Source organism: Heterodontus francisci, unplaced genomic scaffold (genome assembly GCF_036365525.1).
Source record: "Heterodontus francisci isolate sHetFra1 unplaced genomic scaffold, sHetFra1.hap1 HAP1_SCAFFOLD_96_1, whole genome shotgun sequence".
NCBI classification, from domain to species: domain Eukaryota; kingdom Metazoa; phylum Chordata; class Chondrichthyes; order Heterodontiformes; family Heterodontidae; genus Heterodontus; species Heterodontus francisci.
In genome coordinates, this window is record NW_027141894.1 from 1,161,304 (window position 1) to 1,305,482 (window position 144,179).

Below are 144,179 nucleotides of genomic sequence, written 5' to 3' on the forward strand. Positions count from 1 at the left end.
TTCTTCCTGCTTGGCTGGATCGCTTGCACAGCCTATGGCTGGCTTGCTTTCTGAAAGTGTTGTCGTAATATTCCCTCCCATTCCAGAGGGTTAGCTTTTAAAGGTAAAAATCCACCACAGAGAGTTTCTGAGACACATGGTCCTCTCCCTGCTGTAACCATACAATGGGCCAGGATAACATAATCATGCCTGTCGATTGATATCTGAATGCGGACCATTCTGGTACCACAGAGCTACTTCACCCCTATTCATCTTGGTTTGGGCTGTCAGTCAGTCTGTCTCCAGAATCCTTTGATAGTTCAATCATGTCGATAAGAGTCATTATCTGCAATAGTGCTCCTTTCAATTGCAAAGGGGTTCTCGCCACAGCTGTTTCAGGCGAGGTTAACGTGTTCCATCTTTTCAGATAGAGTTGTTGATTTCCTGTACAGAAGGGGTCACGTGACACTTACTCCATTGTGACCGTGGTGCAAGTGTCCATGATCTGCGGTTTTGTTTGACAGTTGACTTTTTATATTCATGATTCTTCCATTTCATTGCTCATTTCATGTAGGCTCCTTCCACGCATGACAGTATATATTGAAGTCTCTTCCAGATTTGTTGAGGCATCCAAACCTCATCTTCCAAAGGCCCACTCTCTGCCTGATTGTCCCCCAGATTGTCATATGGAAACTCTTGTATGAGTCCTCTGTCTTTGTGTTTTGGTTGTGTACAAGTGTTCGACGTATAACCTTTGTCCCCCAGAAGCCAGCCATGAAGGCGCTTAGCTGACCTGAAGAACTGAGGCAACTGGGACTGTCTAAGAATGCAGCAGTCGTGGCAGCATCCTGCAAACCTCGCAAACATCTGCATGGTGATCGTGGAGTATTTCTGTATTGACAGGTAGACAACCAGCAGTCAGTATGTACTGGGGCCCCTGCAATCCAGTATAGGAAATCATAGAATGTAGCAAATCCCCAAGGAGTGTATCAGTAAACAGGGGGTTTTGTTTAATTGTTCTTTCAGGGGATGTGGGTGACACTGGAAAGACCAGCATTGGTTGCCCACCATCACTGAATAGTTTGCTAAGCCATTGAATCAACCACATTGCTCTGGGTTTGCCAGACCAGGTAAGAACCGAAAGGACATTAGTGAACCAGATGAGGTTTTTACAACAGTGTCCCCACAACATTTGCCTGGGCTGCTAGATTACTGGATAAGTGACATTTCTGTTAGGCCATCATCTCCTCTCCAGGCAACTCCAAAATCTTTATTTTGGATATAGTCAATAGGGATACATTCTTTCTTGGACATCCTGATGAGGATTGGTATAATATACCAAACTGTATGTTAACGCTGGAAAAAAGTTCAGAGAACAGAGACCTGAACCTTGGAGTTTTCCAACCAAGACTTCCCCGGATTTCCCCCTGCTACAATGGCAAGGTGGCCGAGGTTGTGTCGACATATCATAATCTGACAGTTCTCAGCCTGTGGAGAAGCATGCAACAGTTTCTCTTGTGTAGTGGTTAGGAAACGGCCCCTTCACTTCGAAAGGGCATGTTTGATTCCTGATTCTGAAAGCTGAGTTCGAACCACAAAACACATCTTCGGCCTCGTTAGAACATTAGAACATTAGAACATTACAGCGCAGGACAGGCCCTTCGGCCCTCGATGTTGAGCCGACCTGTGAAACCATCTGACCTACACTATTCCATTTTCATCCATATGTCTATCCAATGACCACTTAAATGCCCTTAAGGTTGGCGAGTCTACTCCTGTTGCAGGCAGGGCGTTCCACGCCCCTATTACTCTCTGAATAAAGAAACTACCTCTGACATCTGTCCTAAATCGATCACCCCTCAACTTAAAGCTATGTCCCCTCGTATTTGCCATCACCATCCGAGGAAAAAAGACTCTCACTATCCACCCTATCTAACCCTCTGATTATCTTATATGTCTCTATTAAGTCACCTCTACTCCTCCTTCTCTCCAACGAAAACAACCTCAAGTCCCTCAGCCTTTCCTCATAAGATCTTCCCTCCATACCATATGGGTAGTTATTCCTGTTACCCTGGACAATGTTTATGCCACAACCAACCTAAGAAGCAGCTTCTCAGTTTTGGGGTCTTGTTGAACACATATTTTGCTGCCGCATTTCCCAATATGCAACAAGTATACAGTTTCAATGGACGCTTTTGCCTGTGGGTATGAAATGGTCAAGATGGCAGTCGATAGATTTTTATTCGGTCTTCATATCAAAGACTATGGGTGAAATGGGGTAAACGTAAATTAAATTCTACTAGTTGCCATGCTGGGACACGAACACGTGTCCCCAGGGTATGAGCCTGGGCCTCTAGAGTACCAATCCATTGACATTACCACTATGTCCCCACCTCCCCCCATAAGATAGATCTGTAGAAAGTATTCCATTGACAGCAGTGGGATTCAAGACCACGCCTCGAAAAGGACTGGAGCCCAAAGTTCAACACTGCCGACCGCTTGGTCATGCTACCGATTAGTTCAACATAATTAAAGTACAAACCAATCATGTTCTAACTAACAATCAGAGCTGGATCGAGGAGCTGAATAGCTTTCTCTTGTTACTCGGTCTCCGTGTTTCTGTTATGGCATTTGCAAGGGTCGGAAGTGTGAGCTAATAATTTTGACACTGCCACGGATTGTACACACAGAGGCAGTTTCAGCCTGTTTACATCTTTAGAGCACAAAGTGCAAATATATGCAACTACTGCAGAGTTTACACAGCCATATAACTCTAACACAGCTTTCTTCTTTAATAGAGTCTGTACATCTGAGGCAACGACCGTTTTGGTGTCCAGTACGGTGGCAGAAACATAGCCAATTATAACTTTGGAAGGGAAATTGGATGAAGATTTGGAAAAGAAAAGTGTTGAAAAGTGTTGAAAAAAAGCAAGAGAGAGGGACTAAATGAACAGCACTTTCAAAGAACTGGCAACATTACAATGGCTGAAAGACTTCCATGCATGTTATATTATTATATGTTTCTATATGAAGAATTTCCAGGGGATCGCCTGACCATGTTTACATGTAATGGAACTTCTGAAATCTGTGCAACATTTATACCGATTACTATGGAGTTCATGCATTCAGATGGCCTTCAGGCTATACTGTTCAGGGTGTCTGTAGGAGTGACCCAAAGTTTTGAAGACATACTGGTAGCTCATACTTTCAAAGATTCGCTTTAGCAGATCGAGGATTAGCTCCGAAATTTGGTGGGATCGTGGGAGTGACTCTGTACCACAGAATCTCAGCTACGGCGCAGATGGAGGCCATTCGGTCCATCGTGTCTGCACCGGCTCTCCCAATGAGCATTTAACCTGCTTGCTCTTGTACTCTATGCCCCCATTTATAAAGCCTAGGATATTATATGCGCCATTAACCACTCTCTCAACCTGCCCTGCCACCTTCAATGACTTTCGCACATATACACCCACGTCCCTCTGCTTACTGCACCACCTTTTTTAATTCTTGGGGTTACCAGTTACTACGCCACTGCCTCACAGCCGTTACAAGCAATTTGTTAGTATGCAGGGGATTTCCATCTATGGTTGCTTTTATCGTCTAAGACTTTTGGAATGTGTCAATATTTTGAAGCGCGAATCTTGATGCCTCGCCATTCTTTACAGATTGCCTATAGAACATAGTCAATGTTTGCAGAGTGCTCACGGGAAGTGCTGGGGGGGGTTTGTGTGTGTGTGTGTGTGGGGTGGGGGGGAGGGTGGTGGTTGGTGGTGATGGTGGATTGTGGTAACATAACCAGAAAAATCTGTACAAATGCACATTTTGGACGAGGTGTTGGGGTGCATTGGGATGATGCAGCGCAAATATTTATTGGTGAGACAGGAAATAGGTAGACACTTGCACGAAATTGTAGATCGCGGTTCTCTATGTAGAGAGTTCCCTGAAATTATTAACATTTGCAGAGTTTCCTAGATGCATAGAATATTTTCAAAATGTATGGGGAACTGAGAGTCTCCCCGATCATTTTCTCGTCTTTTTTGAATTGACAGATGTAGCGATGCTCCGGATTTCACAAATACCATAGGATTACAGTGCACCTCAGAAATAACTTCCTCTCAACTATCACATACATTAGAAGACACAAAGTTTCATAGTTCCTGCTTTTGCATCCAATTATTCGAATAATCCACTGTACTCTCTTGTTTTTCGTTGCATTGTTTCTATAAAAAGTAACAGAGCTCAAAGGATAGCTGAATCTGTTTGTTCAATGACTGTAGTTAATGTCAGTCTCCATGGATCATCATTGACTCACTAGAGGGATCCCAGTATTATAAGAGGAGGGCTCATCTCACGCTGACATCTGATTTTGTGTTTCCCATCAAAAAGTGGATCATGGATCGAAGCCCAGTGTTGGAGTGTGAAAGGTCACCAAGTTTCACACAAAGTGGAAAATATTTTCTGGCACAGTTGAGGATACAGTTTGTTTTTCGGAAGATACAGTCTATTTACTACCCCTTTCTGGCTGTTTTCGGTGTTCCTTGTAAGTCATCCTTTACAGATATGTATTCCATGCTTTAATTTATATCTCTCCTTGCCATTTATGCTATTGGTGGATTATATAATTCGCAGAATAAAGCTGTAACTTCTATAAACCTTGTTCAATTGTATGACAGCTCTTATCATTCGTTATGCGAGCTTGACTGCTGTTCATGGAACAGGTAAGTCATTATATTCAGCGATTAGATCGATAAAATGTCTTACTTTATCTATGTTTGGATTGCTCTGTCATGATCTCAGTAGTTACTCGCATTAAGCAAGGTAAATCTGTTTTTTTTATGGATAAGAAGGTTCCATGCTTTCATGACGTGACTGTTTCCCAGACGCCGATTCACCAATCAGAGCTCAGCATCCTCATTTTTCAACATGTTTTGACAGAGCGGTCTTGTTAAGACTCGAACTTTCCTCCAAATATGATACCACCAGATTATTAGATGATTCTTTATGCTGAAGAAATTGTCTGTATGTCTGCATTGAGCACTTGTTAAAATGAGAAAGATACTCACCAGGAATTCTATCCTGTCTGGACAGATACGGTGTTATGGAGAATAATAGGCGGTTCACCACCACATTCTCAAGGGCAATCAGGGATGATTTGTTTAAAACAACATTTCTGTTCGTATAATCTGGCTATAATCATGAAGTACTGTATCGCCCGTTGGAGATGTGTTAGTATACGCCACTATAGTTGCTTTCACTATCTTTGCGTGTCCGGTAATGCAATCGGTTACACTGATGTAACTCTACATGAGTTCTCTCACGGTTTCAGTTCAATGAAGGTGACATCTTCAGTTTGAATTATTGTGTTCAGATCACAGCAACACTTTGAAACTTTGCTACAATCGACTGATAATTCGACTATGGTCAAGTTTCTCACTGTACCGCTGACACTCCTTGTTACTTTCATAAGTTTGGAAAAATAACATGACTGGTTGATTTAAAATCGTTGCTTCGAAATGTAATCCCATGTGAACTGATACTTCAGAAAGTTGCAGCTTAACCGTCTATTCTCTTCTGTAATAGTGTAAATTACTTCAGTTTGTTGCAATGTTACAGTATCTATTGAGAATGGACTCAATGCTCAGAAACAGATTAAAGCCCACAGGATGGCGCTATTCAGAATGTTTTCGCATATTTTACGAATTCCCTTGTGATATTTCGAAATTGCAATTAAATGAACAACATTTGTAAAGTAATAGATGCATTCGAAATAAACAGAATATAGAAGAAACTTGCATTTATGTAGGACCGTTCATGGCATTGGGACGTCAAGATGGGCTTGGCAGCCAGTGACATTTTCGGTAATGTGTTCAGTGTTGTCATGTAGAAGAACTTTTGAGATCTTTTTGTGTCATGCAATTGGACAGCTTGAATAGTAAAATATGTATATTCCGTGCATATGATGAACAAAGTTCGGATTTCAACATATACGGAATCATGGATGTGGTTTCAATTATGAAACGAAATGAAATGTCAGTTATTTGTGGTGATTATTTGGATTACATTTTATTCCCTCTCCCGACCATGCAGTTGTTGATTCTGTAGGTACTCTCTGAAAAGCCCGAGGTGGTGTCACTACCGATTGTTGTCCTGTCCAACAGTTCCTAACGCTGATCCACTCACATCTAATTTTTTCGTCCTCCTCTATCACTCACTTCTCATAATTCCCTGCTAATATATAATCCATTTAATCCTGTCAATTTTTAAGTTCCTCTTCCAATTTTCTAAGGAGCTTTTCGCTCTTCCTCGACGTGGTGAGACTAGAGAAGCTGGAATAATTCTCGTGCTAACAGAGACATTTAACAGGGTAGAATGGTGGTGGTGATGGAGGGTATGCAATAGACCTCGAAATCATGAGGGTTTTGAAGCAGTAAGTAAGGGGAAAATGTTACCATTGGAACAAGTGCAATGGACTCAAATTTAACGTAACTGGCGAAAAGCCAGAGATAGAACGGGGGATTTTTTTTTGAACCAAGTGAGTTGTTATAGAATTCAGTGCCCGAAGGGGCTATGGATGCAGTTTCAAAAGTAACGTTCAAAAGGGAAACTGGATAAATACGTGAAGTAGAGAACGTTCCACACCTATGGGAAAGAAGCAGGGGAATGGGACAAGTTGAATAGTTCTTTCAAAGCGCCGGCACGGGCAAGATAGGCTGAATGGCCTCTTTCGGTGCTGTCATCCTATGATGCGAAATAACGTTGTTGGCTCTTGCTCGAGTTTAATTGCATGTGTGTCTCGTATCCCCACTTCCAAGTCTCTAATTGTACAGTGTGCGCCTGGATAGATTTTAAAGACATTCATCGAGGCAGACTCCATGGTGTTCTCACCTGAAATCTGCACAATGAAGAGGAGAGGGAACACGGACTGTTTCCTGCTCTTCAACTTCGCTTACAAGTAGAGATCCATCGGGGTGAAAACTCTGACTGGTCCTCCTGCTTCATACAGCGTCACTGTGTTGGCACCAGAGCTATGATCTAGGAATATAGTAGTTCAATAACTCACTGTGATTACTAATTCACTGCACTTGGAGAACTTGGCTTGATACATTCTAATACTCTTCGGTTTCCTGCTACAATAATGGAAACATGTCAGGCACCCATATTTACCTCTTTTTCTGACTAATTTTAGACTTGATATTCCTAAACTGTTTTTATGTCACCAATTTAATTATTTCCAATTCGATAATGATTATTTAGTGGTCAATAAAGGGTTAAATTAAAATTTCCCCGGGTTAAATTAATCTCATCATTTTATATTATTTGAACTCCAGCAGGCAGACGCAATCACTCTGATTTTTACCCCTCTTGTCTAATTTCTTACAGTTAACGTGATGATGATTGTGATCCTGTCCCGGGGAAATTGCGGTCTCTCCAAATGTATCACTCGCTACTTGGTGGCGATGGCAGTGGCGGATTTACTGGTCATTATCTTCGATCTGATACTGAGACATATCCCTGCTATTTATCGTTTTGAGTTCAGGTTTTTGAACGACATCCCAGTGTGTAATATCCACGCCGTTGTGCTTTATGCAGTCACAGACTGTTCTGTCTGGTTCATGGTCAGTTTCACCTTTGACCGATACATAGCAATTTGCTGGCAGAAGCTGAAAACTAAATACTGTGTGGAGAAAACGGCGAATGTGGTTTTAACAATAATTACTGTGCTTTTCTCTTTAAAAAACATTTTCTTTTACTTTATGTACACCAGTAAATACTGGTTCATCAATCATTCCTGGTTTTGTGTTGTAACAGACAGTGTTGCACAGTCAAAAACTTGGGGAACAGTTGAATTTCTTCATTATATTTTAAATCCATGTATTCCATTTGTTTTGGTCCTGTTGTTTAATGCTTTAACCATCAGGTACATTTTAGTAGCCAACAGAGCTCGCAGGAGACTCCGCAGTCACGTCAAGGTGGAGAGTCTCAGTGACCCAGAGATGGAGAACCGCAGGAAATCAATGATTATTCTGTATGGTGTATCGGGGAATTTCATACTGTTATGGGCGCTGTATATGACATGGAGTATCTATTGGCGAATGGCTTACCTGGGCTATGAGACTGTGTATCTCCCCGTGTTTGTACGGGAGTTAGCTTTCATGTTTCAACTCACGGCTTGCTGCACAAACACCTGCATTTATGCAGTGATACAGCGCAAGTTCAGAGATGAAATGAAGAATCTTTTACAATATCCCTTTGTTGTAATTGTTAAATTAATTAAAAAATTAGATTAAGTGTTCAGCCCAGTTTCAATTTATTCCATTTCTGCTGTGCACCGGACTGAAGGACATCATTTTTTAATTTGTTTATGGGATGTTTAACATCGTTGGCTAGGCCAGCATTGAAGTGTCAACCACATGGCTGTAGGTCTGGAGTCACAACTAGGCCAGACCAGGTAAGGACGGCAGATTTCCTTCCCTGAAGGGCATTAGTGAACCAGATGGGTTTTTGCAAACATTAGATTAGCTTTTAATTCCAGATTATTGAAATGAATTCAAACTTCACCATCTGCTATGGTGGGATTCACAGCCATGTACCCAGAGCATTATCCTAGGCATCGGGATTGCTAGTCCAGTGACATTACCACCATTTCAACGCCTGCCCAAATGTAGCACTTGTACTGCAAACATCTGTTTGCTGAAGGAAATTTTAACAGTGAATATGGGATGAGGCAGTTTCAAAGGGGCTTATACAAATTAACAGAATGGCCAAAGCTATGACAAAGGCAATTCAATATGAACAACTGCGAGGACATTCATTTCATTTACGAACCAAGAAATCCCAAGCAGCATATTTTCTAAGGCTGCTTTTATTGACAATGCAACCACTAGGTAGTGCAGTCAGAGCACATGTGCAAATGCAGCCTCATTGACAGAGATGTCACTGTCTACAACATCGCAGGGGATGTTCAACTTAACACAGCAATTGTTCCCAAATACCTTCACCCCTCAATGGCTATGATTCCGCCTCACTCCCCGCATTCAGTTCCCCACTTCCTCCCGCACCTGCCTGTTTGCCGCTCCTTCCCGCCACTGCACACTGCGCACCGCTCAATCCCACAACAACTGACTGCTTGCCACTCCCTCCCTCTGTTCTCCCCTGTGGCCGACTAGTCGCTGTTCCCTCCCGCCACTCGCTTCCCGCCTCGCCACTATGAGAAGCGGCAGGTTGGGGGCAATAGTGCAGCGAGCAGGCTGCTAGTGGCAAGGCGGGAAGCAGGGTGATTGACAGAGGGGAGGACACAGAGGGAGGGGGCAGAGATGGACACAGAGGGGAGAGAGGGGGAGAGATATGCACATGGGGTGGGGGGAGGAGTGAGACAGTGTTGAGAGATGGAGACAGAGAGGGGGTAGGGATTGACACAGAGAGGGAGAGTGAGAGGTGTGCAAAAGAGATCAAGACCACTCCTGACAGATGGTTATCTGTCTGGATACTCTGCATCGCTACAGCAAACATGCGGGCAGGCATTGACTACTTGTGGAAGTGAAAACAATGCCAGGTATCTCACCAAATAGGGAGAATTGTGTTTTAAATCAGACTGTGTTTTGATGGAATTATTGATGGAATTTGATGGAAACACTTTATATGCAGATTAATCGCCCCCATGTCCGTGGCTGAGTCAATAATTTTGTCAAATATCCGTGGTGCAACGTGTTCGTGTCTATCCCAGGAAGGGAAGGGATGATTGAGGTGCGGAGTACGGGAGGGATCGGGGAAGAGAAAGGTTGAGGCTGCTTTCCAAAACTCAGGCTGGAGGCATGATGACGTATCGTTGCCCATATGTGCATTAGTACTGGCAAGCTAGCAAAGCTTGGGTGCATTTTGCACATGCACGAGGATGACTACGTTGGCACCCAGCTGCATTGTCAAGAGATAGTCCGATTTTCCAAATGGCGAGAAGAGAGCATCTGTCAAGGAGGACAGCAATTTATATCACTTGTACCCAAATCTTTGAAAGTTCATAGACAAGTGCAATTCCAGACCTATTTCCCCCAAAGGCTTTGCTTCCTGGGGAACATTTTGACTTTTTAAAACTTTGATAGAATCATTTCATTAAGTTTTTATATCAAGGAATGGAACAACGACAGGTAAAATAAATTAAGATAAAGAATAACCATGATTTGGTTGGACGATAGTGTAGGTTCGTGGGACAGAATGAGCTTCGCCTACTTCCAGTCTTCCTATGCCATACACTCTGATCCAAATCTAGGATGTTTAGCTGTAGAACATGTCTGTGGTCAGATTTTAGAGAGAAAATGATCAATAGGTTGTGTGCAGTATCATAATGAAATTTGCCCTCTCAATTCTGCTCCGACGTTTGGGTACATCCTGGTTGATTGTGACCACAATTCTATTCCTACACCTTCGTGCATCATCAAATCCTTGTTTGGTATCATTTAAAATGTGTCAATAAAATCGCCCCTTAATGGTCTCAATTTGAAGGAATACAACACTTTTATGCAGCCTGTTCTCACAATGTACTATTTTATCACTCTGGTAAATCAGCGTGGTGCCACCTCCAAAAACAATAGCCGGAATTTTAAGTAGATGACAGGAGACCCACTGCCGGGGTCAAGAGCAGGGCATGATCCTGCTTTGGCGGGTTCCATTTTCCTGGCCGCAGCTAATAAAGCTAATAAGGATGAGGGCACATCAATCGCTGTACACCCTCAAAGTCAGGTGTGGGGACTGGAAGCGCCGTGCCCGGTCAGGCAGCACCTGGCGAGGGCAGGGTTTTGGGTACATGAATGACAGGTTGCGCTGTTGTCTCATTGGCTGCCATAGCGGCCATGGATGCCTCTGAGGGCCAAAGAGAGCTCAAAAAGGAGGCCCCGCCCGGGGGTTGGCCAAATGCCACTGTTGGCGGGAAGGGACTCTTGATTGGTCACTTAATCAGCTCAATTGGACTCTGCCTAGGCCGGCTGTCCGCCACCTTTCACACTGCTGACAAGAAGGCATGGCAGTGGAAAGATGATCGATACATCGGCACAGTGGCGCAGTGGTTAGCCTCACAGCTCCAGCGACTCGTGTTCAATTCTGGGTACTGCCTGTGTGGAGTTTGCAAGTTCTCCCTGTGTCTGCGTGCATTTCCTCCGGGTGCTCCGGTTTCCTCCCACATGCCAAAAGACTTGCAGGTTGATAAGTAAATTGGCCATTATAAATTGCCCCTCGTATAGGTCGGTTGAAAGGAAATATAGGGTCAGGTGGGGATATGGGATTAGTGTAGGATTAGTATAAATGGGTGGTTGATGGTCGGCACAGACTCGGTGGGCTGAAGGGCCTGTTTCAGTGCTGTATCTTTAAACATCACCCGACTCCATTTTCACAGCCTCCCACCTCCCAGCCCATCATCAAATGACTGGGAAAATTCAGCCCAATAAACCTTGACTGAGGCCCAGTCCAAAACTGCAGACAATACTCCAGGTGAGGTCTGACTAAGACTCTGTACAACTGCAGCATAATTTTCTACCCTTTGTATCCCAACGCCCATGTTGCTTATCCAGTAAAATCAGGTTGAACATTTTTCAAAGAACAAAGAACAGTACAGCACAGGAACAGGCCATTCGGCCCACAAGGCCTGCACCGATCTTGTTGCCCGTCTAAACTAAAACCTTCTGCACTTCCAGGGCCCATATCCCTCTATTCCCATCCTATTTATGTATCTGTCAAGATGTCTCTTAAACGTTGCTATCATACCTGCTTCCACCACCTCCCCTGGCAGCAAGTTCCAGGCACTCACTACCCTCTGTGTAAAGAACTTGTCTCGCACATCCACTCTAAACTTTGGCCCTCGTACCTTAAACCCATGTCGCCTAGTAACTGACTCTTCCACCCTGAGAAAAAAGCTTCTGACTGTCCACTCTGTCCATGCCGCTCATAACTTTGTAAACCTCTGTCATGTCGCCCCTCCACCTCCGTCATTCCAGTGAGAACAATCCGAGTTTACCCAACCTGTCCTCGTAGCTAATGCCCTCCAGACCATGCAACATCCTGGTAAACCTCTTCTGTACCCTCTCCAAAGCCTCCATATCCTTCTGGTAGTGTGGCGACCAGAATTGCATGCAATATTCTAAGTGTGGCCTAACTAAGGTTCTGTACAGCTGCAGCATGACTTGCCAATTTTTATACTCTATGCCCCGACCGATGAAGGCAAGCATGCTGTATGCCTTCTTGACTACCTTAGCCACATGTGCTGCCACTTTCAATGACCTGTGGACCTGTACGCCCAGATCTCTCTGCCTGTCAATACTCCTAAGGGTTCTGCCATTTATTGTATACTTCTCATCTGTATTAGATCTTCCAAAATGCATTACCTTACATTCGTCCAGATTAAATGCCATCTGCCATTTCTCCGCCCAAGTCTCCAACTGATCTATATCCTGCTGTATCCTCTGACAATCCTCATCACTATCCGCAACTCCACCAACCTTTGTGTCGTCCGCAAACTTACAAATCAGACAAGCTACAGTTTCCTCCAAATCATTTATATATACTACAAACAGCAAAGGTCCCAGCAGTGATCCCTGCGGAACATCACTAGTCACATCCCTCCATTCAGAAAAGCAAACATCCACTGCTACCCTCTGTCTTCTATGACCGAGCCAGTTCTGTATCCATCTTGCCAATTCCCCCTCTGATCCCATGTGACTTCACCTTTTGTATCAGTCTGCCATGAGGGACCTTGTCAAAGGCTTTACTGAAGTCCACATAGATAACATCCACTGCCCTTCCTTCAACAATCCTCTTTGTCACTTCCTCAAAAAACTTGGGAAACTGGGATCATTAACAAAGTTACATTTATTGTCCAACACTATCAACATATTTAAAAATGCTATGAAGATTAAAATCAGATGGTCCACTCAGTTGATGCATACATATAGAATAAGGACACACAAACGGCTCACAACCCAGAAAATATTCACAATCCTACTTAACATGTGGGTCCGTGTGCACAATTAGGAAACACTATCTTACAGGCTTTCTTGACAATATGCAGACTTACAGAATCATCTCTCGGCATAGTATTTTCCACCAGCAGATCAGACCCGCCAGAGAGCGAATGGTCTGGCATCCAGAAATCGTTGTCATTTACTCCAGACCCACTAAATCTGAAGATTTCAGGTCAACTATGGCAAGGAAACCTCCTGCGGTTAACAGCCTACCTCTGTCCCCCAGCTGGTGCAGCAGTACTGCTCCATGGTGAACAGGAGGCAGCAATGAGTGTAGCAAGGGCACAGTATATACTATGGATGAAGGACTTCAAGTTCCATTCCCAAGTCTAGACTGGTTGAATTTGAATTATCTGAACTGGCCGTGTACTGAAAAGAAATAAGGGTAAGACTGAGCTTGTGGCAGGTGGTGAAAAAATTAACAGCAAGGAGCAACCTTCATGGTCTTGCCCAAATTAACCTACTTGTCGCACATGCATCCTTCCGTGAATGTATGGGTGGTAGTGACCACCGCACAGACCTAATTCCTGCCTTTGCACTGAAGACACCCTCCCACTTGATATATGGCACGACGACTGCACTAAGTTGCATGGAGTAATAACATATCTGGCAATTCCTAACTAGACATCTATGTGTTATTAGTTGAAGCAGAATTATATTCCACCACAACCTGTAACTTCATAGCCTAGCATTATCCCCGCATGTCTCCATCACCACCAATTGAAATGATCAATAATAGTTCAATGAGGAGTGTGGGATAGAGTGCCAGGTATACATGGAAATGAAGGACCAAACTGGTGCAGCTGCAGCACGCTATTGCATGCATGCTATAGAATGAAACGCAGATCAGATGAAACCTCTGTCGCCCTTCCACACACACTGTCGAATCTTTCCAGTTCTATTATGAGATTTGCTTAAAAATAAAATACTACTTGCCCTGTGTTGTCAATGATGGGTGGTGCTTATGGTGACGAAGCTCTGACAATTGGATTAGAAAAAAATATGGATTTTGAGATATCAATAATGAAGAATCCTGGTGGAAATCGAAGTTAAGTCGAATGCTGTTGTTCTCGTGGTTAGGATTCAGCAGACTCACCAAGGTGACCTGTGCTCGATTGGTGCACAGACAACATGGTTTCTTTCAGTCCACCCTCCTTGGTAAGGCAATAATTATGCTCATCTGTTGTTGTCTTTTGCTGCTTATACCTCTGCTGCTGAAAAGGATAAGAAATATGGGGAATGAGAAAAGTAGAACGAATTACATGGCGTTTGCTCACTTTGATTAAATGTGTCGTCGAATGTCATAGTTACCATTAAAATAATTGTAAGATAGGTGTCTTGAGGTGCTAATGTTGCCCGTTAATTTTTTCAGTTATGTAACATGTCAATAATAGCAGCTATGATGCTGATGTTTGGAGCATTGACAATGGTGATGCTGCTAAAGTTGTGGTAGTTGGGCTTGCTCGTGTTGGATCTGATCATTATCTGACATATATAAAGTGGTAATGTTGTCAGCCCTGTGGATTCGAGCCTGCAGTATTCGGCTCTTGCTGCATGCAGTTATGGGTTGATTCAAAGAGGATTGACAATTGAAATAAGCACCGAACAGTTTGCTACAATCTTGTCCTCCTTCACATAACAACTTTTGTGTAATACAACGACCAAAGGGGCTTCACAGGAGCCTTATCAAACAAACTTTGACACAGAGCCACATGAGGAGGTATTATGACAGATAATCAACAACTAGGTCAGAGAGGCTAGTTTTAACGAGTGTCTTGTGCTTGAAAGATATTTAGTTCAGTCTGAAGCTAGGGACTTGCATCTTAACAAAGCAAACTAGATAGGTATAAGGGGCGATTTGGCTACAGTAGATTGGGAAACTACATTAAAACATATGGCCACCAGCAATGGCACGCATTTAACGAATTAATTCATAATTTGCAACAAATATACAGTTCCTAAGACATAAAACCCCACCAAAACTGTTCTACCCGAAGCTATGAAGATGATTTAAAGATATAATTAGATCAAATAAAGTGGTTCACTATATTCAAAACGGAAAGTACTGGAAATACTCAGCAGGTCAAGCAGCATCTGTGCAGAGAGAAACGGAGATAATGCTTCAGGCCAGTGACCTTTCATCAGAACTGGCAAAGGTTAGAAAAGAATTAGGTTTTAAGCAAGTGAAGGGGTAGGGGGAGGTTGGTGAGGAAGAGAACAAAAAGGAAGGTGTGTGATAAGACGGATGGCAGGAGAGATTTAATGTGTTCATGCTTGTGGTGAAAGACAAAGCAATTGTCCAGAGGGAGTGTTAATGGCAGAATAATGAGCAGCTCTGGCTACATGACAAAACAGACACATGGTTCAAAAATAAAATAAAATAAATTTTAAAAATGCAAAACAAAAAGGTCAGTCATGCTGTGAAATTATTGAACTCAATTTTCAGTCCGCAAGGCTGCAGAATGCCTAATTGAAAGATCAGGCGCTGCTCCTCGAGCAAGCGTTGATGATCACTGGCACACTGCAGCAGGCCAATACCAGCGATGTGGGCATGAGAGCGGGTGGCGGGGTGGGTGTCGAAATGGCAAGCGACCAGAAGCTCAGGGTCATGCTTTCCGATTGAGCAGAGGTGTGAGGCTGGGTAGCAGACACCAACAAGGTGCAACACCAGGCATCAACATCCACTTTGAGGTGCGCAGTTCATGCACACCCGAAACACATGGTCAGTGATAGGTGAATGCTGCATTGAGATGTCTGGATGGCCACATCACCATTCCATCCTAGTGATGTGGTGCTGTGCATTCACATTGCCTCAGAGTGATCAGCACAGATGGCCATGAAATAAAAATGATACTGTGTAAGTCTTGGCTTGCAGGAGGTTCGCCCTCATTGAGTGAGAGATTTTTGAAGGGTACATTATATGTAAGGAGCTTAAGGGAATATTTTGCGAAGCAAATGAGGTGGCAGGTAAATGAGGCAGTGATTGGTCCGAGTATGGACAACCCACTTTTGCCTTGCACCATCATCCTGTTTGTCATTTAATCAGTCCTGCCTTCCATCCCTTTCCTCCTTTGCTTCTTTCTTCTTCACCATGTCTTTCCCTGCCCTGACTTGCTTATAATCTGTTACATCACTAACATCTTCCATCTCACTGCAAGAACCTGGATCCAGTGTTGGAAGTGATTTAATTTCCTGCTGCAGTCTAGAAAGGGGAGTGGCTTTGATATTTGCAAACTGGAAGTCCAGCATTACTTCAAATATGCCCATGAAATGTGCAGGCAGGTGATAAGCCCATGCATGGGCCAATACTTGGCACCAATATCCAAACTGAAACTTCCAGCTCACATCCACCCAAGCCCCATGCTCAGACGTGGGTAAGTGCTGCATTGGGATGACTGTTTTTCCCGTTCACTGTACCTCAAAGTGACAAGCACAGATGAGACAGGATTGACACTGCCGATATCTATACTTGCAGTAAAAGGGTGCTCGTGCTTAAAATGACAGGGAGTGGATTTCATTTCATTGCTGTGGTTGCACCAATGAAAGAGGAGGCCGCGAATATTGGGTGGGTCACGGCTGATAGTTTGTAGCTGAGGGAGAGATAGGTGTAGAAGCTATGAAGAGTGTAAATAGTCACTGGACAATGTGTGGCTTGTGGCATCTATGTGGCCCTTTAACACCACTGGAAGCTGCTGACCAAGAGAAAGCACCAGGGCTTGGTTGAAAGAACAATTGTTTCACTAAATCATTCCTCAGCACCAGATACAGCAGCAGATGAGAAACAGACCAGGGCCCCTGTTACACTGGAAAGCTTGCAGAATGCAATGCCTTCTGATGACAATGCATCACTTTATTCCAGTGCACCATCCACCAGCACAGATATAGTCATGTTGTTGGGCTTTGTTGCATGAGTAAAACGGGGGGTCATTACTGCACCAATGCGCAGGTGGAGGTAACAGAGGAAATGACAGCTGTGTCCACCTCCCCTCGAAGAAACATAGAAACATAGAAAATAGGAGCAGGAGTAGGCCATTCAGCCCTTCGAGCTTGCTGTGCCATTCGTTATGATCATGGCTGATCATCCAACTCAGTAACCTGTTCCCTGATTCCCCCCTCTCCGCCCTCCCAATATCCTTTGATCCCTGTCGCCCCAAGAGCTGTATTGAACTTCTTCTTGGAAAGATACAACGTTTTAGCCTCAACTGCTTTCTGTGATAGCAAATTCCACAGGCTCACTACTCTCTGACTGAAGAAATTTCTCCTCATCTCAATCCTGAAAGGTTTACCCCGCATCCTTAGACTATGACCCCTGGTTCTGAACTCCCCACCACCAGGAACATCCTTCCTGCATCTATCCTGTCAGGTCCTGTTAGAATTTTATAGGTTTCTAGGAGATCCCCCCTCACTCTTCTGAACTCCAGCCAATATAATCCTAACCGACTCAGTCTCTCCTCATACGTCAGTCCCGCCATCCCAGGAATCAGTCTGGTAAATATTCTCTGCACTCCCTCTATGGCAAGAACATCCTTCCTCAGATAAGGAGACCAAAAACTGCACACAATATTCCAGGTGTGGCCTCACCAAGGCCCTGTATAATTGTAACAAGACATCCCTGCTCCTGTACTCATATCCTCTCGCTATGAAGGCCAACATACCATTTGCCTTTTTTACTGCCTTTTGCACCTGCATGCTTACCTTCAGCGACTGGTGCACGAGAACACCCAGGTCTCGTTGCATTTCCCTCCTTTCTCAGTTTACAGCCATTCAGATAATAATCTGCCTTCCTGTTTTTGCTACCAAAGTGGATAACCTCACATTTATCCACATTATACTGCATCTACCTTGCATTATCCCACTCATTCAACTTGTCCAAATCACCCTGAAGCCTCTCTGCATCCTCCTCACAACTCACCCTCCCACCCAGTTTTGTGTCATCTGCTAATTTGTAGATATTGCATTTAGTTAATTTATTTACAAGGAGTGGGGATAGGTCTAGCGATACTCTTGTGCCATCAGCAAAGCTGCAGAGGCTGCATCAAATGTGAGAGGATCTGTTGGAATTTCCAGAGGAAGTGATGCTCCATGTTGAAACAATGGAGGAGTCCATGCATGCCACCAGTGACATCTCTAACATGTGAATGCACGGCGCCCTCCAGTGAGACAGTGGCGACTCTCATGGAGCCACACACGGAGCATAGCAACGACTGGATGCATGGGGTGTGCAGAGACTTCCATAGCATTGCCTCATCCATGAGCTCGTTGGAGCACTTGGTAGGAGAGAGGGTCCAGCCACACATTTCTCCATTGCCAGTACTTCAACCTCTCCAGGCAACCACAGGAATACTTATGCAGCCTGAACGGGCAAAGGAGAGGTAGGCTGCGTGGCATAGCGGCTCCTTTCAATGTGTTTCCACAGCTGAAGGCAGATCCTCGGCCCCTTCAACTATAACACCAACTCTGCACGCTGGTCTGATGACTGAGGTGGTCCCTGCGCAAATACAGGCGGCCCCAGATGAGTCGTGTCCAAGTAGGGCTCAGGCAGTCCATGGATGAAGGTCACGGATATGCAGTAGAGCAAGAAGGGAAATGGCCTGCCTCCAATTCAACTGCAGGCACGGGGCACACCCGGTAGAATTGACTGTAAGTAGGCACGTAAATGCTTTTCAATAGCATTTGAGGTTTCACTGGCTGATGATTGTTTGTTAACTACAGAAGCATTTAATGTTTAATGAGAGTTGACAATTAATGTGCAATTGTGTGTTTATTTTTATGCAACACCTGAGAGAGGCCAGATGCGGAATCAAATAGATGGACAGTATGTAAAATTGAGCGCTGCATGCGTGCCTGTCTTTACAGAAAGCTTTAGCATATAGTACTGATGGGTACAGAGGAGATGGTAAGGGTCTCTTCTGAAAGGTCAGCAAAGCAGTGCTCTGGGAGGAATCTTTTTAGTTCACTGGCCCCTTGCCCTTGTCCTCATGTGAAGTGTCTGCTGATCATAAAGTCGCCAACTCCCTGCCGAGCATCCAACTGCCTGGTGAGCTGGGTCCTGGGCACTATCTTCAGTGAGCGGCAACTGTTCAGCGTTGTCATGCTCATTCTCCTCCTCCAAGGATGCGGCTCACTGGTGTCTCCCTCTGGCTGCAGTGTTACTCCCCTCCGGAGCGCCAGGTTGTGCAATGCACAGCAGATGGCAATACCCCTGAGGGTGCTGTAATGGACAAGTGGAAAAGGGTGTGGGTGGTTCCCATTGTTCACCTTCCACAATTGTGTTTTGCTAAATGTTGTGTCATTGAATTTAGTCAAGACTGAGCTAGATAGATTTTTGATAGACAAGGAAGTCAGGGTTTATGGAGGGTGTGGGCGGGTGGGGGTGGGGGGCGGGGCAAACAGGAAAGTGGAGATGAGGCAATAACCAGATCAGCCATGTTCTCATCAAATGGTGGAGCAGGCTGGAAGGGCTCTTAAGTCCTAAGTTACTATGTTCCCCTGTAACCCTTGAGTGCTTTTCATGTAGAATAAACACACAAATGACAGGTTTCCTCGTAGCTAAGAGAACGATAACTGCTTATTTGTAACCAATTCCCCAAACAGTCGCCACCTCATCCGCACACATATTCACTCTCACACACACTCATACACAAGAATAAATAGAGAGTACAGGGTAGGCAGTTTAAAGTCAAAAGTGAGGTAAGTGTTCATGGTTTATGGAAAACCCATTGAATCTTCTCAGCAGGACAATCACTTTTAAAAGTGCAGGCCTGGATGTTTGTAGTCTTGAACTTGTTGAGGTGTTTTACAGTTCTTGTGGTTACAATTCAGCACAAATCTGGCGCTGTGAATTTTGCACCTTCACAAATGGAGAGTTTTAAAGTCACTTTATGATGTCTCTGCTTTTAGATACTGTTCAGTTATTGTGCAGCACAATTCTTCCTGCTTGGCTGGATCGCTTGCACAGCCTATGGCTGGCTTGCTTTCTGAAAGTGTTGTCGTAATATTCCCTCCCATTCCAGAGGGTTACCTTTTTAAGGTAAAAATCCACCACAGAGAGTTTCTGAGACAAATGGTCCTCTCCCTGCTGTAACTATACAATGGGCCAGGATAACATAATCATGCCTGTCGATTGATATCTGAATGCGGACCATTCTGGTACCACAGTGCTACTTCACCCCTATTCATCTTGGTTTGGGCTGTCAGTCAGTCTGTCTCCAGAATCCTTTGATAGTTCAATCATGTCGATAAGAGTCATTATCTGCAATAGTGCTCCTTTCAATTGCAAAGGGGTTCTCGCCACAGCTGTTTCAGGCGAGGTTAACGTGTTCCATCTTTTCAGATCGAGTTGTTGATTTCCTGTACAGAAGGGGTCACGTGACACTTACTCCATTGTGACCGTGGTGCAAGTGTCCATGATCTGCGGTTTTGTTTGACAGTTGACTTTTTATATTCATGATTCTTCCATTTCATTGCTCATTTCATGTAGGCTCCTTCCACGCATGACAGTATATATTGAAGTCTCTTCCAGATTTGCTGAGGCATCCAAGCCTCATCTTCCAAAGGCCCACTCTCTGCCTGATTGTCCCCCAGATTGTCATACGGAAACTCTTGTATGAGTCCTCTGTCTTTGTGTTTTGGTTGTGTACAAGTGTTCGACGTATAACCTTTGTCCCCCAGAAGCCAGCCATTAAGGCGCTTAGCTGACCTGAAGAACTGAGGCAACTGGGACTGTCTAAGAATGAAGCAGTCGTGGCAGCATCCTGTAAACCTCGCAAACACCAGCATGGTGATCGTGGAGTATTTCTGTATTTACAGGTAGACAACCAGCAGTCAGTATGTACTGGGGCCCTTGCAATCCAGTATAGGAAATCATAGAATGTAGCAAATCCCCAAGGAGTGTATCAGTAAACAGGGGGTTTTGTTTAATTGTTCTTTCAGGGGATGTGGGTGACACTGGAAAGACCAGCATTGGTTGCCAACCATCACTGAATAGCTTGCTAAGACATTGAATCAACCACATTGCTCTGGGTTTGCCAGACCAGGTAAGAACCGAAAGGACATTAGTGAACCGGATGAGGTTTTTACAACAGTGATGGTATCATGGCACCCTTACTGAGACTCGCTTTCAATAGCAGATACTTTATTAACTGGACTTAAATTCCACCAGCTGCCATTTGAACCCGTGTCCCCACAACATTTGCCTGGGCTGCTAGATTACTAGATAAGTGACATTACTATTAGGCCACCATCTCCTCTCTAGGCAACTCCAAAATCTTTATTTTGGATATAGTCAATAGGGATACATTCTTTCTTGGACCTCCTGATGAGGAATGGTATAATATACCAAACTGTATGTTAACGCTGGAAAAAAGTTCAGAGAACAGAGATCTGAACCTTGGATTTTTCCAACCAAGACTTCCCCGGATTTCCCCCTGCTACAATGGCAAGGTGGCCGATGTTGTGTCGGCATATCATAATCTGACAGTTCTCAGCCTGTGGAGAAGCATGCAACAGTTTCTCTTGTGTAGTGGTTAGGCAACGGCCCCTTCACTTCGAAAGGCCATGTTTGATTCCTGATTCTGAAAGCTGAGTTCGAACCACAAAACACTTCTTCGGCCTCGTCACAAATGACAGTTCAAGTCCTGCTCTAGAGGCTTCAGCACAAGACCTCCGCTGACACCTCTAATACAGAAGGAGTGCTGCACCATCATTCACTGCATGAATAAGACAGAAACCCTGCTTTACCTCTCATGCGGATGTAGTGATACTTTTGAAGAGGATATGGGTAGTTCTTCCTGTTACCCTGGACAATGTTTATGCCACAACCAACCTAAGAAGCAACTTATCCAAAGCAGCTTATCCATATCCAAAGGATCATCCTCCGCCATTTCCGCCACCTCCAGCGTGATGCCACTACCAGTCGCATCTTCCCCTCTCTTCCCCTGTCAGCATTCCGAAGGGATCGATCCCTCCGCGACACCCTGGTCCACTCCTCCATTACCACCACCACCTCGTCCCCCTCCTAGGGCACCTTCCCCTGCAATCGCAGGAGGTGTAATACCTGACCATTTACCTCCTCTCTCCTCACTATCCCACGCCCCAAACACTCCTTTCAGGTGAAGCAGCGATTTACTTGTACTTCGTTCAATGTAGTATACTGTATTCGCTGCTCACAATGTGGTCTCCTCTACATTGCGAAGACCAAGCACAGACTGGGTGACTGCTTTGTGGAACATCTCCGCTCAGTCCGCAAGCAGGACTCTGAGCTTCCGGTTGCTTGCCATTTCAACACTCCCCCCTGCTCTCATGCTCACATCTCTGTCCTGGGATTGCTGCAGTGTTCCAGTGAACAGCAACGCAAGCTCGAGGAACAGCATCTCATTTACCGATTAGGCACACTACAGCCTGCCGGACTGAACATTGAGTTCAATAATTTCACAGCATGACAGCCCCCCATTTTACTTTCATTTTTAGTTATTTTTACTTCCTTTTTTTAACATTCTTTTTAACATTTTTTACAATCCTTTTTTTTTGCATTTATTTCATTTCATCTTAGTTTGTTCAATCTGCTTACCCACTGTTTATTTTTAGGTTTGCACTTGCTGCTGTTCAATATTCAGTGTATTTACACCTAATCTGTACTAATGCTTTGTCTTTCAACACACCATTAACATATTGTTTGCCTTTGCTCCGTGACCTTTTGGTCAGCTATGTGGCCTTGTCCAATCTAGACCTCCTTTGTTATCTCTAGCCCCACCCCCACCTCACTTGCTTATAACCTGTGACTTTTCGAATATTTGTCAGTTCCGATGAAGGGTCACTGACCCGAAACGTTAACTCTGCTTCTCTTTCCACAGATGCTGCCAGACATGCTGAGTGGTTCCAGCATTTCTTGTTTTTATTTCAGATTTCCAGCATCCGCAGTATTTTGCTTTTATCTAAGAAGCAGCTTCTCAGTTTTGGGATCTTGTTGAACACATACTTTGCTACCGCATTTCCTAATATGCAACAAGTATACAGTTCCAATGGACGCTTTTGCCTGTGGGTATGAAATGATCAAGATGGCAGTCGATAGATTTTTATTCGGTCTTCATATCAAAGACTATGGGTGAAATGGGATAAACGTAAATTAAATTCTACTAGTTTCCATGGTGGGACACGAACACGTGTCCCCAGGGTATGAACCTGGGCCTCTAGAGTACTAATCCATTGACATTACCACTATGTCCCCAACTACCCCCGCAAGATAGATATGTAGAAAGTATTCCATTGGCAGTAGTGGGATTCAAGACCACGCCTCCAAAAGGACTGGAGCCCAAAGTTCAACACTGCCGACCGCTTGGTCACGCTACCGATTAGTTCAACATAATTAAAGTACAAACCAATCATGTTCTAACTAACAATCAGAGCGAAATCGAGGAGCTGAATAGCTTTCTCTTGTTACTCGGTCTCCGTGCTTCTGTTATGGCATTTGCAAGGGTCGGAAGTGTGAGCTAATAATTTTGACGCTGCCACGGATTGTACACATAGAGGCAGTTTCAGCCTGTTTACATCTTTAGGGGAAAAATACAAATACATGCAGCTACTGCAGAGTTTACACAGCCTATTACACAGCCTCTAACACAGCTTTCTTCTTTAATAGAGTCTGTGTATCTGAGGCAACGACCGTTTTGGTGTCCAGTAGGGTGGCAGAAACATAGTCAATTATAACTTTGGAAGGGAAATTGGATGAAGATTTGGAAAAGAAAAGTGTTGAAAAGTGTTGAAAAAAAGCAAGAGAGAGGGACTAAATGAACAGCACTTTCAAAGAACCGGCAACATTACAATGGCTGAAAGACTTCCATGCATGTTATATTATTATATGTTTCTATATGAAGAATTTCCAGGGGATCGCCTGACCATGTTTACATGTAATGGAACTTCTGAAATCTGTGCAACATTTATACCGATTACTATGGAGTTCATGCATTCAGATGGCCTTCAGGCTATACTGTTCAGGGTGTCTGTAGGAGTGACCCAAAGTTTTGAAGACATACTGGTAGCTCATACTTTCAAAGATTCGCTTTAGCAGATCGAGGATTAGCTCCGAAATTTGGTGGGATCCTGGGAGTGACTCTGTACCACAGAATCACAGCTACGGTGCAGATGGAGGCCATTCGGTCCATCGTGTCTGCACCGGCTCTCCCAATGAACCTGCTTGCTCTTGTACTCCATGCCCCTATTTATAAATCCTAGGATATTATATGCGCCATTAACCACTCTCTCAACCTGCCCTGACACCTTCAATGACTTTCGCACATATACACCCACGTCCCTCTGCTTACTGCACCCCCTTTTTTAATTCTTGGGGTTACCAGTTGCTCCGCCACTCCCTCACAGCCATGACAAGCAATTTGTCAGTATGCAGGAGATTTCCATCTATGGTTGCTTTTATCGTCTAAGACATTTGGAATGTGTCAATATTTTGAAGGGCGAATCTTGATGCCTCGCCATTCTTTACAGATTGCCTATAGAACATAGTCAATTTTTGCAGAGTGCTCACGGGAGGTGCTGGGGGGGTTTGTGTGTGTGTGGGGGTGGGGAGGAGTGGGGAGGGTAGTGGATGGTGGTGATGGTGGATTGTGGTAACAGAACCAGAAAAATCTGTACAAATGCACATTTTGGACGAGGTGTTGGGGTGCATTGGGATGATGCAGCGCAAATATTTATTGATGAGACAGGAAATAGGCAGATACGTGCACGAAATTGTAGATCGCGGTTCTCTATGTAGAGAGTTCCCTGAAATTATTAACATTTGCAGAGTTTCCTAGACGCATAGAATATTTTCAAAACGTATGGGGAACTGAGAGTCTCCCCGAGCATTTTCTCGTCTTTTTTGAATTGACAGATGTAGCTATGCTCCGGATTTCACAAATACCATAAGATTACAGTGCACCTCAGAAATAACTTCCTCTCAACTATCAAGTACATTAGAAGACACAAAATTTCATAGTTCCTGCTTTTGCATCCAATTATTCGAATAATCCACTGTACTCTCTTGTTTTTCGTTGCATTGTTTCTATAAAAAGTAACAGAGCTCAAAGGATAGCTGAATCTGTTTGTTCAATGACTGTAGTTAATGTCAGTCTCCCTGGATCAAAATTGACTAACTGGAGGGATCCCAGCAATATAAGAGGAGGGCTCATCTCACGCTGACAGCTGATTTTGTGTTTCCCATCAAAAAGTGGATCATGGATCGAAGCCCAGTGTTGGAGTGTGAAAGGTCACCAAGTTTCACACAAAGTGGAAAATGGCTTTATCTGGCACAGTTGAGGATACAGTTTGTTTTTCGGAAGATACAGTCTATTTACTACCCCTTTCTGGCTGTTTTATGTGTTCCTTGTAAGTCACCCTTTACAGATATGTATTCCATGCTTTAATTTATATCTCTCCTTGCCATTTATGTTATTGGTGGTTTATATAATTCGCAGAATAAAGTTGTAACTTCTATAAACCTTGTTCAATTGTCTGACAGCTCTTATCATTCGTTATGCGAGCTTGACTGCTGTTCATGGAACAGGTAAGTCATTATATTCAGCGATTAGATCGATAAAATGTCTTACTTTATCTATGTTTGGATTGCTCTGTCATGATTTCAGAAGTTTCTCGCATTAAGCACAGTTAATCTGTTTTTTTTTTGGATAAGAAGGTTTCATGCTTTCATGACGTGACTGTTTCCCAGACGCCGATTCACCAATCAGAGCTCAGCATCCTCATTTTTCAACATGTTTTGACAGAGCGGTGTTGTTCAGACTCGAACTTTCCTCCATCTATGATACCACCAGATTATTAGATGATTCTTTATGCTGTAGAAATTGTCTGTATGTCTGCATTGAGCACTTGTTAAAATGAGAAAGATATTCACCAGGACTTTTATCTTGTCTGGAGAGATACGGTGTTATGGAGAATAATAGGCGGTTCACCACCACATTCTCAAGGGCAATCAGGGATGGGAAATAAAATGCTGGTCTAGCCAGTGACGCCCACGTCCCATGAAACAAATCAAAAACAAAATGATCAATATGCTTTGAAATAATTTATCTCCGGCTGTCCCACTCTCCGTTATGTACCACGGTGGATTAGATTAGAGATCCAGCACTGAAAATGGCCTTTCGGCCCACCGAGTCTGTACCGAACATCAACCACCCATTTATACTAATCCTATACTAATCCCATATTCCTACCAAACATCCCCACCTGTCCCTGTATTTCCCTTTCACCTACTTATACTAGTGACAATTTATAATGGCCAATTTACCTTTCAACCTGCAAGTCTTTTGGCTTGTGGGAGGAAACCGGAGCACCCAGAGAAAACCCATGCAGACACAGGGAGAACTTGCAAACTCCACACAGGCAGTACCCAGAATCGACCCCGGGTCTCTGGAACTGTGAGGCTGCAGTGCTAACCACTGCGCCACTGTGCCGCCCATTATTATTGCTATTATTATTACTATCTTTGAACAGCTAATTTATGATTTGTTTCGAACAACATTTCTGTTCCTATAATCTGGCTAGTACTTGTGTAATTATTTCTAACTGTATTGCCCGTTGGAGATGTGTTAGTATCCGCCACTATAGTTGCTTTCACTATCTTTGCATGTCCGGTAATGCAATCGGTTACACTGATGTAACTCTACATGGGTTCTCTCACGGTTTCAGTTCAATAAATGTTACATCTTCAGTTTGAATTATTGTGTTCAGATTACAGCAACACTTTGAATCTTTGCTACAATCGACTGATAATTCGACTATGGTCAAGTTTCTCACTGTACCGCTGACACTCCTTGTTACTGTCATAAGTTTGGAAAAATAACGTGACTGGTTGATTTAAAATCGTTGCTTCGAAATGTAATCCCATGTGAACTGATAATTCAGAAAGTTGCAGCTTAACCGTCTATTCTCTCCTGTAATAGTGTAAATTACTTCAGTTTGTTGTAATGTTACAGTATCTATTGAGAATGGACTCAATGCTCAGAAACAGGTTAAAGCCCACAGGATGGCGCTATTCAGAATGTTTTCGCATATTTTACGAATTCCCTTGTGATATTTCGAAATTGCAATTAAATGAACAACATTTGTAAAGTAATAGATGCATTGGAAATAAACAGAATATAGAAGAAACTTGCATTTATGTAGGACCGTTCATGGCATTGGGACGTCAAGATGGGCTTGGCAGCCAGTGACATTTTTCGGTAATGTGTTCAGTGTTGTCATGTAGAAGAACTTTTGAGATCTTTTTGTGTCATGCAATTGGACAGCTTGAATAGTAAAATATTTATATTCCGTGCATATGATGAACAAAGTTCGGATTTCAACATATACGGAATCATGGATGTAGTTTCAATTATGAAACGAAAAGAAATGTCAGTTATTTGTGGTGATTATTTGGATTACATTTTATTCCCTCTCCCGACCGTGCAGTTGTTGATTCTGTAGGTACTCTCTGAAAAGCCCGAGGTGGTGTCACCACCGATTGTTGTCCTGTCCAACAGTTCCTAACGCTGATCCACTCACATCTAATTTTTTCGTCCTCCTCTATCACTCACTTCTCATAATTCCCTGCTAATATATAATCCATTTAATCCTGTCAATTTTTAAGTTCCTCTTCCAATTTTCGAAGGAGCTTTTCGCTCTTCCTCGACGTGGTGAGGCTTGAGAAGCTGGAATAATTCTCGTGCTAACAGAGACATTTAACATGATAGAATGGTGGTGGTGATGGAGGGGATGCAATAGACCTCGAAATCATGGAGGGTTTTGAAGCAGTAAGTAAGGGGGAAATGTTACCATTGGAACAAGTGCAACGGACTCATATTTAACGTAACTGGCGAAAAGCCAGAGATGGGACAGGGGATTTTTTTTTGAACCAAGTGAGTTGTTATAGAATTCAGTGCCCGAAGGGGCTATGGATGCAGTTTCAAAAGTAACGTTCAAAAGGGAAACTGGATAAATACGTGAAGTAGAGAACGTTCCACACCTATGGGAAAGAAGCAGGGGAATGGGACAAGTTGAATAGTTCTTTCAAAGCGCCGGCAAGGGCAAGATAGGCTGAATGGCCTCTTTCGGTGCTGTAATCCTAAGATGCGAAATAACGTTGTTGGCTCTTGCTAGAGTTTAGGTGCATGTGCGTCTCGTATCCCCACTTCCAAGTCTCTAATTGTACAGTGTGCGCCTGGATAGATTTTAAAGACATTCATCGAGGCAGACTCCATGGTGTTCTCACCTGAAATCTGCACAATGAAGAGGAGAGGGAACACGGACTGTTTCCTGCTCTTCAACTTCGCTTACAAGTAGAGATCCATCAGGGTGAAAACTCTGACTGGTCCTCCTGCTTCATACAGCGTCACTGTGTTGGCACCAGGGCTATGATCTAGGAATATAGTAGTTCAATAACTCACTGTGATTACTAATTCACTGCACTTGGATTACTTGGCTTGATAGACAACAGAGCTCGCAGGAGACTCCGCAGTCACGTCAAGGTGGAGAGTCTCAGTGACCCAGAGATGGAGAACCGCAGGAAATCAATGATTATTCTGTACGGTGTATCGGGAAATTTCATACTGTTATGGGCGCTGTATATGATATGGAGTATCTATTGGCGAATGGCTTACCTGGGCTATGAGACTGTGTATCTCCCCGTGTTTGTACGGGAGTTAGCTTTCATGTTTCAACTCACGGCTTGCTGCACAAACACCTGCATTTATGCAGTGATACAGTGCAAGTTCAGAGATGAAATGAAGAATCTTTTACAATATCCCTTTGTTGCAATTGTTAAACTAATTGAAAATAAAAGCAACTGAGTGTTAGAATTCGATCTCGTCTCAACTTATTACATTTGGCTCTCTACCAGTCTAAGGACATAATGTGTCACATGTACTCCAAACTGACAGGTTTATTAATAACACTAGGGCTAGGAGGGACAGCAGATTGTGACTATGGGATGAGGCGGATTGAAAGGGACAAAGACAGTCTAAGTGAGTGGTCAAATCTTTGGCAACTGCAATTCAACATGAACATCCATTTTGGATCCAAAAAAAAGATCAGCCGGAGCATTTTCTGAGAATACAGCATCTGGAGAGCAGGCGATCCATTTGGGTGCCCACTGCACAAATCATTAAACGCTAACAGACAGGTACAAAAAGAAATCAATAATTTATTTATTTCAAGAGGTCTGGAATATGAAGGTGTGAACGTTATTCTTCAGTTCTGCAGAGACTTGATCAGAGTACCACTCTTCCGTTTTGGATAATGTACCACAGGAAGGCTTTACTGAGAATGCAGTGCAGATTCAGCAGAATGATGCCGGGGTATTAAATGATGAGAAAAGGATGCATCAACACAGCTTGTATAGTCTTGAGCACAGGAAATTAAGGTGTGATCTGAGTAAGTGTCTGAAATGGGTAATGTGTTTGATCGAATAGTTGGTTAGATATGGAGAAACTGCTTCTTCTGATGTTGGGATCAAAACAAGGTGCTTAAATCTTAAAATTCGATGTTCACTATTCTGGAGGAAAACTAGCAAAGGCTCTTTCATTTAGGAGGCAGTACAAATCCTGAATTCTTTCCCCTAAAAATGCTTTACATGCTCGGGGACATTTGGAGTTTTTAAAACTACAATGGATACATTTTTATTAGTTTTTGGTGACGGAACACGGCAGCTAACTGGAGTTAAGGATCACATTAACTATGTTTTAGTTTAATGATAGAGTGGGTCCGTGGGACTGAATTATCTTCTCCTATTTCTGATGTTCCTATGTCATGCAATCAGAAACAAATCCAGGGATATGTAGCTGTAGAACATGCCTGGGGTCATGGTTTGTGAAGGAAATTTTCAGTAGATCCCTGCATTATCATCTTGGCACGTTGGCCCCTCAATCCTGCTTTGCCATTGAATTATATCCTGCTTGATTGTGACTATTCTATTTATCCACCGATTTTCTCTATCCGTCGATGCACCTACCGAACAGCAATCGATCTATCTCATTCCTGCAAGCTCCAATTACGCCCCTCCGCCTCACTGCATTCAAAACCTTTTTTTTTCCTGGGATACCGTTCCAGCTTTTCACTTTGTTTGGAAAAAGTCAATTCTGGTCCTCAACAACCTAGCTTTCATTTTACAGTTCAGTTCCTTTGTTCCGATTTCCCCACACAAGGAATGGGCGGCATAGTGGCGCAGTGGTTAGCAGCCTCACAGCTCCAGCGACCCGGGATCAATTCTTGGTACTGCCTGTGTGGAGTTTGCAAGTTCTCCCTGTGTCTCCGCGGATTTCCTCCGGGTGCTCCGGTTTCCTCCCACATGCCAAAGACTTGCAGGTTGATAGGTAAATTGGCCATTATAAATTGCCACTTGTATAGGTAGGTGGTAGGGAAATATAGGGAGAGGTGGGGATGTGGTAGGAATATGGGATTAGTGTAGCCTTAGTATAAATGGGTGGCTGATGGTCGGCACAGACTCGGTGGGCTGAAGGGCCTGTTTCAGTGCTGCATCTCGAAACTAAACTAAACATCGAATGACATGACAAAGCCACAACCAGACCAGCAAAAAATTCACAATGCTCCAATTTAACATGTGGGTAGCTCACAGACCTGTTAATCAATAGCTTAGCAATTCACAGAGTCAAAGAATCATCTTTCCCCCACAGGGCTGACTCAGCCAGATGTCAGACGCAGCCCTTTACAGTCAATTGATATGGTTTCCAGGAATCTTTATCATCGAGTCCAGACCCCATGAAATCTAAAAGTTTCATTTCAAACATGTCAATGAAACGTTCTGCTGATTGCAGCCTACCCCAATCCTTCTGCTGATGTAACAGTACTCCTCCGTGTTGAAAACCATTTGGAGGTGGCACTGGGCATTGCAAGGGCACAGTATAAACTATGGATAAATAACTTCAATGTCCATCAATAAAACTGGATTACTCGTATCTGAATTGTCTGAACTGGCCGAGTCCTGAGCACATAAGTGCAAGACTGGACTGTAGCCAGGTGCTGAGAGAATCAACACGAAGGAACAACCTTCATGTTCTCACTCATGTAACTTACTTGTCACAGAGGCATCCCTCCATGAATGTATGGGTAGGATTGAACACATTACAGCCCTTCTAGAGACTAAGTCCCACCTTCACACTGAGGACACTCACCCACATGTCAGATGACACTACGAATGTGCAAAGTTGGATGGAGTAATAACAGATCTCGCAGCTCTGAACTCGGCATCCATGAGGTGTTATGCATTACCAGTAGAAGTAGATTGTATTCAAACACAACCGGTGACTTCACTGCCGAGCATTTCCCCCGCATGCCTCAATTACCATCAAATCAATGAACCAATCCTAGTTAATGAGGAATGTCTCTCTACGCCCTATGACCGGTTCTGCACAACATGAATTGGCCAAATGCTTGGGCGATTTTTTAAAACCAGTCTTGAGCAAGTTCTACACACACATGGTGAAGGATTCCTTCACATATGCGAAGACCATCTAGGACTTGCGTATTAATAGCAATGCTGTGTTCATGTACTCATTTGACATTACGAGCCTATTAACCAATGTACCACTTAAGGAAGCCATGGTTATTTGTGCTGCAGTACTATATCATAGTGATACACACCCGCTACCATTACATGAATCAGTATTAATTGAAATTATGAACACAGCAACTCACGTAGTTAAGTTCAGTTTTAATGATACCATGTAAGCCCAAATAGATGTTTTTGCCATGGGATCCCCTTTAGGCCCAGATCTTGCAAACATCTTCATTGGGTTCCATGGCTAATGTGTCTTTGAGGGAATGACACCTAACCTCCTACCTCTTGTAGAAGATATGTTTGCTTTATTTGAATCCACAGCTGCATGCAATGATTTCCTTACATGTCCTAATGGTCTCCATCCTGCGCTCAAGTTTAGATTTGAAATGGAGTGAAATTAGCTGCTTTTCTTTGACGTACTAGTTGGGAAATGTGCGAAGGGATGCTCTACTATGGTCTACTGCAATCCTACCTTCACTGCTCAGTACAAACGTTGGGATTAAAAAAGTTCCATGCATTGTAAGATTGGCCTTATTGGCAATCTCGTAAATAGGGCCCGAGCCATTTACTCACCATGCATGCTCGATGGTGAAATAGGGCAAATCAAAGCCATCCTGCATGATAATGGCGACCCGGATCAGATCATTTATCATTGTATATCATGCGAACTTATGAGCAGGCCTAATGCCATCATTTTTGGCCCTGAAGAGTGCCCGGTCCTTTTTTTTATTCGTTCATGTTTAGTGGGTATCGCTGCCCTAATTGCCTTTGAGAAGGTGGTGGTGAGCTGCCTTCTTGAACCGCTACAGTCCATGTGGGGTAGGTAGACCCACAGTGCTGTTAGGAAGGGAGTTCCAGGATTTTGACCCAGTGACAGTGAAGGAACGGCGATATAGTTCCAAGTCGGGATGGTGTGTGACTTGGTGGGGAACTTGCAGGTGGTGGTGTCCGCATGCATCTGCTGCTCGTGTCCTTCGAGGTGGCAGAGGTCACTGGTTTGGAAGGTGCTGTTTAAGGAGCCTTGGTGCGTTGCTGCAGTGCATCTTGTAGATGGTACACACTGCTGCCATTGTGCATCAGTGATGGAGGGAGTGAATGTTTGTGGATGGTGTGCCAATCAAGAGGGCTGCTGTGTCCTGGCTTGTGTCGAGCCTCTTGAGTGTTGTTGGAGCTGCACCCATCCAGGCAAGTGGAGAACATTCCATCACACTCCTGATTTCTGTTTTGTAGATGGTGGACAGGCTTTGGGGAGTCAGGAGGTGAGTTACCCGCCACTGGATTCCTAGCCTCTTACCCTCTCTTGTAGCCACGGTATTTATATGGCTGCTCCTGTTCAGTTTCTGCTCAATGGTAAACTGCAGGATGTTGATAGTGGGGGATTCAGCGATGCCATTGAACGTCAAGGGGAGTTGGTGAGATTCTCTCTTGTTGGAGATGGTCATTGCCCGGAATATTATTTGCCACTTATCAGCCCAAACCTGGATATTATTCAGGTCTTGCTGCATTTCTACACTGAATGCTTCAGTATCTGAGGAGTTGCGACTGGTGTTGAACATTGTGCAATCATCAGCAAACATTCCCACTTCTGACCTTATGATTGAAGGAAGGTCATTGATGAAGCAACTGAAGATGATCGGACCTCGGACATTACCTTAAGGAAATCCTGCAGTGATGTCTCGGAGCTGAGATGATTGACTTCCAACAAGCATAACCATCTTCCTTTGTGCTAGGTATGACCCCAACCAGTGGAAAGTTTTCCCCCTGATTCCCATTCACTCCAGCTTTGCTAGGGCTCTTTGATGCCATACTCGGTCAAATGCTGCCTTGATGTCAAGGGCAGTCACTCTCACCTCATCTACTGAGTTTAACTCTTTTGTCCATGTTTGAAGCAAGGCTGTAATGAGGTCAGGAGCTGAGTGGCCCTTGCAGAACCCAAACTGAATGTCACTGAGCAGGTTATTGCTAAGCAACTGCCGCTTGATGGCACTGTTGATGACACTTTCCATCACTTTACTGATGATTGAGAGCAGACTGCTGTGGTAGAATTGGCCAGGTTGGTTTTTCCTGCTTTTTGCTGACAGGACATGAGTTGGCACTTTTTCACATTGCCGGATAGATGCCAGTGTTGTAGCTTCACTGGAACAGCTTGGTTTGGGCGCAGCAAGTTCTGGAGCAGATATCTTCAGTACTATTACTGGAATCTTGTCACAGTCCATAGCCTTTGCAGTATCCAGTGCCTTCAGTCATTTCTTGATATTACGCGGGGTGAATCAAATTGGCTGAAGACTGGCATCTGTGATGCTGAGGACTTCAAGAGGAGTCCGAGATGGATCATCAATTCAGCACCTCTGGCTGAAGGTTGTTGCAAATTCTTCAGGCTTATCTTTCGCACTCATGTGCTGGGCTCCCCCATAATTGAGGATGCGGATATTTGTGGAGCCACCTCCTCCAGTTAGTTGTTTAATTGTCCACCTCCATTCATGACTGGATGTGGCAGGACTGCAGAGCTTAGATCTGATCTGTTTGTTATGGGATCGCTTATCTCTGTCTATCGCATGCTGCTTGGCACACAAGTACTCCTGAGTTATAGCTTCAGCAGGTTGGCACCTCATTTGGAGGAATGCCTGGTGCTGCTCCTGGCATGCCTGTTGCACTGTTCATTGAGCCTAGTTTAGTCTGCAGCTTGACGGTAATGGTAGAGTGGGGGCTATGCCGGGCCATGAGTTTACAGATTGTAGATGAGTGCAATTCTGCTGCTGCTATTGGCCCACAGTGCCTAATGGATGTCTAGTTTTGTGTTGCTAGATCTGTCCAAAATCTATCCCATTTAGCACCATGGTAGTGCCAAACAACATGATGAAGGGTATCCTTTGTCTCCACAAGGATGGTGCGGTGGTGACTCCTACCAATACTGTCATGGACAGATGCCTCTGTGGCAGGTAGCTTTGTGTGGCTGAGTCCGAGGTCAAGCATATTTTCCCCTTTTGTTGGTTCCCTCACCACCTGCCACAGTCTAGCAGTATGTTCATTTGGACTCGGCCAGCAGTGGTGTTACCCATCCTATTTTGGTGATGGACATTGAAGCCCCCATGCAGAGTACATTCTGCACCCTTGTCTCTTCAGTACTGTTAAACATGGAGGAGAACTAATTCATCAGCTGACGGGGTGTAGGTGGCAATCAACAGGAGCTTTCCTTACCCATATTTGGCCTAATGCGAAGAGACTTCGTGGAGTTTAGAATTGATGTCAAAATCTTCCAGGGCAACTCCCTCCTACCTGTATAATCACTAGTTTGACTTTCTGGTGAGAAAGGACATGGTGATGGCTGTGTTTGGGACGTTACTTGCAAGGCATGATTCGGTGAGTATGACACTGTTGTTTGACTCAGCTCTCTCAACTTTGGTACAAGCCCCCAGATGTTAGTAGGGAGGACTCTGCACGACCGACAGGGCTTGTTTTGGCCATTGTCATTTTCAGTACTTGGGTCGATGCACGATGTCAGTCTGGTTGCATTCCTTATTTGCTTTGTGATGGATCAATACAGCTTAGTGGATTCCACTGGTAACCACATTGCTATGGGTCTGGAGTCGCATTAAGTCCAGACAAAGAGCATTAGTGAACCGGATGAGTTTTAATGACAATGATTCATGGACATTATTAGACCCACTTTTATTTCCAGATTTATTATCTGAATTCAAATTCCATTCTTTGCCATGATGGGATTCGAGCCCACGTCCCAAAAGCAACACCCTCAGTCTCTGGGTTTCTAGCCCAGAGACAATACCACTACGTCACCGCCTGCCCTGTTTATGTAAAATTATCCTTGAAGGGTAATGTAGCCCAAAAATTTGAGCAACAGATGAATTTAGCTGTTTCACACTGCTACCATGCACTAACAATATGTATGGTGTTTGCCACTAACAGGATGCTGCCATCGATCCAAAACGACAGCCTCTCTGTCACACAAATAAGTAATGTGATATATGAATTTCAATGCCAGTGTGATGCTCGGTATATAGGCCGTACATTCCAAAGACTGGCGGATCATATCTAACAACATGTCCCTTCCATTGTTCACAATGGGCAAGGTACAGGCTTACCCAACCAGCCCGTGCTTGCAGAACTCAAAAAACAGTGTCCAACATTAGATATGACAGGACAACATTTACTAAATAATCCTCAGTGTGCTACCTATGAGGCTGACAACCAATTTAAGATTGTCAGTAGGGCTCGCAGTGTGGCACATCTGCACATAAGAACAAAGAACAGTACAGCACAGGAACAGGCCATTCGGCCCTCCAAGCCTGCGCCTATCTTGATGCCTGCCGAAACTAACACCTTCTGCACTTCCAGGGCCCATATCCCTCTATTCCCTTCCTATTCATATATTTGTCAAGATGTCGCTTAAACGTCGCTATCGTAACTGCTTCCACCACATCCCCTGGCAGCAAGTTCCAGGCACTCACCACCCGCTGTGTAAAAAACTTGCCTCGCACATCCCCTCTAAACTTTTCCCCTCGCACCTTAAACCTATCTCCCCTTGTAACTGACTCTTCCACCCTGGGAAAAAGCTTCTGACTATCCACTCTGTCCACGCCGCTCCTAACTTTGTAAACCTCTATCATGTCGCCCCTCCACCTCCGTCATTCCAGTGAAAACAATCCGAGTTTTTCCAACCTCTCCTCATAGCTAATGCCCTCCTGACCAGGCAACATCCTGGTAAACCTCCTCTGTACCCTCTCCAAAGCCTCCATGTCCTTCTGGTAGTGTGGCGACCAGAACAAACTGGAAGCTACACATATTAATACACAAGGTGTTATTCTTTGCAGCAGAAAGAACATGTACAAACATTGTACCGAAGAAGGGTCACTGACTGGAAATGTTAACTCTGCTTCTCTTTTCACAGATGCTGCCAGACCTGCTGAGTGGTTCCAGCATTTCTTGCTTTTATTTCAGATTTCCAGCATCCGCAGTATTTTGCTTTTATTTTATTTTTATGGACAAACATTGTGCCTGTTCCAGCGAATAAAACTAAATGGCAGCCATTCATTGGTTCATTTCTCAGCCTTGACCAATCAGAGTCAAGCTACCCGGTTTAAATTTCAAACTAAGCTTGGCAGTTAACTGTCAGTCACTGTAAACTGGTGCATTCGCCATGGCAATGCCTCCACCAATCAGAGCTCACTTGCCAACCAATCAGCACTCTGTTCTCATACAGTATAAAGTTATTCTATTCCCTTACATTGGTATTCTTGCATGTTGTCCTGATGAGTGCAAGATGGAAAGCTTCGACAATATGTCTCGATATTGATTAAATGTGTCATGGAATAGCATCGTTAACATTAAGAAAGTAAGAGAAATGTTGTATGTCTTGAAGGGAATGTTCAGCCCGGTTATTGATTTTTTCCCCAGTTACATAACTCATGAAAGTTATGATGTTAATGATTGGAGTCATGACAATGGTCATACTGCTAAAGTATTTCGTTTTTTATTTGATAATTATTTGATGTATATACAGCGGAAATGCTGCAGACCTCTTAGTCCCAGGTTGCAGCGTCCATCTCTCACTGTATGCAATTATGGGTTGGTTCAAAGTAGAGTTGTGAATGGAGATGAGCACTGAACAGATTTTTTTTTTAACGATCTTTTACCCCTTTAGCGAGCATCTCTAAAGTAATACAACACCCAAAGTTGCTTCACTGGAGCCTTATCAAACACAATTTGACATCAAGCCACATAAGGAGATTACAACAGATAATCATCGGTTTGGTCAAAGAGGCTGGTTTAAAGGACCGTCTTAGATGAGGAGAGAGGTGATAGAGAAGCTTTGAGATTTAAGAATTGAATTACATCACTTCGGGCCTAGGCAGCTGAAGACGCAGGCAAAAACAGTAGATCATTTAAAATCAGAAATTCACAAGAAGCCACCATTGGAACAATGCAGAGATCTCGAAGGATGTAGAGCTGGAGCGGGTTAATGGATAGGGAGGGACTAGGCCATTCAGCGATTTTAAAACATACAAACATACAAATTAGGAGCAGGTGTAGGCCACTCAGCCCTTTAAGCCTGATCTGTCATTCAATAAGTTCATGGATGAACTGATTACTCCACATTCCCACCTTCCCCGATAACCTTTCACCCCCTTGCTTATCAAGAATCTATCTACCTCTGCCTTAAAAATATTCAAAGACTCTACTTCCACCGCCTTTTGAGGAAGAGAATTCCAAAGACTCACGACCCTCTGTGATAAAAAAAAATGTCTCCTCATCTCAATCTTAAATGGGAGACCCGTTATGTTTAAACAGTAACCCCTAGTTCTAGATTCTCCCACATGGAGAAGCATTCTTTCCACATTCACCCTGTCAAGACTCCTCAAGATCTGATATGTTTCAATCATGTTGCCTCTTATCCTCTAAATTCCAGCAGGCACAAGCCTAGCCTGTCCAATCTTTCCTCATAAGACAGTCCGCCCATTCCAGGTATTAGTCTAGTAACCCTCCTCTGTACTGCCTCCAACACATTTACATCCTTCCTTAAATAAGGAGACCAGTACTGTACACAGCACTCCAGATGTCGTCTCACCAATGCCCTGTATAGCTGAAGCATAACCTCCCTACTTTTGTATTAAATTTCCCTCATAATAAACAATAGCATTCAATGAGCTTTCCTAATTATGTGCTGTACCTGCACACTAACCTTTTGCGATTCATGCAATAGGACACCCAGATCCCTCTGCATCTCCGAGCTCTGCAATCTCTCACAATTTAGAAAATGTGCTTCTTTTTTATTCTTCCTGCCAAAGTGGACAATTTCCCACTTTCCCACATTGTACTCCATTTGCCAAACAAGACATAGAATGGTAAAATCGAGGCGTTGATACTTTGGAAACCATTGATATGGACGTTGCTGCAAGATGTGGAGAGCATTGTAATCCCAAACAGCCATATCTGCGGTAAGTGTCTTCAACTCAAAAAAACTTTCACTCAGATTGTTTGAACTGGAGGACAAGATATAGACACTGGAGATCATTAGAGCAGGGGACAGTTACCCGGACACTTTGTTCCAGGAGGCAGTCATACTCCTTATCTTCATTAGAAATTTAGAAATTAAAGGCAATGGACAGGAAGGTGTGACTGCGAGATAGACAAGTGTATGTATCCAGTATGCCATGATGGAAAAGCCTCAGCACTTGACTTTGACCAACAGGTACAAGGAACGTGCTATCTGTGTGGATAGGAACAAGGACAGCAGGCTGGATGGGAAAGCTGACTGTAGCACCATGGTGCAGGAGGCCACTCAACTGGGAGGAGTGAAAGGTAACGTGGCAGTGATAATGAACAGTAGAATCAGGGAAATAACTGTTCCAGATACTGTTGTCTGCAGCTGCAACCTGGAATTCTGAAGGTTGTGTGGACTTGCCGGTGCCAAGGCTAAAGACACTTCGTCACAGCTGGAGGACCCAGTTGTCATGATCCATGTAGGAACCAATGATAGAAGTAAAACGAAGAATGCTTTTCCACTGAGAGAATTTGCAAAGGTAGGAACCTTTGAGGGAGCAGAGCTAGTGTGGTGGAGATTAAAAGAGCAGGCATAAGAGGGAGCAGAGCAAGTGTGGAAGACTAGAAAATTGCGGGCCTCTGTGGGAGCACAGTTAGAGCAGCAGATAGTGTGTGGGATTAGATCTGACCGACAGCATTCGTTCATGTGACCCTCTGTACTATCAACACCTTCCCTTTTGTTATCTATTGCCCCACCCCCGATTTATTTGTTTAACACCTATAACATTTCTAACTTTTGTCATTTCTGATAAAAGTTCAGTGACCTGAACTGTCAACTCTGCTTCTTTCTCCACAGATGCTGCCAGACCAGCTGAGTATTCCCAACATTTTTTGCTTTTATTTGCGTTCTTTCTTATTGGTGCCACCGAGATACACTAGGGAAATATTGAGAATAGCCCACGAGATTCCAATGGCCGGACATGATCGTATCAGAAAGACCCAAGCCCGCATAAGACAGCATTTTCACTGGCCACAACACCACAAGGATGTGGTCCGATTCTATAACACTTGACACACGTGCTAAGATATGGGGAAGCCTTAATCTGTAATAAAATCTGTATTCTTAATTCCGATACTGGCTTTTGGGGACCCGTTCATTAGAGTGCTGGTAGATTGCGTGGGACCCCTGCCGAAAACAAAAGGGCGGGCTTCCAGTATCTTCTCACCATTATGGATGTGACTACTCGATTCCAGATGCTATCCCTCTAAGAACGATCTCTGCTAAGATAGCGAAGGAGGGGTTAACCCAATTCCTCATCTGATATGGGCTGCCTGCTGAGGTCCAGTCAGATCAGGGCACAAATTTTATGTTCAGTATTTCTCAAAAGGTCATGGGTAATCTGGGCATAACCCAGCCAAAGTTCTTAGCCTATCACCCAAAGTCACAAGGGGCTTTAAGTGCTTCCTGTACTTGCATGTTAGCTTTCAGTGACTTATGACCAAGGGCACCCAGGTCCCTTTGGACATCAACACTTCCCAATCTCTCACCATTTAATAAATACTCTGCATTTCTGTTTTTCCTACCATAGTGCATAACTTCACATTTTCCACATGATATTCCATCTGTATGTTCTTGCCCACCCACTTAGACTGTCAAAATTCCCTTGAACACTTTTTGCATTCTCTTCACAACTCACAATCTCACCTAGCTTTTGTGTCATCAGCAAGTTTGGAAATATTATGTTTGGTCCCCACATCCAAGTGATTGATAGAGATTTTGAATAGTTGGGGCACAAACACTGATCACTTGTGCGAGTGGTGTACACACGCCCTAAAAATAACTTCATGGTAGGATGGAATATAAAGGAAGAAATAATGTCAGCTTGTTAGAAAGGTACGGTGATAATCATGGGGGATTTTAGTGTACATATGGACTGGAAAATCAAATGGGCAATGGTGGCTTAGAGGAGGAATTAATAGAAAGATTTCGGGCTATTTTATCCAGTACATTCTGGAGCCAACCAGAGAGAAGATGGTACCAGAGCTGGTATTGTGCAGTGAGATAGGATTACTTAATCACCTCATAGAGAAGGCGCCCCTAAGCAGCAGCAATCATAATAATTATTGGCAAGTAACTGGTAAGTTAGTCCTCTTAGTACACTGGCAATAATTAGTTTGTATAGTTAAGTAATGACAGGGCAGCTCGGCCAAGTGGAATCCGCCTCCTCTGGTATGTGGGAAGTCATGGACAGACCATATGTCCTTGACAAACACATCTGCACGAAGTGCCACCAGCTGCAGCAGCTTAAGCTCCGGGTTTTGGAATGCGAGCTGTGGTTGGAGTCACTACAGCGCATCCATGAGGCAGAGAACTACATGAATAGCTCGTTTTAGGAGGTAGTCACCCTTGTGCTTAACAGAGCACAGGCAGAGAAGAAATGGATGGCTGCAAGAGAGACAAGAAGGTCAAGACAGGTAATACAAGAGTCCCCACAGGGCATCCACTTTCCAATCGATATTCAGTTCCACGTACAGATGGGGAAGAGGGTTCCTCTGGAGAGTACAGTGACAGTCATGGCCAGAGCACCATGGGTGGCTCAGCTGTGCAGGGAAGGAGGGGAAAGGACAAGAGAATAGTAGTGATTGGGGATTCTATCGTTAGGGAATCAGATCAGCATTTCTGTGGTTGCAGATGTGATTCCAGGATGGTATGTTGTCTCCCCTGTAGAAGTGTTATGGATATCGCTGAGCGGCTACAGAGCATTTTGGAGGGCAATGGTGCACAGCCAGAGGTCGTGGTCCACATTGATACCAACGATATAGGAAGAAAGAGGAATGAGGTCCTGTAGGCTGAGTTTTAGGGAGTTAGGAACGAAATGAGCAAGAAGGACCTCAAAGGTAATAATCTCTGGAGTACTCCCAAGGCGAGTGAGTATCGAAATAGGAACATACTCTGGAGGAAAAAGTGATGCAGGATGGGGGGCCTCAGATTTCTGTGGCATTGGGACCGGTTCTGGGGAAGGTGAGACCTGTACAAGCCGAACGGTCTACACCTGAACAGGAGTGGGACAAATATCCTTGCAGGAAGGTTTGCTAGTACTGTTGGAGATGGTTTAAACTAGTTTTGCAGGGGGATGGGAATCTGAGCGCTGTGTTAAATAGGACAATTTCAGGGCATCGAACAGGATGCAGAAAATTAATGAGTGACTCTGAAAGACAGAAGAAGCAAAGGTTAAAAAGTGTGCAGCACAGGAATTTGGCAGTGTTAAAGGGTGTTTAAATTCAAGGAGTATAGTAAATAAAGCCGATGAGCTGAGGGCACAGATAGACACATGGCAACACGATGTCATTGCTATAATGGAAACTTGGCTTAAAGAGGGACAAGAATGGCAGCTCAAAATCTCTGGATATTGAGTTTTCAGGCGGGATAGAGAGGGGCTAAAAAAGGGTGTGGCATCATTAGTTAAGGAATCAATAACAGCTTTGAGGAGGGATGATATGCTAAATGAATCATCAAACGAGGCCATTTAGGTGTAACTCAGGAATAAAAAAAGGGACAGCCACACTACTAGGAGTGTACTATAGACCCCCAAATAGTGAGAGGGAGGTTGAAGAACAAATATGCAAGCAAAGTTCTGAGTGCAAGGACTAATGGGCAATAATAGATGGGGATTTCAACTACCCCAATATCAACTGGGATGCAAACAGTGTGAAGGGCACAGATGGGACAAAATTCCTTTACTGCATTCAAGAGAACTTTTTTACCCATGACGTAACAAGCTCAACGAGAGGGGGCGGAATTCCATACTAAGTCTTTTGTAATGAAGCTGAGTAAGTGGATGAAGTAACAATGGGTGACCATTTTGGAGATGGTGACCATAAAACAGTTACTTTTAGCATAATCATGGAAAAGGACAAAGATAAAGCAGGAATAAAGGTTCTAAATTGGGTGAAGGCACATTTTACGAAACTGAGAGTTGACCTTGTAAAAGTGGACTGGATACAGCTACCCGAAGGAACATCAGTTGCAGACCAGTGGGAGGACTCCAGAATGATAAACAAATGCAAACAAAGCGAGGGAATACATAATAAATGGGGGGATATTGAGAGGCATAGAGGAAGTCAGAGACCTTGGAGTCAAGTCCACAGATCCCTGAAGGCGGCAGGGCAGGTAGATAGAGTCGTGAAGGAGGCATATGGAATGCTTTCCTTTATTGGTCCAGTTATAAAATGCAAAAGCAGGGACATAATACTGGAATTGTAGAAAATGCTGGTTTGGCCACAGCTGGAGTACTGCGTACAGTTCTGGTCATCACAGTACAGTCAGGAGATTATTGCTCTGGAGAGAGTACAGAGGAGATTTACAAGAATGTTGCCAGGGGTTGAAAGTTGCAGCTATGAGGAAATATTGGATAGGCCAGGGTTGTTTTCCTGAGGACAGAGGAGGCTAAGGCGTGACTTAATTGAGATGTACAAAATCATGAGGGGCCACAATAGAGTAGACAGGAAGAACCTGTTTCGCCTAGTGGAGAGATCAGTTACCAGGGGCACAGATTTAAGATGACTGGTAGAAGGATTAGAGGGGACATGAGGAAAAACCTTTTTCACCCAGAAGGTGGTGGGTGTCTGGAATTCACTGCCAGGATTGGTGGTGGAGGCAGAAACCCTCAATTCTTTCAAAAGGTACCTGGACATGCACCTGAAATGTTGTAACCAGCAAGGCTATGGACCAGGTGCTGGAAGGAGGGATTAGATTGAGCGACTAGTTTTTTTCAGCCAGCATGAGCACGATGGGCTGAATGGCCTCCTTCTGTGCTGTAATTTTCTATGGTTTTCTATGCTTCTTAGTAACATGTTCTGTGGATAAAGGGGGACAAGTGGATGTACTGTACTTAGATTTCCAGAAGGCATTTGATAAGATGCCACACCAAAGATTATTGCAGAAAATAAAAGCTCATGGTAGAGGGGTTAACATTTTGGCAAGGATAGAAGATTGCTAGTTAACAGGATTCACAGAGTAAGCACAAATGGGTCATTTTCTGGTTGACAAGATGTAACGAGTGTTGTGACACAGGAATCAGTGCTGGTACTTCAACTTTTTACAAGTTATTTAAATGACTTGGACGAAGGGACCAAAGGTATGGTTGCTAAATTTGCTGATGACACAAAGATGGGTAGGGAAATAAGTTGTGTAGAGGACAGAGGAGACGACGTAGGGATATAGATAGGTCATGTGAGTGGGAAAAGATCTTGCAAATGGAGTGTAATGTGGGAAAATGTGAAATTGTCCATTTTGGTAGGAAGAATAAAAAAGAAGCATACTATCTAAATGGTGAGAGCTTGCAGAGCTCCGAGATACAGAGGGATCTGGGTGAATTGCAAAAGGTTAGTATGCAGGTACAGCATGTAATTAGGAAAGCTAATAGAATGTGATCATTTATTGCAAAGGGAATTGAACAAAAATGTAGGGAGGTTATGTTTCAGTTATGCAGGGCATTGGTGAGACCACACCTGGGGTACTGTGTACAGTATTGGTCTCCTTATTTAAGGAAGGATGTAAATGTAAAGGAAGCATTTCAGAGAAGGTTTATTGGACTGGAATTAAGCTGGAATGGGCGGGTTGACTTATGAGGAAAGGTTGGATAGGCTAGGCTGGAGTTTAGAAGAGTAAGAGGCAACTTGATTGAAACATAGATAATCCTAACAGGTCTTGACAGGGTGCATGTGGAAACGACATTTCCTCTTCAGAGAGAATCTAGAACTATGAGTCACTGTTTACAAAATAAGATGTTGTCCATTTAAGACAGAGATGAGTAGACATTTTTTTTCTCTCAGAGGGTCATGAGTCTTTGGAATTCTCTTCCGCAAAAGGTGGTGGAGTCAGAGCCTTTGAACATTTTTAAGGCAGAGGTCAATAAATTCTTGATAAACAAGGGGTGAAAGATTGTCGGGGGTAGGCGGGAATGTGGAGGTGAGGTTACAATCAGATTAGCCATGATCTTGTTGAATGACGGAGTAGGCTCTAGAGTGTGGTCCACTCCTGCTCCTAATTTCTATGACCCGACTAGTCACAGCCTGCCAACCTGAGAATGGCTCTTTTATCCATACCCTCTGCTTGCTGTCCTTAAATCAATTCTCAATCCATGCCAATATATTACCCTTAATCTTATGTGCACTAATTTTGCTTATTGGGACCTTATCGAAAGCCTTCTTAAAATCCAATACACCATATCCACTGGTGCCCCCTTATCCATCCTGCTCATTACATCCTCAAAAAACCCGAACAAATTTGTGAAACAGGATTTCCCTTTTATAAATCGGTGTTCACTTTGCTGAATCCTACCATCATTTTCTAACTGTCCAGTTATCACATCCTTGAAAATAGATTCTTCCATTTTCTCCACTGCTGTTGTCAGGCAAACAGGTCTTTAGTTCACCATATCTTCTGTCGCTCCCTTCTTAAATAGTGGGGTTACATTTGATACCTTCCAATCTGCAGGAACTGTTCCAGAATCTATAGAATTTTGGAAGACGACCACCAACACATCCACAATCTCTCCAGCCACATACTTCAACACTCCAGAATGCTGATCATCAGGCCCAGGGGATTTATCAACTTTCAGCCCGTCCAGTACCATTTTTTCCTAATACTGGTTTCTTTCCATTTCTCATTCTCGCTCATCACTTGGGTCTTTAGGATTTCTGAGTTTTTAAAAAAAAATCTTCCTCTGTGAAGACAGGCACAAAGTATCTGCTTCGTGTCTCTGCCATTTCCTTAATCCCTCTTGTAAATGATCCTGTCTCTGCTATGGGAGGGCCCACGTTTGTCTTTGCAAATCTTTTCCTTTTACATACCTATTGATGCTTTTACAGTCCATTTATATGTTTCTCGCTAGTTTACTTTCATATTCTATTTTCTCTTTCCTCATCAGTTTTTTGCTCTTCTTTTGCTGAATTCTAAAATGCGCCCAATCCTCAGACTTACTACATATTTGGCAACATCATAAGCTTCTTCCACTGATCGAACACAATCTTTAACTTCTCCTGTTAGCCATGGTTGAATCATTTGTCCGGCTGGGATCTTGTGCCTCATGGGAACGTAAATTTGTTGTAAACCATGTATTAATTCTTTAAATGCAAGCCATTGCCTATCTACTGTCATACATTTGCACCAGGCAGGGAACACAGTCTTCTGAACTCTCGCTCTAAGCTGCAGAGAACTATGTCCAGCCCCTCCTTATACTGTGCCCTATTGACACTACATTCCCTATTAACACACCCGCTTGAATGGCTTCCTATACCACGGTGCCGTGGTCATTTTGCTCATCCACCCTGAAGCCCCCGCTTTCATCCATATAGGCTGCAAGAACCTCAAGCCTGTTGGGAAACTTCCAGGGTTGAGTCTCCACAACTTCTACCTTCTCAATCCCCATACTTGCCTCACTCATTGCCTCCTGTCCCTGACCATGGATCAAATCAGACGACCCTATCCTAAGGGTATGAGCGCCTCATGGAACAAAGTGTCCAGGTAACTTTCCCCCTCCCTGATGTGTTGCAGTGTCTGCAGCTCGGCCTCTAGCTCAATGGCTCTGAGCCCAAGTTCCGTCAGCCACAGACACTTATTGCAGATGCGTTTGCCTTTGATCACACAGGCGTCTACAATCTAACACATTCTGCAGCTGCCACACATCACCTGCCCTGCCATTTTTATCGTGCGTAATTAATTCATTATTTTACTGATTATATTTTAATTAATATCCCTAGTCCTGCCTGTGCTTATATTCTTATTTCCCCAAATGAAATTTCTTCGTAAATAGGAAACACTCACCAGCCAATCAAATCAGCTTTACTTCAATTAGTAAAGCCTACTGCCTCTAATAATACAATACAATTACTAAATTTACCCAAGTTTTGAAAGGGAAATGAGAAAAATACTCAACAAACAATCAAATACCAGTCTTCCTGCGATGTCACACATTGTTTTCTTTCAAAACGTGGCAGATGCGCTCTGCAGCAACAGCCTGAACCTGGCTGGACGGGAGTGCTCTTTTAGGAGCTCCTGTCTGTCTCCAGGTCCTCCTACCTCCCGCTCTTCTAGGTGCTCCTGTCTGTCTCCAGGTCCTCCTCTCTTCCACACTCTTCGGTGCTCCTGCCTGTCTCCAGGTCCTCCTCCCTCCTGCTCTTTTAAGTGCTCCTGTTTGTCTCCAGGTCCTCCTCTCTCCTGCCATTTTAGGAGCTCCGATCTGTCTCCAGGTCCTCCTCCCTCTTGTTGTTTTAGGTGCTCCTGCCTGTCTCCAGGTCCTCCTTTTTCCTGCTCTTTTAGGAGCTCCTGTCTGTCTCCAGGTCCTCCTTCCTCCTGCTGTTTTCGGTGCTGCTGGCTGTCTCTGGATCCTCCTCTCTCCCGCTCTTTTAGTTGCTGTTGTCTGTCTCTGGGTCCTCCTCTCTCCTGTTCTTTTCCGTGCTGCTGCCTGTCTCCACTGCCTCCCCTGTCCCGCTCTTTGAATTTGTCTTTGAACATGTCCACGATGCCACAGTGTTGTCACATGTAGTGTTGCTGTACAGTTCTCTGAGTTGACTTTGGTTCCATCTGAGAATTGCATTGACTTTCTGGACCTCATATGATCTGGGATGGTCACATATCCTCACAACCTCTTCAGGATACCAAGTTCCTGATGCATTATTGAGGGCTCTGACCTTCTGCCCTATTCACAATCGAACCAATTCTGGTCTTGCTTGCCTGTCATACGATGCCTTCATTTTCCTTTTATTAGAAAAATAATGACCAGTAACCTAACCAATCACTAGCAAACCCTCTGGCCTCCGGGTACTTGTTGCAATGAACTGAAGCCCGAGGAGAGACTCCTAGCCTTCATGGTGTCCTTTACATGGACGTGCCTGATCCACTCAACCTGGACACTTCTACCATCTTCAGTGCATTACTGACTTCATGTATTGTAACAATTCGTGAATTTTGACAGATTGGAAGTCCTGCACCAGCGGTTCCAATTATGCCAACAATGTCAAACATGTCTGGTAGCCATTCAGAGCTCCCATAGATGCACTGTAAGGTTATTGTTCCAATTCACTTGATTGGAGAACCATTGTAGGCAGTTAGCCTAGCTGTGGTTGATCCTACCATAAATTCCCATTTCTTTAGATGCTTGTCCCTCAGTATACGGATAGGCTAAATATCTGCACTTGCTGCAGAGTCGATTTTCACTCAGAGCTTATGCTCACCACTCTTCTGCAGCCATGTAATCCTGATCATGGCTAATGCCTCAGATTGCATTATACAATTGACATGTTGATCCAAGTTAACTAAATGAAATGCTGCTCGCTGTATGCACATGTGTGTGCTCTTCATCAATGCCCTCCTGGCAATCTCTCTCTGTCCCAACCTGATGCACATGCTTGGGCTTTTGTTGTTTGTTGGCATATCTGTGTTGTGCTTGCCATCCTTCCTTGCAGACATTCGCTCTGCACGTGATCTGCCACCATTCCTGAGCTCGGCCTTCTGCACTGCCTTGCCCATTGGCTTTGCATGACACAAGCTTTACACAGGGCCTGGTACGCTGGGCAACTGCGAATTTAGTGAGTCAGGCCACATTTTTCACAAGGCTTAGCAGCTCTCTGAGCCTTGGTTACCATACCAATTTTTGTCACCACCCACAACGCTTGTAACTGTTGGCATACAGCCATGATAGTTACAAATTTCCTTCTATCATTGAGCAGTGAATCTATGGGGTGACGTTTCTTCTTTTCCAGCAGGTCCTTTTGAAAGCCCTCTGTTGGGGTAGACGTGATTACTAGCTCTATAACCCGTTCTGGCTATCCAATATCTGTGAAGTCTCATTCTTGATCTTTGTCTTGGCACCTTGCATCAAACTGGTCTTGCCTTTGCTGGTAGGTAATAAACTCATGCCTATGTACTCGGAAATTTGCCTTCACCTTGAATTTCTGCAGCAGGAATTTCAGTAGCTTGCTAGGTTCCTTCTGATACTCAGCTAAAAATCTTGATATCGTCATCCATTGAAAGCTCTCGCTGCCCAGTGTGATTTCAATTTTGATAGTTTGTGATCTATTCTGCCGATTTCTTGGTCCCAGGAAACACAGTTCCATTTGTTGTCTTAAGAGTTTAATTTCAGATGATAGGACCAATGACACCCATTCTATAACTGGATATCTGAAAGTTATTATCTTAATGAGCCCACTTCTTTCTATACATATCAGTCTTTTTACAAATTTCTTTTTCTTAAGCATACCTTTTTTCCTGTTTGGGCAGATTCATTTTTTGCAGGCCTGCTCCTTTAAACATGAGAGTAAGTCTAAAAAATATTTTTTTTCAGCCAGCTGTACCTTGCAGTACCAGCAGCTGCCAGAACCAGTCTTTTTCTTTGTGTTGAGGCCCTCCAGTGGCACTGTTGAGTTTTTCCCTCTCTTTTTGGTTTAGACACTACCAACGAAGCATCAAAACGAGAAAACTACCACAGTATTGGCTTCAGCTACTTCTTTTCAAATGTTTGATCCACTACCAGATTAGGTGAATGCCCCAATATCCTGGTAAATGGTCTACTCTACTCACAGAGTTTTAACTCCGCCTGGAGTGCTGTCAATAGCCTGGATTGCTGTGCTGTTGTAGGTCGCCTGCTAACTGCTCTCCAGCCAGATCTCCAGCAACTCCAGATCGGCAGCTGGCTGGGCCTGCCTGTCTCCACTGGAGAAATCCTTGTTCTCACTTGGTGCGTGCTTCAGAAAAAGGATCAAATGTTGCTACTATGTAATATTTGGTGGTCTTCAGAAAAAAGATGCATCCCAAACGTTTCCACCATGTAATATTACATGTTCCTATAATATGTGAGCTATTGTATGACTCACAAGACTCCAAGTAATATCCAAAGAAAAGAAGGGTTTTTATCATAACTTAACTGGAACATATATATAAAGTTACTGCACAAACACATATATACACATCTCACTCTGTCAGGCTACATCCACAACTCCCTGGTCACGTGTGTCACAACATCGCTTCCCCCAGTGACCGTCACTTACAGTTCTTAAGGTCATTTCACAATACTTTACTTCGGATTTTATTTCTCGTAGGAAGTAACAACGCCAAAGTTATACCGAGTTTTCTCTTCAAAGGGACAAAACTCATGTCCACGTAGTTTCTGTCAGTCTTCCACTGGTCATATGGTTCAGCCTCCAAGAACATCAGAACGTAAACATGCCCCAACAAATTACACTTGGTTTCTGCCATTTTCCACAGTGGCCACGTGGATTTAATGTTTACTATTCTCTTTTCTAAATTTACAAACTTCAACGAGGCAACCATTGTCAGCTACCATGTCTTATTCCAAGAATTCAGGTGGTTAACTGGAGACAATATTTGCACATTTTTTCAAATATTTATTTAGAACTACATAGTCAAAATTTGGATCTCCTGACAAAATAACCACTGTTTCAGTCTGTTCCTTTCCACAAGGCAACAGGTTGAGCCCCAGTACATGCCCAATACCTGTATACAATTAATTAAAATTAACATGCAACTAATACATATGAATATGAGAGAAGTGGTAGATTGTGAAGTGTGCGAGAGGAGACCAAGGTTGGGAAATGAACATTCCAGAGTACACAACATTTCAGAGACACAGACAGAATGGCACAGGAAGGTGGGTAGCCCTCATAGTAAAGGACAACATAAGGACATTAAGAAGAAGGTTATGACGTAGAATCAGTTTAGGTGGAAATTAGGAATAGCAGGAGTCAGAAAACAGTGGTGGGGGCAGTTTACAGCCCCCTAACAGTAATTATATTATTGGACAGAATATTAAACAGGAAATTATTGAAGCATGCAAAAAAGTTAATGTATTAATTGTGGGGGACTTTAATCTGCATATAGACAGGGACAATCAGATTGGCAACAGTGGTCGAGAAGATGAGTATGTAGAATATTTACGTGAGAGTTACTTGGAGGAATACATTGTGGGGATAAAGCTGTCTCAGATCTCGTATTGCACAATGAAGCAAGGTTACTAAGCAATGTCAAAGTAAAAGATCCAATTGGAAACATACCATTGAATTTCACGTTAAGTTTGAAAGTGACACATTTCAATCACAAACAATAATCTTAAACTTGAACAAAACTAATTTGAAGGTATGACGGGAGAACTGGATAAAGTTAATTATGTAAATAGACTGGAAGATATGGCGGCAAATGAACAGTGGGAAACATTTAAAGAAACCATTCAAAGGTACATTCCGTTCAAAAACAAGAGCTCATTACGAAAGACCCGTCTGTCGCTCACTCAGGAAGTTAAGGAGAGTATTGGACAAAAAGAAGAGGCTTACAATATTGCAAAAAAATAGGAGCAAGTCTGAGTATTGAGAGTGTTTTAGAAACCAGCAAAAGGCCGCCAAAAAGTTGATAAAGGGGAAAAATAGAATATGAGAGTAAACTAACCAGCAATATAAAACAGATTGTATGGGCTTTAATAACTATATATTAAGGAAGGGAGTAGCTAAAGCAGAAGTTGGGCCTTTAGAGGCAGAGGCAGGAGAAATCAACATGGGGAATGCGGAAATGGCTGAGGCACAGGAAAATAAGGACATGGGAACATAGGAGTAGGCCATTCAGCCCATCGAGACTGCCCCACCATTCAATGTGATTCACTTCAATTTCTTTTTCCCACACTATCCTCATATCCCCTTATGTCATTTGTATTTAGAAATCTGCCAATCTCTGCTGTAAACGTACTCAGTGACTAAACTTCCAAAGCCCTCTGGGATAGAGAATGCCAAAGATTCACAACTCACTGTGTAAAGAAATTTCTTTTCAGCTCTGTCCTAAGTGACTACCTACTTATTTTGAAATGGTGTCCCCTGGTTCTAGACGACCCAACAAGGGAAACATTTTACCTGCATCTACCCTGTCTATCCCTTTAAGTATTTTGTAGATTTCAATGAGATCACCCGTCATTCTTCGAAACTCTAGAGAATACAGGCCCATATTCCCCAATCTTTCTTCAGAGGACAGTCCCGCCATACCAGGAACAACTCTGGTCAACCTTCGTTGCTCTCCCTCTATGGCAATAATATTCTTCCTAAGGTAAGGGTGACCAATTTTGCACACAGTACTCGAGGTGCGGTATAATCATGGTTCTATACAATTGAAGCAAGACTTGACTACTCCTGGACTCAAATCCTCTTGCAATAAAGCCACCATATCATTACACTTCCGAATTGCTTGCTGCACCTGCATGTTAGCTTTCAGTGAATTATTGACAAAAAGACTCCCAGGTCCCTTTGGACAACTTAACTTTCTAATCTCTTACCATTTAAGAAATACTCTGCACATCTATTCCTCCTACCAAAGTGGATAACCTCATATTTTTTTCACATTATATTCCATCTGCCATATTCTTGCCCATTCACTAAGTCTGTCCAAATCCCCTTGTATCTTCCACGCAACACATATTCCACCTAGTTTTGTGTCATCTGTGAACTTAGAAATACAACATTTGATCCCCACATCCAAATCATTGATATATATTATGTACAGCTGGGGCCCAAGCACTGATCCCTGTGGTACACGACTAGTCACAGCCTAACAATGTGAGAATGACCAGTTTATTCCGACTCGCTGCTTTCTGCTTGTTAACCAATCCATAGTCCATGCCAGTATGTTACCTCCTATCCTATGTACTTTTATTTTGCTAACCAATGGGCGGCACAGTGGTGCAGTGGTTAGCACTGCAGCCTCACAGCTTCAGCGACGCGGGTTCAATTCTGGGTAATGCCTGTGTGGAGTTTGCAAGTTCTCCCTGTGTCTGTGTGGGTTTTCTCCGGGTGCTCCGGTTTCCTCCCACATGCCAAAAGACTTGCAGGTTGATAAGTAAATTGGCCATTATAAATTGCCCCTAGTATAGGTAGGTGGTAGGGAAACATAGGGACAATCGGGGATGTGATAGGGCTATGGGATTAGTATAAATCTAATCAGACTCGGTGGGCTGAAAAGTCTGTTTCAGTGCTGTATCTCTAAACATAAACTAAACAACCTCCTGTGTGGAACTTTATCAAAATCCTTCTGAAAATCCAAGCAGACGACATCCACCAACTCTCCTTCATTAATTCTGTTAGTAACATCCTCAAAAAATTCCAACAGGTTCGTCAGTCATGATTTTCCATTCATAAAGCAATGTTGACGATGCACAATCAGGTCGTTATTATCCAAGTGTCCATTTATCACATCCTTTAGAATAGGTTCGAGCATGTTCCCAATGGCTGTTGTAAGGCTAACAGGTCTGTAATTCCCTGTTTTCTCTTTCCCTCCCTTCTTAAATAGTGAGTACATTGAAAAGTATTTCGTGACTGTCTTCACAGCAGAAGACACAAGATCCATATCAGAAATAAGCAGTAACCCAGGGGCTAAAAAGAGTAAGAAAATTTGGTAAATTGATATTGGCTGAGAGAAACTATTGGAGAAACCTGAGGGATTAAAATCTGACAAGTCCACAGTTCTCGGGTGAAGGTGCTAAATCGGGGGAAGGCTAATTATAACAATATTAGGCAGGAGCTGAAGAATTTAGATTGGGGCGGCTGTTTGAGGGTAAATCAACATTTGACATGTGGGAGTCTTTCAAACGTCAGCTGATTAGAATCCAGGACCAGCATGTTCCTGTGAGGAAGGAAGACAGGTTTGGCAAGTTTTGGGAAGCTTGGATAACACGGGATATTGTGAGCCTAGTCAAAAAGAAAAAGGAAGCATTTGTAAGGGCTGGAAGGCTAAGAGCAGACGAAGTAATTGAGGAATGTAAAGACAGTAGGAAGGAACTTAAGCAAGGAGTTAGGAGGGCTAAAAGGGGTCATGAAAAGTCATTGGCAAACAGGATTAAGGAAAATCCCAAGTCTTTTTATACATATATAAAGAGCAAGAGGGTAACCAGGGAAAGGGTTGGCCCACTCAAGGACAGAGATGGGAATATATGTGTGGAGCCAGAGGAAATGGGTGAGGTGCTAAATGAGTACTTTGCATCTGTATTCACCAAAGAGAAGGACTTGGTGGATGATGAGGCTAGGGAAGGGAGTGCAGACAGCCTCAGTCATCTCATTATCAAAAAGGAGGAGGTGTTGGGTGTCTTGCAAAGCATTAAGATAGATAAGTCCCAAGGGCCTGATGAGATCTACCCTGGAATACTGAGGGAGGCAAGGGAAGAAATTGCTGGGGCCTTGACAGAAATCTTTGCATCCTCATTGGCTACAGGTGAGGTCCCAGAGGACTGGAGAATAGCCAATGTTGTGCCTTTGTTTAAGAAGGGTGGCAAGGATAATCCAGGAAATTATAGGCCGGTAAGCCTTACGTCAGTGGTAGGGAAACTATTAGAAGGGATCATTCAGGACAGGATTTACTCCCATTTGGAAACAAACGAACTTATTAGCGAAAGACAGCATGGTTTTGTAAAGGTGAGGTCGTGTCTCAATAATTTGAGTGAGATTTTTGAGTAAGTGACGAAGATGATTGATGAAGGAAGGGCAGTGGATGTTGTCTATATGGACTTCAGTAAAGCCTTTGACAAGATCCCGCATGGCAGACTGGTACAAAAGGTGAAGTCACACGGGATCAGAGGTGAGCTGGCAAGATGGATACAGAACTGGGTCGGTCATAGAAGATAGAGGGTAGCAGTGAATGGGTGTTTTTCTGAATGGAGGGATGTGACTAGCGATGTTCTGCAGGGATCAGTGCTGGGACCTTTGCTGTTTGTAGTATATATAAATGATTTGGAGGAAAATGTAGCTGGTCTGAATAGTAAGTTTGCGCATGACACAAAGGTTGGTGGCGTTGCGGATAATGATGAGGATTGTCAGAGGATATAGCAGGGTATAGATCGGTTGGAGACTTGGGCGGAGAAATGGCAGATGGGGTTTCATCCGGTCAAATGTGAGGTAATGCATTTTGGAAGGTCTAATGCAGGTGGGACGTATACAGTAAATGGCAGAACCCTTAGGCGTATTGACAGGCAGAGAGATCTGGGTGTACAGTTCCACAGGTCACTGAAAGTGGCCACGCAGGTGGATAAGGTACTCAAGAAGGCAAAAGGCATGCTTGCCTTCATGGGTCGGGGCATAGAGTACAAAAATTGGCAAGTCATGTTGCAGCTGTACAGAACCTTAGTTAGGCCACACTTAGACTATTGCGTGCAATTCTGGTCACCACACTACCAGAAGGACGTCGAGGCTTTGGAGAGGGTACAGAGGAGGTTTACTAGGATGTTGCCTGGTCTGGAGGGCATGAGCTATGAGGAGAGGTTGGAAAAACTCGGATTGTTTTGACTGGAACGACGGAGGCGGAGAGGCGACATGATAGAGGTTTACAAAGTCATGAGCGGCATGGACAGAGTGGATAGTCAAAAGCTTTTTCCCAGGGTCGAACAGTCAGTTACTAGGGGACACAGGTTTAATTTGCGAGGGGCAAAGTTTAGAGGGGATGTGCGAGGCAAGTTTTTTACACAGGGAGTGGTGGAAGCAGCTACGATAGCGATGTTTAAGAGACATCTTGACAAATATATGAATAGGAAGGGAATAGAGGGATATGGGCCCCGGAAGTGCAGAAGGTGTTAGTTTAGGCAGGCATCAAGATCAGCGCAAGCTTGGAGGGCCGAATGGCCTGTTCCTGTGCTGTACTGTTCCTTGTTCTTTGTTCTTGACCAGGTGGCCTACACCCGAGGGTTCTAAAAGAGATAGCTGCAGAGATAGTGGATGCAATGTCTATCATTTTCCAGAATCTTTAGATTCAGGAATGTTCCCATCAGATAGGAAGTGTTACACTACTTTTCAAGAAAAGAGGTCGAGTGAAAACCTTGAACTATAGGCCAGTTAGCCTTACATCAGTTGTTGGGAAGTTGCTAGAAACTATTATTGAGGAAGTCTTAACATTGTACTTGGAAAAGCATAGTATGATTAGAACAAGTCAGCATGGTTTTCCTAAAGGGAGATCCTGTTTGACAAATTCACTAGAATTATTTGAGGATGTAACTGGGAGGGTAGATAGAGGGGAACCAGTAGATGTAGTTTACTTGAATTTCAAAAAGACATTCGATAAGGTGCCACATAAAAGATGAATAGGCAAGACAAGGGCGCATGGTCTTGGGGTAATATTTTAGTGTAGATTGAGGATTGGTTAACAGACAGGAAGCAAAGATTGGGCATTAATGAGGCATTTTCAAGTTGGCAGCCAGTGAATAGTGGGGTACCACAAGGATCAGTGCTGGGGCCTCAGCTATTTACACTCTATATTAATAACTTGGATGAAGAGACAGAGAGTAATGTCTCTAGGTTTGATGGTAATGCAAGGTTCGGTGGAAAGGTAAGCTCCAGGGAGGGCATAGAGAGGCTGCAAAGAGATGTAGACAGGTTAATTGAGTGGACAACAAGTTGGCAAATTGAGTATAATGTAGGGGAGTGTGAAGTTGTTCACTTTGGTTGTAAAAAGATTAAAACAGACTATTTTGAACAGGTGTGAAACTGGTATATGTTGATGTTCAGAGAGACTTGGGCTACTTGTACAAGGAATACAAAAGTTAACATGCAGGTGCAGCAGGCTATTAGGAAGGCAAATGGCACGTTGACCTTTATTGCAAGGGGATTGGAGTACAAGAATGATGAGGTCTTACTAAAATTGCACAGGGCTTTGATGAGACCACACCTGGAATACTGTGTGCAGCTTTCATAGAGTCATGCAGCACTGAAACATGCCCTTCCACCCACCAAATCTGTGCCAACCATCAATCACCTATTTATACTAACCCTACATTAATCCTATCTGCCCAACCACATACCCACAATTCTCCTAGCTACACGAGGGGCAATCTGTAATGGCCAATTTACCGATCAACCTGCGAGTCCTTGGCTGTGGCAGAAACCCATGCAGTCACAGGGAGAACTTGCAAACTCTGCACAAACAGTACCCAGAACTGAATTTAGGTCGCTGGGGCTGTAATACTGCAGTGCTAACCACTATGCCACTGCGCTGCCCACATATGGCTGCCACCTTTAAGAAATGATGCACTTGCACTAGAGGTGGAGTAGCGAAGATCTACTAAATTGGTCCCTGGGATGAGTGGGTGTCCGATGAAGAGAGGCTGAGTAAATTGGGCCTATATTCTCTGGAGTTTAGAGGAATGGGAGCCAATGAAATTGAGACACTCACGATTCTGACAGGGCTTGATAGGGTAGAAGGTCAGAGGTTGTTTCCGCTGGTCGGGGAATCAAGAATACAGGGGCAGAGTCTCAGCACAAGGGGCCAATCATTCGGGACTGAGATGTGGAGAAATTACTTCACTTGTGAGTCTTGGTAGTCTGTACCCCAGAGGGCTGTGGCTGCTTCATTGTTGAATACATTTAAGGCTGGGAGAGATAGAGTTTTAGTCTCCAGGGTATCAAGGGATATTGGGAGACGGCAGGAAATTGGAATGGAAACCCAAGATCAGCCATGATCATATTGAATGGTGGAGCATACTTGATGGGCCAGATGGTTTACTTTCACTTGTGTTCTTGTAGACAATATCCCGGCTTGGCCTGATAAGTGGCAAGTAACATGCACGCCACACAAGTGCCAGGCAATGACTTTCTCAAACTGGAGAGAATCTAAGCAGCAATCCCTAAATGTTTAATGGCATTATGATCAGTGAATCCCCCAGGATCAACGACCTGCAGTTGCCTTTGACCAGAAACTGAACTGGGGCAGCCATATAACTACCATGGCTACATTGGAATATTGGAAAAAATTCGGAGGGACAGGATAAATCTTCACTTGGAGAGGCAGGCATTAATCAGGGATAGTCAGCATTGCTTTGCCATGGGGAGATTCTGTTTAACTAACATGATTGAATTTTTCAAGGAGGTGACTAGATGTGTCGATGAGGGTAAAGCAGCTGATGTAGTCTACATAGACTTCAGTAAGACTTTTGATAAGATCCTTTATGGGAGATTGATTAAGAAGGTAAGAGCCCATGGGATCCAGTGCAATTTGCCAAATTGGATCCAAAATTGGCTTAGTGGCAGGAGGCAGAGGATAATGGTCGAGGGCTGTTTTTGTGATTGGATGCCTGTGACCAGTGGTGTACCACAGGGATCGGTGCTAGGGGTCCTTGCTGTTTGTAGTGTGCATTAATGATTTAGACATGAATATAGAAGGTATTGGTATCTGAGGAGTTGGACTTTGGAGTCTTCCAGACACTCGGTGGGGAGTTGGGGGGGGGGGGGGGGGGGAGGGGCAGGGCTAGTTGTGGAGGTTTGTCCCTTACAAAGGTAATGTCTCTCAATGTCTTTTGATCATCACTATTGACAAACCTATCTCGCTAATTAAATCAGGGGCATTCCCATGGTCTCTCTATGCAACTCTCTCTCAGAATGCAAACGTGCAACCATATTTTGAGCTGCTTAGCTCTGTTGGATTTTTAAAGCATGTTTTGTGCAATGTCCTGTAAAAAAAAGATTCAAATAGTGTTCCATATGACGAAATTAATATGTTTCCATTTGGCAGGTGTGATTTCCGTCACAACATATTTTGTGCCTCATAGATGGTGGACAGCTTTCGCAATCAGGAGGTCAGTTAATCTCATGAAGAATTCCCAGTCTCTGAGTTGCACTTGTAGCCACAGTATTTATATGCTGGTCCAGTTAAATTCCTGGTCAATGATTACCCCCAGGATGTTAATGGTGGGGGATTCAATGATAGTGTTAAACATCAAGGGGAGATGGTAAGATTCTCTGATCCTCTGAAATAGCCCAGCAAGCCATTCAGTTGTCAAGGGCAATTAGGGATGGGCAACAAATGTTTGCCTTGCCAGCCACGCCTATGAAAGAATAAAAAAGCAGTAGAGAATGGAGCAGAGTTGAGCAGTGTACTGGGGGAACAAGAAGGTAGAGAGAGAGAGATGGTTTTAATGGGATCACGAACACCAATGGTTGTGGTTTCTCAATTTGGTAGCTGCAGAAATGTCATTATGAAGTGTGGTCCAAAGTCGAGATAGCAGCCTGTATATGTTGGGTTACCAATGTTTGCTGAGCTCAACACCTTATATATCTGATTTTATTTCGGTTATTGGAATCACAAGCCTATATGCCTGGGGTTATAAGTATTTACTAAGATCAACAGCTTATAAATCTTGTTCATCGCTGTTTATCGTGCCCACAGACTGAATATCGTGGTGTACCAGCGTTTATTTGATCACCAGCCTATTTTCAGCTTATCAGGTTTTATTGGGATCACCAGCCAGGTGTTATTTGGTTTTACTCAATATCACAAGCCTATATATCTGGGCCATGGGGACATGCTCCAGTCTAACAGGCTCAAAATCTTGTCTAACAAGTTCTGGAATGGTTCCAACGTAAATATCATGTATTGGACTCTGTGGCTCTTAACCTTACGAGCTATTGACTTAATTTCAAGAGGAATAACTGCTGTCACTCTTTCAAACATAGCAGAGATAAATAAGATGAGTAATTTCAACACATTGATGCCTCCTGAATAACAATGAATACTATGATCAGTGATGACTAGCTAAGGTATTTCTCACAGAACAGGGTTCAGGAAAGTCACTCTCCTGTTAGTGATGGAGAATGTAGTGGGAAATATAGCACTAGGCTCCACAGCTGAACCAATGTTGGCCAATAAGATGGATGAGTAATGAGACTGATAGTACTAGGGTCTATCCGTAAATCAAAAGTTGACAACGAGATTGAGGTGATAGTGGGATGGATAGTATTAAAGTAGAGAGGTGAATCAGTGCTTATCACTCTAATGAAGGTGTTGGTGGGATGAGAAGTACTAGGTTCAATAGTTACATTTGCATTGTTCAGTCAGATGGAGGGTTTAGTGGAACAGATAGTATGCAACTCAGTAGGTGAATTGGTGCTGATCAGTGAGATGCAAGGGCAGGTGGAAACATTGGCAACACTCTGCTCAAAGAATGAATTACTGCAGTTCAATGAGCTGAACAAATAATAACGAAAACAGCTTTAGGAGTATGATAACTGCTCAGAACATTGGAAAAATGTTGAGGTGACTTCTGCTGTGCCCGCAGGCATCTCTCACTGATCAGTGAAGGGATCACGTTTTGGTCATATACTTAATAAAGAATTGATTCACCACCAGCCAAAGCCGCAAATTCATGAGAGGTTTAGGAAAAGGAGGTGTTGGTAATTCAGGTTAAGAACAAAACGCTGTGCAATCAGTGATAAGAATCATGTGGAACCGGCAGCAAGATAATTTCACCATTTAGGACAAAAGCAATATTCTGCAGAAGCTGGAAATCTGAAATAAAAACATCAAATGTTGGCAACGCTCAGCAGGTGCACTGTGGAGAGTGAAACAGAGTTAACATTTCAGGTTGATTAACTTTCTTCAGAGCTGAAAGTTTCATCATTTTCTGTTTTTAGCATTAGTAAGGAATTGGTTCAAGATGAATCACACTTGTTGAGATATGCTCCATCTAAGGTTTTTTTATTTATTTATTCATTCATGGGATGTGGACATCGCTGGCCAGGCCAGCATTTATTGCCCAGCCCTAATTTCCCTTGAGAAGGTGGTGGAGAGCTGCCTTCTTGAACCACAGCAGTCCATCTAGGGTAAGTACATCCACAGTGCTGTTAGGAAAGGAGTTCCAGGATTTTGACGCAGCAACATTGAAGGAACGGAGATATAGTTCCAAGTCAGGATGGTGTGTGACTTGGAGGGGAACTTGCAGGTGGTGGTGTTCCCATGCATTTGCTGCCCTTGCCCTTCTAGTTGGTAGAGGTCGCGAGTTTGGAAGGTGCTGTCTAAGGAGCCTTGGTGCGTTGCTGCAGTGCATCTTGGAGATGGTACGCACTGCAACCACTGTACGTCAGTGGTGAAGGGAGTGAATGTTGGTAGATGGGTTGTCAATCAAGCGGGCTGCTTTGCCCTGGATGGTGTTGAACTTCTTGAGTATTGGAGCTGCAGCCATCCAGTGGAGAGTATTCGATCACATTCCTGACTTATGCCTTGTAGATGGTAGTCAGGCTTTGGGGAATCAGGAGGGAAGTTACTCGCCACAGGATTCCCAGCCTCTGACCTGCTCTTGCAGCCACGGTATTTATATGGCTACTCCAGTTCAGTTTCTGGTCAGTGGTAGCCCCGAGGATGTTGATAGTGGGAGATTCAGTGATGATAATGCCATTGAATGTCAAGGGGAGATGGTTAGATTCTCTCTTGTTGGAGATGGTCATTGCCTGGCACTTGTGTGGCGTGAATGTTACTTGCCACTTATCAGCCGAAACCTTGATATTATGTTGATAAATGTTGATAAAGCCTCAACATTTCGCAGTGTGACGGTGGAGTAACACATTTGATGTGGGGATCTCAAATTCCTCTCCCTGCTGAGGTAGCTAATGAATTATTTTTATTAATTTTTAATTGTAAAAGAATCAGTAACACGAAATCTCAAGGAGTGTATTTATTTGTCGCCTGTGATTGTTACAATATTCCCCAAACTACAACAGTGACCATACTGTTGGACGCCCTGAACTCGTGAGGTCTGTTTCTCTTTTCCTGCTTTTTTTTTCAAAAAGTAAATATTCTGACTGCTATCAGCAACTGGAATTGATATTTAAAAGTAAATTTATTTTATTAATGAAGGAGCCCCGAATAAGTGGTGAGACTGTGGCTTATCAATTCTTAAAACAATAGCAAATCACTGCTCTTGCTGGAAGTCTGTGGTAAAAGCGTGCAAAGTTGGAAACACTCAGGCCAGACAACTGTGGAAATTCTTGTTAGGCTCATATGCAATATAAATGGATGAAATTTCAGCATTTAATTTGGCCTCCATGCCATTACCTGATTGGAAATTCGGCTGTTCTTTTTTTAAAATCTTGGAGTTGCAGCGATTGACTTTATCTGTTTGCTCAGTGAGTGTAGTTAATCCTAGTCAACATGGGATCCGATTTTCTGCTCGGTTGGATTATCTCTTGTATAAATAAGGCGAATCCTCTCAATGTAATGATCAGAGAATTGCTCTCAGTATCAGGACCAACCTTCGAATCATCGATTCTGATCGAAAGGAAAATAATGTCTCTTGGTTTTCTGATCAGACTGCAGATTCTATGGACGCTTTTTGATGTACAAAAGATTTACTACCCGATTTTGGCTGCTGTTGGTGTCCCAGGTAAGTTACTACCTGCAGCTGGTTTATCAGTAACCAGAGATTTACAGTACTTGGCATCTTAGTCTGCATCTCCAGGTCCTTGGTAATTAGGCGGCCTACAGTACAACAGTTACTACACTTCAAAGATATGCTGTAAAGAGCTTTGGGACGTCCTTAGGTTGCAAAATGGATTTCCTTATTCCTTTCTTTCTTCCCTATTTCCTTTCTTTCTCTTTGTCTCTCTTTCTCTCTTCATTTTTCTTTCTCTCTTTAATGTAATCATATTAAGATCCCAGTGTTCTTTCTGACAACGGCACAAGCTATGTAACTTGATCATTCTCTTAATTAAAGTTTTTGCACTTGAGTTGAATACAATGGTCCAGTGCCAGACGAAAAATGTTTTAAGAGCTCAGAAATGTTCTTTTTCTTTTTGCAAATATAGCTTGTTAATAATTTGTACAAAGTAATTCTAACAGGTAAATGATAAATGCATTGTTGATCCAATATGGGTCAGCTGACTCGCTTTCTAATCTTTTCAGTTCTTGGACAATTTCACTGTTTCTGAATGGTTAAGTTGAGATCTAAGATTGATCGACAGTTTGTCATTATTCATTTCATTTAATGGTTTTGTCTCTAATAATTAACCTGCATTAACAATTTAATCCTATCCCCCTCTGGTACAGTTCTTCGTATCTCTGATCAGGGCATACAGAATCATTGTGGGGGGGACATTATGAGAGTGAAATCAGTCGATATTGGATGGTGTCTTAAACTTCTATGAAATGGGAATTTTGAACTCACCACTGGTGTAAAAGGGCAGGATTAACACTGTCTACAATTTAGATCGATTCTGATGCTGCATTATATCACTAGTGATGCATTCATATTATTCCACTGCTTACAGTGATGCCCAACAGTACAAATATAACCTGCAATACAATTCAGAAACTCGCCTTCAAAATGAACTTTTATTTTACACTCGGCTTGTCCAAAATTCAATATTCCATGAGCAACAATTTTCCAACAATTACATTCACGTCAGGAGGGTTTAAAGAAGCATGACAGCCCCCCATTTTACTTTCATGTTTAGTCGTCTTTTCTTTTTTTCACAACCCCCTTCTTTTTTGCATTTATTTCATTTCATCTTAGTTTGTTCAGTTTGCTTACCCACTGTTTTTTTTTTCATGTTGGCACTTGCTCCTGTTCAATATTTAGCCCATTAACACCTATTTTGTACTAATGCTTTGTCTTTCAACACACCATTAACACATTGTTTGATTTTTCTAGATTTAGAGATACAGCACTGAAACAGGCCCTTCGGCCCACCTAGTCTGTGCCAACCATTAGCCACCCATTTATACTAATCCTGCACTAATCCCATATTCCTACCACATCCTCACCTGTCCCTATATTCCCCGACCACCTACCTATACTAGTGGCAATTTATAATGGCCAATACACCTCCCAACCTGGAAGTCTTTTGGCTGTGGGAGGAAACCGGAGCACCCGGAGGCAACCCCACAGACACAGGGGGAACTTGCAAACTCCACACAGGCAGTACCCAGATTTGAACCCAGGTCGCCAGGGCTGTGAGGCTGCGGTGCTAACCACTGTGCCATCTTTGCTCCAGGATCTTTTGGTCTGATTAGTAAGTTTGCGGACGACACAAAGGTTGGTGGAGCTGCGGATAATGATGAGGATTGTCAGAGAGTACAGCAGGATATAGATCAGTTGGAGACTTGTGCGGAGAAATGGCAGATGGAGTTTAATCTGGACAAATGTGAGGTAATGCATTTTGGAAGGTCTAATGCAGGTGGGAGGTAGACAGTAAATGGCAGAATCCTTAGGAGTAGTGACAGGCAGAGAGATCTGGGCGTACAGGTCCACAGGTCACTGAAAGTGGCAACGCAGGTGGATAAGATAGTCAAGAAGGCATACAGCATGCTTGCCTTCATCGGTCGGGGCATAGAGTATAATAATGTGCAAGTCATGCTGCAGCCTCCACGTCCTTCTGGTAGTGTGGTGACCAGAATTACACACAATATTCTAAGTGTGGCCTAACTAAAGTTCTGTACAGCTGCAGCATGACTTGCCAATTTTTATACTCTATGCCCCGACCGATGAAGGCAAGCATGCCGTATGCCTTCTTGACCACCTTATCCACCTGCATTGCCACTTTCAGTGACCTGTGGACCTGTACACCCAGATCTCTCTGCCTGTCAATACTCCTAAGGTTTCTGCCATTTACTGTCTACTTCCCACCTGCATTAGACCTTCAAAGATGCATTACCTCAAATTTGTCCAGATTAAACTCCATCTGCCATTTCTCTGTCCAAGTCTCCAACCGATCTATATCCTGCTGTATCCTCTGGCAATCCTCATCACTGTCCGTAGCTCCACCAACCTTTGTGTCATCCGCAAACTTACGAATCAGACCAGCTAAATTTTCCTCCAAATTATTTACATATACTACAAACAGCAAAGGTCCCAGCACTGATCCCTGCGGAACATCACTAGTCACATCCCTCCATTCAGAAAAGCAAACATCCACTGCTACCCTCTGTCTTCTATGACCGAGCCAGTTCTGTATCCATCTTGACAGCTCCCCTCTGATCCCATGTGACTTCACCTTTTGTATCAGTCTGCCATGAGGGACCTTGTCAAAGGCTTTACTGAAGTCAGTATAGATAACATCCACTGCCCCTCCTTCATCAATCATCTTCATCACTTCTTCAAAAAACTCAATCAAATTATTGAGACACGACCTCCCCTTCACAAAACCATGCTGCCTCTCGCTGATAAGTCCATTTGTTTCCAAATGTAAATCCTGTCACGAAGAATCCTCTCTAATAATTTTCCTACTACTAATGTAAGGCTCACCGGCCTATAATTTCCTGGATTATCCTTGCTACCCTTCTTAAACAAAGGAACAACATTGGCTATTTTTCAGTCCTCTGGGACCTCACCTGTAGCCAATGAGGATGCAAAGATTTCTGTCAAGGCCCCAGCAATTTCTTCCCTTGCCTCCCTCAGTATTCTGGGGTAGATCCCATCAGGCCCTGGGGACTTATCTACCTTAATGCTTTGCAAGACACCCAACACCTCCTCCTTTTTGATAATGAGATGACTGAGACTATCTACACTCCCTTCCCTAGGCTCATCATCCATCAAGTCCTTCTCCTTGGTGAATACTGATGCAAAGTACTTATTTAGTACCTCACCCATTTCCTCTGGCTCCACACTTAGATTCCCTTCTCTGTCCTTGAGTGGGCCAACCCTTTCCCTGGTTACCCTCTTGCTCTTTATATATGTATAAAAAGCCTTGGGATTTTCCTTAATCCTGTTTGGCAATGACTTTTCATGACCCCTTTTAGCCCTCCTAACTCCTTGCTTAAGTTCCTTCCTACTGTCTTTATATTCCTCAAGGGATTCGTCTGTTCCTAGCCTTCCAGCCCTTATGAATTCTTCCTTTTTCTTTTTGACTAGGCTCACAATATCCCGCGTTATCCAAGGTTCCCGAAACTTGCCAAACTTATCCTTCATCCTCACAGGAACATGCTGGTCCTGGATTCTAATCAACTGACTTTTGAAAGACTCCCACATGTCAGATGTTGATTTACCCTCAAACAGCCGCCCCCAATCTAAATTCTTCAGTTCCTGCCTAATATTGTTATAATTAGCCTTTCCCCAATTTAGCCCCTTCACCCTAGGACTACTCTTATCCTTATCCACAAGTACCTTAAAACTTATGGAATTATGGTCACTGTTCCCGAAATGCTCCCCTACTGAAACTTCGACCACCTGGCCGGTCTTCTTCCCCAATACCAGGTCCAGTACGGCCCCATCCCTAGTTGGACTATCTACGTATTGTTTCAAGAAGCCCTCCTGGATGCTCCTTACAAATTCTTCCCCATCCAAGCCCCTCGCACTAAGTGAGTCCCAGTCAATATTGGGGAAGTTAAAATCACCCACCACCACAACCCTGTTACCTTTACATCTTTCCAAAATCTGTCTCCATATCTGTTCCTCTACCTCCCGCTGGCTGTTGGGAGGCCTGTAGTAAACCCCCAACATCGTGACTGCAACCTTCCTATTCCTGAGCTCCACCCATATTGCCTGGCTGCATGAACCCTCCGATGTGTCCTCCCGCATTATAGCTGTGATATTCTCCTTAACAAGTAATGCAACTCCCCCACCCCTTTTACATCCCCCTCTATCCCGCCTGAAGCTTCTAAATCCTGGAACATTTAGCTGCTAATCCTGTCCTTCCCTCCACCAAGTCTCTGTAATAGCAACAACATCATAGCTCTGAGTACTAATCCAAGCTCTAAGTTCATCTGCCTTACCTGTTATACTTCTCGCATTGAAACAAATGCACTTCAGACCACCAGTCCCGCTGTGCTCCGCAACATCTCACTGCCTGCTCTTCCTCTTAGTCTTACTGGCCTTATTTACTCGTTCCCCCTCATTTATTTCACTTGTTGTCCTACTGCTCTGGTTCCCACCCCCCTGCCACACTCGTTTAAATCCTCCCGAATGTCGCTAGCAAACCTTGCGGCCAGGATATTTGTGCCCCTCCAGTTTAGATGCAACCCGTCCTTCTTGTACATGTCCCATCTGTCCCTGAAGAGACCCCAATGGTCCAGATATCTGAAAACCTCCCTTCGACACCAGCTGCTCAGCCACGTGTTTAGCTGCACTATCTTCCTATTTCTCGCCTCACTGGCACGTGGCACAGGGACTAATCCAGAGATTACAACCCTAGAGGTCCAGTCTTTTAAATTTCTACCTAACTCCCTAAACTCCCCCTGCAGGACCTCATCACTCTTCCTGCCTGTGTCATTGGTACCGATGTGTACCACAACCTCTGGCTGCTCACCCTCCCCCTTCAGAATGCCCCCTGTCCGTTCAGAGACATCCTTGATCCTGGCACCAGGGAGGCAACATACCATCCTGGAGTCTCTTTCACGTCCACAGAAGCGCCTATCTGTGTCCCTGACTATAGAGTCCCCTATAACTATTGCTCTTCTGCGCTGTGTCCCTCCCTGCTGAACAACAGTGCCAGCCGTGGTGCCACTGCTCTATCTGCTGGACTCATCTTCATGCAAATGAACAGCTCATGTCCGGGGATTTCTTTCTCACAACCAGGGTCCCATTGTAAAAGTGATAGTCTTGATGCCTTGCTAATGTTAATAGGCAGTCCCTTTAAATTTCCTATGTCTTGGTTCTTGCTGGAGCAGGGCAGACATTTCATCTCACATCATAGCCCTTGCAAACTAAGTGGCCGTCTTAAGCTGTGAGCAAAGTCACCTTTTATCTGTTGTTTTAAAATTTCTTTAAAAAAAAACAAATCAGATGGTTGAAAAAAAAATCAACATAGCACATTGGCGTGAAACTCAGTTCACGTATTCCAATGTTCTTGTGGCCAATCGGCCATCTTGCAACAACTTTAAATTTGACCTAATCCAAACCTCTGCTGCCTATCTCCTAACTCTCATCAAGTGCCATTCAGCCCTCACTCTTGTGCACGCTGATCTACATTCGCTTCAGTTTCAGCAACACCTCAATTTTAACTTCCTCATTTTCTAATTCTTCCAAAGCCTCGCTGCTGATTACCTTTACAACCTCCTCCACCTCTTGAACTTACTGAGATCTTTTGCTAATCCAATTCTGGCCTTTGGTGCATCCCCAATTTTTTTTGGTGCGCCATTGTTGGCAGTCGATGCAGCTACTTAATCCCTAAACTTTGGACTCATCTTCAGAATTGAAGAGATACCATTTACAGGACTTATGGGAAAGAGTAAGAGTTGGAACAAATTCAATATTTTTTTTCAGATAACAGGCAGATACAATAGGCCGAATGCCCCCTTTTATGCTTGTCAGTTAATGGTTCCATGGCCCAGATTTTGAACTGCTTTCAACTGCACATGTGTGGACTCCAAATTTTCCTGTCATTTTCAAGGAAATAATGACAGAAACTTCGACAGTTTCGCCATCATTCCGATGGCAAAATCCAGCCCAATGATTCGAAAACTCTCCAGCACTCTTTGTCCACATTTAAGATGTTTCTTCACTTCTACCTCTTTGACCATGCTTTTGCTCCACTGTCCTACTATCTCAATGGCCCAAAATCTGCAGTTGTAATTATGGTCAAACTGCCAGCTGTATAAAAGCAAAATACTGCGGATGCTGGAAATCTGAAACAAAAACAAGAAATGCTGGATTCACTCAGCATGTCTGGCAGCTTCTGTGGAAAGAGAAGCAGAGTTAACGTTTCGGGTCAGTGACCCTTCTTCGGAACGTTCTTCTTGATGCACATTTGCTGATGGCTGTGACAGGCTTCCGAGGGAAATGGCTGACACATTTAGTCTTGATTCATTCTGTTGTAAATTAGACAGATTATTTTTCCAACACTGGGTGTTTCCTCACATTATGTCTGGGTCTGTTATAGATGGGTTGATAAAGATTAATTGTTCTGGTTACTCGCCAACTATATTATTATTTTGATCCAGTGACTACCTGGATGATAGAAGGCCAAACTAGATTGTCCTTGGTCATTTTCACCTGGCAAATCTTATGTTCCTATTCTTCTATTATATGTATTACAAACAATGGATGGGAAGGTTTGATATAGCTCATTGACCAGAAAAGTGCTCAGTACCCTAAACAAGTGGCCACCATCAATGCAAGAGCATAAACAATCGATGTTGTCAGCTTGCAGTTCCATTCAGAGACCACCACTGATGACCAACTGGTGCTACTTCTAGACTTCTTGCATCACTTATTTGATGCTCCATTATTGACTACTCTGATGACAAAGCTGACATTCTAGATGGTCAGCAGAGATTAAAATAATTAGGTTCCATCAATGGATGCCAAGGCAAACTGCATTTTGTTTGCTGCATTTCAGGTTATTGTAAAGAACATCAATCCAATCTATTCTATTATTTCACTGGAAACGCAACAAACAAACAACAAAGAAGAGAAAAGAAAATTACAGCACAGGAACAGGCCCTTCGGCCCTCCAAGCCGACGCCGATCCAAATCATCTATCTAAACCTGTCGCCTATTTTCTAAGGGTCTGTATCTCTTTACTTCCTGGCCATTCATGTATCTGTCCAGATACATCTCAAAAGACGCGATCGTGCCCACGTCTACCACCTCCACTGGCAATGCCAGTATCAATACCTGTCATTACCACTCAGTGTAATAGGAAACAGCCCAGTACCAATACCTGTCATTACCACTCAGTGTAATAGGAAGCAGCCCAGTATCAATACCTGTGATTACCACTCAGTGTAATAGGAAACAGCCCAGTATCAATACCTGTCATTACCACTCAGTGTAATAGGAAACAGACCAGTATCAATACTTGTCATTTCCACTCAGTGTAATAGGAAACAGACCAGTATCAATACTTGTCATTACCACTCAGTGTAATAGGAAGCAGCCCAGTATCAATACCTGTGATTACCACTCAGTGTAATAGGAAACAGCGCGGTATCAATACCTGTGATTACCACGCAGTGTAATAGGAAACAGACCAGTATCAATACTTGTCATTTCCACTCAGTGTAATAGGAAACAGCCCAGTATCAATACCTGTCATTTCCACTCAGTGTAATAGGAAACAGACCAGTATCAATACCTGTCATTCCCACTCAGTGTAATAGGAAACAGACCAGTATCAATACTTGTCATTACCACTCATTGTAATAGGAAGCAGCCCAGTAACAATACCTGTCATTACCACTCATTGTAATAGGAAACAGACCAGTACCAATACCTGTCATTAGCACTCAGTGTAATAGGAAACAGCCCAGTGTCAATACCTGTCATTACCACTCAGTGTAATCGGAAGCAGCCCAGTACCAATACCTGTCATTACCACTCAGTGTAATAGGAAAAAGCCCAGTACCAATACCTGTCATTACCACTCAGTGTAATAGGAAACAAACCAGTATCAATACCTGTCATTACCACTCAGTGTAATAGGAAACAGACCAGTATCAATACCTCTCATTACCACTCAGTGTAATAGGAAAAAGCCCAGTACCAATACCTGTCATTACCACTCAGTGTAATAGGAAGCAGCCCAGTGTCAATACCTGTCATTCCCACTCAGTGTAATAGGAAACAGCCCAGTACCAATACCTGTCATTCCCACTCAGTGTAATAGGAAGCAGCCCAGTATCAATACCTGTCATTTCCACTCAGTGCAATAGGAAGCAGCCCAGTATCAATACCTGTCATTCCCACTCAGTGTAATAGGAAACAGCCCAGTACCAATACCTGTCATTTCCACTCAGTGTAATAGGAAACAGCCCAGTACCAATACATGTCATTCCCACTCAGTGTAATAGGAAGCAGCCCAGTATCAATACCTGTCATTTCCACTCAGTGTAATAGGAAGCAGCCCAGTATCAATACCTGTCATTCCCATTCAGTGTAATAGGAAACAGCCCAGTACCAATACCTGTCATTCCCACTCAGTGTAATAGGAAACAGCCCAGTACCAATACCTGTCATTACCACTCAGTGTAATAGGAAGCAGCCCAGTATCAATACCTGTCATTTCCACTCAGTGTAATAGGAAACAGCCCAGTACCAATACCTGTCATTACCACTCAGTGTAATAGGAAGCAGCCCAGTGTCAATACCTGTCATTTCCACTCAGTGTAATAGGAAACAGCCCAGTACCAATACCTGTCATTACCACTCAGTGTAATAGGAAACAGCCCAGTACCAATACCTGTCATTACCACTCAGTGTAATAGGAAGCAGCCCAGTATCAATACCTGTCATTTCCACTCAGTGTAATAGGAAACAGCCCAGTACCAATACCTGTCATTACCACTCAGTGTAATAGGAAGCAGCCCAGTGTCAATACCTGTCATTTCCACTCAGTGTAATAGGAAACAGCCCAGTACCAATACCTGTCATTACCACTCAGTGTAATAGGAAACAGCCCAGTACCAATACCTGTCATTACCACTCAGTGTAATAGGAAACAGCCCAGTACCAATACCTGTCATTACCACTCAGTGTAATAGGAAACAGCCCAGTACCAATACCTGTCATTTCCACTCAGTGTAATAGGAAACAGCCCAGTACCAATACCTGTCATTACCACTCAGTGTAATAGGAAGCAGCCCAGTACCAATACCTGTCATTACCACTCAGTGTAATAGGAAGCAGCCCAGTGTTGATACCTGTCATTTCCACTCAGTGCAATAGGAAGCAGCCCAGTATCAATACCTGTCATTCCCACTCAGTGTAATAGGAAACAGCCCAGTACCAATACCTGTCATTTCCACTCAGTGTAATAGGAAGCAGCCCAGTACCAATACCTGTCATTACCACTCAGTGTAATAGGAAGCAGCCCAGTGTCAATACCTGTCATTTCCACTCAGTGTAATAGGAAACAGCCCAGTACCAATACCTGTCATTACCACTCAGTGTAATAGGAAGCAGCCCAGTACCAATACCTGTCATTACCACTCAGTGTAATAGGAAGCAGCCCAGTGTTGATACCTGTCATTAGCACTCAGTGTAATAGGTAACAGCCCAGTACCAATACCTGTCATTACCACTCAGTGTAATAGGAAGCAGACCAGTATCAATACCTGTCATTACCCCTCAGTGTAATAGGAAGCAGCCCAGTATCAATACCTGTCATTCCCACTCAGTGTAATAGGAAACAGCCCAGTATCAATACCTGTGATTACCACTCAGTGTAATAGGAAACAGCCCAGTATCAAGACCTGTCATTACCACTCAGTGTGATAGGAAACAGCCCAGTGTCAATACCTGTCATTCCCACTCAGTGTAATATAATGCAGCCCAGTGTCAATACCTGTCATTCCCACTCAGTGTAATAGGTTGCAGCCCAGTATCAATACCTGTCATTACCACTCAGTGTAATAGGAAGCAGCCCAGTGTCAATACCTGTCATTCCCACTCAGTGTAATGGGATGCAGCCCAGTATCAATACCTGTCATTACCACTCAGTGTAATAGGAAACAGCCCAGAATCAATACCTGTCATTACCACTCAGTGTAATAGGAAGCAGCCCAGTATCTATACCTGTGATTACCACTCTGTGTAATAGGAAACAGCCCAGTATCAATACATGTCATTCCCACTCAGTGTAATAGGAAACAGCCCAGTACCAATACCTGTCATTACCACTCAGTGTAAAGGAAGCAGCCCAGTATCAATACCTGTGATTACCACTCAGTGTAATAGGAAACAGCCCAGTATCAATACCTGTCATTACCACTCAGTGTAATAGGAAACAGACCAGTATCAATACTTGTCATTTCCACTCAGTGTAATAGGAAACAGACCAGTATCAATACTTGTCATTACCACTCAGTGTAATAGGAAGCAGCCCAGTATCAATACCTGTGATTACCTCTCAGTGTAATAGGAAACAGCCCGATATCAATACCTGTGATTACCACTCAGTGTAATAGGAAACAGACCAGTATCAATACTTGTCATTACCACTCAGTGTAATAGGAAGCAGCCCAGTATCAATACCTGTCATTCCCACTCAGTGTAATGGGATGCAGCCCAGTATCAATACCTGTCATTACCACTCAGTGTAATAGGAAACAGCCCAGTATCAATACCTGTCATTACCACTCAGTGTAATAGGAAGCAGCCCAGTATCAATACCTGTGATTACCACTCTGTGTAATAGGAAACAGACCAGTATCAATACTTGTCATTTCCACTCAGTGTAATAGGAAACAGCCCAGTATCAATACCTGTCATTCCCACTCAGTGTAATAGGAAACAGACCAGTGTCGATACCTGTCATTCCCACTCAGTGTAATAGGAAACAGACCAGTATCAATACTTGTCATTACCACTCAGTGTAATAGGAAGCAGCCCAGTATCAATACCTGTCATTACCACTCAGTGTAATAGGAAACAGCCCAGTATCAATACCTGTCATTCCCACTCAGTGTAATAGGAAAGAGACCAGTATCAATACCTGTCATTTCCACTCAGTGTAATAGGAAACAGACCAGTATCAATACCTGTCATTCCCACTCAGTGTAATAGGAAACAGACCAGTATCAATACTTGTCATTACCACTCAGTGTAATAGGAAGCAGCCCAGTATCAATACCTGTCATTACCACTCATTGTAATAGGAAACAGACCAGTATCAATACCTGTCATTCCCACGCAGTGTAATAGGAAACAGCCCAGTATCAATACCTGTCATTCCCACTCAGTGTAATAGGAAACAGCCCAGTATCAATACCTGTCATTACCACTCAGTGTAATAGGAAACAGACCAGTATCAATACCTGTCATTACCACTCAGTGTAATAGGAAACAGACCAGTATCAATACTTGTCATTACCACTCAGTGTAATAGAAAACAGCCCAGTATCAATACCTGTCATTTCCACTCAGTGTAATAGGAAACAGCCCAGTACCAATACCTGTCATTACCACTCAGTGTAATAGGAAACAAACCAGTATCAATACCTGTCATTACCATTCAGTGTAATAGGAAACAGACCAGTACCAATACCTGTCATTTCCACTCAGTGTAATAGGAAACAGACCAGTACCAATACCTGTCATTACCACTCACTGTAATAGGAAGCAGCCCAGTATCAATACCTGTCATTTCCACTCAGTGTAATAGGAAGCAGCCCAGTATCAATACCTGTCATTCCCACTCAGTGTAATAGGAAAAAGCCCAGTACCAATACCTGTCATTACCACTCAGTGTAATAGGAAGCAGCCCAGTGTCAATACCTGTCATTCCCACTCAGTGTAATAGGAAACAGCCCAGTACCAATACCTGTCATTACCACTCAGTGTAATAGGAAGCAGCCCAGTTTTAATACCTGTCATTACCACTCAGTGTAATAGGTAACAGCCCAGTACCAATACCTGTCATTACCACTCAGTGTAATAGGAAACAGACCAGTATCAATACCTGTCATTACCCCTCAGTGTAATAGGAAGCAGCCCAGTATCAATAGCTGTCATTCCCACTCAGTGTAATAGGAAACAGCCCAGTATCAATACCTGTCATTACCACTCAGTGTGATAGGAAACAGCCCAGTACCAATACTTGTCATTACCACTCAGTGTAATAGGAAACAGCCCAGTATCAATACCTGTCATTACCACTCAGTGTAATAGGAAACAGCCCAGTATCAATACCTGTCATTAACACTCAGTGTAATAGGAAACAGACCAGTCTGAATACCAGTCATTTCCACTCAGTGTAATAGGAAGCAGCCCAGTGTCAATACCTGTCATTCCCACTCAGTGTAATTGGATGCAGCCCAGTATCAATACCTGTCATTACCACTCAGTGTAATAGGAAACAGCCCAGTACCAATACCTGTCATTACCACTCAGTGCAATAGGAAGCAGCCCAGTATGAATACCTGTCATTACCACTCAGTGGAATAGGAAAAAGCCCAGTCCCAATACCTGTCATTCCCACTCAGTGTAATAGGAAACAGACCAGTATCAATACCTGTCATTACCACTCAGTGTAATAGGAAGCAGCCCAGTGTCAATACCTGTCATTCCCACTCAGTGTAATAGGAAACAGCCCAGTACCAATACCTGTCATTACCACTCAGTGTAATAGGAAACAGCCCAGTACCAATACCTGTCATTACCACTCAGTGTAATAGGAAAAAGCCCAGTCCCAATACCTGTCATTCCCACTCAGTGTAATAGGAAGCAGCCCAGTGTCAATACCTGTCATTACCACTCAGTGTAATAGGAATCAGCCCAGTACCAATACCTGTCATTTCCACTCAGTGTAATAGGAAACAGACCAGTACCAATACCTGTCATTACCACTCAGTGTAATAGGAAACAGACCAGTACCAATACCTGTCATTACCACTCAGGGTAATAGGAAAAAGCCCAGTCCCAATACCTGTCATTCCCACTCAGTGTAATAGGAAGCAGCCCAGTGTCAATACCTGTCATTCCCACTCAGTGTAATAGGAAACAGCCCAGTACCAATACCTGTCATTACCACTCAGTGTAATAGGAAACAGCCCAGTACCAATACCTGTCATTACCACTCAGTGTAATAGGAAGCAGCCCAGTATCAATACCTGTGATTACCACTCAGTGTAATAGGAAACAGACCAGTATCAATACCTGTCATTACCACTCAGTGTAATAGGAAACAGCGCAGTATCAATACCTGTCATTACCACTCAGTGTAATAGGAAACAGCCCAGTACCAATACCTGTCATTACCATTCAGTGTAATAGGAAACAGCCCAGTATCAATACCTGTGATTACCACTCAGTGTAATAGGAAACAGAACAGTATCAATACCTGTCATTTCCACTCAGTGTAATAGGAAACAGCCCAGTACCAATACCTGTCATTACCACTCAGTGTAATAGGAAACAGACCAGTATCAATACCTGTCATTACCACTCAGTGTAATAGGAAACAGCCCATTACCAATACCTGTCATTTCCACTCAGTGTAATAGGAAACAGCCCAGTACCAATACCTGTCATTACCACTCAGTGTAATAGGAAACAGCCCAGTATCAATACCTGTCATTCCCACTCAGTGTAATAGGAAACAGCCCAGTACCAATACCTGTCATTCCCACTCAGTGTAATAGGAAACAGCCCAGTATCAATACTTGTCATTCCCACTCAGTGTAATAGGAAACAGCCCAGTACCAATACCTGTCATTTCCACTCAGTGTAATAGGAAACAGCCCAGTACCAATACCTGTCATTACCACTCAGTGTAATAGGAAGCAGCCCAGTGTCAATACCTGTCATTCCCACTCAGTGTAATAGGAAACAGACCAGTATCAATACTTGTCATTACCACTCAGTGTAATAGGAAGCAGCCCAGTATCAATACCTGTCATTACCACTCAGTGTAATAGGAAACAGCCCAGTATCAATACCTGTCATTCCCACTCAGTGTAATAGGAAAGAGACCAGTATCAATACCTGTCATTTCCACTCAGTGTAATAGGAAACAGACCAGTATCAATACCTGTCATTCCCACTCAGTGTAATAGGAAACAGACCAGTATCAATACTTGTCATTACCACTCAGTGTAATAGGAAGCTGCCCAGTATCAATACCTGTCATTACCACTCATTGTAATAGGAAACAGACCAGTATCAATACCTGTCATTCCCACTCAGTGTAATAGGAAACAGCCCAGTATCAATACCTGTCATTCCCACTCAGTGTAATAGGAAACAGCCCAGTATCAATACCTGTCATTACCACTCAGTGTAATAGGAAACAGACCAGTATCAATACCTGTCATTACCACTCAGTGTAATAGGAAACAGACCAGTATCAATACTTGTCATTACCACTCAGTGTAATAGAAAACAGCCCAGTATCAATACCTGTCATTTCCACTCAGTGTAATAGGAAACAGCCCAGTACCAATACCTGTCATTACCACTCAGTGTAATAGGAAACAAACCAGTATCAATACCTGTCATTACCATTCAGTGTAATAGGAAACAGACCAGTACCAATACCTGTCATTTCCACTCAGTGTAATAGGAAACAGACCAGTACCAATACCTGTCATTACCACTCACTGTAATAGGAAGCAGCCCAGTATCAATACCTGTCATTTCCACTCAGTGTAATAGGAAGCAGCCCAGTATCAATACCTGTCATTCCCACTCAGTGTAATAGGAAAAAGCCCAGTACCAATACCTGTCATTACCACTCAGTGTAATAGGAAGCAGCCCAGTGTCAATACCTGTCATTCCCACTCAGTGTAATAGGAAACAGCCCAGTACCAATACCTGTCATTACCACTCAGTGTAATAGGAAGCAGCCCAGTTTTAATACCTGTCATTACCACTCAGTGTAATAGGTAACAGCCCAGTACCAATACCTGTCATTACCACTCAGTGTAATAGGAAACAGACCAGTATCAATACCTGTCATTACCCCTCAGTGTAATAGGAAGCAGCCCAGTATCAATAGCTGTCATTCCCACTCAGTGTAATAGGAAACAGCCCAGTATCAATACCTGTCATTACCACTCAGTGTGATAGGAAACAGCCCAGTACCAATACTTGTCATTACCACTCAGTGTAATAGGAAACAGCCCAGTATCAATACCTGTCATTACCACTCAGTGTAATAGGAAACAGCCCAGTATCAATACCTGTCATTAACACTCAGTGTAATAGGAAACAGACCAGTCTGAATACCAGTCATTTCCACTCAGTGTAATAGGAAGCAGCCCAGTGTCAATACCTGTCATTCCCACTCAGTGTAATTGGATGCAGCCCAGTATCAATACCTGTCATTACCACTCAGTGTAATAGGAAACAGCCCAGTACCAATACCTGTCATTACCACTCAGTGCAATAGGAAGCAGCCCAGTATGAATACCTGTCATTACCACTCAGTGGAATAGGAAAAAGCCCAGTCCCAATACCTGTCATTCCCACTCAGTGTAATAGGAAACAGACCAGTATCAATACCTGTCATTACCACTCAGTGTAATAGGAAGCAGCCCAGTGTCAATACCTGTCATTCCCACTCAGTGTAATAGGAAACAGCCCAGTACCAATACCTGTCATTACCACTCAGTGTAATAGGAAACAGCCCAGTACCAATACCTGTCATTACCACTCAGTGTAATAGGAAAAAGCCCAGTCCCAATACCTGTCATTCCCACTCAGTGTAATAGGAAGCAGCCCAGTGTCAATACCTGTCATTACCACTCAGTGTAATAGGAATCAGCCCAGTACCAATACCTGTCATTTCCACTCAGTGTAATAGGAAACAGACCAGTACCAATACCTGTCATTACCACTCAGTGTAATAGGAAACAGACCAGTACCAATACCTGTCATTACCACTCAGGGTAATAGGAAAAAGCCCAGTCCCAATACCTGTCATTCCCACTCAGTGTAATAGGAAGCAGCCCAGTGTCAATACCTGTCATTCCCACTCAGTGTAATAGGAAACAGCCCAGTACCAATACCTGTCATTACCACTCAGTGTAATAGGAAACAGCCCAGTACCAATACCTGTCATTACCACTCAGTGTAATAGGAAGCAGCCCAGTATCAATACCTGTGATTACCACTCAGTGTAATAGGAAACAGACCAGTATCAATACCTGTCATTACCACTCAGTGTAATAGGAAACAGCGCAGTATCAATACCTGTCATTACCACTCAGTGTAATAGGAAACAGCCCAGTACCAATACCTGTCATTACCATTCAGTGTAATAGGAAACAGCCCAGTATCAATACCTGTGATTACCACTCAGTGTAATAGGAAACAGAACAGTATCAATACCTGTCATTTCCACTCAGTGTAATAGGAAACAGCCCAGTACCAATACCTGTCATTACCACTCAGTGTAATAGGAAACAGACCAGTATCAATACCTGTCATTACCACTCAGTGTAATAGGAAACAGCCCATTACCAATACCTGTCATTTCCACTCAGTGTAATAGGAAACAGCCCAGTACCAATACCTGTCATTACCACTCAGTGTAATAGGAAACAGCCCAGTATCAATACCTGTCATTCCCACTCAGTGTAATAGGAAACAGCCCAGTACCAATACCTGTCATTCCCACTCAGTGTAATAGGAAACAGCCCAGTATCAATACTTGTCATTCCCACTCAGTGTAATAGGAAACAGCCCAGTACCAATACCTGTCATTTCCACTCAGTGTAATAGGAAACAGCCCAGTATCAATACCTGTCATTACCACTCAGTGTAATAGGAAGCAGCCCAGTGTCAATACCTGTCATTCCCACTCAGTGTAATAGGAAACAGACCAGTATCAATACTTGTCATTTCCACTCAGTGTAACAGGAAGCAGCCCAGTGTTAATACCTGTCATTCCCACTCAGAGTAATAGGAAGCAGCCCAGTATCAATACTTGTCATTACCACTCAGTGTAATAGGAAACAGACCAGTATCAATACTTCTCATTACCACTCAGTGTAATAGGAAACAGACCAGTATCAATACTTGTCATTACCACTCAGTGTAATAGGAAACAGCCCAGTATCAATACCTGTCATTACCACTCAGTGCAATAGGAAACAGACCAGTATCAATACTTGTCATTACCACTCAGTGTAATAGGAAACAGACCATTATCAATACTTGTCATTACCACTCAGTGTAATAGGAAACAGCCCAGTATCAATACCTGTCATTTCCACTCAGTGTAATAGGAAACAGCCCAGTACCAATACCTGTCATTCCCACTCAGTGTAATAGGAAACAGACCAGTACCAATACCTGTCATTACCACTCAGTGTAATAGGAAACAGCCCAGTACCAATACCTGTCATTACCACTCAGTGTAATAGGAAGCAGCCCAGTACCAATACCTGTCATTACAACTCAGTGTAATAGGAAGCAGCCCAGTATCAATACCTGTCATTACCACTCAGTGTAATAGGAAGCAGCCCAGTACCAATACCTGTCATTACCACTCAGTGTAATAGGAAGCAGCCCAGCACCAATACCTGTCATTACCACTCAGTGTAATAGGAAGCAGCCCAGTACCAATACCTGTCATTACAACTCAGTGTAATAGGAAGCAGCCCAGTATCAATACCTGTCATTTCCACTCAGTGTAATAGGAAACAGACCAGTACCAATGCCTGTCATTACCACTCAGTGTAATAGGAAACAGCCCAGTACCAATACCTGTCATTACCACTCAGTGTAATAGGAAGCAGCCCAGTACCAATACCTGTCATTACAACTCAGTGTAATAGGAAGCAGCCCAGTATCAATACCTGTGATTACCACTCAGTGTAATAGGAAGCAGCCCAGTATCAATACCTGTCATTTCCACTCAGTGTAATAGGAAGCAGCCCAGTATCAATACCTGTCATTACCACTCAGTGTAATAGGAAACAGCCCAGTACCAATACCTGTCATTTCCACTCAGTGTAATAGGAAACAGACCAGTACCAATACCTGTCATTACCACTCAGTGTAATAGGAAGCAGCCCAGTATCAATACCTGTCATTTCCACTCAGTGTAATAGGAAGCAGCCCAGTATCAATACCTGTCATTCCCACTCAGTGTAATAGGAAAAAGCCCAGTACCTGTACCTGTCATTACCACTCAGTGTAATAGGAAGCAGCCCAGTGTCAATACCTGTCATTCCCACTCAGTGTAATAGGAAACAGCCCAGTACCAATACCTGTCATTACCACTCAGTGTAATAGGAAGCAGCCCAGTGTTAATACCTGTCATTACCACTCAGTGTAATAGGTAACAGCCCAGTACCAATACCTGTCATTACCACTCAGTGTAATAGGAAACAGACCAGTATCAATACCTGTCATTACCCCTCAGTGTAATAGGAAGCAGCCCAGTATCTATACCTGTCATTCCCACTCAGTGTAATAGGAAACAGCCCAGTATCAATACCTGTCATTACCACTCAGTGTGATAGGAAACAGCCCAGTACCAATACTTGTCATTACCACTCAGTGTAATAGGAAACAGCCCAGTATCAATACCTGTCATTACCACTCAGTGTAATAGGAAACAGCCCAGTATCAATACCTGTCATTACCACTCAGTGTAATAGGAATCAGACCAGTCTGAATACCAGTCATTTCCACTCAGTGTAATAGGAAGCAGCCCAGTATCAATAACTGTCATTACCACTCAGTGTAATAGGAAACAGCCCAGTACCAATACCTGTCATTACCACTCAGTGCAATAGGAAGCAGCCCAGTATGAATACCTGTCATTACCACTCAGTGGAATAGGAAAAAGCCCAGTCCCAATACCTGTCATTCCCACTCAGTGTAATAGGAAACAGACCAGTATCAATACCTGTCATTACCACTCAGTGTAATAGGAAGCAGCCCAGTGTCAATACCTGTCATTCCCACTCAGTGTAATAGGAAACAGCCCAGTACCAATACCTGTCATTACCACTCAGTGTAATAGGAAACAGCCCAGTACCAATACCTGTCATTACCACTCAGTGTAATAGGTAAAAGCCCAGTCCCAATACCTGTCATTCCCACTCAGTGTAATAGGAAGCAGCCCAGTGTCAATACCTGTCATTCCCACTCAGTGTAATAGGAAACAGACCAGTATCAATACCTGTCATTACCACTCAGTGTAATAGGAATCAGCCCAGTACCAATACCTGTCATTTCCACTCAGTGTAATAGGAAACAGACCAGTACCAATACCTGTCATTACCACTCAGTGTAATAGGAAACAGCCCAGTACCAATACCTGTCATTACCACTCAGTGTAATAGGAAAAAGCCCAGTCCCAATACCTGTCATTCCCACTCAGTGTAATAGGAAGCAGCCCAGTGTCAATACCTGTCATTCCCACTCAGTGTAATAGGAAACAGCCCAGTACCAATACCTGTCATTACCACTCAGTGTAATAGGAAACATCCCAGTACCAATACCTGTCATTACCACTCAGTGTAATAGGAAGCAGCCCAGTATCAATACCTGTGATTACCACTCAGTGTAATAGGAAACAGACCAGTATCAATACCTGTCATTACCACTCAGTGTAATAGGAAACAGCCCAGTACCAATACCTGTCATTTCCACTCAGTGTAATAGAAAACAGCCCAGTACCAATACCTGTCAGTACCACTCAGTGTAATAGGAAACAGCCCAGTATCAATACCTGTGATTACCACTCAGTGTAATAGGAAACAGAACAGTATCAATACCTGTCATTTCCACTCAGTGTAATAGGAAACAGCCCAGTACCAATACCTGTCATTACCACTCAGTGTAATAGGAAACAGACCAGTATCAATACCTGTCATTACCACTCAGTGTAATAGGAAACAGCCCAGTACCAATACCTGTCATTTCCACTCAGTGTAATAGGAAACAGCCCAGTACCAATACCTGTCATTACCACTCAGTGTAATAGGAAACAGCCCAGTATCAATACCTGTCATTCCACTCAGTGTAATAGGAAACAGCCCAGTACCAATACCTGTCATTCCCACTCAGTGTAATAGGAAACAGCCCAGCATCAATACTTGTCATTCCCACTCAGTGTAATAGGAAACAGCCCAGTACCAATACCTGTCATTTCCACTCAGTGTAATAGGAAACAGCCCAGTACCAATACCTGTCATTACCACTCAGTGTAATAGGAAGCAGCCCAGTGTCAATACCTGTCATTCCCACTCAGTGTAATAGGAAACTGACCAGTATCAATACTTGTCATTTCCACTCAGTGTAATAGGAAGCAGCCCAGTGTTAATACCTGTCATTCCCACTCAGAGTAATAGGAAGCAGCCCAGTATCAATACTTGTCATTACCACTCAGTGTAATAGGAAACAGACCAGTATCAATACTTGTCATTACCACTCAGTGTAATAGGAAACAGACCAGTATCAATACTTGTCATTACCACTCAGTGTAATAGGAAACAGCCCAGTATCAATACCTGTCATTACCACTCAGTGTAATAGGAAACAGACCAGTATCAATACTTGTCATTACCACTCAGTGTAATAGGAAACAGACCATTACCAATACTTGTCATTACCACTCAGTGTAATAGGAAACAGCCCAGTATCAATACCTGTCATTTCCACTCAGTGTAATAGGAAGCAGCCCAGTGCCAATACCTGTCATTTCCACTCAGTGTAATAGGAAACAGACCGGTATCAATACTTGTCATTACCACTCAGTGTAGTAGGAAACAGCCCAGTGTCAATACCTGTCATTTCCACTCAGTGTAATAGGAAACAGCCCATTATCAATACTTGTCATTTCCACTCAGTGTAATAGGAAGCAGCCCAGTATCAATACCTGTCGTTCCCACTCAGTGTAATAGGAAACAGACCAGTATCAATACTTGTCATTACCACTCAGTGTAATAGGAAAGCGCCCAGTACCAATACCTGTCATTACCACTCAGTGTAATAGGAAAGAGCCCAGTACCAATACCTGTCATTACCACTCAGTGTAATAGGAAACAGACCAGTATCAATACCTGTCATTTCCACTCAGTGTAATAGGAAACAGACCAGTATTAATACTTGTCATTACCACTCAGTGTAATAGGAAGCAGCCCAGTATCAATACCTATCATTTCCACTCAGTGTAATAGGAAACAGACCAGTATCAATACTTGTCATTAACACTCAGTGTAATAGGAAGCAGCCCAGTATCAATACCTGTCATTTCCACTCAGTGTAATAGGAAACAGCCCAGTACCAATACCTGTCATTACCACTCAGTGTAATAGGAAGCAGCCCAGTGTCAATACCTGTCATTCCCACTCAGTGTAATAGGAAACAGACCAGTATCAATACTTGTCATTTCCACTCAGTGTAATAGGAAGCAGCCCAGTGTTAATACCTGTCATTCCCACTCAGAGTAATAGGAAGCAGCCCAGTATCAATACTTGTCATTACCACTCAGTGTAATAGGAAACAGACCAGTATCAATACTTGTCATTACCACTCAGTGTAATAGGAAACAGACCAGTATCAATACTTGTCATTACCACTCAGTGTAATAGGAAACAGCCCAGTATCAATACCTGTCATTACCACTCAGTGTAATAGGAAACAGACCATTATCAATACTTGTCATTACCACTCAGTGTAATAGGAAACAGACCATTATCAATACTTGTCATTACCACTCAGTGTAATAGGAAACAGCCCAGTATCAATACCTGTCATTTCCACTCAGTGTAATAGGAAGCAGCCCAGTGCCAATACCTGTCATTTCCACTCAGTGTAATAGGAAACAGACCGGTATCAATACTTGTCATTACCACTCAGTGTAGTAGGAAACAGCCCAGTGTCAATACCTGTCATTTCCACTCAGTGTAATAGGAAACAGCCCATTATCAATACTTGTCATTTCCACTCAGTGTAATAGGAAGCAGCCCAGTATCAATACCTGTCATTCCCACTCAGTGTAATAGGAAACAGACCAGTATCAATACTTGTCATTACCACTCAGTGTAATAGGAAAGAGCCCAGTACCAATACCTGTCATTTCCACTCAGTGTAATAGGAAACAGACCAGTATCAATACTTGTCATTAACACTCAGTGTAATAGGAAGCAGCCCAGTATCAATACCTGTCATTTCCACTCAGTGCAATAGGAAACAGCCCAGTACCAATACCTGTCATTACCACTCAGTGTAATAGGAAGCAGCCCAGTGTCAATACCTGTCATTCCCACTCAGTGTAATAGGAAACAGACCAGTATCAATACTTGTCATTTCCACTCAGTGTAATAGGAAGCAGCCCAGTGTTAATACCTGTCATTCCAACTCAGAGTAATAGGAAGCAGCCCAGTATCAATACTTGTCATTACCACTCAGTGTAATAGGAAACAGACCAGTATCAATACTTGTCATTACCACTCAGTGTAATAGGAAACAGACCAGTATCAATACTTGTCATTACCACTCAGTGTAATAGGAAACAGCCCAGTATCAATACCTGTCATTACCACTCAGTGTAATAGGAAACAGACCATTATCAATACTTGTCATTACCACTCAGTGTAATAGGAAACAGACCATTATCAATACTTGTCATTACCACTCAGTGTAATAGGAAACAGCCCAGTATCAATACCTGTCATTTCCACTCAGTGTAATAGGAAGCAGCCCAGTGCCAATACCTGTCATTTCCACTCAGTGTAATAGGAAACAGACCGGTATCAATACTTGTCATTACCACTCAGTGTAGTAGGAAACAGCCCAGTGTCAATACCTGTCATTTCCACTCAGTGTAATAGGAAACAGCCCATTATCAATACTTGTCATTTCCACTCAGTGTAATAGGAAGCAGCCCAGTATCAATACCTGTCATTCCCACTCAGTGTAATAGGAAACAGACCAGTATCAATACTTGTCATTACCACTCAGTGTAATAGGAAAGAGCCCAGTACCAATACCTGTCATTACCACTCAGTGTAATAGGAAAGAGCCCAGTACCAATACCTGTCATTACCACTCAGTGTAATAGGAAACAGACCAGTATCAATACCTGTCATTTCCACTCAGTGTAATAGGAAACAGACCAGTATCAATACTTGTCATTACCACTCAGTGTAATAGGAAGCAGCCCAGTATCAATACCTATCATTTCCACTCAGTGTAATAGGAAACAGACCAGTATCAATACTTGTCATTAACACTCAGTGTAATAGGAAGCAGCCCAGTATCAATACCTGTCATTCCCACTCAGTGTAATAGGAAACAGCCCAGTACCAATACCTGTCATTCCCACTCAGTGTAATAGGAAACAGCCCAGTATCAATACTTGTCATTCCCACTCAGTGTAATAGGAAACAGCCCAGTACCAATACCTGTCATTTCCACTCAGTGTAATAGGAAACAGCCCAGTACCAATACCTGTCATTACCACTCAGTGTAATAGGAAGCAGCCCAGTGTCAATACCTGTCATTCCCACTCAGTGTAATAGGAAACAGACCAGTATCAATACTTGTCATTTCCACTCAGTGTAATAGGAAGCAGCCCTGTGTTAATACCTGTCATTCCCACTCAGAGTAATAGGAAGCAGCCCAGTATCAATACTTGTCATTACCACTCAGTGTAATAGGAAACAGACCAGTATCAATACTTGTCATTACCACTCAGTGTAATAGGAAACAGACCAGTATCAATACTTGTCATTACCAAATAGTGTAATAGGAAACAGCCCAGTATCAATACCTGTCATTACCACTCAGTGTAATAGGAAACAGACCAGTATCAATACTTGTCATTACCACTCAGTGTAATAGGATACAGACCATTACCAATACTTGTCATTACCACTCAGTGTAATAGGAAACAGCCCAGTATCAATACCTGTCATTTCCACTCAGTGTAATAGGAAGCAGCCCAGTGCCAATACCTGTCATTTCCACTCAGTGTAATAGGAAGCAGCCCAGTATCAATACCTGTCGTTCCCTCTCAGTGTAATAGGAAACAGACCAGTATCAATACTTGTCATTACCACTCAGTGTAATAGGAAAGAGCCCAGTACCAATACCTGTCATTATCACTCAGTGTAATAGGAAACAGACCAGTATCAATACCTGTCATTTCCACTCAGTGTAATAGGAAACAGACCAGTATCAATACTTGTCATTACCACTCAGTGTAATAGGAAGCAGCCCAGTATCAATACCTATCATTTCCACTCAGTGTAATAGGAAACAGACCAGTATCAATACTTGTCATTAACACTCAGTGTAATAGGAAGCAGCCCAGTATCAATACCTGTCATTTCCACTCAGTGTAATAGGAAAAAGCCCAGTACCAATACCTGTCATTACCACTCAGTGTAATAGGAAGCAGCCCAGTGTCAATACCTGTCATTCCCACTCAGTGTAATAGGAAACAGACCAGTATCAATACTTGTCATTTCCACTCAGTGTAATAGGAAGCAGCCCAGTGTTAAAACCTGTCATTCCCACTCAGAGTAATAGGAAGCAGCCCAGTATCAATACTTGTCATTACCACTCAGTGCAATAGGAAACAGACCAGTATCAATACTTGTCATTACCACTCAGTGTAATAGGAAACAGCCCAGTATCAATACCTGTCATTACCACTCAGTGTAATAGGAAACAGACCAGTATCAATACTTGTCATTACCACTCAGTGTAATAGGAAACAGACCATTATCAATACTTGTCATTACCACTCAGTGTAATAGGAAACAGCCCAGTATCAATACCTGTCATTTCCACTCAGTGTAATAGGAAGCAGCCCAGTGCCAATACCTGTCATTTCCACTCAGTGTAATAGGAAACAGACCGGTATCAATACTTGTCATTACCACTCAGTGTAGTAGGAAACAGCCCAGTGTCAATACCTGTCATTTCCACTCAGTGTAATAGGAAACAGCCCATTATCAATACTTGTCATTTCCACTCAGTGTAATAGGAAGCAGCCCAGTATCAATACCTGTCATTCCCACTCAGTGTAATAGGAAACAGACCAGTATCAATACTTGTCATTACCACTCAGTGTAATAGGAAAGAGCCCAGAACCAATACCTGTCATTACCACTCAGTGTAATAGGAAAGAGCCCAGTACCAATACCTGTCATTACCACTCAGTGTAATAGGAAACAGACCAGTATCAATACCTGTCATTTCCACTCAGTGTAATAGGAAACAGACCAGTATCAATACTTGTCATTACCACTCAGTGTAATAGGAAGCAGCCCAGTATCAATACCTATCATTTCCACTCAGTGTAATAGGAAACAGACCAGTATCAATACTTGTCATTAACACTCAGTGTAATAGGAAGCAGCCCAGTATCAATACCTGTCATTTCCACTCAGTGTAATAGGAAACAGACCAGTATCAATACCTGTCATTTCCACTCAGTGTAATAGGAAACAGACCAGTATCAATACTTGTCATTTCCACTCAGTGTAATAGGAAACAGCCCAGTATCAATACCTGTCATTTCCACTCAGTGTAATAGGAAACAGCCCAGTATCAATACATGTCATTACCACTCAGTGTAATAGGAAGCAGCCCAGTATCAATACCTGTCATTCCCACTCAGTGTAATAGGAAACAGCCCAGTATCAATACCTGTCATTCCCACTCAGTGTAATAGGAAGCAGCCCAGTATCAATACCTGTCATTCCCACTCAGTGTAATAGGAAACAGCCCAGTATCAATCCCTGTCATTACCACTCAGTGTAATAGGAAACAGCCCAGTACAAATACCTGTCATTCCCACTCAGTGTAATAGGAAACAGCCCAGTACCAATACCTGTCATTACCACTCAGTGTAATAGGAAACAGCCCAGTATCAATACCTGTGATTACCACTCAGTGTAATAGGAAACAGAACAGTATCAATACCTGTCATTTCCACTCAGTGTAATAGGAAACAGCCCAGTACCAATACCTGTCATTACCACTCAGTGTAATAAGAAACAGCCCAGTATCAATACCTGTCATTCCCACTCAGTGTAATAGGAAACAGCCCAGTACCAATACCTGCCATTTCCACTCAGTGTAATAGGAAACAGCCCAGTACCAATACCTGTCATTACCACTCAGTGTAATATGAAGCAGCCCAGTGTCAATACCTGTCATTCCCACTCAGTGTAATAGGAAACAGACCAGTATCAATACTTGTCATTTCCACTCAGTGTAATAGGAAGCAGCCCAGTGTTAATACCTGTCATTCCCACTCAGTGTAATAGGAAGCAGCCCAGTATCAATACTTGTCATTACCACTCAGTGTAATAGGAAACAGACCAGTATCAATACTTGTCATTACCACTCAGTGTAATAGGAAACAGACCAGTATCAATACTTGTCATTACCACTCAGTGTAATAGGAAACAGCCCAGTATCAATACCTGTCATTACCACTCAGTGTAATAGGAAACAGACCAGTATCAATACTTGTCATTACCACTCAGTGTAATAGGAAACAGCCCAGTATCAATACCTGTCATTACCACTCAGTGTAATAGGAAACAGACCAGTATCAATACTTGTCATTACCACTCAGTGTAATAGGAAACAGCCCAGTATCAATACTTGTCATTACCACTCAATGTAATAGGAAACAGACCAGTATTAATACTTGTCATTACCACTCAGTGTAATAGGAAACAGACCAGTATCAATACTTGTCATTACCACTCAGTGTAATAGGAAACAGCCCATTATCAATACTTGTCATTACCACTCAGTGTAATAGGAAACAGACCAGTATCAATACATGTCATTACCACTCAGTGTAATAGGAAACAGCCCAGTATCAATACCTGTCATTTCCACTCAGTGTAATAGGAAGCAGCCCAGTGCCAATACCTGTCATTTCCACTCAGTGTAATAGGAAACAGACCAGTATCAATACCTGTGATTCCCACTCAGTGTAATAGGAAACAGACCAGTATCAATACTTGTCATTACCACTCAGTGTAGTAGGAAACAGCCCAGTGTCAATACCTGTCATTTCCACTCAGTGTAATAGGAAACAGCCCAGTATCAATACTTGTCATTTCCACTCAGTGTAATAGGAAGCAGCCCAGTATCAATACTTGTCATTACCACTCAGTGTAGTAGGAAACAGCCCAGTATCAATACCTGTCATTCCCACTCAGTGTAATAGGAAACAGCCCAGTATCAATACCTGTCATTCCCACTCAGTGTAATAGGAAACAGACCAGTATCAATACTTGTCATTACCACTCAGTGTAATAGGAAAGAGCCCAGTACCAATACCTGTCATTACCACTCAGTGTAATAGGAAAGAGCCCTGTACCAATAACTGTCATTACCACTCAGTGTAATAGGAAACAGACCAGTATCAATGCCTGTCATTTCCACTCAGTGTAATAGGAAACAGACCAGTATCAATACTTGTCATTACCACTCAGTGTAATGGGAAGCTGCCCAGTATCAATACCTGTCATTACCACTCAGTGTAATAGGAAACAGACCAGTATCAATGCCTGTCATTTCCACTCAGTGTAATAGGAAACAGACCAGTATCAATACTTGTCATTTCCACTCAGTGTAATAGGAAACAGACCAGTATCAATACCTGTCATTTCCACTCAGTGTAATAGGAAACAGACCAGTATCAATACCTGTCATTACCACTCAGTGTAATAGGAAACAGACCAGTATCAATACCTGTCATTTCCACTCAGTGTAATAGGAAACAGACCAGTAACAATACTTGTCATTACCACTCAGTGTAATAGGAAGCAGCCCAGTATCAATACCTATCATTTCCACTCAGTGTAATAGGAAACAGACCAGTATCAATACTTGTCATTACCACTCAGTGTAATAGGAAGCAGCCTAGTATCAATACCTGTCATTTCCACTCAGTGTAATAGGAAACAGACCAGTATCAATACTTGTCATTTCCACTCAGTGTAATAGGAAACAGCCCGGTATCAATACCTGTCATTTCCACTCAGTGTAATAGGAAACAGCCCAGTATCAATACCTGTCATTCCCACTCAGTGTAATAGGAAACAGCCCAGTATCAATAACTGTCATTACCACTCAGTGTAATAGGAAACAGCCCAGTATCAATACCTGTCATTTCCACTCAGTGTAATAGGAAACAGCCCAGTATCAATACCTGTCATTCCCACTCAGTGTAATAGGAAACAGCCCAGTATCAATACCTGTGATTACCACTCAGTGTAATAGGAAACAGAACAGTATCAATACCTGTCATTTCCACTCAGTGTAATAGGAAACAGACCAGTACCAATACCTGTCATTACCACTCAGTGTAATAGGAAACAGCCCAGTATCAATACCTGTCATTCCCACTCAGTGTAATAGGAAACAGCCCAGTACCAATACCTGTCATTTCCACTCAGTGTAATAGGAAACAGCCCAGTACCAATACCTGTCATTACCACTCAGTGTAATTGGAAGCAGCCCAGTGTCAATACCTGTCATTCCCACTCAGTGTAATAGGAAACAGACCAGTATCAAAACTTGCCATTTCCACTCAGTGTAATAGGAAGCAGCCCAGTGTTAATACCTGTCATTCCCACTCAGTGTAATAGGAAGCAGCCCAGTATCAATACTTGTCATTACCACTCAGTGTAATAGGAAACAGCCCAGTATCAATACCTGTCATTACCACTCAGTGTAATAGGAAACAGACCAGTATCAATACTTGTCATTACCACTCAGTGTAATAGGAAACAGCCCAGTATCAATACCTGTCATTACCACTCAGTGTAATAGGAAACAGACCAGTATCAATACTTGTCATTACCACTCAGTGTAATAGGAAACAGCCCAGTATCAATACTTGTCATTACCACTCAGTGTAATAGGAAACAGACCAGTATCAATACTTGTCATTACCACTAAGTGTAATAGGAAACAGACCAGTATCAATACTTGTCATTACCACTCAGTGTAATAGGAAACAGCCCAGTATCAATACTTGTCATTACCACTCAGTGTAATAGGAAACAGACCAGTATCAATACTTGTCATTACCACTCAGTGTAATAGGAAACAGCCCAGTATCAATACCTGTCATTTCCACTCAGTGTAATAGGAAGCAGCCCAGTGCCAATACCTGTCATTTCCACTCAGTGTAATAGGAAACAGACCAGTATCAATACCTGTCATTCCCACTCAGTGTAATAGGAAACAGACCAGTATCAATACTTGTCATTACCACTCAGTGTAATAGGAAACACACCAGTATCAATACCTGTCATTTCCACTCAGTGTAATAGGAAACAGACCAGTATCAATACTTGTCTTTACCACTCAGTATAATGGGAAGCAGCCCAGTATCAATACCTGTCATTTCCACTCAGTGTAATAGGAAACAGACCAGTATCAATACCTGTCATTTCCACTCAGTGTAATAGGAAACAGACCAGTGTCAATACTTGTCATTTCCACTCAGTGTAATAGGAAACAGCCCAGTATCAATACCTGTCATTTCCACTCAGTGTAATAGGAAACAGCCCAGTATCAATACCTGTCATTACCACTCAGTGTAATCGGAAGCAGCCCAGTATCAATACCTGTCATTCCCACTCAGTGTAATAGGAAACAGCCCAGTATCAATACCTGTCATTCCCACTCAGTGTAATAGGAAGCAGCCCAGTACCAATACTTGTCATTCCCACTCAGTGTAATAGGAAGCAGCCCAGTGTTAATACCTGTCATTCCCACTCAGTGTAATAGGAAGCAGCCCAGTATCAATACTTGTCATTACCACTCAGTGTAATAGGAAACAGACCAGTATCAATACTTGTCATTACCACTCAGTGTAATAGGAAACAGACCAGTATCAATACTTGTCATTACCACTCAGTGTAATAGGAAACAGCCCAGTATCAATACCTGTCATTACCACTCAGTGTAATAGGAAACAGACCAGTATCAATACTTGTCATTACCACTCAGTGTAATAGGAAACAGCCCAGTATCAATACCTGTCATTACCACTCAGTGTAATAGGAAACAGACCAGTACGAATACTTGTCATTACCACTCAGTGTAATAGGAAACAGCCCAGTATCAATACTTGTCATTACCACTCAGTGTAATAGGAAACAGACCAGTATCAATACTTGTCATTACCACTCAGTGTAATAGGAAACAGACCAGTATCAATACCTGTCATTACCACTCAGTGTAATAGGAAACAGCCCAGTATCAATACCTGTCATTTCCACTCAGTGTAATAGGAAGCAGCCCAGTGCCAATACCTGTCATTTCCACTCAGTTTAATAGGAAACAGACCAGTATCAATACCTGTCATTCCCACTCAGTGTAATAGGAAACAGACCAGTATCAATACTTGTCATTACCACTCAGTGTAGTAGGAAACAGCCCAGTGTCAATACCTGTCATTTCCACTCAGTGTAATAGGAAACAGCCCAGTATCAATACTTGTCATTTCCACTCAGTGTAATAGGAAGCAGCCCAGTATCAATACTTGTCATTACCACTCAGTGTAGTAGGAAACAGCCCAGTATCAATACCTGTCATTCCCACTCAGTGTAATAGGAAACAGCCCAGTATCAATACCTGTCATTCCCACTCAGTGTAATAGGAAACAGACCAGTATCAATACTTGTCATTACCACTCAGTGTAATAGGAAAGAGCCCAGTAGCAATACCTGTCATTACCACTCAGTGTAATAGGAAAGAGCCCTGTACCAATACCTGTCATTACCACTCAGTGTAATAGGAAACAGACCAGTATCAATACCTGTCATTTCTACTCAGTGTAATAGGAAACAGCCCAGTATCAATACCTGTCATTACCACTCAGTGTAATAGGAAACAGACCAGTATCAATACTTGTCATTACCACTCAGTGTAATGGGAAGCAGCCCAGTATCAATACCTGTCATTTCCACTCAGTGTAATAGGAAACAGACCAGTATCAATACCTGTCATTTCCACTCAGTGTAATAGGAAACAGACCAGTATCAATACCTGTCATTACCACTCAGTGTAATAGGAAACAGACCGGTATCAATACCTGTCATTTCCACTCAGTGTAATAGGAAACAGACCAGTATCAATACCTGTCATTACCACTCAGTGTAATAGGAAGCAGCCCAGTATCAATACCTATCATTTCCACTCAGTGTAATAGGAAACAGACCAGTATCAATACCTGTCATTACCACTCAGTGTAATAGGAAGCAGCCCAGTATCAATACCTGTCATTCCCACTCAGTGTAATAGGAAACAGCCCAGTATCAATACCTGTCATTCCCACTCAGTGTAATAGGAAGCAGCCCATTATCAATACCTGTCATTCCCACTCAGTGTAATAGGAAACAGCCCAGTATCAATACCTGTCATTACCACTCAGTGTAATAGGAAACAGCCCAGTACCAATACCTGTCATTACCACTCAGTGTAATAGGAAACAGCCCAGTATCAATACCTGTGATTACCACTCAGTGTAATAGGAAACAGAACAGTATCAATACCTGTCATTTCCACTCAGTGTAATAGGAAACAGCCCAGTACCAATACCTGTCATTACCACTCAGTGTAATAGGAAACAGCCCAGTACCAATACCTGTCATTCCCACTCAGTGTAATAGGAAACAGCCCAGTACCAATACCTGTCATTTCCACTCAGTGTAATAGGAAACAGACCAGTATCAATACCTGTCATTTCCACTCAGTGTAATAGGAAACAGCCCAGTATCAATACCTGTCATTACCACTCAGTGTAATAGGAAACAGACCAGTATCAATACTTGTCATTACCACTCAGTGTAATGGGAAGCAGCCCAGTATCAATACCTGTCATTTCCACTCAGTGTAATAGGAAACAGACCAGTATCAATACCTGTCATTTCCACTCAGTGTAATAGGAAACAGACCAGTATCAATACCTGTCATTACCACTCAGTGTAATAGGAAACAGACCGGTATCAATACCTGTCATTTCCACTCAGTGTAATAGGAAACAGACCAGTATCAATACCTGTCATTACCACTCAGTGTAATAGGAAGCAGCCCAGTATCAATACCTATCATTTCCACTCAGTGTAATAGGAAACAGACCAGTATCAATACCTGTCATTACCACTCAGTGTAATAGGAAGCAGCCCAGTATCAATACCTGTCATTCCCACTCAGTGTAATAGGAAACAGCCCAGTATCAATACCTGTCATTCCCACTCAGTGTAATAGGAAGCAGCCCATTATCAATACCTGTCATTCCCACTCAGTGTAATAGGAAACAGCCCAGTATCAATACCTGTCATTACCACTCAGTGTAATAGGAAACAGCCCAGTACCAATACCTGTCATTACCACTCAGTGTAATAGGAAACAGCCCAGTATCAATACCTGTGATTACCACTCAGTGTAATAGGAAACAGAACAGTATCAATACCTGTCATTTCCACTCAGTGTAATAGGAAACAGCCCAGTACCAATACCTGTCATTACCACTCAGTGTAATAGGAAACAGCCCAGTATCAATACCTGTCATTCCCACTCAGTGTAATAGGAAACAGCCCAGTACCAATACCTGTCATTTCCACTCAGTGTAATAGGAAACAGCCCAGTACCAATACCTGTCATTACCACTCAGTGTAATTGGAAGCAGCCCAGTGTCAATACCTGTCATTCCCACTCAGTGTAATAGGAAACAGACCAGTATCAATACTTGTCATTTCCACTCAGTGTAATAGGAAGCAGCCCAGTGTTAATACCTGTCATTCCCACTCAGTGTAATAGGAAGCAGCCCAGTATCAATACTTGTCATTACCACTCAGTGTAATAGGAAACAGACCAGTATCAATACTTGTCATTACCACTCAGTGTAATAGGAAACAGACCAGTATCAATACTTGTCATTACCACTCAGTGTAATAGGAAACAGCCCAGTATCAATACCTGTCATTACCACTCAGTGTAATAGGAAACAGACCAGTATCAATACTTGTCATTACCACTCAGTGTAATAGGAAACAGCCCAGTATCAATACCTGTCATTACCACTCAGTGTAATAGGAAACAGACCAGTATCAATACTTGTCATTACCACTCAGTGTAATAGGAAACAGCCCAGTACCAATACCTGTCATTTCCACTCAGTGTAATAGGAAACAGCCCAGTACCAATACCTGTCATTACCACTCAGTGTAATAGGAAACAGACCAGTATCAATACTTGTCATTACCACTCAGTGTAATAGGAAACAGCCCAGTATCAATACCTGTCATTACCACTCAGTGTAATAGGAAACAGACCAGTATCAATACTTGTCATTACCACTCAGTGTAATAGGAAACAGCCCAGTACCAATACCTGTCATTTCCACTCAGTGTAATAGGAAACAGACCAGTATCAATACTTGTCATTACCACTCAGTGTAATAGGAAACAGCCCAGTACCAATACCTGTCATTTCCACTCAGTGTAATAGGAAACAGCCCAGTATCAATACCTGTCATTACCACTCAGTGTAATAGGAAACAGACCAGTATCAATACTTGTCATTACCACTCAGTGTAATAGGAAACAGCCCAGTATCAATACCTGTCATTACCACTCAGTGTAATAGGAAACAGACCAGTATCAATACTTGTCATTACCACTCAGTGTAATAGGAAACAGCCCAGTACCAATACCTGTCATTTCCACTCAGTGTAATAGGAAACAGCCCAGTATCAATACCTGTCATTACCACTCAGTGTAATAGGAAACAGACCAGTATCAATACTTGTCATTACCACTCAGCGTAATAGGAAACAGCCCAGTACCAATACCTGTCATTTCCACTCAGTGTAATAGTAAACTGCCCAGTATCAATACTTGTCATTACCACTCAGTGTAATAGGAAACAGACCAGTATCAATACTTGTCATTACCACTCAGTGTAATAGGAAACAGACCAGTATCAATACTTGTCATTACCACTCAGTGTAATAGGAAACAGCCCAGTATCAATACTTGTCATTTCCACTCAGTGTAATAGGAAGCAGCCCAGTATCAATACTTGTCATTACCACTCAGTGTAGTAGGAAACAGCCCAGTATCAATACCTGTCATTCCCACTCAGTGTAATAGGAAACAGACCAGTATCAATACTTGTCATTTCCACTCAGTGTAATGGGAAGCAGCCCAGTATCAATACCTGTCATTTCCACTCAGTGTAATAGGAAACAGACCAGTATCAATACCTGTCATTTCCACTCAGTGTAATAGGAAACAGACCAGTATCAATACCTGTCATTTCCACTCAGTGTAATAGGAAACAGACCAGTGTCAATACTTGTCATTTCCACTCAGTGTAATAGGAAACAGCCCAGTATCAATACCTGTCATTTCCACTCAGTGTAATAGGAAACAGCCCAGTATCAATACCTGTCATTACCACTCAGTGTAATAGGAAACAGCCCAGTATCAATACCTGTCATTACCACTCAGTGTAATAGGAAACAGCCCAGTACCAATACCTGTCATTCCCACTCAGTGTAATAGGAAACAGCCCAGTATCAATACCTGTCATTCCCACTCAGATTAATAGGAAGCAGACCAGTATCAATACCTGTCATTCTCACTCAGTGTAATAGGAAACAGCCCAGTATCAATACCTGTCATTCTCACTCAGTGTAATAGGAAACAGCCCAGTATCAATACCTGTCATTACCACTCAGTGTAATAGGAAACAGACCAGTACCAATACCTGTCATTACCACTCAGTGTACTCGGAAACAGCCCAGTACCAATACCTGTCATTTCCACTCAGTGTACACGGAAACAGCCCGGTATCAATACTTTAAACTTTTCGGGACCAGACATATAAATACTGTGGCTGCAAGAGCCGGTCAGAGACTGGAAATTCTGCAGTAATTAACTCACCTCCTGACTCCCCAAAGTCCTGCAAGGCAAATGTCAGGAGTGTGATGGAATACTCTCCACTTGCCTGGATGGGTGCAGCTCCAACAACACTCAAGAAACTGGACCACATCCAGGGCAAAGCAACCCACTTGATTGGCACCTCATCCACTATTTTTAACGTTCACTCCCTCCACCTTTGGCATACAGTGGCAGCAGTATGCACCATCTACAAGATGAACTGCAGCAAAGCATCAAGGCTCCCTGAACAGCACCTTCCAAACCTGCGACCTCTACCATCTAGAAAGACAAGTGTAGCTGAAAAATGGGAACACCAGCTGCAAGTTCCCCTCTAAGGCACACACTATCCTGTCTTGTAACTATATCGCTGTTCCATCGCTGTCGCTGGGTCAAAATCTTGGAACTCCCTTGCTAACAGTACCTGCCCCACATGGGCTGCAGTGGTTCAAGAAGTCAGCTCACCACCACATTCTCATGGGCAATTAGGAATGGACAATAAATGCTGGCCTAGCCAGTGACACCCACATCCCATGGAAGAATGAAAAAAAATCTACTGGTTGCCCTTTATCCATCCAGATTGTTACACCCTGTTACTACTTCCTTAGAATGGATTGCAATATTTTCCCAACGTGTCTATAGTTTCCTCCTTTCTGTCTTCATCTTTCTGAAATAAGGGCATTCCCTCTGTGCTTTTCCAATGCACTGGGGCCTTTCCAGAATCTAGGGAGTTTTGGAAGATTACAACCAATGCATCCCTTTTCTCCGCAGCCACTTATTTTGAGACCCTCAGATGCAGGTCATCATGTCCAGGGGACTTGTCAACCTTTAGTCCCATTACTTTCCCTCCAGTGATAGTGATGTCTTTTTGTACAATTATTGGGATGCTTTTAGTGTTTTCAATAATTTTAGATAATTTAATTTGGCAGGAAGTGAGGAGACTGATTAAGGTGACACGGCAGTATACACTCCAGAAAGTATCAACAGCTGGAACTAGGGTTCAGGAATGACGGTGAAGTCAGGACATCGGATACACTAAAGAAAATGAAAGGAATGTAGATGCTCAAGAGAAGGTTGATAGACTTGATGTTTTGGAAGGCTGAACACATCGGGCTGAGTTTGAGGTTTCCGTCATGGCTTCCCACAGCATTGCCGGAAGTGGTTGCCATTGCCACTCATCATGTGTGTGACTGGCCCACCAAAATCACGCAGCGGCCAGCCAATTATAATAATGGAGTCACGGGGCCCGGTCAATTAATTAATGGAGTGGGATTTCAGGCCAAATGCAGCATAGGATCACTCCTGAGCAGGTGCTGGTGCCATATTTAAAGCCCTGCTTTCACTGCTGGCTTTCAGCCTTTTGCTGTTTACTGCTGAAGCTGGTGCTGGAGTGATTCCTGGACACCCACCCACCCCCACACACCCGCACACACCCCTCCTCGCCCACCCCCTGATAAGGAAGTCGCACTATGGCAGTGATAAGACACTGGATGGCTCCACGGTTTAGTGTTGCCTCTCTTGAGATGCTCCTCCAGGCTTCAAGGGGAACACAGGAGGTCCTCTTCCCCAGCGATTGCAAGAAGAGGTCCGCCCGCCTGACCAAGCAAGCCTGGATGAAGGTCGCAGATGAGGTCAGCAGCCATGGGGTCACTCCCCGAACAGAGGTCCAGTGCAGGAATAGAGTCAATGACCTCCTTTGGTCTGCCAAGGTGAGTGCTACATACCCACTCTCTTTTCTGCAGATTGCAAGTGGATCCATGCAGGAGGCTGTGCGACATGGGGAGGGAGACATCAACAAAGACGCTGGCAAAGGGGCAGTGGATGAGGGGATGCCACTAGCATACCGGTCTGGTAGCTCTTCCTGTGAAGTGTGACTATCTCCCTCTTTCCACTTGCAGGACAAACGGGCCCATAACAACAAGAAGACCTCACGGACTGGTGGAGGAGTTGCAGATATACGGCCTCTCTCAGCAGCTGAGGATGAAAGTGATGGTGAGACGCGAGTCTCCACACATGACAGTGAGGTTGGTCTTCATTCGACAATAAACACACTTCTGGAGATCCACATCATGCATGGATTTCATAAGATCTGCAATGCATAACAAACACAGGTTTGTGTTCTCTCATGCAGGTCAGCGTCCGCAGGAAACTCCAGCTGAAGAGGGCCAGCCATCAACCTCTGAGAAGGAGGAGCAGTCAGAGGATGCACCATTACATGACTCTCCTGCACCTTCCACCAGCGCAGATACTTTCCCCTCAGTGCGTTCATGCTCGGCTTTAGAATCAGGTCACAAGCTGGTGAGAGCACTGCACATGCACCCGAGCAGTTGGCTGAGGCTGACACAGCCGAGATCCCCGACAGTCGCAGGACTGTGGGTGTTCAGGCCCATGCTAAACCCCAGGCTGATGACGAGCCTCTGGTGTCAACAGCACAGGGGGTGCCAGAGAGAGGTAAGGCAACACCTGGCAGAGAGGCCATGTGCAGCCATGAGCGGATGATGGAGGAGTCCATCCAGGCCATGACTGCTGCCATGTTTCAGATGTGTGAGCACATGGCTTCTTCCATTGAGAGGTTGGTGACCCTCATGGAGAGCCAGATCCTGCAGACGCGCAGAGACCTGCACACCATTGCCTTGGCTCAATGCAGCAGTGGCAAGGCGCGAGGAGGATGAGGTCTTCTCCAGCTCCTCGTAATCTCTGGTGAGCAGGGAAGTTCAAGTGAGCCATGAAAGGGAAGAGAAAAGAGGCTGACCTCCACAAGTGGGGGCTCCACTCAGGGCGTTCTGAGTGTGGACAGCGGCTCCTCAGCCCTTCCACCAGTCAGATCAGCTCCAGTAGCTGCAATACCTGAACAGAGCCCTGCACCTTTACAGGAAAACTTCCAGGCCTCAGGCAGCCAGAGGACAGCTGTCGAAGTGATCCCAGACGAGGGGGCAGCTCGATCAGCAGCCTGCTCCAGCCCAGCTACTAGCACAGGGGTCACACCTCATAGAATTATAAAGGTATAAAGAAACCCACCTAGACACACTGGGAATTCACGTGTGTTTGACATCTGCCATTTGTTTTCTGTTATAAAGTTAATATTCATTGTGGAAAATGCTTATTCTTTCTTTGTTTAAGAAGGGTAGCAAGGATAATCCAGGAAATTATTGGCCGGCGAGCCTTACGTCAGTGGTAGGGAAATTATTAGAGAGGATTCTTCAGGACAGGATTTACTCCCATTTGGAAACAAATGGACTTATTAGCGAGAGGCAGCATGGTTTTGTGAAGGGGAGGTCGCGTCTCACTAATTTGATTGAGTTTTTTGAGGAAGTGAGGAAGATGATTGATGAGGGAAGGGCAGTGGATGTTGTCTATATGGACTGCAGTAAAGCCTTTGACAAGGTCCCGCATGGCAGACTGATACAAAAGGTGAAGTCACATGGGATCAGAGGGGAGCTGGCTAAATGGATACAGAACTGGCTCAGTCAGAGAAGACAGAGGGTAGCAGTGGAAGGGTGCTTTTCTGAATGGAGGGATGTGACTAGTGGTGTTCCGCAGGGATCAGTGCTGGGACCTTTGCTGTTTGTAGAATATATAAATGATTTGGAGGATAATGTCGCTGGTCTGATTAGTAAGTTTACGGACGACACAAAGGTTGGTGGAGTTGCGGACAGTGATGAGGCTTGTCAGAGGATACAACAGGATATAGATCGGTTGGAGACTTGGGCGGAGAAATGGCAGATGGAGTTTAATTCAGACAAATGTGAGGTAATGCATTTTGGAAGATCTAATGCAGGTGGGAGGTATGCAGTAAATGGCAGAACCCTTGGGAGTATTGACAGGCAGAGAGATCTGGGCTTACAGGTCCACATGTCACTGAAAGTGGCAACGCAGGTGGATAAGGTAGTCAAGAAGGCATACGGCATGCTTGCCTTCATCGGTCGGGGCATAGAGTATAAAAATTGGCAAGTCATGCTGCAGCTGTACAGAACTTTAGTTAGGCCACACTTAGAATATTGCGTGCAATTCTGGTCGCCACACTACCAGAAGGAAGTGGAGGCTTTGGAGAGGGTACAGAAGAGGTTTACCAGGATGTTGCCTAGTCTGGAGGGCATTAGCTATGAGGAGAGGTTGGATAAACTCAGATTGTTTTCACTGGAATGACGGAGGTGGAGGGGTGACATGATAAAGGTTTACAAAGTTATGAGCGGCATGGACAGAGTGGATAGTCAGAAGCTTTTTCCCAGGGTGGAAGAGTCAGTTACTAGGGGACATAGGTTTAAGGTGCGAGGGGCAAAGTTTAGAGGGGATGTGCGAGGCAAGTTCTTTACACAGAGGGTGGTGAGTGCCTGGAACTTGCTGCCAGGGAGGTGGTGGAAGCAGGTACCATAGAGACGTTTAAGAGGCATCTTGACAAATACATGAATAGGATCGGATTAGAGGGATACGGACCCCGGAAGTGCAGAAGGTTTTAGTTTAGGCAGGCATCAAGATCGGCGCAGGCTTGGAGGGCCGAATGGCCTGTTCTTGTGCTGTACTGTTCTTTGTTCTTTGTTCATTTCAAACTAATCCAGCCTTGAAATCTAATACAGCAACTCAACCTAATGTAAAATAAAAACAAAAAATGCTGGTAATACTCAGCAGGTCTGGCAGCATCTGTGGAGAGAGAAGCAGAGGTAAAATTTTTTGGCTGTGAGGAGAGGTTGGATAATCTCGGATTGTTTTCAGTGGAACGACGGAGGTGGAGGGGCAACCTGATAGAGGTTTACAAAGTTATGAGTGACATGGACTGAGTGGATAGTCAGAACTTTTTCCCAGGGTGGAAGAGTCAGTTACTAGGGGACATAGGTTTAAGGTGCGAGGGGCAAAGTTTAGAGGGGATGTGCGAGGCAAGTTCTTTACACAGAGGGTGGTGAGTGCCTGGAACTTGTTGCCAGGGGAGGTGGTGGAAGCAGGTACCATAGAGACGTTTAAGAGGCATCTTGACAAATACATGAATAGGATGGGAATAGAGGGATTGGGACGCCGGAAGTGCAGAAGGTTTTAGTTTAGACAGGCAACAAGATCGGCGCAGGCTTGGTGGGACAAATGGCCTGTTCCTTTGCTGTATTGTTCTTTGTTCTTTGTCAGTGACCCTTCTTCAGAACGTTCTGATGAATGCTGCACTTCAAACAAATACACCTTTAAACGAACACAGCATCACAAACTAATGCAGCATTTCAAACTAATACACCTTAAAACTAATACAGCACTTCTACTTAATCCTGCATTTCAAACTAATCCAGTCTCTAAAACTAGTACAGCACTTAAACCTAAAGCAGCATTTCAAACTAATACACCTTTTTTTTTAGTTTAGTTTAGAGATAAAGCAATGAAACAGGCCCTTCGGCCCACCAAGTCTGTGCTGACCATCAACCACCCATTTGTACTAATCCTACACTAATTCCATATTCCTACCACATCCCACCCTGTCCCTATATTTCCCTACCACCTACCTATACTAGGGGCAATTTATAATGACCAATTAGCCTATCAACCTGCAAGTCTTTGGCATGAGGGAGGAAACCGGAGCACCCGGAAGAAACCCACGCAGACACAGGGAGAACTTGCAAACGCCACACAGGCAGCACCTGGAATTGAACCCAGGTTGCTGGAGCTGTGAGGCTGCAGTGCTAACCACTGCGCCACTGTCCCACAGCACCTCAACCTGATAGAGTTATAGAGTCATAGAGTTAAACAGAACAGAAACAGGCCCTTCGGCCCATTGCGTCTGTGCTGGCTCTCCAGCACTCAACTATTCTAATCCCATAGTGGCAGCAGTGTGTACCATCTACAAGATGCACTGCAGCAATGCTCCAAGGCTCCTTAGACAGCACCTTCTAAATCCGCGACCTCTACCAACTAGTAGGACAAGGGACTTGCAGGTTGGTAGGTAAATTGGCCATTATAAATTGCCCCTAGTATAGGTAGGTGGTAGGGAAATATAGGGACAGGTGGGGATGTGGTAGGAATATGGGATTAGTGTAGAATTAGTATAAATGGGTGGTTGATGGTCGGCACAGACTCGGTGGGCCGAAGGGCCTGTTTCAGTGCTGTATCTCTAAACTAAAACTAAGGGCAGCAAATGCATGGGAACACCACCACCTGCAAGTTCCCCTCCAAGTCACACACCATCCTGACTTGGAACTATATCGCCGTTCCTTCACTGTCGCTGGGTCAAAATCCTGGAACTCCCTTCCTAACAGCACTGTGGGTATACCTACCCCACATGGACTGCAGCGGTTCAAGAAGGCAGCTCACCACCACCTTCTCAAGGGCAATTAGGGATGGACAATAAATGCTGGCCTGGCCAGTGACACCCACATCCCGTGAATGAATAAAAAAAAATATTCCTGCACTTGGACCATAGCCTTGTATGTTATGGCGTTTCAAGTGCTCATCTAAATACTTTTTAAATGTTGTGAGGGTTCCTGCCTCTACCACCTCTTCAGGCAGTGCGTTCCAGATTCTAACCACCGTCTGGGTGAAAATATATTTCCTGAAATCCCCCCTAAACCTCCTGCCCCTTACCCTAAATCTATGCCCCTGGTTCTTGGCCCCTCTGCTAAGGTAAAGGTTTCCTCCTATCTAACCTATCAATGCCCCTCATAATTTTGTACACCTCAATCATGTCCCCTCTCATCCTTCTCTGCTCCAAGGAAAACAACCCTAGCCTTTTCAGTCTCTCTTCATAGCTGAAATGCTCCAGCCCAGGCAACATCCTGGTGAATCTCCTCTGCACCCTCTCCAGTGCAATCACATCCTTCCTATAGTGTGGTGTCCAGAACTGTACTCCAGCTGTGGCCTAACAAGCGTTTGAGAAAGCTCCATCATAACCTCCCTGCTCTTATATTCTATCCCTCGGCTAATAAAGGCAAGGATCCCATATACCTTTCTAACCAGCTTATCTACATGTGCTGCTGCCTTCAGTGATCTATGGACAAGTACAACAAGGTCCCTCTGACCTTCTCTACTTCCGAGCGTCGTACCATCCATTGTATATTCCCTTGCCTTATTAGTCCTCATCTTACCAGCCCATCTATATCGTCCTGTAATCTAAGGATTGACTCCTCACTATTTACAACACCGATGTGAACCACGGCCTCTGACTGCTCACCCTCCCCTTCAGAATGTCATGCAACCACTCCATGACATCCTTGACCCTAGCACCAGGGAGGCAACATACCATCCTGGAGTCACGTTTACGGCCACAGAAATTCCTATCTGTACCCCTTACGATAGAATCCCCTTTCACTATAGCTCTTCCACCCCCTTTCCTTCCCTGCTGTGCAGCAGAGCCCTCCATGGTGCCACGAACTTGGCTGTTGCTGCTTTCCCCTGGGAGGTCATTCACCCCCAACAGTATCCAGAGCAGTACATCTGTTTGAGAGGGGGATGGCCACAGGGGACTCCTGCACTTCCCTGCCTGCGACTCCTACTCCGTCTGGTGGTCGCCCATCCCTTTTCTGCCTGTGCAGCCATTACCTGCGGTGTGACCACCTCACTAAACATTCTACCCACGATGTCCTCAGCATCGCGGATTCTCCACAGTGAATCCACCCACAGCTCCAGCTCTGTAATGCGGGTAGTCAGTTGCTGCAGATGGATACACTTCCTGCACACATGGTTGTCAGGGACACTGGAAGCCTCCCTGATTTCCCACATAGCGCAGGAGGAGTATATCACGGGGCTGAGCTCTCCTGTCATGACTTACCCTTAGATTAATTAGTTACTCCTTTAATTAAGAAAAGACTAATTACACTAGGGGCCTTGTTCTACTCCAAACACTACCCACTACAATCTAATACAGCACCTCAACCTAATACTGCATGACAAGCTCATACACCTGGACACCACACTATAGGAAAGATGTGATTGCAGTGTAGAGGGTGCAGAGGAGATTCACCAGGATGTTGCCTGGGTTGGAGCATTACAGCTAAGAAGAGAGACTGGACAGTCTCGGGTTGTTTTCCTTAGATTCGGGAAGGCTGAGGGGGGACCTGACTGAGGTATACAAAATTATGAGGGGTGGAGAAAGGGTAGGCAGGAAGAAACTTTTTCCTTTAGCTGAGGTGTCAATAAGCATGGAGCATAGATTTAAGGTAAGGGGCAGGAGGTTCAGAGGGTATTTGAGGAAATCATTTTTCACCCAGAGGGTGGTTGGAATCTGGAACGCACCGCCTGAAGGGGTGGTCGAGGCAGGTACCCTCACAACATTTAAGAAGTAATTGGATGAGCACTTGAAAAGCCATAGCCATACAAGGCTACGGGGCAAGTGTTGGAAAATGGAATCAAACTGTATGACCTCAACCTAATACTGCTTTTCAAACTAATGCACCTTAAAACTAACACAACACCACAATCTAATATTGCATTTCAAACTAATACACCTTAAATCAAATACAGCACCACAACGGAGGGGCTACAGGACATTCTGAAGGGGGAGGATGAACAGTCAGAGGTCGTGATTCACATTGGTAGCAAGTACATAGGGAGAAAGAGGTATAAGATCCTGTAACAAGAATTTAGGGAGCTATGTAGCAGATTAAAAAGCAGGAGCTCAAATGTTTTAATCTCTGGATTACTCCCAGTGCCATGTGCTCATGAGTATCGCAATAGGAGGAAACAGCAGATGAATGCGTGGCTGAGGAGATGGTTCAGGAGGGAGGGCTTTCGTTTCCTGGATCACTGGGTCAGTTTCTGGCAAAGGTGGGATCTGTACAGGTTGGACGTGTATAAATGGGTGGTTCTTGGTCGGCACAGACTCGGTGGGCCGAAGGGCCTGTTTCAGTGCTGTATCTCAAAAAAACCATCCTTGCTGGGAGGTTTGCTAGTGCTGTTGGGGGGAAGGTTTAAACTAATTTGGCAGGGGGATGGGATACAGACTGGAGGCACTGTCAAATATAGAAAAGAAACTGAGTCAGTCTGGAAGGCAGAGCAAATATAGACCTGTTAAGGCACAAGCAAATAATGCAAGGATCAATTGCATCTGTTTTAATGCAAAGAGTCTGACTAATAAGGCAGATGAATTGAGGGTGTTGATTAACACATGGGAATATGATATTATTGCGATCACAGAGACATGGTTGAGGGAGGGGCAGGACTGGAAGCTCAATATTCAAAGAACAAAGAACAAAGAACAAAGAAAATCACAGCACAGGAACAGGCCCTTCGGCCCTCCAAGCCTGCGCCGATCCAGATCCTCTATCTGAACATGACGCCTATTTTAGAACATAGAACATAGAAAAATACAGCACAGAACAGGCCCTTCGGCCCACGATGTTGTGCCGATCCTTTGTCCTCTGTCAAGGACAATTTAATCTATACCCCATCATTCTCCTTTATCCATATACCTATCTAAAAGCCGTTTGAAAGTCCCTAAAGTTTCTGACTCAACAACTTCCCCAGGCAAGGCATTCCATGCCCCGACCACTCTCTGGGTAAAGAACCTTCCCCTGACATCCCCCTTATATCTCCCACCCTTCACCTTAAATTTATGACCCCTTGTAACGCTTTGCTCCACCCGGGGAAAAAGTTTCTGACTGTCTACCCTATCTATTCCCCTGATCATCTTATAAACCTCTATCATGTCACCCCTCATCCTTCTCCGTTCTAATGAGAAGAGGCCTAGAATGTTCAGCCTTTCCTCGTAAGACTTATTCTCCATTCCAGGCAACATCCTGGTAAATCTCCTCTGCACCCTCTCCAAGGCTTCCACATCCTTCCTAAAATGAGGCGACCAGAACTGCACACAGTACTCCAAATGAGGCCTTACCAAGGTCCTGTACAGCTGCATCATCACCTCACGGCTCTTAAATTCAATCCCTCTGCTAATGAACGCTAACACCCCATATGCCTTCTTCACAGCCCTATCCACTTGAGTTGCAACTTTCAACGATCTATGCACATAGACCCCAAGGTCTCTCTGCTCCTCCACATGCCCAAGAACCCTACCGTTAACCCAGTATTTTGCATTCGTGTTTGTCCTTCCAAAATGGACGACCTCACACTTTTCAGGGTTAAACTCCATCTGCCACTTTTCAGCCCAGCACTGCAACCTATCCAAGTCCCTTTGCAGACGACAATAGCCCTCCTCGGTATCCACAACTCCACCAACCTTTGTATCATCTGCAAATTTACTGACCCACCCTTCGACTTCCTCATCCAAGTCGTTAATAAAAATCACAAACAGGAGAGGACCCAGAACTGATCCCTGTGGCACGCCACTGGTAACTGGGCTCCAGGCTGAGTATTTACCATCTAAGACCACTCTCTGCCTTCTATCAGTTAGCCAATTCTTAATCCAACTGGCCACATTCCCCACTATCCCATGCCTCCTGACTTTCTCCATAAGTCTACCATGGGGGACCTTATCAAATGCCTTACTAAAATCCATGTACACCACATCCACTGGTTTACCCTCATCCACTTGCTTGGTCACCTGCTCAAAGAATTCAATCAGGCTTGTGAGGCAAGACCTACCCCTCACAAAACCGTGCTAACTGTCCCGAATCAAGCAGTGTCTTTCCAGATGCTCAGAAATCCTATCCCTCAGCACCTTTTCCATCAACTTGCCTACCACCGAAGTAAGACTAACTGGCCTGTAATTCCCAGGGTTGTTCCTATTCCCTTTCTTGAACAGGGGCACAACATTTGCCACCCTCCAATCACCTGGTACCACCCCCGTCAACAGAGAAGATGAAAAGATCATTGCCAGCGGCTCTGCAATTTCATCCCTTGCTTCCCATAACATCCTTGGATATACCCCGTCAGGCCCGGGAGACTTGTCTATCTTCAAGTTATTCAAAAACCCCAACACATCTTCCCTCCTAACGAGCACTTCCTCGAGCTTACCAGTCTGTTTCACACCGTCCTCTTCAGTAATACACCCCTTCTCATTCGTAAATACCGAAGAGAAGTACTCATTCAAAACCTCACTTATCTCTTCCGGCTCAACACACAGTCTCCCGCTATTGTCCTTGACCGGACCTACGGTCCCCCTAGTCATCCTCATATTTCTGACATACGCGTAAAAGGCCTTGGGGTTTTCTTTTATCCTACCCGCCAAGCATTTTTCATGCCCTCTCTTAGCTCTCCTAATCCCTTTCTTCAGATCCTTCCTGGCCATCTTGTATCCCTCCAGAGCTATGCCTGTGCCCTTTTTCCTCAACCTTATATACGCATCCTTCTTCTTCCTAACAAGACTCTCAACCTCTCTTGTCAACCACGGTTCCCTCACATGCCCATCCCTTCCCTGTCTGACAGGGACATGCTTATCAATGGCCCCTACTATCTGCTCCTTGAAAAAGTTCCACATTTCGACCGTGCCCTTCCCTGCCAGCATATGCTCCCAACTTATGCTCCTCAGTTCCTGCCTGACAGCATCATATCTACCCTTCCCCCAATTGTAAACCTTGCCCTGTTGCACATACCTATCCCTCTCCATTACCACAGTGAATGCTACAGAATTGTGATCACTATCTCCAAAGTGCTCGCCCACCAACAGCTCTATCACTTGCCCTGGTTCATTACCTAGTACCAAATCCAATATTGCCTCCCCTCTGGTCGGGCAGTCTACATACTGAGTCAGAAAAGCTTCCTGGACATACTGCACAAACACTACCCCATCCAAACTATTCGATCTAAAGAGTTGCCAATCAATATTTGGGAAGTTGAAATCCCCCATAATTACTACCCTGTGACTTCTGCTCCTTTCCAAAATCTGTTTCCCAATCTGCTCTTCCACCTCCCTGCTGCTATTGGGGGGCCGATAGAAAACTCCCATCAAGGTGACTGCTCCTTTCCTGTTCCTGACCTCAACCCACAGTGCCTCAGTCGGCAGATCCTCCTCGAAAATTCTTTCAGCAGTTGTTACACTATTTCTAACTAACAATGCCACCCCCCCACCTCTTTTACCACCATTCCTAATCTTATGAAAACATCTATAACCAGGTACCTCCAAGAACCATTCCTCCCCCTCACCTATCCACGTTTCAGTGATGGCCACAACATCGTAGTCCCAAGTGCCCATCCACGCCTTCAATTCACTCACCTTATTCCTGATGCTTCTTGCGTTGAAGTATACACACTTTAACCCTTCTCCGTGCCCATCTGTCCTCTGCGACAGTGCGACCTTCCCCAATACCTCACTACACTCTTTGTCTTTCTGAGTGGACCCACTGGTCCCTGGACTACAAGTCCGGTTCCCATCCCCCTCCCAAACTAGTTTAAACCCTCCCGAACAGTACTAGCAAACCTCCCTCCCAGGATATTGGTGCCCCTCTGGTTCAGATGCAGCCCGTCCTGTTTGAACAGGTCCCATCTTCCCCAGAATGCATTCCAATTATCCAAGAACTGGAAGCCCTCTCTTCTACACCATTCCTGCAGCCACGTGTTCAGCTGTGCTCTCTCCCTATTCCTAGCCTCACTATCACGTGGCGCCGGCAACAAACCAGAGATAACAACTCTGTCCGTCCGAGCTTTCAGCTTCCAGCCTAACTCCCTAAACTCACTTCTAACATCTGTGCCACCCTTCCTTCCTACGTCGTTGGTGCCAATGTGCACCACGACCTCTGGCTGCTCCCCCTCCCCTTTAAGGATCCTGAATTTTCTAAGGGTCTGTATCTCTTTACTTCCTGCCCATTCATGTATCTGTCGAGATACATCTTAAAAGATGCTATCGTGCCCGCGTCTACCACCTCCGCTGGCAACGCATTCCAGGCACCCACCATCCTCTGCGTAAAGAACTTTCCACGCATATCCCCCCTAAACTTTTCCCCTTTCACTTTGAACTCGTGTCCCCTTGTAATTGAATCCCCCACTCTGGGAAAAAGCTTCTTGCTATCCACCCTGTCTATACCTCTCATGATTTTGTACACCTCAATCAGGTCCCCCCTCAACCTCCGTCTTTCTAATGAAAATAATCCTAATCTACTCAACCTCTCTTCATAGCTAGCGCCCTCCATGCCAGGCAACATCCTGATGAACCTCCTCTGCACCCTCTCCAAAGCATCTACATCCTTTTGGTAATGTGGCGACCAGAACGGCACGCAGTATTCCAAATTTAGCCGAACCAAAGTCTTATACAACTGTAACATGACCTGCCAACTCTTGTACTCAATACCCCGTCCGATGAAGGAAAGCATGCCGTATGCCTTCTTGACCACTCTATTGACCTGCGTTGCCACCTTCAGGGAACAATGGACCTGAACACCCAAATCTCTCTGTGCATCAATTTTCCCCAGGACCTTTCCATTTACTGTATAGTTCACTCTTGAATTGGATCTTCCAAAATGCATCACCTCGCATTTGCCCTGATTGAACTCCATCTGCCATTTCTCTGCCCAACTCTCCAGTCTATGTATATTCTGCTGTATTCTCTGACTGTCCCCTTCACTATCTGCTACTCCACCAATCTTAGTGTCGTCTGCAAACTTGCTAATCAGACCACCTATACTTTCCTCCAAATCATTTATGTATATCACAAACAACAGTGGTCCCAGCACGGATCCCTGTGGAACACCACTGGTCACATGTCTCCATTTTGAGAAACTCCCTTCCACTGCTACTCTCTGTCTCCTGTTGCCCAGCCAGTTCTTTATCCATCTAGCTAGTACACCTTGGACCCCATGCGTCTTCACTTTCTCCATCAGCCTACCATGGGGAACCTTATCAAACGCCTTACTGAAGTCCATGTATATGATAGCTACAGCCCTTCCCTCATCAATCAACTTTGTCACTTCCTCAAAGAATTCTATTAAGTTGGTAAGACATGACCTTCCCTGTACAAAACCATGTTGCCTATTTTCTTCCAAATGAGAATAGATCCTATCCCTCAGTAACTTCTCCAGCAGCTTCCCTACCACTGACGTCAGGCTCACCAGTCTATAATTACCTGGATTATCCCTGCTACCCTACTTAAACAAGGGGACAACATTAGCAATTCTCCAGTCCTCCGGGACCTCACCCGTGTTTAAGGATGCTACAAAGATATCGGTTAAGGCCCCAGCTATTTCCTATCTCGCTTCCCTCAGTAACCTAGGATAGATCCCATCCAGACCTGGGGACTTGTCCACCTTAATGCCTTTTAGAATACCCAACACTTCCTCCCTCCTTATGCCGACTTGACCTAGAGTAATCAAACATCTGTTCCTAACCTCAACATCCTTCATGTCCCTCTCCTCGGTGAATACCGATGCAAAGTACTCGTTTAGAATCTCACCCATTTTCTCTGACTCCACGCATAACTTTCCTCCTTTGTCCTTGAGTGGGCCAATCCTTTCTCGAGTTACCCTCTTGCTCCTTATATATGAATAAAAGGCTTTGGGATTTTCCTTAACCCTGTTTGCTAAAGATATTTCATGACCCCTTTTCACCCTCTTAATTCCTCGTTTCAGATTGGTCCTACATCCCCGATATTCTTTCAAAGCTTCGTCTTTCTTCAGCCACCGAGACCTTATGTATGCTTCCTTTTTCCTCTTAGCTAGTCTCACAATTTCACCTGTCATCCATGGTTCCCTAATCTTGCCATTTCTATCCCTCATTTTCACACGAACATGTCTCTCCTGCACGCTAATCAACCTCTCTTTAAAAGCCTCCCACATATCAAATGTGGATTTACCTTCAAACAGCTGCTCCCAATCTACATTCCCCAGCTCCTGCCTAATTTTGGTATAGTTGGCCTTCCCCCAATTTAGCACTCTTCCTTTAGGACCACTCTCATCTTTGTCCATGGTTATTTTAAAGCTTACGGAATTGTGATCGCTATTCCCAAAGTAGTCCCCTACTGAAACCAACCACCTGGCCGGGCTCATTCCCCAACACCAGGTCCAGTATGGCCCCTTCCCAAGTTGGACTATTTACATGCTGCTCTAGAAAACCCTCCTGGATGCTCCTTACAAATTCTGCTCCATCGAGACCTCTAACTCTAAGTGAATCCCATTCAATGTTGGGAAAATTAAAATCTCCTATCACCACCACCCTGTTGCTCCTACATCTTTCCATAATCTGTTTACATATTTGTACCTCTATCTCACGCTCACTGTTGGGAGGCCTGTAGTACAGCCCCAACATTGTTACCGCACCCTTCCTATTTCTGAGTTCTGCCCATATTGCCTCACTGCTCGAGTCCTCCATAGTGCCCTCCTTCAGTACAGCAGTGATATCCTCTTTGACCAGTAATGCAACTCCTCTATCCCTTTTACCTCCCTCTCTATCCCACCTGAAGCATCGATATCCTGGGATATTTCGTTGCCAATCATGCCCTTCCCTCAACCAAGTCTCTGTAATAGCAATAACATCATATTCCCAGGTACTAATCCAAGCCCTAAGTTCATCTGCCTTACCTACTACACTTCTTGCATTAAAACAAATGCACCTTCGACCACCAGTCCCTTTGCGTTCATCATCTGCTCCCTGCCTACTCTTCCCCTTAGTCACGCTGACTTCATTATCTAGTTCCTTACAGGCTTTCGTTACTACCTCCTTACTGTTCACTGACCTCCTCATTTGGTTCCCATCCCCCTGCCACATTAGTTTAAACCCTCGCCAACAGCGTTAGCAAAAGCACTCCCAAGGACATTGGTTCCATTCCGGCCCAGGTGTAGACCGTCCAATTTGTAATAGTCCCACCTCCCCCAGAACCGGTCCCAATGTCCCAAAAATCTGAACCCCTCCTTCCTGCACCATCTCTCAAGCCACGCATTCATCCTGATTCCAGGATATAGAATGTTCAGGCGTGACAGGGGAGGGGATAAAAGAGGAGGTGGCATTGCACTGTTGATCAAGGAGTCAATTACTGCAGTAAGGAGGGATGATATCTTAGAAGATTCCTCAAATGAGGCCATATTGTTAGAACTTAAAAACAAAAAGGGGGCAATCACTTGGCTGGGAATGTACTACGGACCTTCAAACAGTCAGGGGGAGATAGAGGAGCAGATATGTAGGCACATCTCAGAGAGGTGTAATCATAATAGGGTAATAATAGTTGGGGATTGCAACTTCCCCAATATCAACTGGGATAGTCTTAGTGCAAAAGGCATAACTGGGGTGGAATTCTTAAAATGCTTACAGGAGAGCTTTTTGAGCCAGTATGTCAAAAGTCCGACAAGAGAAGGGGCAGTACTGGACCTAATCCTAGGGAATGAAGCCAGACAAGTGGTAGAAGTGTCAGTGGGGGAGCATTTCAGGGATAGTGACCATAACTCTGTAAGATTTAAGGTAGTAATGGAAAAGGCCAAAGATGGACCGAAATAAAGGTCCTGAATTGGGGGAAGATCGATTTCAATATGATAAAACAGGATCTGGCCAAAGTGGACTGGGAGCATCTACTTGCAGGAAAGTCTACATCAGACCAGTGGGAGGCATTCAAAAAGGACATTTTTTTTTTTTAGAGATACAGCACTGAAACAGGCCCTTCGGCCCACCGAGTCTGTGCCGACCATTAACCACCCATTTATACTAATCCTACACTAATCCCATATTCCTACCACATCCCCACCTGTCCCTATATTTCCCTACCACCTACCTATACTAGGGGCAATTTATAATGGCCAATTTACCTACCAAATAGTGAGAGTTCAGAGCCAACATGTACTCGTAAAGCTCCAGGGAACCCTGGATGTCAAGGGATATAGAGGATTGGATAACAAAAAAAAGGAAGATTATGGCAGATTCAGAGTGCTGAAAACAGCAGAGGCCCTAGAAGGGTATAGAAAGCATAGGGGGGTACTTAAAAAAGTAATTAGGAGATGAAAGAGGAGGCATGAGAAAACACTGGAAGGCAAGATAAAGGAAAATCCCAAGGCGTTTTATAAGTATATTAAGGGCAAGACGATAATCAGGTAAAGAGTAGAGCCCATTATGGACCAACATGGCAATGTGTGTGTGGAGCCGGAGGACGCAGGTGAGATTTTAAATGATTACTTTTCATCTGTGTTCACTATGGAGAAGGATGGTGTAGATGTAGGCTATTGCAGAAAATACGGAAGTATGGGATTGAAGGTGATTTAATGCTTTGGATCAGAAATTGGCTAGCTGAAAGAAGACAGAGGGTGGTGGTTGATGGCAAATGTTCATCCTGGAGTTTAGTTACTAGTGGTGTACCGCAAGGATCAGTTTTGGGGCCACTGCTGTTTGTCATTTTTATAAATGATCTGGATGAGGGTGTAGAAGGGTGGGTTAGTAAATTTGCAGATGACACGAAGGTCGGTGGAGTTGTGGATAGTGCCGAAGGATGTTGTAGGGTACAGAGGGACATAGATAGGCTGCAGAGCTGGTCTGAGAGATGGCAAATGGAGTTGAATGCGGAAAAGTGTGAAGTGATTCACTTTGGAAGGAATAACAGGAATGCAGAATACTGGACTAATGGGAAGATTCTTGGTAGTGTAGATGAGCAGAGAGATCTTGGTGTCCAGGTACATAAATCCCTGAAAGTTGCCACCCAGGTTAATAGGGCTGTTAAGAAGGCATATGGTGTGTTAGCTTTTATTAGTAGGGGGATTGAGTTTCGGAGCCACGAGGTCATGCTGCAGCTGTACAAAACTCTGGTGCGGCCGCACCTGGAGTATTGCGTGCAGTTCTGGTCACCGCATTATAGGAAGGATGTGGAAGCTTTGGAAAGGGTGCAGAGGAGATTTACTAGGATGTTGCCTGGTATGGAGGGAAGGTCTTACGAGGAAAGGCTGAGGGACTTGAGGTTGTTTTCGTTAGAGAGAAAGAGGAGGAGAGGTGACTTAATAGAGACATATAAGATAATCAGAGGGTTAGATAGGGTGGATAGTCAGAGTCTTTTTCCTCGGATGGTGATGGCAAACACGAGGGGACATAGCTTTAAGTTGAGGGGTGATAGATATAGGACAGATGTCAGAGGTAGTTTCTTTACTCAGAGAGTAGTAGGGGCTTGGAACGCCCTGCCTGCAACAGTCGTAGACTCACCAACTTTAAGGGCATTTAATTGGTCATTGGACAGACATATGGATGAAAATGGAACAGTGTAGGTCAGATGGTTTCACAGGTCGGCGCAACATCGAGGGCCGAAGGGCCTGTACTGCGCTGTAATGTTCTATGTTCTTTTTCTATATGTAGAGATCAAGGAGGGGGATTGTCTTATACTTGAACAAATTAACATTGAGAGGGTGTAGATATTAACAGTTTTCGCGGGCTTAAAAGTGGATAAATCCCCAGACCCAGATAAGATGTATCCCAGGCTGTTATATGAGGCAAGGAAGGAGATTTCAGGGGCTCTGGCACCAATTTTCAAATCCTCTCTGGCCACAGGAGGTGCCAGAGAACTGGAGGGCAGCAAATGTAGTACCATTATTCATAAAGGGTAGCAGGGATAAACCAGGTAATTACAGGCCGGTGAGTCTAACATCAGTGGTAGGGATACTATTGGAAAAAATTCTGAGGGACAGGATTAATCTCCACTTGAAGAGGCAGGAATTAATCAGGGATAGTCAGCATGGTTTTGTTCGGGGGAGATCATGTTTAACAAACTTGATTGAATTTTTCAAGGAGGTGACTAGATGTGTAGATGAGGGTAAAGCAGTTGATGTAGTCTCCATGGACTTCAGTAAGGCTTTTGATAAGGTCCCACATGGGAGATTAGTTAAGAAGGTAAGAGCCCATGGGATCCAGGGCAATTTGGCAAATTGGATCCAAAATTGGCTTAGTGGCAGGAGGCAGAGGGTGATGGTCGGGGGTTGTTTCTCCGATTGGAAGCCTGTGACCAGTGGTGTACGACAGGGATCGGTGCTGGGACCCTTGCTGTTTGTAGTGTACATTAATGATTTATATGTGAATATAGGAGGTATGATCAGTAAGTTCGCAGGTGAGACGAAAATTGGTGATGTCGTAAATAGTGAGGAGGAAAGCCTTAGATTACAGGACGATATAGATGGGCTGGTAAGTTGGGCAGAGCAGTGGAAAATGGAATTTAATCCTGAGAAGTGTGAGGAGATGCATTTTGGGAGGACTAACAAGGCAAGGGAATATACAATGGATGGTAGGACCCTAGGAAGTACAGAGGGTCAGAGGGACCTTGGTGTACTTGTCCATAGATCACTGAAGGCAGCAGCACAGGTAGATAAGGTGGTTAGGAAAGTATATGGGATACATGTCTTTATTCGCCAAAGCATAGAATCTAAGAGCAGGGAGGTTTATTTTTTTTTTAGAACATTACAGCGCAGTACAGGCCCTTCGGCCCTCGATGTTGCACCGACCTGTGAAACCATCTGACCTACACTATTCCATTTTCATCCATATGTCTATCCAATGACCACTTAAATGCCCTTAAAGTTGGCGAGTCTACTACTGCTGCAGGCAGGGCGTTCCACGCCCCTACTACTCTCTGAGTAAAGAAAGTACCTCTGACATCTGTCCAAGATCTATCACCCCTCAACTTAAAGCGATGTCCCCTCGTGTTTGCCATCACCATCCGAGGAAAAAGACTCTGACTATCCACCCTATCTAACCCTCTGATTATCTTATATGTCTCTATTAAGTCACCTCTCCTCCTCCTTCTATCCAACTAAAACAACCTCAAGTCCCTCAGCCTTTCCTCGTAAGACCTTCCCTCCATACCAGGCAACTTCCTAGTAAATCTCCTCTGCAAACTTTCCAAAGCTTCCACATCCTTCCTATAATGCGGTGACCAGAACTGCACGCAATACTCCAGGTGCGGCCGCACCAGAGTTTTGTACAGCTGCAGCATGACCTCGTGGCTCCGAAACTCGATTCCCCTACTAATAAAAGCTAACACACCATATGCCTTCTTAACAGCCCTATTAACCTGGGTAGCAACTTTCAGGGATTTATGTACCTGGACACCAAGATCTCTCTGTTCATCTACACTACCAAGAATCTTTCCATTAGCCCAGTACTCTGCATTCCTGTTACTCCTTCCAAAGTGAATCACTTCACACTTTTCCGCATTAAACTCCATTTGCCATCTCTCAGCCCAGCTCTGCAGCCTATCTATGTCCCTCTGTACCCTGCAACATCCTTCGGCACTATCCACAACTCCACCGACCTTTGTGTCATCCGCAAATTTACTAACCCACCCTTCTACACCCTCATCCAGGTCATTTATAAAAATGACAAACAGCAGTGGCCCCAAAACAGATCCTTGCGGTATACCACTAGTAACTAAACTCCAGGATGAACATTTGCCATCAACCACCACCCTCTGTCTTCTTTGAGCTAGTGAATTTCTGATCCAAAGCTCTAAATCACCTTCAACCGCATACTTCCGTATTTTCTGCAATAGCCTACCGTGGGGAACCTTATCAAACGCCTTACTGAAATCCACATACACCACATCCACTGCTTTACCCTCATCCACCTGTTTGGTCACCTTCTCGAAAAACTCAATAAGGTTTGTAAGGCACGACCTACCCGTCACAAAACCGTGCTGACTATCGCTAATGAACTTATTCTTTTCAAGATGATTATAAATCCTGTCTCTTATAACCTTTTCCAACATTTTACCCACAACCGAAGTAAGGCTCACAGGTCTATAATTACCAGGGCTGTCTCTACTCCCCTTCTTGAACAAGGGGACAACATTTGCTATACTCCAGTCTTCCGGCACTATTCCTGTCAACAATGACGACATGAAGATCAAGGACAAAGGCTCTGCAATCTCCTCCCTGGCTTCCCAGAGAATCCTAGGATAAATCCCATCTGGCCCAGGGGACTTATCTATTTTCACACTTTCCAAAATTGCTAACACCTCCTCCTTGTGAACCTCAATCTCATCTAGCCTAGTAGTCTGAATCTTAGTATTCTCCTCGACAACATTTTCTTTCTCTGCTGTAAATACTGACGAAAAATATTCATTTCACGCTTCCCCTATCGCCTCTGATTCCACACACAACTTCCCACTACTATCCTTGATTGGCCCTAATCTAACTCTAGTCATTCTTTTATTCCTGATATACCTATAGAAAGCCTTAGGGTTTTCCCTGATCCTATCCGCCAATGACTTCTCGTGTCCTCTCCTTGCTCTTCTTAGCTCTCCCTTTAGATCCTTCCTGGCTAGCTTGTAACTCTCAAGCGCCCTAACTGAGCCTTCACGTCTCATCCAAACATAAGCCTTCTTCTTCCTCTTGCCAAGCGCTTCAACTTCTTTAGTAAACCATGGCTTCCTCGCTCAACAACTTCCTCCCTGCCTGACTGGTGCATACTTATCAAGGACACGCAGTAGCTGCTCCTTGAATAAGCTCCACATTTCAATTGTGCCCATCCCCTGCAGTTTCCTTCCCCATCCTACGCATCCTAAATCTTGCCTAATCGCATCATAATTTCCTTTCCCCCAGCTATAATTCTTGGCCTGCGGTATATACCTGTCCCTGCCCATCGCTAAGGTAAACCTAACCGAATTGTTATCACTGTCACCAAAGTGCTCACCTACATCTAAATCTAACACCTGGCCGGGTTCATTACCCAGTACCAAATCCAATGTGGCATCGCCCCTGGTTGGCCTGTCTACATACTGTGCCAGAAAACCCTCCTGCACACACTGGACAAAAACTGACCCATCTAAAGTACTCGAACTATAGTATTTCCAGTCGATATTTGGAAAGTTAAAGTCCCCCATAACAACTACCCTGTTACTCTCGCTCCTGTCGAGAATCATCTTCGCTATCCTTTCCTCTACATCTCTGGAACTATTCGGAGGTCTATAGAAGACTCCCAACAGGGTGACCTCTCCTCTCCTGTTCCTAACCTCGGCCCAGACTACCTCAGTAGACGAGTCCTCAAACGTCCTTTCTGCCGCTGTAATACTCTCCTTGATTAACAATGCCACAACCCCCTCCCTTTTTACCATCTTCTCTGTTCTTACTGAAACATCTAAATCCCGGAACCTGCAACATCCATTCCTGCCCCTTCTCTACCCATGTCTCTGAAATGGCCACTACCTCGAGATCCCAGGTACCAACCCATGCTGCAAGCTCACCCACCTTATTCCGGATGCTCCTGGCGTTGAAGTAGGTTATGATGGAGCTGTATAAAACACTAGTTAGGACACAGCTGGGTTACTGCGCACAATTCTGGTCGTCACACAATAGGAAGGATGTGATTGCAATGGAGAGGATGCAGAGGAGATTCACCAGGATGTTGCAGGGGCTGGAGCTTTTCAGCTATGAAGAGAGACTGGATAGGCTGGGGTTGTTTTCCTTGGAGCAGATAAGGCTGAGAATGGACATGATTGAGGTATTAAAAATTATGAGGGGCATAGATAGGGCGGATAGGAAGAAACTTTTTCCCTGAGTGGAGGGGTCAAAAACCAGGGGTCATAGATTTAAGGTAAGGGGCAGGTGGTCTAGAGGGGATTTGAGGAAAAATATTTTCACCCAGAAGGTGGTTGGAATCTGGAACGCACTGCCTGAACGGGTGGTAGAGGCAGGAACCCTCACAACATTGAAGAAGTATTTAGATGAGCACTTGAAATGCCATAGCAAACAAGGCTCTGGGCCAAGTGCTGGAAAATGCATTTAGAAAGAAGATGTAACGAATGGTGTGTCACAGGGATCTGGGCTGGGAACTCAACTTTTTTCAATTTATATAAATAACTTAGATGAAGGAACTGAAGGTATGGTTGCTAAATTTGCTGATGACACAAAGATAGTTTGGAAAGTAACTTGTGAAGAGGACATAAGGAGGCTACAAAGGGATATAGATAGGTTAAGTGAGTTGGCAAAGACCTGGCAAATGGAGTATAATGTGGGAAAGTGTGAAATTGTCCACTTTGGCATGAAGAATAAAAACAAAGCATATTATCTCAATGGTGAGAGATTGCAGAGCTGTGAGATGCAGAGGGATCTGGGTGTCCTAGTGCATGAATTACAAAATGTTCGTCTGCAGGTAGAGCATGTAATTCGGAAAGCTAATAAAATGTTATCGTTTATCGTGAGGGGAATTGAATACAAAAGTAGAGAGGTTATGCTTCAGCTATACAGGGCATTGGTGAGTCCTCATCTGGAGTACTGTGAACAGTATTGGTCTCCTTATTTAAGGAAGGATGTAAATGTGCTGGAGGCAGTACAGAGAAGGTTTACTGGACTAATACCTGGAATGGGCGAGCTGTCTTATGAAGAAAGATTGGACAGGCGAGCTTGTATCCACTGGAATTCAGAAGAGTAAGAGGCGACTTGATTGAAACATATTAGGTTAGATTAGAGATACAGCACTGAAACAGGCCCTTCGGCCCACCGAGTCTGTGCCGAACATCAACCACCCATTTACACTAATCCTAAACTAATCCCATATTCCTACCAAACATCCCCACCTGTCCCTATATTTCCCTACCACCTACCTATACTAGGGGTAATTTATAATGGCCAATTTACCAATCAACCTGCAAGTCTTTTGGCTTGTGGGAGGAAACCGGAGCACCCGGAGAAAACCCACGCAGAAACAGGGAGAACTTGCAAACTCCACACAGGCAGTACCCGGAATCGAACCCGGGTCCCTGGAGCTGTGAGGCTGCGGTGCTAACCACTGCGCCACTGTGCCGCCCCCTGAGGGGTCTTGACAGGGTGGATTTGGAAAAGATGTTTCCTCTTGTCGGAGAATCTAGAACTAGGGGTCACTGTTTAAAAATAAGGGGTCGCCCATTTTAGACAGAGATGAGGAGAAATTTTTTCTCTCAGAGGGTCATGAGTCTTTGGAATTCTCTTCCTCAAAAGGTGGTGGAAGCAGAGTCTTTGAATATTTTGATGGCAGAGGTAGATAGATTCTTGATAAGCAAGAAGGTGGAAGGTCATTGTGGGTAGGTGAAAATGTGGAGTAATCAGTTCAGTCATGAAATTATTGAATGGCAGGACAGGCTTGAAGGGCCAAGTGGCCTACTCCTGCTCCTTATTCGTATGTGCATAGAATGGCTTGATGGCCGACACGGACACGATGGGCCAAAGGGCCTGTTTCTGTGCTGCATTACTCTTTGACTAACCCAATACTGCATTTCAAACTAATACACTTTAAAACTAATACAGCTCCTCAACCTAATACTGCATTTCAAACTAATACACCTTAAAACTAATACAGCTCCTCAACCTAATACTGCATTTCAAACTAATACACCTTAAAACTAATAGAGCACCTCAACCTAATACTGCATTTCAAACTAATACACCTAAAAACTAATACAGCTCCTCAACCTAATACTGCATTTCAAACTAATACACCTTGCAACTAATACAGCTCCTCAACCTAATACTGCATTTCAAACTAATACACTTTAAAACTAATACAGCTCCTCAACCTAATACTGCATTTCAAACTAATACACCTTAAAACTAATAGAGCACCTCAACCTAATACTGCATTTCAAACCAATACACCTTTAAACTAATACAGCTCCTCAACCTAATACTGCATTTCAAACTAATACACCTTAAAACTAATAGAGCACCTCAACCTAATATTGCATTTCAAACTAATACACCTTAAAACTAATACAGATCCTCAACCTAATACTGCATTTCAAACTAATACACCTTGCAACTAATACAGCTCCTCAACCTAATACTGCATTTCAAACTAATACACTTTAAAACTAATACAGCTCCTCAACCTAATACTGCATTTCAAACTAATACACTTTAAAACTAATACAGCTCCTCAACCTAATACTGCATTTCAAACTAATACACCTTAAAACTAATAGAGCTCCTCAACCTAATACTGCATTTCAAACTAATACACCTTAAAACTAATAGAGCACCTCAACCTAATACTGCATTTCAAACTAATACACCTTAAAACTAATACAGATCCTCAACCTAATACTGCATTTCAAACTAATACACCTTGCAACTAATACAGCTCCTCAACCGAATACTGCATTTCAAACTAATACACTTTAAAACTAATACAGCTCCTCAACCTAATACTGCATTTCAAACTAATACACCTTAAAACTAATAGAGCTCCTCAACCTAATACTGCATTTCAAACTAATACACCTTAAAACTAATAGAGCACCTCAACCTAATACTGCATTTCAAACTAATACACCTTAAAACTAATACAGAACCTCAACCTAATACTGCATTTCAAACTAATACACCTTGCAACTAATACAGCTCCTCAACCTAATACTGCATTTCAAACTAATACACTTTAAAACTAATACAGCTCCTCAACCTAATACTGCATTTCAAACTAATACACCTTGCAACTAATACAGCTCCTCAACCTAATACTGCATTTCAAACTAATACACTTTAAAACTAATACAGCTCCTCAACCTAATACTGCATTTCAAACTAATACACCTTAAAACTAATGGAGCTCCTCAACCTAATACTGCATTTCAAACTAATACACCTTAAAACTAATAGAGCTCCTCAACCTAATACTGCATTTCAAACTAATACACCTTTAAACTAATACAGCTCCTCAACCTAATACTGCATTTCAAACTAATACACTTTAAAACTAATACAGCTCCTCAACCTAATACTGCATTTCAAACTAATACACCTTAAAACTAATAGAGCTCCTCAACCTAATACTGCATTTCAAACTAATACACCTTAAAACTAATAGAGCTCCTCAACCTAATACTGCATTTCAAACTAATACACCTTTAAACTAATACAGCTCCTCAACCTAATACTGCATTTCAAACTAATACACTTTAAAACTAATACAGCTCCTCAACCTAATACTGCATTTCAAACTAATACACCTTGCAACTAATACAGCTCCTCAACCTAATACTGCATTTCAAACTAATACACTTTAAAACTAATACAGCTCCTCAACCTAATACTGCATTTCAAACTAATACACCTTAAAACTAATAGAGCTCCTCAACCTAATACTGCATTTCAAACTAATACACCTTAAAACTAATAGAGTTCCTCAACCTAATACTGCATATCAAACTAATACACCTTTAAACTAATAGAGCTCCTCAACCTAATACTGCATTTCAAACTAATACACCTTTAAACTAATACAGCTCCTCAACCTAATACTGCATTTCAAACTAATACACCTTAAAACTAATACAGATCCTCAACCTAATACTGCATTTCAAACTAATACACCTTTAAACTCATACAGCTCCTCAACCTAATACTGCATTTCAAACTAATACTCCTTTAAACTAATACAGCTCCTCAACCTAATACTGCATTTCAAACTAATACACCTTAAAACTAATACAGATCCTCAACCTAATACTGCATTTCAAACTAATACACCTTAAAACTAATACAGCTCCTCAACCTAATACTGCATTTCAAACTAATACACCTTAAAACTAATAGAGCACCTCAACCTAATACTGCATTTCAAACTAATACACCTTAAAACTAATAGAGCACATCAACCTAATACTGCATTTCAAACTAATACACCTTAAAACTAATAGAGCACCTCAACCTAATACTGCATTTCAAACTAATACACCTTAAAACTAATACAGATCCTCAACCTAATACTGCATTTCAAACTAATACACCTTAAAACTAATAGAGCACCTCAACCTAATACTGCATTTCAAACTAATACACCTTAAAACTAATACAGCTCCTCAACCTAATACTGCATTTCAAACTAATACACCTTAAAACTAATAGAGCACCTCAACCTAATACTGCATTTCAAACTAATACACCTTAAAACTAATACAGATCCTCAACCTAATACTGCATTTCAAACTAATACACCTTAAAACTAATACAGCTCCTCAACCGAATACTGCATTTCAAACTAATACACCTTAAAACTAATAGAGCACCTCAACCTAATACTGCATTTCAAACTAATACACCTTAAAACTAATACAGCTCCTCAACTTAATACTGAATTTCAAACTAATACACCTTAAAACTAATACAGATCCTCAACCTAATACTGCATTTCAAACTAATACACCTTAAAACTAATAGAGCACCTCAACCTAATACTGCATTTCAAACTAATACACCTTAAAACTAATAGAGCTCCTCAACCTAATACTGCATTTCAAACTAATACACCTTAAAACTAATACAGATCCTCAACCAAATACTGCATTTCAAACTAATGCACCTTAAAACTAATAGAGCACCTCAACCTAATACTGCATTTCAAACTAATACACCTTAAAACTAATACAGATCCTCAACCTAATACTGCATTTCAAACTAATACACCTTAAAACTAATACAGCTCCTCAACCGAATACTGCATTTCAAACTAATACACCTTCAAACTAATACAGCTCCTCAACCTAATACTGCATTTCAAACTAATACACCTTAAAACTAATAGAGCACCTCAACCTAATACTGCATTTCAAACTAATACACCTTAAAACTAATACAGCTCCTCAACCTAATACTGCATTTCAAACTAATACACCTTAAAACTAATAGAGCACCTCAACCTAATACTGCATTTCAAACTAATACACCTTAAAACTAATAGAGCTCCTCAACCTAATACTGCATTTCAAACTAATACACCTTAAAACTAATACAGCTCCTCAACCTAATACTGCATTTCAAACTAATACACCTTAAAACTAATACAGATCCTCAACCTAATACTGCATTTCAAACTAATACACCTTAAAACTAATAGAGCACCTCAACCTAATACTGCATTTCAAACTAATACACTTTAAAACTAATACAGCTCCTCAACCTAATACTGCATTTCAAACTAATACACCTTGCAACTAATACAGCTCCTCAACCTAATACTGCATTTCAAACTAATACACTTTAAAACTAATACAGCTCCTCAACCTAATACTGCATTTCAAACTAATACACCTTAAAACTAATAGAGCTCCTCAACCTAATACTGCATTTCAAACTAATACACCTTAAAACTAATAGAGTTCCTCAACCTAATACTGCATATCAAACTAATACACCTTTAAACTAATACAGCTCCTCAACCTAATACTGCATTTCAAACTAATACACCTTTAAACTAATACAGCTCCTCAACCTAATACTGCATTTCAAACTAATACACCTTAAAACTAATACAGATCCTCAACCTAATACTGCATTTCAAACTAATACACCTTTAAACTCATACAGCTCCTCAACCTAATACTGCATTTCAAACTAATACTCCTTTAAACTAATACAGCTCCTCAACCTAATACTGCATTTCAAACTAATACACCTTAAAACTAATACAGATCCTCAACCTAATACTGCATTTCAAACTAATACACCTTAAAACTAATACAGCTCCTCAACCTAATACTGCATTTCAAACTAATACACCTTAAAACTAATAGAGCACCTCAACCTAATACTGCATTTCAAACTAATACACCTTAAAACTAATAGAGCACATCAACCTAATACTGCATTTCAAACTAATACACCTTAAAACTAATAGAGCACCTCAACCTAATACTGCATTTCAAACTAATACACCTTAAAACTAATACAGATCCTCAACCTAATACTGCATTTCAAACTAATACACCTTAAAACTAATAGAGCACCTCAACCTAATACTGCATTTCAAACTAATACACCTTAAAACTAATACAGCTCCTCAACCTAATACTGCATTTCAAACTAATACACCTTAAAACTAATAGAGCACCTCAACCTAATACTGCATTTCAAACTAATACACCTTAAAACTAATACAGATCCTCAACCTAATACTGCATTTCAAACTAATACACCTTAAAACTAATACAGCTCCTCAACCGAATACTGCATTTCAAACTAATACACCTTAAAACTAATAGAGCACCTCAACCTAATACTGCATTTCAAACTAATACACCTTAAAACTAATACAGCTCCTCAACTTAATACTGCATTTCAAACTAATACACCTTAAAACTAATACAGATCCTCAACCTAATACTGCATTTCAAACTAATACACCTTAAAACTAATAGAGCACCTCAACCTAATACTGCATTTCAAACTAATACACCTTAAAACTAATAGAGCTCCTCAACCTAATACTGCATTTCAAACTAATACACCTTAAAACTAATACAGATCCTCAACCTAATACTGCATTTCAAACTAATGCACCTTAAAACTAATAGAGCACCTCAACCTAATACTGCATTTCAAACTAATACTCCTTAAAACTAATACAGATCCTCAACCTAATACTGCATTTCAAACTAATACACCTTAAAACTAATACAGCTCCTCAACCTAATACTGCATTTCAAACTAATACACCTTAAAACTAATAGAGCACCTCAACCTAATACTGCATTTCAAACTAATACACCTTAAAACTAATACAGCTCCTCAACCTAATACTGCATTTCAAACTAATACACCTTAAAACTAATACAGCTCCTCAACCAAATACTGCATTTCAAACTAATACACCTTCAAACTAATACAGCTCCTCAACCTAATACTGCATTTCAAACTAATACACCTTAAAACTAATAGAGCACCTCAACCTAATACTGCATTTCAAACTAATACACCTTAAAACTAATACAGCTCCTCAACCTAATACTGCATTTCAAACTAATACACCTTAAAACTAATAGAGCACCTCAACCTAATACTGCATTTCAAACTAATACACCTTAAAACTAATACAGCTCCTCAACCTAATACTGCATTTCAAACTAATACACCTTAAAACTAATACAGCTCCTCAACCTAATACTGCATTTCAAACTAATACACCTTAAAACTAATACAGATCCTCAACCTAATACTGCATTTCAAACTAATACACCTTAAAACTAATAGAGCACCTCAACCTAATACTGCATTTCAAACTAATACACCTTAAAACTAATACAGATCCTCAACCTAATACTGCATTTCAAACTAATACACCTTAAAACTAATACAGCTCCTCAACCTAATACTGCATTTCAAACTAATACACCTTAAAACTAATACAGCTCCTCAACCTAATACTGCATTTCAAACTAATACACCTTAAAACTATTACAGCTCCTCAACCTAATACTGCATTTCAAACTAATACACCTTAAAACTAATAGAGCACCTCAACCTAATACTGCATTTCAAACTAATACACCTTAAAACTAATAGAGCACCTCAAACTAATACTGCATTTCAAACCAATACACCTTAAAACTAATAGAGCACCTCAACCTAATACTGCATTTCAAACTAATACACCTTAAAACTAATAGAGCACCTCAACCTAATACTGCATTTCAAACTAATACACCTTAAAACTAATAGAGCTCCTCAACCTAATACTGCATTTCAAACTAATACACCTTAAAACTAATACAGATCCTCAACCTAATACTGCATTTCAAACTAATGCACCTTAAAACTAATAGAGCACCTCAGCCTAATACTGCATTTCAAACTAATACACCTTAAAACTAATACAGATCCTCAACCTAATACTGCATTTCAAACTAATACACCTTAAAACTAATACAGCTCCTCAACCTAATACTGCATTTCAAACTAATACACCTTAAAACTAATAGAGCACCTCAACCTAATACTGCATTTCAAACTAATACACCTTAAAACTAATACTGCTCCTCAACCTAATACTGCATTTCAAACTAATACACCTTAAAACTAATACAGCTCCTCAACCGAATACTGCATTTCAAACTAATACACCTTCAAACTAATACAGCTCCTCAACCTAATACTGCATTTCAAACTAATACACCTTAAAACTAATAGAGCACCTCAACCTAATACTGCATTTCAAACTAATACACCTTAAAACTAATACAGCTCCTCAACCTAATACTGCATTTCAAACTAATACACCTTAAAACTAATAGAGCACCTCAACCTAATACTGCATTTCAAACTAATACACCTTAAAACTAATACAGCTCCTCAACCTAATACTGCATTTCAAACTAATACACCTTAAAACTAATACAGCTCCTCAACCTAATACTGCATTTCAAACTAATACACCTTAAAACTAATACAGATCCTCAACCTAATACTGCATTTCAAACTAATACACCTTAAAACTAATAGAGCACCTCAACCTAATACTGCATTTCAAACTAATACACCTTAAAACTAATACAGATCCTCAACCTAATACTGCATTTCAAACTAATACACCTTAAAACTAATACAGCTCCTCAACCTAATACTGCATTTCAAACTAATACACCTTAAAACTAATACAGCTCCTCAACCTAATACTGCATTTCAAACTAATACACCTTAAAACTAATACAGCTCCTCAACCTAATAACGCATTTCAAACTAATACACCTTAAAACTAATACAGCTCCTCAACCTAATACTGCATTTCAAACTAATACACCTTAAAACTAATACAGCTCCTCAACCTAATACTGCATTTCAAACTAATACACCTTAAAACTAATACAGCTCCTCAACCTAATACTGCATTTCAAACTAATACACCTTTAAACTAATACAGCTCCTCAACCTAATACTGCATTTCAAACTAATACACCTTAAAACTAATAGAGCACCTCAACCTAATACTGCATTTCAAACTAATACACCTTAAAACTAATACAGCTCCTCAACCTAATACTGCATTTCAAACTAATACACCTTAAAACTAATACAGCTCCTCAACCTAATACTGCATTTCAAACTAATACACCTTAAAACTAATAGAGCACCTCAACCTAATACTGCATTTCAAACTAATACACCTTAAAAATAATACAGCTCCTCAACCTAATACTGCATTTCAAACTAATACACCTTAAAACTAATACAGCACATCAACCTAATACTGCATTTCAAACTAATACACCTTTAAACTAATAGAGCACATCAACCTAATACTGCATTTCAAACTAATACACCTTAAAACTAATACAGCTCCTCAACCTAATACTGCATTTCAAACTAATACACCTTAAAACTAATACAGCTCCTCAACCTGATACTGCATTTCAAACTAATACACCTTAAAACTAATCCAGCTTCTCAACCTAATACTGCATTTCAAACTAATACACCTTTAAACTAATAGAGCACATCAACCTAACACTGCATTTCAAACTAATACACTTTCAAACTAATACAGCTCCTCAACCTAATACTGCATTTCAAACTAATACACCTTAAAACTAATACAGATCCTCAACCTAATACTGCATTTCAAACTAATACACCTTAAAACTAATAGAGCACATCAACCTAATACTGCATTTCAAACTAATACACCTTAAAACTAATAGAGCTCCTCAACCTAATACTGCATTTCAAACTGATACACCTTAAAACTAATAGAGCACCTCAACCTAATACTGCATTTCAAACTAATACACCTTAAAACTAATAGAGCTCCTCAACCTAATACTGCATTTCAAACTGATACACCTTAAAACTAATAGAGCACCTCAACCTAATACTGCATTTCAAACTAATACACCTTAAAACTAATAGAGCACCTCAACCTAATACTGCATTTCAAACTAATACACCTTAAAACTAATAGAGCACATCAACCTAATACTGCATTTCAAACTAATACACCTTAAAACTAATAGAGCTCCTCAACCGAATACTGCATTTCAAACTAATACACCTTAAAACTAATAGAGCTCCTGAACCTAATACTGCATTTCAAACTGATACACCTTAAAACTAATAGAGCACCTCAACCTAATACTGCATTTCAAACTAATACACCTTAAAGCTAATAGAGCACCTCAACCTAATACTGCATTTCAAACTAATACACCTTAAAACTAATACAGCTCCTCAACCTAATACTGCATTTCAAACTAATACACCTTAAAACTAATACAGCACCTCAACCTAATACTGCATTTCAAACTAATACACCTTAAAACTAATAGAGCACCTCAACCTAATACTGCATTTCAAACTAATACACCTTAAAACTAATAGAGCACATCAACCTAATACTGCATTTCAAACTAATACACCTTAAAACTAATAGAGCACATCAACCTAATACTGCATTTCAAACTAATACACCTTCAAACTAATAGAGCTCCTCAACCTAATACTGCATTTCAAACTAATACACCTTAAAACTAATACAGCACCTTAACCTAATACTGCATTTCGAACTAATACACCTTAAAACTAATAGAGCACCTCAACCTAATACTGCATTTCAAACTAATACACCTTAAAACTAATAGAGCTCCTCAACCTAATACTGCATTTCAAACTAATACACCTTAAAACTAATAGAGCTCCTCAACCTAATACTGCATTTCAAACTAATACACCTTAAAACTAATAGAGCACCTCAACCTAATACTGCATTTCGAACTAATACACCTTAAAACTAATAGAGCTCCTCAACCTAATACTGCATTTCAAACTAATACACCTTAAAACTAATAGAGCACATCAACCTAATACTGCATTTCGTACTAATACACCTTAAAACTAATAGAGCTCCTCAACCTAATACTGCATTTCAAACTAATACACCTTAAAACTAATAGAGCTCCTCAACCGAATACTGCATTTCAAACTAATACACCTTAAAACTAATAGAGCACCTCAACCTAATACTGCATTTCAAACTAATACACCTTAAAACTAATAGAGCACATCAACCTAATACTGCATTTCGAACTAATACACCTTAAAACTAATAGAGCTCCTCAACCTAATACTGCATTTCAAACTAATACACCTTAAAACTAATAGAGCTCCTCAACCTAATACTGCATTTCAAACTAATACACCTTAAAACTAATAGAGCTCCTCAACCTAATACTGCATTTCAAACTAATACACCTTAAAACTAATAGAGCACCTCAACCTAATACTGCATTTCAAACTAATACACCTTTAAACTAATAGAGCACCTCAACCTAATACTGCATTTCAAACTAATACACCTTAAAACTAATACAGCTCCTCAACCTAATACTGCATTTCAAACTAATACACCTTAAAACTAATAGAGCTCCTCAACCTAATACTGCATTTCAAACTAATACACCTTAAAACTAATACAGCTCCTCAACCTAATACTGCATTTCAAACTAATACACCTTAAAACTAATACAGCTCCTCAACCTAATACTGCATTTCAAACTAATACACCTTAAAACTAATACAGCTCCTCAACCTAATACTGCATTTCAAACTAATACACCTTTAAACTAATACAGCTCCTCAACCTAATACTGCATTTCAAACTAATACACCTTAAAACTAATAGAGCACCTCAACCTAATACTGCATTTCAAACTAATACACCTTAAAACTAATACAGCTCCTCAACCTAATACTGCATTTCAAACTAATACACCTTAAAACTAATACAGCTCCTCAACCTAATACTGCATTTCAAACTAATACACCTTAAAACTAATAGAGCACCTCAACCTAATACTGCATTTCAAACTAATACACCTTAAAAATAATACAGCTCCTCAACCTAATACTGCATTTCAAACTAATACACCTTAAAACTAATACAGCACATCAACCTAATACTGCATTTCAAACTAATACACCTTTAAACTAATAGAGCACATCAACCTAATACTGCATTTCAAACTAATACACCTTAAAACTAATACAGCTCCTCAACCTAATACTGCATTTCAAACTAATACACCTTAAAACTAATACAGCTCCTCAACCTGATACTGCATTTCAAACTAATACACCTTAAAACTAATCCAGCTTCTCAACCTAATACTGCATTTCAAACTAATACACCTTTAAACTAATAGAGCACATCAACCTAACACTGCATTTCAAACTAATACACTTTCAAACTAATACAGCTCCTCAACCTAATACTGCATTTCAAACTAATACACCTTAAAACTAATACAGATCCTCAACCTAATACTGCATTTCAAACTAATACACCTTAAAACTAATAGAGCACATCAACCTAATACTGCATTTCAAACTAATACACCTTAAAACTAATAGAGCTCCTCAACCTAATACTGCATTTCAAACTGATACACCTTAAAACTAATAGAGCACCTCAACCTAATACTGCATTTCAAACTAATACACCTTAAAACTAATAGAGCTCCTCAACCTAATACTGCATTTCAAACTGATACACCTTAAAACTAATAGAGCACCTCAACCTAATACTGCATTTCAAACTAATACACCTTAAAACTAATAGAGCACCTCAACCTAATACTGCATTTCAAACTAATACACCTTAAAACTAATAGAGCACATCAACCTAATACTGCATTTCAAACTAATACACCTTAAAACTAATAGAGCTCCTCAACCGAATACTGCATTTCAAACTAATACACCTTAAAACTAATAGAGCTCCTGAACCTAATACTGCATTTCAAACTGATACACCTTAAAACTAATAGAGCACCTCAACCTAATACTGCATTTCAAACTAATACACCTTAAAGCTAATAGAGCACCTCAACCTAATACTGCATTTCAAACTAATACACCTTAAAACTAATACAGCTCCTCAACCTAATACTGCATTTCAAACTAATACACCTTAAAACTAATACAGCACCTCAACCTAATACTGCATTTCAAACTAATACACCTTAAAACTAATAGAGCACCTCAACCTAATACTGCATTTCAAACTAATACACCTTAAAACTAATAGAGCACATCAACCTAATACTGCATTTCAAACTAATACACCTTAAAACTAATAGAGCACATCAACCTAATACTGCATTTCAAACTAATACACCTTCAAACTAATAGAGCTCCTCAACCTAATACTGCATTTCAAACTAATACACCTTAAAACTAATACAGCACCTTAACCTAATACTGCATTTCGAACTAATACACCTTAAAATTAATAGAGCACCTCAACCTAATACTGCATTTCAAACTAATACACCTTAAAACTAATAGAGCTCCTCAACCTAATACTGCATTTCAAACTAATACACCTTAAAACTAATAGAGCTCCTCAACCTAATACTGCATTTCAAACTAATACACCTTAAAACTAATAGAGCACCTCAACCTAATACTGCATTTCGAACTAATACACCTTAAAACTAATAGAGCTCCTCAACCTAATACTGCATTTCAAACTAATACACCTTAAAACTAATAGAGCACATCAACCTAATACTGCATTTCGTACTAATACACCTTAAAACTAATAGAGCTCCTCAACCTAATACTGCATTTCAAACTAATACACCTTAAAACTAATAGAGCTCCTCAACCGAATACTGCATTTCAAACTAATACACCTTAAAACTAATAGAGCACCTCAACCTAATACTGCATTTCAAACTAATACACCTTAAAACTAATAGAGCACATCAACCTAATACTGCATTTCGAACTAATACACCTTAAAACTAATAGAGCTCCTCAACCTAATACTGCATTTCAAACTAATACACCTTAAAACTAATAGAGCTCCTCAACCTAATACTGCATTTCAAACTAATACACCTTAAAACTAATAGAGCACCTCAACCTAATACTGCATTTCAAACTAATACACCTTTAAACTAATAGAGCACCTCAACCTAATACTGCATTTCAAACTAATACACCTTAAAACTAATACAGCTCCTCAACCTAATACTGCATTTCAAACTAATACACCTTAAAACTAATAGAGCTCCTCAACCTAATACTGCATTTCAAACTAATACACCTTAAAACTAATAGAGCACCTCAACCTAATACTGCATTTCAAACTAATACACCTTAAAACTAATACAGCTCCTCAACCTAATACTGCATTTCAAACTAATACACCTTAAAACTAATAGAGCTCCTCAACCTAATACTGCATTTCAAACTAATACACCTTAAAACTAATACAGCACCTCAACCTAATACTGCATTTCAAACTAATACACCTTAAAACTAATACAGCACCTCAACCTAATACTGCATTTCAAACTAATACACCTTAAAACTAATACAGCACCTCATCCTAATACTGCATTTCAAACTAATACACCTTAAAACTAATAGAGCTCCTCAACCTAATACTGCATTTCAAACTAATACACCTTAAAACTAATACAGCACCTCAACCTAATACTGCATTTCAAACTAATACACCTTAAAACTAATACAGCACCTCAACCTAATACTGCATTTCAAACTAATACAACTTAAAACTATTACAGCTCCTCAACCTAATACTGCATTTCAAACTAATACACCTTAAAACGAATACAGCACCTCAACCTAATACTGCATTTCAAACTAATACAACTTAAAACTAATACAGCACCTCAACCTAATACTGCATTTCAAACTAATACACCTTAAAACTAATAGAGCTCCTCAACCTAATACTGCATTTCAAACTAATACACCTTAAAACTAATACAGCACCTCAACCTAATACTGCATTTCAAACTAATACACCTTAAAACTAATACAGCACCTCAACCTAATACTGCATTTCAAACTAATACAACTTAAAACTAATACAGCACCTCAACCTAATACTGCATTTCAAACTAATACACCTTAAAACTAATAGAGCTCCTTAACCTAATACTGCATTTCAAACTAATACACCTTAAAACTAATACAGCACCTCAACCTAATACTGCATTTCAAACTAATACACCTTAAAACTAATACAGCACCTCAACCTAATACTGCATTTCAAACTAATACACCTTAAAACTAATACAGCACCTCAACCTAATACTGCATTTCAAACTAATACACCTTAAAACTAATACAGCTCCTCAACCTAATACTGCATTTCAAACTAATACAGCTTAAAACTAATAGAGCACCTCAACCTAATACTGTATTTCAAACTAATACAACATAAAACTATTACAGCTCCTCAACCTAATACTGCATTTCAAACTAATACACCTTAAAACTAATAGAGCTCCTCAACCTAATACTGCATTTCAAACTAATACACCTTAAAACTAATAGAGCACCTCAACCTAATACTGCATTTCAAACTAATACACCTTAAAACTAATACAGCTCCTCAACCGAATACTGCATTTCAAACTAATACACCTTAAAACTAATAGAGCACCTCAACCTAATACTGCATTTCAAACTAATACACCTTAAAACTAATACAGCACCTCAACCTAATACTGCATTTCAAACTAATACACATTAAAACTAATAGAGCTCCTCAACCTAATACTGCATTTCAAACTAATACACCTTAAAACTAATACAGCACCTCAACCTAATACTGCATTTCAAACTAATACAACTTAAAACTATTACAGCTCCTCAACCTAATACTGCATTTCAAACTAATACACCTTAAAACTAATAGAGCTCCTCAACCGAATACTGCATTTCAAACTAATACAACTTAAAACTATTACAGCTCCTCAACCTAATACTGCATTTCAAACTAATACACCTTAAAACTAATAGAGCTCCTCAACCTAATACTGCATTTCAAACTAATACACCTTAAAACTAATAGAGCTCCTCAACCTAATACTGCATTTCAAACTAATACATCTTAAAACTATTACAGCTCCTCAACCTAATACTGCATTTCAAACTAATACAACTTAAAACTATTACAGCTCCTCAACCTAATACTGCATTTCAAACTAACACACCTTAAAACTAATAGAGCTCCTCAACCTAATACTGCATTTCAAACTAATACACCTTAAAACTAATAGAGCACATCAACCTAATACTGCATTTCAAACTAATACACCTTAAAACTAATAGAGCACCTCAACTTAATACTGCATTTCAAACTAATACACCTTAAAACTAATAGAGCATCTCAACCTAATACTGCATTTCAAACTAATACAACTTAAAACTATTACAGCTCCTCAACCTAATACTGCATTTCAAACTAATACACCTTAAAACTAATAGAGCTCCTCAACCTAATACTGCATTTCAAACTAATACACCTTAAAACTAATAGAGCTCCTCAACCTAATACTGCATTTCAAACTAATACACCTTAAAACTAATAGAGCACCTCAACCTAATACTGCATTTCAAACTAATACACCTTAAAACTAATAGAGCACCTCAACCTAATACTGCATTTCAAACTAATACACCTTAAAACTAATAGAGCACCTCAACCTAATACTGCATTTCAAACTAATACAACTTAAAACTATTACAGCTCCTCAACCTAATACTGCATTTCAAACTAATACACCTTAAAACTAATAGAGCACCTCAACCTAATACTGCATTTCAAACTAATACACCTTAAAACTAATAGAGCACCTCAACCTAATACTGCATTTCAAACCAATACACCTTAAAACTAATAGAGCACCTCAACCTAATACTGCATTTCAAACTAATACACCTTAAAACTAATAGAGCACCTCAACCTAATACTGCATTTCAAACTAATACACCTTAAAACTAATACAGCTCCTCAACCTAATACTGCATTTCAAACTAATACAACTTAAAACTATTACAGCTCCTCAACCTAATACTGCATTTCAAACTAATACACCTTAAAACTATTACAGCTCCTCAACCTAATACTGCATTTCAAACTAATCCAGTCTGTAAGACTAATGCAGCACCTCAACCTTTTAATGCTCCTCAAACCAATACAGCATCACAAATTAATACAGTAACTCATGCAAATGCACCAACTCAAACTAATAAAGCATCTCAAACTAATACAATATCTCTAATTAATATACCTCAATTAATACAGAATTTCAAACAAATGAAAAGCAATCTTGCACCACTTTCTAATATAGCATCTTGAAGACATAGATCATCTCAAATGAGTGCAGCATCTTAAAGCAATCTGAAATTAATACAACTTCCCAATCGAATCAATGAAGTTTCCAAGGTGCAATAACGTCTTCATTTAGCATGACTAATGGATTCACGTTTCATTACATTTCAATTAAGAAATTATTAAAAGCACAATCAAGTGTAGATCATTCTACTAACTGAAAATATAACAGTGTGTGTAGGATGGTCATCACTGGACCAACATGCTATAATGTTAGTCACAGGACAAAGGCACAAATCAACTTACTCAAGCTTTTCACTTGGTTACAGTTACTTACCAGGAACACCAATGACTGCAAGTATAACATAATATATACTAATGGCACTGAGAAATGATTCAATCATTCTCTGCGAAGCAATTCTGTCCTTTGATGGTGCAGGCACTTTCTCTGAATTCTGAGTCGATACATTCTCGGAGATTAGAGTTTATACCGTCTAGGGTGTCCACTGGGACAGGAAGGTTACAACATCATTGACGCTTGTTCCAGTTGTTTGAAAAAACAGATTACAATAGCCAATTCTGTTCCAGATGTGATAGAATATAGTTACATATTCATTTCCAATACTGATGGAAGATACCCCAAACTGAACAATTTTCATTGCATTTATTAATTAATTATTATTGGAAGATGTACTCTTACGCCAATGATGTAGTTCCTTCAACTACCATCGAGCGCATCTGTAGTTATCATGTTGTCTTCGTGATGGCCTGCACTTTGTTGTGTTAAGTCAATAGTTAAATTCCAAATGTTACACTGTCTCTCTCAGGGCTGCTAAACTGCACCCCAGTATGCAGCTTCCCATTTTAACCATGGGTATTCATTTTTAAATCAAGCTGCAATTTAGAATTCCTGGTTCAGAGAATTCAACACTCTTGTTCTTTCTGACACAATTGGGCCGCCCTAACCTTTGGTATTGTTGACAATTTTAATGTTATCATTTATTTCATCATCAAAATGTAGAATTGGAAAGATATTGTAAACATGGAGAAATGCAGCATCTCAAACTGATAAGGTGCGACAGCACCACAAACTAATATCTCAATTCGAAGCCAATATTCCTTCTCAAAGGATGACAGTTCCTGATAAAAATACAGCACTTCAAACTAATACAACACCTCAAATGAAACCAGTTCCTCTCACAAATACAGACTCTTACAGGGCCTTAAAGTGATACAGTACCTCAAACAATTACAACATCTTATCTCATTATACAGAATTTACAACACAGAGACAGGCCATTTAGTGCAACTGCCTCTGCTTATGTTACACACTAAAGTGCTCAATTTCCAGATGATAGTGTTGGTGTTTGAAAGGTTCAGTTGAAATGTTTCACGAAGAGTTTTCTTCACTGAAATTGTCTCGGGGCAAATTGTCTCTCTGCAATTTTAATGGAACTGTAATCTCGCTCTTATCTGGGTTTACGTCTAATCGCACGTGATACACAGCAAAAATCTTTCTCGTTGCAATTGAGTAGGAGCCCTGAAATAAGAAATTACCTGGATATGAAAGATCCATCACCTAAATCAATCACTTCAAAGAGCTTGAAATTTAAACCAAACAGCTTGACTCTCACTGGTCAAGGCATTGCCCTGAGGAATGAAGCAGCGAATGGCTGTCACTTATTTTGTTTAGCTGAAACATATCTTAAAACACAGGGCCCTGTTCTTTGCAGACAGGAAGAATATGTACAAACATTGAGCTTGTTTCAGTTTGACCAATCAGAGTCAAGCTGCCTGGTTTAAATTTCAACTAAAGCTGAGCAGTTAACTGTCAGTCCCCATAAACTGGTGCATTCTCCATGGCAACGCCTCTACCAATCAGAATTCACTTGCCAACCAATTAGCACTCTGTTCTCATACAGTATAAAATTGTTGCTTTCCTTTACATTGGTATTCTTGCAGATAGTCCTGATGAGTGCAAGATGAAAAGCTTCGAGAACATGTCTCTATTTTCAGCAATACTTAAAATGTAGTAGCTATGAAAAAATGATCAAAACTGGAACTGGAATGTTTGTGTTTGTAACTAGAGGGCTAAAATATAAAGGGGAGGAAGCTTTGACGCAAATATACAAAGTAATAGAACCACATCTGGAATGCTGCGTACAGTTAAGGACACTGCACCTTGGAAAGGATATATTGGGCTTGGGAGAGCAATGCAGATGAACCAGCATGTTAAGAAGGTCCCAAAGCATCGACTGTAAGTGAGAGATTAAATAAACTAGACTTCCATTTCCTGGAATTAAAAAAAATACAATGGGGTGATTTGATTGAGGTTTTTAGCATCTTGAAAGGAATTGTTCGGGTGGATGAGGAGATTTTTTTTCTGCTGCTGGGGGAGTCTAGGAACAATGAACATAACATTAAATTAGAAGCCAGGCCATTCAGGAGAGAAGTTAGGAAATATTACTTCACTCAAGTTTTTGCAGTAGTGAGGAACTCTATCACAACAAAACAGTAGATATTAGGTTGATTAATAATTTTACATTTAAGATTGATAGATTTGTGTTAACCAAGGGCTATGGAGCCAAGGCACGTGGTAGAGTTAAGCATTGAATGGCAGAGCAATCTCCAGGGGCTGAATGGTCTACTCCTGTTCCTTTGTTTCTTTGTGAGTACAAATCAGCCTTTTCCCAATTCGCTCACCAAATCACTTTCAATACAATTATACAATGACATACACTTCCTGTAATACTGGATCACTGGGATCAGGTGTTCCACTCTGCTTAGTGACCCACACTCAGTACAATTACCCAATGGCAGAGTCCACCATTACTTCATGGATACTGGGCTCAGATTGTCCACTCTGGTTAATGACCCACACTCAGTACAATCCCCAATGGCAGAGTCTACCATTACTTCATGGATACTGGGCTCAGATTGTCCACTCTGGTTAATGACCCACACTCAGTACAATTACCCAATGGCAGGCACTCACAATGATACCTGCCCTTAAAGAGTTGTCATTACTGAGGAATGCTTCAGGATTCCAAGGTGTTGCATCAAATGCAATAACAACATTTCGGCGTGTCTAACGAATCCCAATGTAATTAAATATTAGGTAAGACAATTGTTATTGTCAAGTGGGTGATGATGTGGCCGGTGTCCATTTGTATTATTAGTGTTTCAGTTCGAAGATTTCTTAGTTGATTTTTCACAGGTGGGGGAATTTATTTTTGAAAAGTCTTTTCTCTGTTACAATTGGCTTTCAGCTTGTCTCAGCAGGGTTTAAGTGTTAGCTGGAACTTCTCTCTCTCTCTCCATCTCAGCCTGGTATTCAGGATAGCTTTTGAAGTTGACCGTGTGGTTGGAGAGAGACCAGGCTGATGTTGATGACTTGATGGCTGAACTGGAAAGACTCCTTCTCCCCTGCTGCTTCCTTTGAAGTCAGCATTTAAGGATTAAAAAGGAGACACACATGGCTGCCCTGCCATGTGACTTTGCACAGTTCTTTTGCCAAATATGGTTGTGGTCTTAGGTTGATTAGCCACATCCTGGTTCATTGTTGTATGATAATCATCCAGGGGAGGGTGGGGTCGGGGGGAGGTTTAAGAGCACCACATTCTTTGTCTCTGTAGAAACCCATTCAATTCAGGAATATCTACTGATGGTTTCAGGATGGGTGTAGTTGACACCTCTTTGTCTGGAGTGTATCCATTAGTCCTTTTGAGACCGTGAGATAGTTTTTGAATGCACAGGCCAGGTCATCCTTGCAGCACATTGTCAACATTTTAAAGACAAAGTCAATTTCAACGAGTCCACATTGCATAAAGTTTATATCTTCAATGTTGGGAATAGATTATGTCTTTACTGGTCACAACACAATGTATAAAAGGGCAAAAGTATACTGTAATAATGTAGTAAGTCCTATTTATTGAAATTATATCACAGAGCAGGTGATTGCATAGTTGCCAAACTGATACAAAGTAAAGCACTTTGGGAAGGCCTGAGGACATGAAAGACACTCTAAGTGCAAGCCTTTTGTTTTTATTAATTTTTCTTTAACTTCAGTTTAGCACTCTTTATATGCCCCTAACAGTAGTTCGACTGTTGGATCGAGTTTTAATCAAGAAATAAAAGGACTGTGTAACAAAAGCACTGCAATAGTTGTGGGGGATTTTAATCCACATATAGTATGGATAAAGCAAATCGGCAAATGTGGTTTGGAGGACGGAACCGTGGAATGCATTCGAGACAGATTCTTAGCACAATACGTTGTGTAACCAATCATGGAAGAGGCTATTGTAGATCCCATTTCATGTTAATCAGAAATTACATAGCAAGGGATACTCTTGGAAAGAGTGATCATAATATGATGAATTTCATATTGAGTTTGAGAGTAATGGACATGTGTCCGAGGCTAGAGTATTGAACTGAAATAAAGCCAATTGCATACGTATGGAAAGTGTCACCTAAGGTACATTGGGAAATTAGATTAATAGGTATGAAGGTAGATTAACAATGGTGAACACTTAAAGAAATAGTTCATAATTCTCAATGAATATACATTGTATTGAAAAGTAAAAACTACACGGCAGTCACGCATCCTCCGCAAGTCAATGTGACCGCGAGGAGCACGTCATCGGCATAAGCCAAGAGGACGACCCACATGGCCGGCTCACGCAGAGCCAATCCCATCAACCTCCTGCGAAGCAGGCACAGGAAGGGCTCCACGCAGATGGTATACAATTGGCTGGACATGGGGCATCCCTGACGCACTCCTCTCCCAAAGCGAAGGGGCGCCGTCAAGGACCCGTTAACTTTGACTAGACACTCTGCGGCGGCGTATAAAAGTCGGACACGGGCCACGAAATGCGGCCCGAGTCTGAAAGCGCGCAGAGTCCCGAAAAGATATTCGTGATCCACCCTGTCGAACGGCTTCTCCTGATCGAGGGAGAGAAAGGCGACCGACTGACCAGTCCTCTGGGAAAGATGGATCAGGTCCCGGACCAGGTGGATGTTGTCCTGGATGGACCGGCCCGGGACCGTGTAGGACTGGTCGGGGTGGATCACGTGGGCCAGCACGGAGCCCAAGCGGGTAGACATAGCCCGGGCAAAGATCTTATAATCCGTGCTGAGGAGGGAGACCGGACGCCAGTTTTTAAGCAGGCGGAGATCGCTCCTTTTCGGCAGCAGGACGATGACCACCCTGCGCCATGAGAGGGGCATCTCCCCGGTTGCCAGGCTTTCCCCCAGGACCCGCGTGTAATCGTCCCCCAGGACGTCCCAGAATGCCCTGAGGAACTCCACGGTCAACCCATCCAGCCCTGGAGAATTGCCCCTTGAGAGCTGGTGGAGGGCGCCAGTCAGCTCCGCCAACCTGAGCGGAGCCTCCAATCCTTCGGCGCCCTCTGGGCTGACCTGCTGCAGGTCCTCCCACAAAACTCTGCACGCATCCTCGCTGGACGGATCCGGAGAGAACAACGCACTGTAATAAGTACAGACCAGGAGGCCCATTGCCTTTGGATCCGTGATGGAGGATCCGTCATCGGCCAGCAGCTCAACGAGCTGCTTATGGACCCCCCGCCATTTTTCCAGCGAGTAGAAGAAGGGTGAGGCGTGGTCCAAATCTTCCAGGATCTGGATCCGCGACCTCACGTCGGCGCCTCGGGACCCTATGAGCTGTAGGTCCCTCAGCGTGCCCTTCTTCTCTTTGTATGCCTGCCACAGGGCTGGGTCCATGACGGCATGACTGAGGCGGGTCTCCAAGTCGAGCACCTCCCTCTCAAGGCACCCGATCTCGGCTTCCCGCCTCTTGGTCGACCCCTTCACGTACTTCTGACAGAAAACACAGTTGTGAGTCTTGACCACATCCTACCACAGTGGAGGGGAAGACCCCCTGCTTCCTTCTCCAGTCGGCCCAGAATTGATGGAATTAGTCCCAGAATCACTCATCCTCCAGCAGCCAGTTGTTTAAGTGCTAGTACGCAGACCCTGCTCGCATGCTGAGCGGAGCGAACTCCACCCACACTAGGTGGTTGCCCGAGCACGGCACCAGCCGCATGGAGGCTGCCGAGAAGCAGAAACCATCTGCTTGTGAAAAGTAGAGGTGGTCGATTCAGGACCTTCCTCCTCCAGACCTCCACGTGAAGGTGCTGGAGTCGGGATGGAGATTCTGCCAGATGTCCAACATGTTAAGGGAGCTGATCAGTTCCCTCAACTTCTCCACCGACGCTGGGCCATGCTGGGGACTGGAGCGATCCCCCACCCCAAGGGTACAGTTAAAATCCTCCCCCCCAAGTTTGATGCACTCACCTATTGATAGAGCTCAAGAGAGCAGACACTTCTTCAAAGAAGCGCGCTTGCAACGCGCCGGGCCTGGGCGCGTACATGTTCACTAGGTGGAGTGGCACGCTACCCAGGCGACCGGCAAGGTGGAGCAAGCAGCCGGGAACAAACTCCTTGACCCCCAAGATCTCTGACTGAATTATCGGGGCCAAGAGGATAACCACCCCATAGAAATGGGAGTGAGCTGACTCATGTAGACCCTACCCTGCCACTCCAGGAGCCAGGTGGCTTCATCTCCCAGAACGGTGTGGGTTTCCTACAGAAAGCTCACTGCATATCTCCCTTCCCTGAGGACTGAGAGATTGTGAAATCTGTGATGAGACCCCCTGCTGCCGTTGATGTTGAGGCTGGCTATAGTTATCTTCATGTGAAAAGGACTTAGAATCCTGTCACCAACACCTCACTGTGAGGACAGAATGAAAGTGGACCTCGCCTACCACTCCCCCAGCAACTCATTGAGGAACGCATTAAATTGGCAACCCTCAACCAGTTTCACACCCGCGCCCTTGCCCGCTTTCTTTAGGGCAGCACGGACGGACTGAATGATCAGCGCCAGATTCGACCAACGGCCGAGGGCCAGCTGAACTTTATTGCAACAACCTCCGCATGCTGCAAGTAAATCCCGGAGTTCCGCAGTGGAGATGAGAGGAGACTCGGTGGGAGGCACGAGAGACTCCACTGCCTGACTGGTGATGGAATCAAGGTCGTCCTCCGTGCTCCACATCGAGTCCCCATCCTCCTCTGGGTTGTCACCGCCAGCAGCCGACACACCCACCACACACTGTGGGGCGGATGTCCCAGTCGCGCCAGCTGGTCCCACCTCCGTCATGATCCCACCCCCAGGATCGATGGCGGAGGAGTCCTCTCTTGGTTCTACTGTGGATCTGGAGCCTATGGGCGCCAGCAGTTCAGGACCCTCCTCCACCTCCGTCCCCAGGCCAATGAGCAGTCCAGGGGAGATAGAAGTTCTCGACTCCAGCAATCCAGTTAGAGTCGTGATTTGAGGCGGAGCGAAGAGGCCATCTCCCGCCACATCAGTGCCCACAGGCCCAGAAGACAGGGAATTACAGAAATTGGCCTCTGGGTTGGGTACACCCTGGGTGGCAGCATCAGGCTGTTGGGAGGGCGGACCCTCACAGGTCTCAGCCCCACCCAGGACACCCTACTCATCGGCCAAATGAATGATTTCTCCCGTGGAGTCCACAGGCTCCCCTACCACGGGCGGGCCCCCTACCTCAGGAGTTGACAAGATTACAGGGGCATCTCCCCCCACCCCTCGGTTCCGAGGGGTAGAGGGTTCCTACTCAGGGATCGAGGCCCTGAACATACTGGTGGCAGGGGGAGCCTGAGGATCTGTGCTAGGAGATGGATCCTGTGGTGCAGGGTCTTCTTCAGAGGACGGACGTCTCCGCCTGTTATTTCGGGAGGGGAGCAGAGGCTCAGAGACTTCCATCACAGCAGAGAGCTCTGCTTCTCCCTCCGCGCCCCCATGCTCAGGTTTCTCGGGCCCGCGGTCAGCCGTGGGGCAGGTGGGCTCGACTGGATCAGTCACAGGGCTGAGCTCAGGCTCCGTACTTTTGTCCATGTCCAGGGCCCT